Genomic DNA, 144,179 nt, shown 5'->3' with positions numbered 1-144,179 from the left:
GGCACTTTGGAAGACGGCCTCGATCGAGAGCGGTTCAGTAACCGAAGCCACACGTTGTGCAATGTCAAGCTGTTGTAAGACAAGGGAGATCTCCTTGGCTAACACAAGTGCGAGACTGCCCTCTCACATGCCTGTCTTTCAGCTTTGCCCTGCAACAAATACCCACAATCTGTAATTCTGTACAGGCCGAAATATGCAAATTCTGTTTTTAATAGAGGCTGAGGAAAAAGGGTAAAACTCATTTTTGGTACCAGGTGTGCCTTGGGGCAGAGATATGTCAATCAATGATCCTTGAAAGAACCTCACTTGATGGTTTGTAGTACATTGAACATCAAGTGTTGCTACCTGTGACCTTTTATATCAGTTGCAAGTGCAACACTTAATACAAAGAGCATTGTATTTTTTTTTTCTTCCAAGAATCTAATACAAACCCACTTACTCAGAAATGTCACATTGGAAAAACGCTTCTGGTCCCCGATACCTACACAAATTCATGTGCACCTTGTCTGTGGGAAGTGGAGGTGTAATATTCGGGGAAAAAAACAAAAAAACAAAAGTGCATATGTCGGACAACAGCTTTAAAATAGTATTTATTTTCCAGATTATATTATAATTTAAGGCATGGTTCACAGGACAGCAGAAGTCTGAGCTCAAGGCCTTAGCTAGTCATTTTCTCCATCTTCAGTTTACTAAAATCCACCCTGAATGTGGCCCAATTGCTTTTTGTATTATGAAAAAAGCAAGCCGCTTAAATTTTTCTCCAATGAGATTGAGACATTTCCGCAAATGAGATTTTAATGGACCTTTTAATGCTTTCAAAAACTTTTGCTCAGAACAGGACTATGAAAATTGTTACGGCAGCCACACAAACAATAACAATCACTTTATTTTGGCCATATAGGACATACCCTGGGCTTTCCTGCTGGTGTTTTGGTGACGTATGTGTCAGTTTGACAGTGTGACTTTCTAGGGTAGGACTGAACGCTCTGACCTTGGTGTAGCAACACAAATCCTGCCTGCCATTCATCATTTCGGGGAGTCTGTGAGTGCATGCAGCAGAAGAACAACATCGTTTTCTGTACGACGAACACGTCAGCTCTCTGCCTGGGAGCAGCACCAGCTTCGTTTATCCTGTATCGAGGCAAATCAGCGCAGAGTCCTTCCTGGCTTTGCCCGGCTATTGGCTCTGTGGAGGGAAAGGGGGTTCCGGGCCTTTCTGTGCTCTGAGGGGGGTTATATGGACATCGGCAGTGACGGAGGGCTCTGCACTGCACCAGCTTCGCTGAATTGTTTAAAACAAGCAAACAATCAAAGCAAATTCAAGTAAAAGTAAGTGGGAATTGGGTACATCTCTGCTATGGGGCGAGATATGTGGACATTGGCAGTTACAGAGGGCTCCGGACTGCCACGGACTCACAGAATCATTTAAAACAAAAAACAAACAAACAAACAAACAAACAAATCAAGTGCACCCACCCAGTAATGCATGAGGCCTTGCCTATGCTCAGTCCTGTTACTTAGGTGAGTTTTGGTTGCAGGTGGTGGTGGTGGTGGGGGGGGGGTTCAGGAAACCCCTCTCAGGGCGCATGGAGTAATCAGGATGGAATGCAAATGGATGACGAAGGGCAGGGAAAACAACAGATTATCACCTCAGTGGTATTGACTGAGCAGAGTGTCGGCTGACAGGAAGCATGGATCTACTCCAGTGCTAGAAGCCTGATAACAGGGGGAACCCATTGACCTGCGTTCCATTTATTATTTGGAGGTTATCCATGGTATCAGTCTTGGGGGGGGGGGGGGGAACGGTGGAAGATCACCACCAGTCAGTGCCCACCTCCTGCCACTAATGGGCTGTAGTTATAGCTATACCCATCATATTCCATAAAACAGACTATAAATAAATCAAATAATACCAAATATTGCATTAACATAATTTATATGTGATCTTTTTAATTATATTAAGTCAGTAAGTCAGAATTTAAAATTTCTGAACATAATCTGACAGTATATCAATTCACGAGTCACTCGTTAAACCTGTAGAGTGAGATTATTTGAGATCACAAAATATCGTTAATAAATGTGAACAGGATGTTTATCTACTTTACTTCTGTCGAAGCGCTACATTTAAAATCAGTACTTTTACTGTAATTCAAACAAACAAGTGTACATAAATGAAGCTGAAATGCCACTAGGCAGATTAACTGACACAGCAGATGTGCTAATTTGAAATCCTTAATGAAGAAAAGCCCCCCATTGTAATCCAGGTTAAAGCAGCGCTTAAAGGGACATCACTCTTTTCCCTGGCTTTCACCTCTGATTGGCCGAAGGGTAGGTGCAAGTCAGATCAGAGAAATTCCCCGACGCCACTTGACGATTGCAGACTGCAGTTTATCATTTTGACTCGCGGCTACTTGGTCTGATTCGACAATGCTGCGCGATAGCCCCCACCGCGGCGGCCCAGCGCCCTGCTGGGAGGCCCTCCAGACCAGTCTGCCCCCCTGTGAACCAGCCGTAGGACAAGTCTGGCTACTCTGTGTTCGCAAAATGTAAATGCCATCAACGTGAACAATTATTATGGCGTAATAGGCCTGTTGAGGCAGCTTTGCTGCAATTAAACTGGACATTAAAGGGCGGGGAGGACGTTTGTCAACATGGCGCAATGTTCAACACGGACGAGTAAGGTAACAATTACAGCAAATACGTGCTTGACACGCAGGATCAAAAAGTACACGACATTAGCGAAATTACCAATTTGGGGAGAACAAGCGACTTGGGATCCGCGCCTGGTTGGGCCTCAAGCCGTTCTATAATGCCCGCTGGTTGCTGGAAGTTTGCGAAGAGCCCCCTGTTCCGTCCCTGTCACTCAACACGACATAAAGCGGTGCTCCCTCCACTGCACAGGTGCTGTTTCCACAATCCCGGGAACATCTGCGGCCATGACTCACATATCAAAGCGATGACATCGTTCTCATCTTTCCCTCCTCTGATAAAGGCCTCTGTTAGGCGCCATCAATATGCTACCGTAGCACCCAAGATGTGTCTTATTCCTCTATAAATATAATATGCATTCATATTGCTGCACACACATATAAAAAGCATTTAAAAACTGCAAAACAATAAATACTGTGGTCTATTTGCACACCCTTTGCATCTATTTATTATTTGTTGTTGTCTTATATTGCACTGTTTTGTCTTTTATGGTACTACTGTCCTGTATTGCACTATTGCTGTCCCCCTACTCACCTGTCCCCTCCCCTGCAACTAGGGCACAAGCATTTCACTGTGTCCCTCTGAACATGTGACAATAAATAAACATGAATCTTGAAGTAAACAAAAGCAAAAAAAAAAGAACTCGAAAATGATCCACACCTTATTAGCATTATTAACACATGTGATAGTTTAGCTATCTTAAATAAATTAGTTCCACCATTTCCAAACAGTTCAATGTTTTTTTTCCAAATGCCAAATCGTGGTTCTCTCTGAATGTGTTTACTGGACTGGAAAAGAGAACAAGTGGTAATTTCTGAGCTTTTAAGTCAGAATCTGACAAATTGCTTGATATTTACACTGATTTAAAAAATGATCAACAGTGCAATAATCGTTGGAATGCATTCTCGTTATGGACCGGGAAACTAATGGTAATTTTATGCCACCCGGCTGCGTGCAATTCCGGCTGTTGACATTTGGTGGAGCTCTTGCTTTGTCATTTTCAGCACTATGGAGGACGGGAGCTGGGAAGAGATGGGACAGAGCAGGATAAAATCGGGCGGTCGTGGGCCATAGCGTAAAGACACGAGGCAAGTTCTGCACAAACGCCTCAAAACAGCGACTGGTGACGCCCAAAACTAGTTACCTATTATCTAAAAAGTCATCTCCATTGAGACTTTGCCGTCACTCAGCACAACATCATCTGAGGTGGTGAATATTACTATCAAACACCATTTCGTGGCTTTTTTTGTGCAAATTAAAAGTAACAAATTGCTCATCCATCTTCTCCCAAACCTCAACAGCAGAAAAATTACTTTTGTTTTATAAATTGACTCAAGATGAAAACTAAAAGTGTTCACAACAGTAAATGTGGTGTGGAGGAAAGTAAAGAGAGGAATTCAGTAGACACCTGTTGTCACTAAAATGCAGTAATTCTGCAGTAGTTTGCTGGACAGGCCAGTTCTCAACAGCTGGACCAGGGCCAAAAGCCACTGTACAGTGTGCAAAACTAGTGTCCAGTCCATCACCGGGTTTATGCAGGTGGGGATTGTGCTAATTATGATGTTATTAAAATATAATCACTATGTTGTATAATTTTGATTTTATTTCAACAGATGAGGCAATGCATTTTGGAATATACATAAAATATCAGTTCTGCTGTAAAAATAAGACCCTCATATTATTGACAACTCCTGACAACTTCCTCCAGAATGTGATATAATACATGTAAGCTACTGTAAAATATCTTTATTAATTAATGCTGTACAAGAAAAAAAATCATTTTAACATCATGTTGGAGTTGGAAAAACTCTAGTAATTTTTTTTTCTTTTTGCTTTGGACAAGTTATGTCAAAAACATGTTTGAATTATGGGATAAAGTGTGCATTGTTATAGGGAAACGGAAGCATCTCAGAAAAGCTCGGCTTTCCGGTTTGCTTGCTGATTTCCCGGCATCTTTAAAGCCTTAAGTCACGTTTCCTTGTAGCAGGGTTGGGGCGTTGGGGGGTGCGCTTACAATTTTAAGGCTCTGACACGGAGGATTTAGTGTCGTCCACTTCTTACAGATTACACAGGGCACAAGACAAAGGTATACAAGCCTAGCCAGGGCATTTATTTGCCTGTGAAGCAAGAGAAGTAATTGTGTGCGGAAAAAAGAGAAAGAGCGGCCACCTTCTCCCGGTTATCGCCAGCCAGACGGCCTCTTTCCCAGAGACGGAAATGCTAATCATCAATCTCGCCCGCGTGCTACGTCTCTGTTTAATAGCTGATAGGGCGTCTCCAAAGGCTCCATTCGTTCTTTGTTTAAAATGACATATAATGGGCCCGGCCTTATCAGTGTCTAAATGCATTTTCTGAGCTGTATCCCCACTAGGGGATATGGTCCATTCTAATAAATACTTGCAGGATTGATTTTGAGCCTGGGATAATTTAATCCATCAATTTCACATGAAATGAATATGCAAAAGGAATTGGGTGTGTGTGTGTGTGTGTGGGGGGGGGGGGGGTGTCCACTTCAACTGTGAAAGACAGAAGAAGACGGGAAAACAGTGGGAAGAGTTCTTATTAACGTGAAATGGATTTGAGGGATGGGAGAATGTGGACACTATTAGTATCTGCCAGGACAGCCCAGTACCTGCATAAATTGCATCCTTTCATTACAAGCGCCTTACTGCTAATAAGCGACCATCTATTTAGTTATGTTTAAACAAGACGCGCTTTGAATGGACACAAGCGAACGTTTCCCCTGTCTTCTTGGCGTATTACCGGTCAGAATGATGTGACGGACATATTTTCCGCAGCGAGTCATAATTACGATGCCCACCAACACGCCGTTAACAAAGTGCGCCGGATCGGCGTGAAATTCGATTGTCGCGTTGAGCGGTCGCCTGGACTGGCCGGACGCTCCAGTGCTCCTCCGGCACGGCTGCTGTCGAGGCAAAGCGAATTCGTTAACGGGACTCTGATGCCAGGTAGAATTAGAGCCGGTGGCCAAACGTGATGGGACGCGGTGAGATTAGCGCCATTAGCATGATGGATAAGCGCGGCGATGGCTCGTGGCTCCGTGGCACGCAACGTGATCCGATGTCAGGGCCCATCTCTCAAAGACGAGACGTGAAACGCCTCTGAGTGCATAAAGACAGTCAACCTGCTTCTCTTTATGCCTGTGGATTGGATTACAGTCCATAAGTATTCTGTTTATAGGCGTAAGCATGTGCACACATTTATACAAATATTGTTTGTATTTCCAGCAATTACTTATTAGCAGAAGGATAAAGGTCTTCTTGTTGCTGTTTGTGTTTTGGTAGGCTATTTGAAAACAGTTAATAATGGTTCCCTTATAATATAATCTTGATCAACTTAAATGCCAAACTATCCATCCATGCGTCTCCTTGTGCAATCTGATTATCTCATTGTAGATCCAAGATTGAAAATGTGAAAGCGCACAAAGATATTTCATGTACGCCACACAGAGCTGGAATTCATTCATTCATATTTCTGTACATGGATTGAAGTCGGCATGCGTGACTCAAAGGGAATTTCGGTATGAGCTTCATTCAGGTCTTAGCTGCACCTGCACCTCTTCTCCATGGTATTTGATAAAATGATAAAACAACTCACTGTGAACTTTACGAATATTTTCTCCCAGCTGGCTCGGTAGTGGGTGTGTGTGTCGATGTGGGGGGGGGGGCAGGTTATGAAGCACCCCTTCCCCCGGTCCTGAATGAGGGTCAATTTGAACTTGTAGATCAACGAGTTTCGGACTCCCCTGAGAATTAAATTACACAGGAATGCATATGAAAGGGGCATCTGGAAGAGCGAGGGGGATGTAGGGAGGATCCAGCTCAATGCGGGCCTTTGATCGGGGACACAGGCGAGCACGCCGTGGCTCAAAGCTCCCGGAAGCGTCCTTTCAGCGCCGCGGCGGCTCACATGGGGCATCCCGAAGTCATCTCGACAGCTTCCTGACGGTCCCCTCGCCCGCTGCGCTAACGGTTAGCTTCCGCTACTCGCTCGCATGCCGGCAGACTGTCGCTCAGTTCAAATTGCGATTAGCTACTCCGTAATGAATCGACTCCGTGAAAGTGCAGGTGGAATCTGAAGTCCCATTGATGGATTGCTACGGGTGACCTTGGGGACACGGGGGGGGGGGGTACTCAATGCAATCTTTGAAACCTATCTCTCAGTACAGTACAGCACAGTTCAGTACACAGTCTTTGTTTGAAGTATAAAAAAGATGCACAGATCGAGCCTCTTTTAGGACAAAACATCCATTATTTATGGATTTTACACAAGTGTTGTTTGAATTTGGAAAGAAAGAACCCTTTAAATACCTATTGAGAGATTCTCCATACTCAGAGAAATATTTTATATTAAAGGCAGATAACTTTTTAATCTAAAATCGGACCCATTCCTCTTCCTTGGTCAAACTTGGTGGCTCAGAAAGTCTAAACATCTTAGAAGCATAGATGAACACGAATTTTCGTCTTGAAAAGATAGATGAGAGCTGGTAACAAGCAATGTCCCAATGTATCCGAGCTGATATACAACACTTTCTACTCTATAATTCTGCAAGGCTCCAGCTTACAGGGCAAAGGGTTACGCTAAAGGAAATGAAATCAGTATTACGCACAATTTATGTGAGATACTCAAGAATAATGCATGCATGATCTGAGGCGCTGTTTTCCAGCCTACTGCACTATTATTGACTATTCATTTTTTCTGCTTGTCATTGATGTATGTGGCGGAAGACCAGGCAATGCATATGTAACCTATAGCCCTTTAAATATACATTCACCAGAACTAAACCTCGCAATGATTTTGCCCTTATCTGCATTTGCAGGTTGGTAAGATCCATCAATGTTTATGAAACTAAGCCATGTAATTCTGTTGCATTTGTCTAGAGAGCACGCATTGGGAACTTTTCCATTACACAATAAATATTGTGTAGCAACATTTTAAATATTGCCCGCGAGGTGTTTTATATTATTTTTAGAGGATTTCCAAAATATGTTATGAGATAAGAGAGATAGAATAATTCTCCCCTATTTCACGGAAAGATAGCTAGGTTTTATTAATGACCTGCCATAGAAAGTGGATGGGTAATTAAAGTTTTTCCGCTCTTCCTGGCAGGACATTGGACAAATTTTGTTGATGGTTTGATAACCAAAGGACACTAGCAGAAAACAAAAAAAGGAAAAAAGAATGCTATTGATAATATAATTCCTCATTCGATTTGTAAGGGACAGCCACTACTATCAGTTAATTTCACCTGTGAATAGTTAATTATCCACCAAATGCATATGGGTAAGCCATTAATTAAATCTGACTTTGTCATTGGTTTAATTCTCTCTTTTGCATGTTTTATCAGGGGAAATCAGGTTTCGGGAATAAGAAACCAGTGTAACTACAGCTGAAATGTGTACTGGGAAGACTAATGAAACAGTGAAAACTGGAAGAAGAGTATATCTGTAAATTATCTGTAAATTGTTTTTTTCCCCATGGTTTTATTATTTCTCAACATCAAAAACCTGGAAAACATTGATACAGTTGCAGAACTGTAAGCAACAAAGAACGATACAATATGAAAATTCATGTTCCGAACGATGCTCATGAATCCCAGGGCTGATCAAAACAAAGAAAACACAATAAATAAATGTTTAAAAAAATGGGTTTTCCCTGTATAAAGATATTTAGTGGACTGTGGTGTTCTGTGGATTTTCTGCTTGAGTGCGTATGTGCATTATGTTCAAATGTAGTGTAGAGTCTGCAGTAAGTACAGGAGGAATATACCTTGAGATATGCAGGACACCTGCATGAAACCATAATTATCATCGCAGGCAGCTTGTCTGTTACTAAGTTTGTGGCTCAAAGGGTTAGGTCTGTACCCGTTATTGGGAGGTGACTATTTTGAATCCCTGGGGTGGCAAAACAATGCTGCTGTTGGGTTCTTGAGCAAGGGCCTTAACCCCAAAATACTCCAAGGAGTGTTATGGATGAAGAGAGCTGGTGATCTTTACCAAATCCATAGTGATCTCAACCATCGTGGCTTTCAGAGCATAGTTCATAGTATGACATGGCATTCCATCAGTATTACAGCTCGTTGGACAGTCATTCATCCATCAGCAAAATGCAGCCCAATGTCATGCAGAACTTTCTGGTACTGAAGGAAAGTACTGGGCCTGCATAGCCTCAATCACACAGAACTTATATGAGACAAATGGACAAAATGTTATAATGAGATGTTACTGGAATTCCTCTTATTTTTGAAGTTGATGTCAAGCCAAATGGTGACTGTTTTTCAGGTAACTGAGATTTAAGGATAATTTTCTTTGGAGCTTTGCTTTGTATATCATAACTTTTCTATATTGTAATGTGTTTTACATTTTGAAAAATTCAGAGGAAAAAAAAACGTATGAAAAAACATTACGAAGGAACCTAGTTCTCAGCAAGTGCGCTCAAACCTTTGAATAAACTTTGTAGACAGTATATCCATCCTTCTTTTATTATGTTTATGCAGAGGTGGAATTTTCAGGTCCAGAAAGTACAAAAGATTTTGTTTCAACCAACCTGTTGCATACTGTGTGACAGTGACTCGTTATAATAATCTCATTGGTTGAAAAAAATCTTGGTCTGGATTTGTGCTTTCAGAACCTGAACTTTCCATCTCTGTGCTTATACAGTTCATGGAGATCCTGTAGCCTATTCCAGGGATCACAGGCCACAATACATGGGTACACCTTGGATGGGATGCCAGGCCATCAGAGGGCACACACTGTGGGCATTAATTAGCCTAACAGCCAAAGACCTTGGAGGAAGTTGGAGTATCTAGAGGAACACCATGTGACACAAGGGAGACATGCAAACGGCAAACTCACAGCGAAGGCTCCACCCCTTGAGGTGTCATGTGACAATGTTACCCAATGAGCCACCATGCCATATTATATATGCTGCCTTAAAACACTTGTAGGTATGCAAGCATCTAAAGTTATTTTCACTCAATCTTTTCAAAACATACCAAACCATAAATCTGTGAACTTGCAGATTATGTGCACATGATTTCATTTATCATGGACAGGTGTGACAACAATATACGCAATAAACTATGCACTAGGAAGTGTCAGTTTCCACATAATATAAAATATGAAGAAGAGTATATCACATATGTGGATACATCAGTGAAATGCTACACTTGATCTCTTTTTACTATAACGGAACTATCACTTTTGCACAGCGATCCAGTAGTACTCAATGGGTTAATATAATATAACATACCTAATATGAAGAGTGTCTCACAAGCAGACACTCATATACGGGTACTTCAGATATATTTCTACCTTGATCTCTTCTTGCTATAGTATAATGTAACTATCACATTCAAACAGCCATCTAGTAGTAATCAGTGGTTTAATGCTGCCTTTCACTGGTCCTCCCTTAAGTACCTCTTTTCCTGGTTTCAAGCATGAAAATTGGCTGGGGACCTGCGGACATTGGTTGCGTTAACATTACACCCGGCGATTAACTCTTCAAATAAAATTAAAGTTCAATGGACTGTGCCGTATCTGACCAAAAAGCAGAACTCTCAGCTAATAGACCTAGCTTCCCCTTTCCACTTGTGTGCCTGAATGAAACTGATTGAAACGGACTGCTTATGAAGAGACATTGGGCAAAGAAAAAAACAGCCAGAAGATGTATTAATGTTGAGCTGCAGCTTTCGGTACAAGTCCAATTATTCCTTCGAAGCCATTAATACAATATCCAGCATGGCAAATGTATCTGGTCGGGGAGGCTGAGATGCATTAATCCAGGCTGGTGGCACTAAGTGTCTAAGTGTAATATTATACATCCCTTGTGTGTTTTGCCAGACAGCAGTGAGCCTGTGTAGACAGATCCAATGTATACTTATCACAGAGGATAAGGAGATTATTGTTCAATCGAAGGTCGCCCTATCTTGACTGTAACCCTGACCTGGGCTCTCATCTTAATCTTTAAAAGCCCTGGACATCAGAAATCCCGCTCTGCGATTTCTCCCACCTTTTAGAGCCTGCCACAGGGGTCAAATTGCACCTCAGAGTTCCTGAAAAGTTTGACGGCCTGCGGGAGGGCGGGAGGGAAGGGCTCACACAAGGGCGTTTGAAGTTCTGAGTCCCGGTGTTTATCAAGCAGGAAATGTCAAGCGATCTGACGCGGGTGACATCACGGCAGCACCTTGGGGACCGAAGATATAAAAACTATCTGGACACGCTTGCTGATATGATTGCCTTTCGTGTTTTTATGTCTGTGTAGGATCTTTGCCGGTCTATAGGGGACATCACGGAAAAAAATTGGACTCTACGGGAAATCAAAGCAGCTTCGGCCACCAACACCTCCATCTGAGGAAGTGATGTTATTTTGTCAAAGTCTGGACAGCAGATAACCTTTAGTCACCTCGAGTTCTGGGTCCATAGCTCTCCTGCTTTTCCTCCATCAGATCCCTGTCAGATGATGAAAGGGCCTTTAAGGGGTCTTGACAGGAAGTATGCACAGTTTGCTCACGTACCTGTTTTGGGCCTGGTCACAGCAAAGCTGTCTGCCGACACCACTTGTAAAGACTTGCAGACTAGACGTGTGTGATAAGGGTAGAACATGGGGTGCCACGCCGTTACGCTCTTTCATCTGAGCTCTGAAACCGGAATCTCTGTGGTAAACAGAGGTAATAAACCCTGCCGTGGCCTGTCTGTCTGCTGAACACAAGGTGGAGTCCATGCCATACTCAAAAAACGAGATAAATCAACAATTCAGTCCATAAGTAAGCATTTTTGATATCCTGCACTTGCAGTATAGTAGTTCAGCTTTCCTACCTTATGAATGTTTACTTTTAGTCTGTATTTACTCTGAAGAATTCATTCGAAGAGAATGAAAATAGCCTCAAAGACACATAGCATAGTTGAAACAATATTCAAGAAGCTTCTTGAGCTAAGATGAACAAATTATCTTCTTCTAAGGCTGACATATCTCTCACAGTTACCAAGGCTCAGTTTAATATTGTTAATTAATCACGATATTTATTCTACTCTGTTATGGTGCTACTTATTGTTTACATACACACTGCACTGTGTATACAAACCCTTGTGTCCACCCCCCCACCCCCCCCTATTTTTGCGGTGTCCTGCATTTTGCACTTTAAGTATTGTACGTACTGTGAAATCTCTTTCCTTGTCATTTGCTGTCTGTATGTTACACCGTGGTCCTGGGGTAATGTAAATTCATGCCACTGCATACTCGAATATGGATAGCATGACAATGAAGCCTACTTGACTTGACTCGATTGGTGTGGAATGCACAAAGGTAGGCAGTCAGCAGCCTTCAGAAGTATCTCAGGTAACATTCAGGACTAATGAAGAAGTGTTTGCTCTTTCTCTGCGGAGCTGAATGATAGACTGACCCTTAGGGTCGGCAGGTGTGGTGGGAGGATGAAAGTGAACTGCCTGCAGGTCTGTATTGATGCTAATACATTTTTTTAGTAATGCTAAAAAAAATGTGTGCAACCGAAAAGGGCCTCAGCCATGACGTGTTTCACTAGGGAACTGGTGTTAAAGCCGTCATCAGGAGTGAATCCATCCATCCATCCATCCATCCATCCACCCATCCATCCATCCACACATGCAAGTCAGATTTTGCACAAGTTGGACACCTTACCCTACCACTCAAAACACCTATTGCCAAAAAACACATGACCCAAAAATATACTAGTAATAGGTACTAAAGAACACAAATTAAATAATCAAAATGAAAAAGTGTAAATTTACTGACAGGCACATGAGGCCTTTTTGCATTAATGCTTCCATCAGTTCTATATACACAGGATATAGATTAACACAAGTAGGTTGTATGTAAGTCGAGTGCTGCCTATACATGGATGTGAGGAACAGGATCTGAGTAAAATTAATATTTTCAAGGAACCATTGCTGAAGGGGGGGGGGCACTATGTTCTGGTGCTGTTTTGGGGGACATACTGGAGGGGGGGGGGGCACTATGCTCTGGTGCTGTTTTGGGAGACATACTGGAGGGGGGGGGCACTATGCTCTGGTGCTGTTTTGGGGGACATACTGGAGGGGGGGGGGCACTATGCTCTGGTGCTGTTTTGGGGGACATACTGGAGGGGGGGGGCACTATGCTCTGGTGCTGTTTTGGGAGACATACTGGAGGGGGGGGGCACTATGCTCTGGTGCTGTTTTGGGGGACATACTGGAGGGGGGGGGCACTATGCTCTGGTGCTGTTTTGGGGGACATACTGGAGGGGGGGGGGCACTATGCTCTGGTGCTGTTTTGGGGGACATACTGGAGGGGGGGGGCACTATGCTCTGGTGCTGTTTTGGGGGACATACTGGAGGGGGGGGGGCACTATGCTCTGGTGCTGTTTTGGGAGACATACTGGAGGGGGGGGGGGGCACTATGCTCTCGTGCTGTTTTGGGGGACATACTGGAGGGGGGGGCACTTTGCTCTGGCCACTGAGTCAAATCCTGGCTCCTTCAAGAGGATCCCAAGTGCTCCCCCCACACAGCCTATAAACAAGCCCCATGCAAATTTGCCACAGTTGGCTCCTGTCTCACTAATGGCACTGAAGATAAGGGGGGCAGTAGTATAGCCTAGAGGGGGAGCAGAGAGGTGGGAAGGGGCAGCCCAGCAGGAGGAGAGGGTGCAAAAAGAAAAACAGAATCTTTGGATGCTGCAGGACCAGCTGTTTTCCTCCTGCAGTTTAAGCTTAGGCTACAGTCTCTGATGTGATCTCTTCTCATGCTGAGCAGAGGGTATCCATTTCCTAGAATCTGTTTCCTGTGCCCTGTGCATTCTGGGATAAGCGCCAGGAGCTATGTGACCCTGTACTGAGAAAAGTGGTTGGTAAATGGATGGATGTATGGATGGACTGATGTACGGATGGGTGGGTGGCTGTTTAGACCAATTAAATTACACCGAATCCACACGTCATTTTTCTTTGACAGCAAACCATAAGAATAAAATGAAATGAAATGACACATTATGAGACCCCTGGCAATTTTGGGCTTCTTCTGGGAGCTTTGGCTTGGTTCTGATCCGCGTTGATCGGGAGCAGGGGATCTGAATACTCAGGCGAGGCAGACTCAGAGAAAGCAGCGCCGAGCTGGACGGAGTGAGAGACCAGGGCTGGATGGAGGAGCTCGATCACACCAGCATGACACCGATCCAGGGGCGTAGGGACAGGACAGGCAAATCAGGGAGCCCCCCCCCCCCCCCCCCCGAGCTGGGCCGATTACATAGTACATTGCAATGATACATCAGCTTTATTTGTGTATTGTTTTATACAATACAGTGAAAAAATCAATTGTGTTTATTAAACTCTAATTGATGATATTATTAATTTAGACTTCATGCTAAAATAATGGTCATAAATATTACCATCCCAGGTGAAGTGAGTTGGGTGGCCCCATTTGTCTGGGCCCCCCAGTGTCCCTAGAATCGCCTCTGCAGTGATCAATTACTCTTCTCTTGTTTAATCTAAGATATCTCCTTAGTTTTGGAGGAGAAATTAAAGCATGCTTTATTTGCCATTTGTAGAAGTATTGGTGCATTGGAATTGTATATGAGACACGTACAGGTGAGACCTTGGGGGCTGAGCACAGGGTCAGTCAGCAGGGGCACCCTGCAGCAATCGTGGGGGGGGGGGGGGGGGGGGTTCATAAGGCCTTGATCATGGGCCCAATGGCAGCATCACACTGCTACCCCCAGGGTTCAAACCAGCAAACTTCTGCTCACAGCCACAGAGTCCTAACCCACTGAGCCACACCCCCCCCTTATAATGTATGTAGGGGTGCAGGACAGATTCTTAATTTACCCCTGGAATCGGTTTTCGTTGCGTCCTATTGGCAAACCGTACTGCGAACACTGTTGACCGGTTCATCTTCCTGTATCCCATCCCACTTCAAACCAAGCCGTGTCCTTTTCTAACAAGACCACCTCCCCAGTGCCATGGATGGGCTACCTCAGTAGACAGCATGCAAGGATCTCCTCAGTCTACCTCACTAGATGTTCAATAAAAGATAATAGAGGAGGTAATTAGAGCAGCAGTGTCAGTTTAAATGTACTTTTTTTGTGCCAAGTTAAATCCCACCAGAAAACATTGCAATTTACTCGGTCTCATGGAGAACAATACTGTCCCAAGGGGGGGCCAACACAGAGGGCCATTACAAATGACGATTTATATTTCATATGTTCGGAGATGTTTAGTAGAGGTTACAAATGGAGATATATTAAAGTATTTATGCTATGCAACCAACAGAGGATGTATTAGTAATGTGCTTGGAGCGACTGGCTTGTCTATAGCCTCTTGTTGTCAGGATGCATTCGACTTTTCAGGGGAGCAGGGAGATTACAAACAAAGGCACTTCGGAAGTCGGCCTCAGTTGGGCACGTAGGGACACACAAGTTAAGTGTCGAATGGTGACTTTCTAGCACGCTGATTAGATAAATGAAAGGAAATCCTTATCATGTTTTCACTTCACTGTATTTATAGGTTTTGCCTTGTATGTAAACACTACTTTATCAGCCTTGTTCTTGTTCATCTTTTGTTTACTAGTCTAAAGTATAAAGGTAGCATGTTTTGCTATAACCTCAAAAAAACTATCTTAAACATTTTAAAATGATCCTTTCAAATGACTATTTTCCAAATAACTGTTTATATTTAAGTAGTCGACAAAGGGCAATTCTACTCAACAGACAGTCAGACTATCTAAAGTACACAAAGGAAATATCAGAGCCACAAATGTGAAATTTGTGTATGTTAAGAGTTCTTCGTATATGTACACACACACACACACACAGTCATGTAATCATATCTTTTTGGGGACCGTTCATTAATTTCTATGGGAAAAATGTTAATGCTAACTATGACAACCTTAACCCCTACACAGCACTAACCATAACCAAACAAAATACAAGAGTTTTTGCATTTTTAGTTTTTTCATTGCAGTCACAGATTTTTATAAAATAGAGTTTTCCCTCCATTAAAAAAAAACAGGTACTCATTGCATTTGGTCCCCACAAGGTAAGGTATACCTGGATATCACACACACACACAGTTATTCTGGCTAAATTGACAGCTGATGCTGAGGAGTGATCAATAACAACTGGGTGTAGCCAAGTGGCGTAAGAGATAAGGGAAGGAATTAGATGTAACAAACTGACATAGACAAATTAGGACATTGATTAGAGAAGTTAATCAAACGGACAGTGTTTGTAGAGAACAACAACAACATTATACATTTACACCCTTGGTACAACACATGTATGTTGTCACTGAAACCCAGTAGTGTCTAGACAGTTATGGAAGACTCATAGAAGGATATAACATATAGTATTTTTAATGAGAATTTAATAGGATATTGTGTAAGCAGTATAATTTGTAGGGAGATCTGATGATGTGTTGCCCATGTGTTTGTACTGGTTTTCTTCTGATGTCCTTCTACCTTGTATTGGATAAACGGCTGGGCGGATGGACATTTAAAGTATAAAGATGAGATAAATGTCAGCGGAATAAGAGTTCGGATGAACTTAACTTGCAGCACCAACAATGCAACAAATTAAATATGCCGCGAATATCTACAAATATATAAAACATTTAGCAAACACAACTACTGGAGCATTTGAAAGTGTTTATTCTGTAGTAAAAAGTAAAAAGAAAAGGAGATCTTAGGATGACAGCTAACTGTGCTAAAAAGGTACGGATTAATGTACGGATTAATGTACGGATTAATAGCTACAAAATGAAACATTGCTATGAATGCTTGTTTACCTCTGGTTATATGCATATTAGATGTCTTGGTCAAAACTGAAATAAAAATAATTAAAATTGCAACAATGCAATGTGCAGGGGAGCATACTGTAATTACTACATGTTAAAACATAAGTTGTAACTGTAATTACTACATGTTAAAACATAAGTTGTAAGTCTTACTGTTATAATCGTACTCTGGGTGTAAGCCAATGAGAAATTTGCATGAAGATGAATTACTTATGAAGCAAGACACAAGTTTTTAGTACTGTGGGTACCAATCAAAATGAATTATTTCTATTGTTAATTTTTCATTGCCCCTATCCAAGATGGAAAAAATGCATTAGTCACTTAACGTTCATTTAATTTTTCATAGCAAGCTGTTCCTCAGAAAAACAAAATAGTCATCTAGAAAGAAACAAGACAAAGGGCTATATTACTGAAACTCAAACTCCTATTGTCACAATAAGTGATCACAATTGATTGATTAATATTTATCTGTTTCATCCGCTATTGTGCTTAAAGTAGACTTACATTTAGAAATATGGTATGGAGACAAAAATGATAGAATCACAAATGTGTTTTGCTGCAGTGATTTCTGTGCACTTGACTTTTCCCCTGATCGACTAAAATGAGTTGAATTCACTTTCAAAATATCAAAACCTCAACAGGGTACTTTTAAAGTAGATGATACTTACTTGGTTTATTACTCTTCATGGACTATATAGTCCATTTAAAGAAAGCACTAGTTTAAAATGGCATCTGAACTGAAATAAATGCTGAAAATAAAACATACAAATGTGCTTTAATGTTGTATATGGAAAAGGTAGTGGTGGTGATATATTGTTAGAAAGCTAACCTTGAATGAACAAACATTAAGCTTAAAAACATTAATAAAAATAAATAAATAGAGTGTACTGGTACCAAAATTTCCAGTACCTAAAGTACTAAACTGCAGTGTGGACTCCCTGACTGTTTTAAAGTACGATCCCATTAATTTTCATGATTTTTCATTTTCTTTCTCCCTTATTTTTTTCGTTTTCTCTTTTGGGCACGAGAACAGCACCCCACCATTACCTATCAGTATAGAAAACTAACTTCGGTAACTTTATCTTTGGACCGAACCATTATCATATTAACCTGTAGGCTAATAGCAGTTTTCTTTTGCATGATTGCCCACAATTAACAAGGGATGCATGAAAATGTGACAGAACTAAAACAGTATATTTTAAAAATATTCAATGTAAACTATCTCTCAAAACTTTTTTGCAGAACAAATTCCACCCTGGTCCAAGAACAGAAAAACATACCAGTTTACTGCTCCTCGCGACTGCGGTTGCATATTAGGGGGTCATGGGTTATGGGCTTTTATCATGTTCCATGGCAGTGGACTGTAAGGTGGAAAGAAAATTATGAATGCAAGTGGCTCTTAATGCTGAGTAATACTGAAGTCAGAGAGACATACACGGAAAGCAGGGCTGGTGGCTCTCACGCATCCGGCGTGACAGTCACACTTTCAGGCTCTCAAGCAAGCAATCTTACGGCAAGTATACTTATTCCATTATGAACCCAAAATTAGCTACATCAGTTTGCAAAGCCTGCAGACTATTTATAACGTAATAAAACTGTTACATCTGTGTAAATGCGTCTGCATGTGTGTGCAGATTAGTCTTGAATTGGAAATCTCACTCCATTCAGCTGTTTCGCAACCCTGCGAAAAGCGAGTGCGTCCGTCGACGTGACGTCATCGTGTTTTTGCTGTGGTTTTAAAATGTTGAACGTCTGAATGTGGTCAGTGTGCAAAATACTGGTGTATTTCTTCGAGATGCTGTATAGTGGGACTTCAAATATTGGGCTAGTTTCAGCTTCCGTTGGGCGGATTTTAAGCAGAATTTGGGCTGGAGATTTTTGCTGGACCTGGCAGCAGGGCCTGAAGGAGACAGATACTGAATTCTGCGTTAAGGACATGGTGATATTCACTGGCCGCGCCTGGCCGGGTCGGCAGGGGAGGGAGAGAGGACACGGGTCCTAAAAACAATGCTGTTCAGACAAATCAGGACCCCGGTGGCGAGTCCTCAAAGGACGCAAATTAAATAATGGCGCTCCATCATCCGGAGGCCATGGATCCGCGTTGGAAAAGCTTTACGGTGGGATCATCCCAAACAGGACTGGGATTTTGCCACACCGTGAGCCTCAAAAGGATCGATGCTCCATTCTAAAGGTGCTCTGGGAGATTTCAGGCCTAGTTTTGGAATCATTTAGCTCCATAAACCCTCACTGAACGCCAGGTTACATTTGTCTCAATTTAATCCACATCCCCCCCCCCCCCACCAGTTCAGATAAAGCTATTTAATCACCTATAGGCCTGGTACTGAATTCTGATTGACTTTGCACAAAAATATGCTAAAAAAAGAAGAAAGGAAGTGAGACTGTGGAATATTACATAACATGGTTGCCATTGTGTCGACAGAGCTTTACAGCGTGATGCTGCTTTGGAAGTAACTCGGTCCTCAAGGTTAAAGTCACGCCTTTCGGAATAATGCTGGAGGTGCTGATTGTTCACCCTCAATTGCAGCTCCTCCGTTAAAATATTCTTCCCCCACTCTTTAGAAGGCAGCAGAACCAGAAGCCTCTCGTTTCAATGCATATGTATGAGCCCAAAACTAGAATTTTAACATAAATAACAACAGCACAAGTAGTGGGTTCTATGTTCATACTATATGCAGTATTCAGTAGCATAAATTACCGTTTGTAAAAAGTATTGATGTGCACTATGGAAATGCATTTGTAAGATAAGGTAAAACTGAACTTTATTGATCCCAGAGGGAAATTCGCTGTGCATACAGCTGCGAGGTACGTAAAGGGCAGACAAACATGTAATGCATGACGAGACAAAGCACAAAGACAGTACACATAGTAAACATGGTGTAAAGAAATTTAAGAAGTGTACAGCATGCAAACAAAACATCCGGCAAGGAATACTAAGGAAATAATTCACTATAAGTACAACAATAATAACAGATTTACAGAAAGTATATTTGAAATTATATCTGCAAAAAGATAGCACTGGACTTTTACATTCATACATTCAACATTAATTGCAGATCTTACGATGGTGCCCCTCCCCCACCAGGTAGTGTACCCTGTCCCAGTCTACCAAAGGAATAAGAGCATCTTTTCTATAGCTGAATTGGACCTGGCCAAGGGATGCAAGTTCAAACCCATGGGTTAATATATTCACCTATTAATGAAGTCACTGATGTGTGACCTGTCAGTCCACGGTGATAACCCTCTGTTACTTTCCCAAATTACAGACATGGGAACGAGTGGAAATTAATTTACGTGGAAGTTAATTTCTAGTGAATAGCACCCAAGCAGTTAATACTGACCTTCGATGTTATGGTGACCTTCATGGATCGCTGCTTACTATGACAAAAAAAAAAAAAACATTTTATGCTTATTAAAATAATGCTCAAATTGCTGGGGCTCATTTTATTTGCATGGGATTAAATGACCCCTTGTGGGTTTACGATTACTGCCTTCGACCATTAGGCAAGATGTTCTTCACCTTTGGCGTAAGAGACCCACCGAAGGAAAATACGTGGTAATTGCTCATTATTGGTTAATATTGCATTTTATGACTTTTTGTGTTGGACTTGTGTCAAGCATTAATCATGCAAGACAAGACTTATGCATATTAAAGAGTTAATCCTACTGTCAAGACTGATGGCGATCTGTTAAAAAATATGCTCAATTAGAAGGGCATTAATCAATTTACCCAAATGCAATTAACATTTTTAAAGAGGGGATTTAGCAGCTATGTTCTAAAGCGGAGAGACATCCTGTGATCAATAATATAACTGCTAATGAGTTGCACTGTTCCCCTCTGTGAGGCTTTCATGCAAAATTCATTCATTTCCCTGATTTATTAGGCTCAGACACTCACGGTGGGTGATGTCACAGCCATGGGACAGCTGCGACCTGCAGTGGGTGACAGTGCTGATTGTGAGGACAAGTGTGTCTACCTTCACCAGAAGCCAGTCACTGTACAAATTTTTACACACACACACATGCACACACAGTGTTATATATGCCCAGGACACCATAACTTTATTTCGCAAATAATGATGCTTAGCGCAAAGATGGCGCGCTTTAATATCTACGTAATATTACTATTGACATGGATACCACTTACGCTGCGGTAAAACTTTGACATGTGTTTATGAAAGATAAGAAAAGAAAACAAGAGTCAAACCTTGTGTGCTATGATGATTAAATTATTGACACTGAATGACTGCTGCTAAAATCCTCCATAAAAATCAAATACTTGTAACTAAGCAAACAAATGTGGGAATAAATTCCAGAAGAAGTGTATGGAACCTGCAGTGCAAAGCTTTTCAGCTGTCTTCATTAGCCATACACACTGGGTGCTTTTCCTCCACTAACAGGTCACCAGACGTCCATCCATCCTGCAAGAACAGAGAGAGCTTGTCCAAGCCCCTATGGTGGAGAAGCCACCAGCAGAACTGGATATTTCAGGTCCAGAGAGTGTTAGTCCAGACCAAGATTTTATTTTAACCAACCAGTTGAGTACTCTGTGACTCTTTATACTCATGTGCTCTACTGTGCTCTACCACTAGGTGGCGCCTAAATAAATACATTCCAATGACACATGCATTGTCTCGTGTTACGTTTTCAATAATTTCATTCTTTAACTGTCAAATAAACAAGGGTGACATTGAGAATAAAATTAAAGGAGTGGTTGAAGTCACATTTATTATGTGGGCGGAGCCGGTAGAGCACGCGTAGAAATGTGGGCGGAGCCAGTAGAATGAAGAGTAAAGTGATACCAACAGGTGTTTGTACGCAATGCATGGCCTACACTACTCTATATATTTTAGAAGCACGAAGATGATTAATGGTGAGTTATTTCAAGTTCATTTTAATTCATAGCCTGGGAATTAATGTAGAAGCTGAAAAGCAAAGGTTGTTAACCACAGTTTTAATAACCTTCGGCGACTGAGCCTTTTGTTAACATTTGTTTTGACCTTGTGCTCAGTGAATAAACTTGTCTTATATTTAACACCAACATAAAAATGTTTTTATGTTCTCTGGAAGATAAACCCGCTAAGAGTGGTTTGTGCTGTGGACTTACTGGCTTTGAATTGAACTGAACAGTTAACAAGGTAGCATTGCATTTATATCCTGGAGATAATTTGTTCCATCTACTTTCGCAATAAATTTCTAAATATAATTATAAATAGCTACAATCTTTTTACAGAGCTCTCTTCTGTTAGTCGAATGTTTAGTTGAAAGGAGTATCCAATACGCATAATGGGCTCTTTCCGATTACGAATGTCATTTGATCAACGGCTTTGTCCAAATTGAGGGGCTGCAGCCTTTGAAGGACGTGGTCTACAAAGGCATAGCCTGTGCAGGCTGTGTTCCTCGAAGGTCTAACGGAAAGTGTTGTCAAATGGGCCGGTCTGGTCGTCACCAGCTGTTCCCGCCTTTATGCTTGAGTCACGAAGCGCTGCTCCTATCGCCAAGCCGGGACACACCCACTTTACATCTGCGCGCTGTATCTTGGGATGTGTCCGACTGGGAAGGATCTATCAGGCGGATCCTTCGCAACTCACCGAAAGAAGCTTTCGAAATGGGACATTTAGGTCCCGTATCTGTTTGTTGTGTTTCTTTCTGTTTCCGTTCCATTTTCCCAATTTCAGTGGGGAAATGGCCCTCATTGGCCGGATTCACATGCTGCCCCCCCCCCCACATCATATTGTGCTTAGACGTGAGCTTGGCAGTATAATTTCGGTATTCTCCAGAGATATGTGCTGTTGAACACCCCCCCCCCCCCCAAAAAAATTTACACAACGGAGAACGAGTAAAAGAATCATGAACTACAGAACAGTACTAGCACCCTGATGTTATATTGTATATTAAATTATTATTTATATTATTATATTATTTATTATATTATATTGTATATTAGATGGTATATTGGCAGTATTTTTTTTTTCAAAAGCAAGTGTAAATTTTCCTGAATTGGAGGAAAGAGGGGGGTGGGTAAATTTTAATGTTGGGAGCCACCCTCCATCAGCCTCCCCAATAATTTTGTTGCTGAAATTTTTAAATACGGCAATATTCCCAAAATATCATCGAAAACAATATTGAAGAAATACTGCCCAAGCCTGATGGGTGGCTATGTTTATAAGAATTGTATATGTATAAGTGGTGAAACATACTAAACTAAACAATGTCAATGTAAAACAAATAAGAGTCATATGTATTTTTACAAAACGTATACATATTATATGAGAATATTCATAAAATTGCAAAGGTCTGGGTTAAACCACGCTCACATCCAACACAAAGCCCCACCCATTCCAGAGACAGATACAGGCAATTTTGTTGATTAAACAAATACGGATACAGATCATCCTGTACTCATTTACCCCTACTAGTTATCTGGCTGGAGAACTAGCTGCAAAAATGATGAGCCACAAAAATGTGTTAAAATTTACCACTTGATTGTTGTGCTTATTTGTTTGCTAGTAGCATGTTATTGAAATTCAAAACTGTGTTTTGTCAAAGGTTGATGCACGTTGGGGTGTGCGGTAATATTCTGTTGTTTCTTGCACATGTCGTCCCTTGTCTCAAAGCAAGAAGTTACATTGTCGTCTGCTTCAAATGAGAGTGTTGCTATTCACCTCCGTAAGCATGTGTCTATTGTCAATACCTTTTAGTAAATAAATGATATTTATCTCTGCCCTCCTAAACGAGATAGTGGCACTTTAAATCAGTGAGCCACATAACACATATCACATACTGTATGCCTTATCACATAATTCTTTGAATGTTTTTTTGTCTTAAGTTTCTTCTGATATTTGGCTAAATTGTGGCTGCTTTGATTCCACAGTTGCATTATTTTCAAATGATCACAGTTTGAATAATTCAGCAGGTGCAAAGTATCCCGACTGAAATATATGCGGAAATTTCCAGACACCGGCAAGATGGGGCCACTTAATATAAACCTCTGTGGTTCCTGGATGTTAACTTTCACAGCTGAATATTTCATTTCGGCAATGCGTCACAGTACAATGGACCCCACTTTAGGTACATTTACATTAATTTTGAATCTCCTGGACAAGACCCATGAGGTCACAGAGCCTGGTGTAGAACTGACAGCGTTTTTCAGGATACTTGTCAGTCGAGGACGGCAGAGCGGAAAGCTTCCATCCAGACAGCGCGAGACGGGCCGTTTCTGGCAGCGCTTGATTTGCGCCCTGATGTCTGTTAGCATAACCTGTGAGGGTAGCGCTAGCGGCAGTGCCATTCATCCGGACGCCCGGTAACTCTTAATGCTAAGGTGTCCGTTGTGGGCGTGTGTGTGCTTCTGATGGTGGGGGCAGGTTGCTTATACCATCTCAAGACGTACGTTATGAGAGTCCTTACCTGCGTTTATTCAAACCATTTCATGAAGCACTTTTACCGGGGAGAAGATCCGTTATTTGTTGATAGCACGCGCCTCATTAATAAATACGATATCAGCGTTTTTGTTTGCAGTTCGTGCAGGTGTGCTTTAGCCACTCGATTCCCCGTTTTCCTCCGATTTATATATTCTAGCGTATATGACTGTGAGCTAACCATCTCCCCAAATTGTTTAACCACCATTTCACTCACATGCGTTGTTTTTTTTCTCCTTATTCTCCTCCTCTTTCAGGAGGCTGTCTTGTGTGACAGTCCGTTGTCACTGATGGACAGAATAAGTTATCTGTTCTGGATGGCTGTCCCGAGAGTTTGAAGGGAAGCAGATGTGGATGGAGGACCCTGGCAGCACCGCGCCAGCGGCCCGTCGGACCACGTCTAACCAATTTGCATTAATTTTATTTTTTTTTTCCTTTCTGCATGCAAGACTCCATGGTCTGTATGGCCTTTTGTGCGCCGGGTATCTCGCTGGAACTTTCTTTTTGGTGCTCAAAGCAGTTCCTTAAATTTAAATTTACAGACATTGACATGGATGCACCATAAGTTGTTTCCTCCGAAATAAATTGAAATGAGATGCAAGGATTTCTTAGAAGTTGTGTACTTATAAAATTAAGTTCCAATTTCTTATCTTTAAGATGATTAGCTTTCTAGTTCATATGCAGTGTGTTTTTCTTGGGTGGCATTCTATGACGTATGATTAGAAGTTAGGTGTTCAATGGTAATTTTATTGCATTAGATATAATTAGATTTATTAAAACAACAAAATAAAACAACAACCAACAACAATAATAACAAAAACAACAACAACAATAATAAATAATAATAATAGCCTTGGCAATAGACTGTCTCTCGTATTTTAAGTTTGACTCGATAACAATGCTAAAAAGATATAAGACACATTAAGACAAAGAATGAATGGCATGAAAGGATAACAGAAAAATGACTCCTGTTCTTAGGCTTCCGAAGTTACTGATGTTTTAATTTATTGGCGTGCCATTTAAATTGTGCTTAAGCCCTTTTTGTAGGGGGTTAAGTGTAAACTAGAAGCTCATTTGTGACCTTCAGTTAGTTAAGTTTCCCCTTTCTTTATTAATTATGAATTTGAGTAAGATTCTAGAGCTTCGAACCGTTTTACATTTTCTTGTTGCGGATGTGCACAGTTCAAGAATGTGCATTGAGACACTTCACGTGTCACACATCCCCTGTTTACTAAAGTCTCAGACTTATTTATCTACTGCCTGTCAGTATGATCTATGATAACGGTGATGAATGCCGAAATATTTCCCCTGGAGAGTATTACTTACTTTTACATGTATTACAGAGTCTTTGTGGTTCCTGCAAAATGGGAAGCGGCACTACGCTGTTTTGCTATGAATGCTACTTTCCTTACTATTCCATGCTGGTATAAATTGATATTCATGCAAGATGTTATTGGAGTGGTTTAGAAAACAACAGCCGCAGGGAGGCTGATATTTACCGGACAGAACAGAATGAACAAATTTTTTTGTTTGTTAAAAGCGGAAAGGCCTGGAGACAGGGCCCCGCGCAACCTTTGGGCGGCCGCGGCGGAGAAATCGCGCGCTCTGTAAATGTCAACATGTCATATCAAGCATGTAGCGGGAGGTGAAAAATCCCTCCTTTGGCGAGTGATAAAGTCACTGTTCATAGATGAAGTGGTCAAGATCGCCACAATAGCTTACAGAGGCGCAAGAAGCCCCAATTGCATTAATGGATTAATGGTCAGTTCATTGTCTCCTCATGGCATAGAATTTCAAATTAGCTTGATTGCCACCCATAGTGCTCATTACTGTTGTTTTTTTTTTTTTTTTAAATCAGCAAAATTTATGACCGGTAATATGTGTTTTCAAAGCTTTAAAGTTGGATGTGAAAGCTTTGTCACTTGGAGCAATGAAAAGTTAATTATTAGATGGCAAGGATAATCTCCTGCAGAAAATATTGGCATCTCTTTAGTTTATAAAAAAAAAATGCATCCAAGCACCACTTTATGTCACCCTGAAATGAATCAAAAACCTAAATATTTGGGATGTTTTCAGCAGTATCTGAGAACATGGAATACAGATTTTTGAAATAGCTTTCTGGGAGTGCATTTTAATGTCTTGTAAAATATACAGAGACTGGGATGAGCCCTTCATTACTCCATACATGCCGCCTTGAGAGAAGTCAACAAGTATCCTTTAACCAGTCACTGGCCAACAGCTCCCCGCCATAACCTCATTACATCCACATACAACAGCTGCTCTTCCGACACACATTCTTTCAGCTTGAATATCACCGAGCCAATTAAATTCTGATTAAATCCATCCAGGAAGTGGGTAAGAGGGCTGATGTGATGGTGCGCTGACAGGGGGGTGGTGGGGGTGGGGGTTAATGGATTGTTCGTCACTTTCGGATTTGCTATTTCCCCTGAATATTTTCTATACAGCGCACATCATCTGGCCGTAGACTATGAGGTATGTCCAGAGATATCCAGCGAGATCCATAGCGTAGACTGAAGTGCCATCATTATAATATTCATGTGTGACAGACCCCCGCACGCCTTCCCTTCATCTCTCCTTGGCACATATACCAAACGAATGCCAAAGGTGACAGGCCCTCTCTTGTCTATCTGAATAGCTCTTGATTTCAGAAAGGTTAATATGTATTACAGGATTAATTTAGATGTGGTTAGATTCGGACCCTTTTCTTTCGTGAATGTTTAAATTTTAAAAACGATGTCCAAACCAATTAAACCTCAGTTGATCGTCCTACAAAAGCACACGGTACATAAAATATTTATAATGGTTCATTGGAACTTTTATGGCGGAAAATGTATTTCATTTTCATATTAATGAGGGGCTTTGCAGACTGTTAGGACAAGGAAAGCTTCAGGGCTAGAATTTGATCCTACAGTTTAGATGTGTGGAGGTGTCTAATGGTGTTTCCCACATATTGATACAAAGAAAGATAGAGCGGGCTACATTGGTGGCTTAATGAATACTGAAAGCCTCTGACCCCTTCTTACTGTGGGAAAAAAATCCAGTGGTCATTGAAACGTGTGAGTTAGAACCTTTGTTTCTGTAATTCAAACCGAACACTGTATTTAAGGCTTGGTTCTGACCCCAATTACACTGGATTAAGCTACATTCTCTCCCGCTTCATCCAATAAAAAGTCTACTTTTATGTGAATGACCGTGCTTGATCCATGATAGCACTCTCTGGGACAACGATTTTTTTCTGAAACAGAAATATAATGTAATTCTAAAAGTGACTGGACTCGCCAAAGACTGATTTCTTAAGAGACATGATGTAGTGAGAAAAATATAATCTAAAGTTTATTGTCAGTCAGTTACACTATGCAATGAAAATCCTGCTCTACATGTCCCTTCTGGGCACCAATAAACACAAATTAAGCACACACCACAAGTATAAATTACAGTATTTCAATAAGACAGTAAATACGAGTACAATTATTACAATAAAAATGATTGGATATAAATTATACTTTTTACACAATATGCTAAACATCCACTTTGGATGGATGGCGGCTTGTCTGCATGGCCTGTCCAGAGTTAGCTTGGGGTTTTCACATGACAGAATCTAGCTGGCGGGAGCCAGGCAGCTGGGACTATGTACAGCACCACCTCTCTACCCGACTCCCCCGTGTTCCCGCTGCACGCAACAAATGCACCGCCGTGCCAAAACAAGGGACAATATCTAGCTGACGACCGGGGGCAGCGAAGACTCCTAAACCTCGCACAGCAAACAGGGTCCGGCCGTTATCGCGCTCCCACATGCGCGCCGAACAAAGTTTAAGCTGATCCGGCGACAAGCCGCATTTTGATAGGCCCTAATCTGCCGGAGACGGGGTGCTAATTCGACAGAGGAGCAAGGCTCGAAACAGCACAATTAAAAAGATGCTGCTGTGTTTACACTGTATCGCCTGTGTAACTGCTGAATGGGGACATAAACAGCTTAGCTATTGGGAGAGCGCATGGGCGGCGTGGCCCTTTCACACGGATAAATGAGCGCCGGCTATATTCCATCAAATGCCATTGATGGAATTTGAAAGCTGTGCTTTATGCATATAAAGAGCTGATATTTGAAAGCTGGAATTAGACAGGGGGAAAAAAAAACCTAGCTAAGCTAAATAAAAAATAATTTGATCTTGTCTAATCTGATCCCTGTAGAAAAAAAGAAAACAAAAAAAAAAATCCAAAAAAATAAACAAAACAGAAATCCCATCATGTGTTGTTATGTTGTGAAAAGCTGTGTTTCATCATTCTATCAGAGTGACGGGCAACTGGTGGCCTTTGGGGACCGTGGTTGAGGTGCAGAAATAGGTCTGTTATCAGCGGTTTGGGAGCATCCGACAGCTTAACACGCTTCTGACACGTTACTTGCTGTTAACGTGATTTGGTAGAGTGTCAAGTCTGGTTCCAAAATCCTCGCGCTCAGTATCTTTTAATTTTCATTATTGTATTATTATTTACTTGTTTTGTCCTGACTGGCTTCAGGATATCTAGTGGGATCTCCGATTTCTGATCTGTACGACCAGAACACGCTGGCAGGCCCCAGTCAGACAACAACGGAACTGGTGGGATGGAATAAATGGCTTGCAAACAAAGGCTTCCCTGGTGATTCACGGAAATAGCTCCGCCTGGTCTCCCCGTACTGAACCAGCCACACTCCGGCGCGTTTTTGTTTTCCTCAAAAGCAGCAGTGGTTAATACACTGAGAATAGAACTCATTAAATGATATCCACTGCAATGCAGTGACACAGAAATTAATTCCTTAAATCTATATGCATGCTTATCACACATTTATTCAACCTAGGCTTTCTTGTTGGCCACCAGCATTGCGTGTTATCGCAGAATAATTGTTGCTGTGAAACCAACATGGTTGACCAAAGCAAACAATTACATGCACTGTAAGTCATCTTTCTATGAAGAATTTGCCAAATGTCCCATTCATACATGTGATCAAAGCCAGCATACAAAATATCTATCAGACTGCTGACTGTCACTGAAACTGTTGACATTTGCTATCTTGCATGACTGTATGCGGCAGGAGTCGCTCATTTGTTTGCCCTGCAAGCTGATTGGCTTAGGGATGGGGTATCCCAGCTCTGTCCTGGAGATGTAGCAGTGGAGGGCTGTCTGACGTTGCTTCCCACTGCATCTTCATTTAATTGCTCCATTAGATCAAGCCCATCTGCTCAAAACAAGCTAAAATTACTTTTAGCACCTGGTCTCCATTTACCATTTGTATGTACAAAGTTCCCAAGTGTTTATCAGCTTACAGTATGACACCTCCAGTCTGTTAAAAGTTTAGAGGGTCTGTCTCTGTCTGTCTCTCTGTCTCTGTCTCTGTCTCTCTGTCTCTGTCTGTCTGTCTCTGTCTGTCTCTCTGTCTCTGTCTCTCTGTCTCTGTCTGTCTCTCTGTCTCTGTCTGTCTGTCTCTCTGTCTCTGTCTGTCTCTCTGTTTCTGTCTGTCTCTCTGTCTCTGTCTCTCTGTCTCTGTCTGTCTCTCTGTCTCTGTCTGTCTCTCTGTCTCTGTCTCTGTCTCTCTGTCTCTGTCTCTCTGTCTCTGTCTGTCTCTCTGTTTCTGTCTGTCTGTCTCTCTTTCTCTCTCTCTCTGTATATGTACACACACACACATACACACACCTCAGCATGAACCAGGCAGTCCATAGACACATGTGCCGTGTGTGGAAGGGTGTTGTCTTGTTGATAGCCTGTACCAGGGTGCTGTCTCAGGAGGGGTAAGACATCGAGGATGTCACTGATGTAGCGCTGTGCTGTGTCTGGGTCCCCGAATCGCTACCAGAGATGACCTGAAGTCGTACCCTATGGTTCCCACACCATGATGTCATACCCTATGGCTCCCACACCATGATGTCATACCCTATGGCTCCCCACACCATGATGTCATACCCTATGGTTCCCCACACTATGATGTCATACCCTATGACTCCCCATTCCATGATGCCAGGAGTAACACCGGTGTGACTCTCCACAGCATTGGCAGGATTGATCCTCTCCCCTTGGCACTGCCATACGCGTACATGACGGTCATCCATAGTAATGCAGAACCGAGATTCATCACTGAACATGGTACAACGCCACCCGTCATCAGTCCATGCCTCCCGGTTACAGCACCACTCCAAACTCAGCCATCTCTGCGCTGGTGTTAACGGATCCTGTAGTCCGGCTGATGCCAGTCGTTGAGACATGGTGTGGGATGACATGGGGTGTTGTAGAGAATACCTGTGTCCGGATGGCAGGTGCAGAGGTCATGGGGTTCTGTAATACTTGCCGCACAATAAGACGATCCTCCCTTAGTGTGGTCTGTCTTGGGCAAACCGGAACCGTCACGACGTGTGTGGGTGCCCTCAGGTGCCCAATGGTAGAACATGGGGCGACTGTGACATCTGCATGCCCCACATGCCGGGCATTTGCACGATACAACCAGCCGGCCTCATGCAAACCCACAATGTGACCCCTATCAAAGTCCATCAAGTGCTCCATCAAGTCTGGGGATTATTTCTAAATTTCTAAATTTTGAGACAAGCCATATTACTCTTATGAAAACCCCACATTAAAAGCCAAGTTCATTAAATTTACTTTTTGGTGTCCATGTAAAAATTTATGTAAATATTAAGAGGCCATGGCAATAGGTCCAGGAGTAAATGTTGAGCTGAAATGTTAAAACGACCCCCCCCCCCAGCCACCCCCAGCACAGACGGACACATCAGCACGGACAAGATTTACTTCTTACATCCCTCACTTATTAAGCAAGTCAGATCGACACCTTTCCACCCCATTCATCTGAGTTCAACCACCAGCGTAGCTGAACAGAATCAGTGGACTTGAAAGGGCTACACTTTTTTGCACTCCTGAACAAGACTAAGAATTTAACCAGCAATGTTTAATGGCTGTCAAGGTGAACTTCACCTATACTTGCATTTTTCATGTGATATGTCTTGGCATATAGAAACAGTACTCACAATGCCCCAAGATTCACAGTATAAAACTGGGACTGTTTCATACTGAATTACAGATAAAACGATTACATGAAAGTTAATACTGCCTCTCTTTTAATTTCTGAAAGCTCTCCTCCAATTACCCAGCTGATTGCTGTAATAGAAGATAAAACAATTTATGAGTTTCCATTTGTAGAGAAAAAGGATAGGGTTCCAAGTTCTTTTGAGTAGAGACTGTAAAATCCAGCCTTTCTCAGAAGACAAAATACTTTTCTTCAAAGGAATCAGGCATAAAATTGATTTAGATTGATTACTTAGATATCAGTTAGCATAGTCATGTATCATTAACAGTGAGAAGCAATAGTGGATATTGGAATGGACGGAATGCTACGTTTGCACGGTCATGTTATTCCCTTTCTTGAAGAAAGATGTCACTGTTGATTTACTTAAGAACCAATTGCCAAAGCGATTCTTTTAAAATCCCTTTACCCCAGACCGGCAGTAAAACACCAGAAGAGTCTTACATATGTTACTCAAAGAAGTACCCAACTTAAGGTTTTTTGCAAAATCACACTACTAATATATTTTTAAATTATCTTTTTGTTTTGATTCAAGTCGAATTTTAAATTTGCTTTTGTGTTGCTATTTCAAAAATATAATGCTAGAAGCATAAATAAAAATGCAGCAAAGTATGAGAATGTCTTCCTGTTATACAAATGTTGCAAATATTTGTAAATTGATGCAAATAAGCATTAAATCTATGAAACATAATCACTAAAAAGGTTTTATTAATTTGGTCACTTCCTTCAGAAATTTTAAAATCAGCAGCAACTAAAAGCATAACATATGTATTGGAAAATAGACATAAATTCTCCATTTAACAGGAGAGCTTAAATGGACATATCCATCTGGCCTTACATTACTTGGGGGCATCAGGTTTATTGTTGGGTGGACATCATGAGGATGCAAATAAATGCCAATGTGTGTAAATGCTACTCCTTACAATAATAAACTACACTGAACCACGCAGAGCTTTGTGCCCATGGTCCCCGTCTTGGCATTTCACCTATAGACTGCTTTCATTGTTGATGGTTCTATATTTCAAGTCTCAGCTCTCTTACCTGACAAACACAGCCACGGTATTCAGTTGTGAGAATATGTTAAACGCTAAATGGTGTAGCTAATTGTCTGTTTTACTCAATGGAAGTAAGCATAGTGCAGTCGCCACACTTTGTGTGTGTCTCCACAATTTTAGGAAAGTGGCAGCTTGTCATTATACCACTTTATTGTGAAGTTTTGTCAAAATTAGAAAAAAAAATGTGGAAGGACTGTCGATATGAATGGAGTTGCTACTATTCTGCTTGCACTGCTTCTATTTAAGAAACAAAAATCAAACTTTTGATTTTCCACGTCTTTTCTGTTTTGCACACAATTATAATGAACATAAAAAGGAAACATATACCTGTACGAGTGAATCATTTTCAAGTAAAAAAAAAAATTCATTATTTATTCACTCCATTATCTACTGAGGAGAAAATCAATTACAAACATTATAATTAGGTTACAGAATACATACCCAATACATATTGTTATTGACTCTAAATCCTGAGCACTCATGTCCAGTTAGCAGATATTATAAAAGTAAGCAATTTTGTTACATTTTTTTTGTTGCCATTTTTTAATAATGTTTCTTTTAATTGACATGCCTTTTGACTGTATCAGAGTTCCGCTCCTTTATGAGAAACACCATTTTCTACTTTTAAGTCTGACTTAAAGACTATCCAGTTTAATGAACATTTCTCTTCCTGCACTGCTTGCCTGTAGCTGCTGTGTGGTTTTTTTTTCCTCCTTGTGAAGCAACTTTGGTTTTGTGAAAGGCGCTACATGAGTGTAACTTAATAATATTAATAACAATTATATTTATTATTATTATTATTATTATTATTATTAGTAGTAGTAGTAGTAAAACAAAAGGCATCAAGATGTTAAAAACTGGTAGTGTTACATGAAAAATAATTTCTAATATAGTAGATGCAGAGGCTGTCATGCATGCATATACTGAGGCACCTGAGTGAAGTCAAATGACAGTGACCTTATAAACATAGCAGAGATCTGTATTTTGTATCCAAATAAGTCATCCATAACATTTTCAAAAAAATCTCAAAATAAACATCCGTGACATGTATGGTAAACTGGGATTATGAATAGAAGAATAGAAGAAATCATTCAGAAAAAAAGAAAAACATGAGTTATGGTTATTCCATAGCAAGCAACTCATTCATGCGCCTACCTGTGTTAAATGCCATATAATTACTGAATACGGGAACTACAGAGACACCTTGAGGAAAATCCCTGAATTGCAGTTAGGCAGCCTGTGGTCACGTGGTCGGGGAAAGACCCCGGGCTCTAACAATAACAGAAGACAATGATGTTGGTGGATCCATGGGCATTATTTGTGAATGAGCTGTTTATTTACTTTACCACATCAAAGTCTGCGTCGGCTTATTTTGCATCACAACAAAAATGCCACGGCATACGAAGCATGCACTCTGCATTATCCAGATGAATTCCTATGCTAATGCATATTAGACTGGCATTCATTTTCATATTTCAGTGTGACATGCAGTTAGCATACAAAGTAGGTCGATTCACTCACACATTAAATTCACCATAAAGGGAGTTTTTCTGTTTTACAAGTTTGGAACGCACATGACCTCCCCAGCCCAAAAGGCTAAATGCTTTTTTTTTTCCATTTGAATCTGGACTTCCAAATCTGTTCTGTACATACGCCTATTTTTGTTCAGATGACAAGTAAACACATCTGGATGAACCCTGGTTGGGGAGCTCAAACAGTGTTTTGTGTGCTGTTTGTATTGGGCAAACATTCACGAGAAGCAGCTCATCAGTAGCTAACTCTGTTAACAGAGCATAGCCAGGTAGCCATGTTTGTGGATCTCTTCAAGCAAGGCATAACACACACAAATACATATCTATAGGTGCATGTTGAGCTATATATATGTACCTACTGTATTTTTGTTGTATCTGCTGTGTACAATGACAGTAAAGGCATTCTATGGTGTTCTACAAAAGCATTTATATAGATTGATAGAAACATTGGGGTGTGTGTGTATGGCTGGGACTTGGTGTGGTCTGGGGAGAGGAAGATCATGTATATTTTATCATCGTTATTCTCAGAAGGATTTTCCGCACCAAAATCACCTCATACGTGCATGCGGGGCAAGTCTCTACTGGTGTAAGTTGAGCGATTTCCTGTTTTTTTTCCCCAGCTAGAGGTTTTTTTTGGGAAAAAAAAGAACAACTACACTAATATAATTTTTGCTGGCAACAGATAGTGTGTTTGATCGCGGCCAGCTTTCATATGCTGCGGCTCAGTGTATATAATTGAAATTTTTAAATAAAAGCTGCCACTAAATAATGAGGGTGATTACACATTTTAGAAGGCATTTAAGTTGCAGGGGGCTTCAAACGCTGCTTTGAGCACAATCTTTGAATGAAACTGAGCAGAAAGAATTCTGCCGTCTTCTATTATTTATCCTTTGAAACAGCGCAGAACAATGATAAGGCATGAAGGGCTGCCTCTGTCTTTAAGATGCTGTTTGAAAGTCTGGCTCCATTTGCTGAGAGGGTTTGTCTTGTTGGAATTGCTGTGCTGTATAGCTGCAGCTGCTTTGTTTGATTGCTGTAGGTTATAGTTGGAAATTCGTGTGGGTTTTTCCTGAAGGCCAAAAAATTCGATTACAATCAAAAGATGATTAAGAAATCAATTGCAATATGCTCATTAAATTCAAACAATATTATTACATCAATTGCTCGATCATTTGCTTAATCCACTTCCATTATGTTGAGGGAGGTAATATGTATTTTATTAATAATCCGTATCAGAGATACTGGACAGGAAATTTTTTAAAAAGTGATTTCATTGGTTAATATTTAATTTGATGAAAAGTGCACAAAAATACCCAGAAATATAGACTGGAAGAACAACCTTAGTATATAACATTAATGTAAAATAGAAATGTACTCAGTTCAGGTTTCATAAAGACAAGTGTTGATCTAAAAATTCCAAAAATAGGAATAACTTCAGATAGAAAAGGGCCTGACATTTTCAATACGACTAATTTCACACCCATATAAACTCGATACTGTACATGGTGTCTGTCAAAAGTGTCATTTTGGAAATGTCAGTGAATATAAATGATTGAGAAATGTCATCACCAGCCTAAAACCAGGGGGAAAGTTGAGATTCCGATTAACTTTGTACGTGCATTGGTATTTACAGGGACACGATACAGATTCCGATACAACAGCTCTTTTTACTGTTTAACATAATAAATATAATATGTATGTTATAGCATCATTTTAAACTAGTAAGTAGCCTACAGATGAAAAAACGTATGCCATTTTTTTAAATTAGACTACTAAAAGCATACATGTACTGTTCCTCTTCGTTTGCACATCTTATCTTATCAGAACTTTGTTTATACACAAATTGCAAATCAATTTACTAGTTGATGTTAAAAGTATAAAATACTCGCCTGATGTTCTTACACTCCTCGTACTGCGAAGGGTATGCGTATGACGTCACAGCAGGCGGAAGTCACTGCGCTCACACCCACTGAGTGGCAAAAAAACAATAGCAGCGTTAAATGCATCTAAAACGGGAAAGAGCTGTCGTATGATTGATTATGCAAATACATTTAACACGAAATAGGAGCTGTGTTTTTAGAGGGTGGCATAACCTAAATAAGTATGTATCAGACGTGGATCGGTCACGTACGGATCGGGTCGGTGGATCTCTAGGTATTTATATTTTATGTAGCACAAGGTGCTCTGCAGATTTTCAGTATAAAAATCTGTAACACTTAACTGTTACACTCACTCAAACGGGACACAGAATAGATTTAATGAAAAGGTAAGATATTCCGGAGAAAACGTTAACTATTACAGTTGGAAAATCGATCAGCTCAGAATTCATAAAATCTCTGGATGTACATGGCCCTGTAGTTTAGAAACATTAATGGATGTGTTATGTAATTTATATATTGTTTTGCATAAATGATTTATTAGTAATATTATAATAATACAAAATTGGAGACATTCCTTGACTGCAATGACACTGTTTGAAAATATAAACCTGATCGTCCCGAAATCTCAAGCTATACACTCAAGCTATATTAGGTTATATACACACACACAAAACAACTACTAACAATAGAATCAAACACTTTCAATGGTAAATTACTTTAATTCCCGTGTCTGTCACTGTGTTCTGGCGCTGTTTTCTAATGACTTTGATACTTCTTTCAGACCAGTATTGCCCCAGAGGTAAGTAAAGTAACTACAGACTGCAATAATGCCACTTCTGTACTACAGCTAATTCTAAAGAAATGTACCAAACTATTACAAAGACAAGAAAATACCCCCTGCCAGAAAAACAGTGATCTTATACAAATTTCCATCCATCTTTGAACTGCTTATCTTGTACAGGGTCACTGGGGGGGGGGGGGGGGGGTCAGCTGGAGCCTGACAGCAATGGGTACAAGGCAAGGGGGGTGGGGGCACCCTGGATGAGGTGTGAGCCCACTGCAGGGCACACACACACACACACACACACACAATGGGCAATTTGTAGGTTATAATTCACCTAACAGTGTATCTTTCCAATTTGGTGAACAAAAACCAGACTACTTAGACGGAGCTATACGGCACAGGGAGAACACAAAAGACATAAACACACCCAGAGCAGGAGCAAGATCCAAGTCACTACCCCAGAGGACTGAAGGACTGATCCACTGACCACCACACAAGATCTGCTCAGAATATAGGAAGAAATGTTTTATCACACAGCTTTATTTCATAGTTTATAGCTGCCACTAAACAACCATAAAATTGTCCAGTTTCAGATTTTTCAATTCCAATGCAATATATTTCAAACACGGTGTCATTTCCTGCATGCACGTAACTTTCTATGTCACTCAGAATAGAGTTAACTTAAAACTGGAGTACGTCACTAAGAATTACCAGTATTAGAATGAAGCTTGCAAAACATTAACTGGTTTTGTGCTAAATTCACAGAGCCTTACTTTCAGTCTGAGAACTTACTGGAGTTATAAAAGGGGCTATTGAGAAAAAGCTGATCTTTAAGGCACTAATATAGTCTCAGGATTGGGTATCACTCACTTCAACCTATGTTTTATATAACAGACAGAAATACAAATAATAGAATAACTGAGGATCTTTAAGAACACATTACTGAGTGATACCACGCCTGCACTTTGGTAATTAAGCTTAGGTTTTCCCTTTGAAAATACATATATTTTGTCTTTTCATTGTGGTATCCAACCAAGACAAATTGTTAAATGGCCAACGTACCAAAGTAACCTGAATCCATATCATCTCCTACACACATTTATTGGCTGCTGAATGTTGACATTTAGGCATAATACATTCTTCATAGGAAGTGGTCATTTATTCAAATCAAACCCTGAACTCCCTTATAATGTCAGATTATGCTCTGTCTATGGCTAGCGGCTATAATTTTATATAAAATGGTAAAATATCAACATTAATAGGATTTTTTTTATAACATAACTAAAAAGTACGTTGCTAACAGAGTCCAAGTTTAGGAGCGTGGAGGACATTACAGAAGGATTAACTGAAGTGAAAAACACCTTTTAATACTGACCATTCAAAATTATGCAGCAGCATTAATTAATCACTCACGTTTGTTGCAACATTCAACAATGCTATTGTTTTATAATATGCTTTGTAACAGAAGGTATTCCTTTCTGCCAACAGGAAATCATTCCATAAAGCAGATATAAATAACATATAACTCTTAAAGCATTTCGCTTATAACTGACCCAGGTTAATTAAGGATTCTGTGCTGTTCCATGTGACTCATAAATTCTCCAACCTTAAGACATTTAATGCTGATTATATATGTTCTCTGTGTGGCCTGGGATTGGCTTCAGCCTGTAGCCCTGTTATCTGTGTGGCCTGAAATTGGCTTCAGCCCCGACCCTGACCAGCATAAATGGTTAGAGGATTGATGGATGGATATAAATGGGCATCATAATACGTTCAAAAAGTGCACAGCAAAAAATCTGAATTGTTCTCCTTTCTTAATATTAAAAGTCTCCAAGTATTTAATTACTCGTCAAATATTTCACAGCCATCAAACTAATATATTTTTTTTTTGCAGAATCCACCTCAGTATTAATGCTATGTGTAACCAATTACCTGCATTTCTATAAGTCACTGGCATTGCAAATGTGACCTTTCGTTAGGGGCTGATTGCGTGTTTCCAGATACGTGTGGATCAGTTTATGTCTGCAGAGCGAAATCCCTTGCTTGTTTTCTGACAAGCTGGCATGAATTTTAAAGACACTGTCACAGTCATAGAACAAAATACGTGTTTCTGACATGTGTAAGAGTCCCTGAGCATTTTCTGCTTGGCTAATGGGCCGATTCCTTAATGAGCAGAGGCCAGAAAAATGTCTAATAACGGCAATCAGGTAAAAAAAAAAAATCCGTTTTAAAGAATTCAAAATCAGTTCCACTGTCAAAGTAAAAGACCCGACAGGAAGACACTTTCGCAGGAAAGTTGTCCTTTCTCCCCTCCCGGGATCATCAGGAGAATATTTGTAGAGCAGGAATATTGTTCTGAAAGAAAACCTTCGCTTGGGTGACTCATCAGAATTTGAATCAAGCAGCTCTCCATGCCCCTGAGGTGGAAACTCGGTCGGAATTCAGTCTGGGAACAATTTGACTTGATTGAGACACACCGTGGAGCACCTGGCTCTCTCAGGTAAATCCGTTCACCTTGACAGCCCGTCTCCCAAAGCCCAGGAAGTGTGACCTGTCTGAATGGCGATGCGGGCCCCCACATCTCACGCTGTGGAGTCAGGGGCATGTTCTCTCAGAAGTGCATTTTTATCACTTTCAATCCTGCTGCATTTTCAAAAACAATGGACAATTAATCAGTTAAAAATAGAAAAGGTGATGTTCATGTAAGTCAAGGCACAGACTAACACGCTCCATAAAAAACAGGATTAATCTAAAATGAGTGTTAATTTTGTAAAAAGCAAATGTAATTATTACTGTTACATGGGACCAGGAAATGCATATATCTGATTACAGTGTGTAAGGAGCATGCTCTGATTACAGTGTGTAAGGAGCATGCGCTGATTACAGTGTGTAAGGAGCATGCTCTGATTACAGTGTGTAAGGAGCATGCGCTGATTACAGTGTGTAAGGAGCATGCTCTGATTACAGTGTGTAAGGAGCATGCTCTGATTACAGTGTGTAAGGAGCATGCACTGATTACAGTGTGTAAAGAGCATGCTCTGATTACAGTGTGTAAGGAGCATGCGCTGATTACAGTGTGTAAGGAGCATGCTCTGATTACAGTGTGTAAGGAGCATGCTCTGATTACAGTGTGTAAGGAGCATGCACTGGTTACAGTGTGTAAAGAGCATGCTCTGATTACAGTGTGTAAGGAGCATGCGCTGATTACAGTGTGTAAGGAGCATGCACTGATTACAGTGTGTAAGGAGCATGCGCTGATTACAGTGTGTAAGGAGCATGCTCTGATTACAGTGTGTAAGGAGCATGCGCTGATTACAGTGTGTAAAGAGCATGCTCTGATTACAGTGTGTAAGGAGCATGCGCTGATTACAGTGTGTAAGGAGCATGCTCTGATTACAGTGTGTAAGGAGCATGCTCTGATTACAGTGTGTAAGGAGCATGCACTGGTTACAGTGTGTAAGGAGCATGCACTGGTTACAGTGTGTAAGGAGTATGCATTGGTTACAGTGTGTAAGGAGCATGCACTGGTTACAGTGTGTAAGGAGCATGCACTGGTTACAGTGTGTAAGGAGCATGCTCTGGTTACAGTGTGTAAGGAGCATGCTCTGATTACAGTGTGTAAGGAGCATGCACTGGTTACAGTGCGTAAGGAGCATGCACTGATTACAGTGCGTAAGGAGCATGCGCCGATTACAGTGCGTAAGGAGCATGCGCCGATTACAGTGCGTAAGGAGCATGCGCCGATTACAGTGCGTAAGGAGCATGCGCCGATTACAGTGCGTAAGGAGCATGCTCTGATTACAGTGCGTAAGGAGCATGCGCTGATTACAGTGCGTAAGGAGCATGCTCTGATTACAGTGTGTAAGGAGCATGCGCTGATTACAGTGTGTAAGGAGCATGCTCTGATTACATCTCCCCATAGGATCCATTATATCCATTATTTTAAAACCATTTAAAACTTATAAAACTATTTTATTTGTCTAGTGACCAGTAAATATTTTCAGCTGGCTACATTATGTACAGATGAAGAAAAGCTATAATGTTGTAAACAACATGCTCTAATCAGAGACATCCTTGTCACTTGTCATGTATGTTTTCTGTAGGTGAAGTTCTTAAACTTCAAATTATATACAGTATTTTCCAGTTTTCATAATGGCCAACGGCAATAAAAGGACGAAGCTACAGAAAAGGCAACGTGCTGCTCGCATTTGGAGTGAACAGAGGCTGGGTGTCCCTCACACGGACTCCTGCGTGACGTGGGGACAGTGTGGGGCATCATGGGGCGGCAGTGCTGAACGTTGGCCAGGATGCACATTTATGGAGACAGGCGCTGGATTGCCTGATGAATGGCTACCAGACTCCCGCTATTTAGAGGCCACAGAGAAAGTATAAGCAAGATAGCAGTGAGAAATTCCTCTCTGTTATTGAATTACTGTCACAATACAATCAAAGACAACTCATCACACACACTAGAGCTTATTAAAATGTACAAAAGGTTATTTAATAATTTTTTTTTTTACCAAATCCAGGTAACCCTGATTTTTTATGCTGCAATAATGGAAACTATAAAATATCATACCAAAACAAATGGTTGATTTGGGTATTTTGAAAGAATGATGTGGCCAGACCTAACAATATTCATTCTTGAGTTTCATGAAGTATCTGGTAGTTTTTTTCTGTGAACGTCAGACAAAATATGATGGCATGGTTGAAAGGAGGAATTTTAGACTCGGGGAAATTGTTTTAATCAGGGGTATTGACAAAACAGCAACCATAAGACTGCCAAAATCCAGCCAAATACCTCCTATGTATATTGTATAGCACACAATTCCGATATCTCTAATTTGCTCTGTCAAAGGCAGACCATGAGCAGGGCAGTTTATGACATAATTGAGAGACCTTATACTCGACTCGCTTACATAGTTTGTTGTGTTCAATAAGAAAAACTGAAATGTCACAGCGGCCCAATCTAACACTTGAAAGACTCGGTCCTACTCGAGGATAATTGCATTATGACTTTCTACCAACGTCAGAGATGTGAAAACGGCCCAGCCAATGTAATATTGGTCAGCAAATTTGTGAAAAACAAGATACAGCTGTAACTCTGAGGGAATCTGTTTGGATTTTGTTTTGTGGTTGTTTTCCAAGCTATGATTCTGTAAATGATGTATGTGCTGTATATTGTGTATAACCTGTATTATATCTGGGGAAACAGATATCAATGCTAACTAAAAATGTCTGATTTTTGGCATCCCATCCAAGGTGTCCCCCCCAGCCTCATTCCCTCTGCTGCCTGGGACAGACTCCAGTCCCCCCCACAACCCTGATCAGGATAAGCACTTCAAAGATGGATTGGTGGACGATTTTGACTGAATCAAAATGAAAAGAAAGCGGCCATCAGCCAACTTGTGTCTTTTATATTAAATCAACAAAACATCACAATGTGCTCTATTTAAGCAACGGATATGTTAAAGCCACTGTAGAGTTTCACAATAACAAAGAAAACCATCAGGTACCGCATGAAGCTTCACTGCAGACCTGGATCTTATAGTAAATGCACTGGATGAAACCAAGGGCAAGAATTCATCTGATTGTTATTATTATTAACTCCTGCTAACCACTGGAAAAAAGGGCATTTTATTATTAAGTTTACATCTCTTAGGTATAGCAGAGTGTTATTTACTGAGCTGAATACAATGAAATACCAACCAAATACCAGACAAATGCCACAATGTTGATGAATTTCACAATAGTCCCGTTTTCTCTATTGTTTTGACAAACATTGGAAAATAGACTTACAATGCACCAAGCAACTGACAGTGAGAAAAGTAAAACAATGTTGTAGTCTTAAAAGAAATTAATATCAGTGGAAGAACAGTGGAGATGGTCATTTGTTTACTACGATTTCATATGAAAGTTATACTTTAGAATTCATTGTTTTTATTATAGTGTGAAAGTTGCATTTAAACAGTTGTAGCTGACTTGTAGTTGCTGCTGCTTTCAATCATTCAAAAAAAGTTCAATTTACCGCTCTATGTGATGCCTTTTTACAGAACATCCCACCCAAATAAGTGATTTGGGAAATGCAAAGATATGGGGAATCACAATGTCAGGCAAATTCTGCATAAATATACTCGGTTTTACCTAAAGCAAATAGTTGAAATATGTTTCAAGTAGGTAGTTCTCCAGGGAAACAGTGTCAATCAGGGCCGATCTACAGTAAATGAATAATAAGGTCTCCTATCAATCACTTTGCATGTATGTAATCAAAATACTTTGATAACACTATAGCATATGATATGTGACATTGAATGCAACATAATTAAATTATTTTGACTTTTGAATAGAAGCAAATGAATCAGAAATCAGATCTTTTTCCAAGCAGGCCTAAAAACAAAGAACAATAAAATAGGTAATAGCTTTTCAATCTTCTTACTAGGGCTCTTACTCTGTCACCCGGCTCTGTGATGCATAAGTAAGGTGCAGTGAAGTGCTATTCATAATTTCTATAGTGTACTGTTCACCCCTCAGTCTCTCTGCAACCAACTGAACTGACAATTTTGAAATCCAGGAACATTACAGCATTACAGTCGAGTGGCACTCAATCCTAGGACTCGGGCAACTCAAGATGTATTTTTTTTACACATGGAATCATGTTACTTTAGTTAAAGACTCCCACTTGGTCTCAGGCTGGACTACATGCGACTCATACTGGAATTGTGACTCCCTGAGAAAGTTAACTTACCAAAAAGTGTGAGAATGATTGCAGAGGTTCTCAGAACAAACTTACAGCGCCCACAGCTGTTTCTGAAATCATGGTTAAAATAAAATTTCCAGTTGTGCATTCTAACTGGTACTCAGTAGATTGTGACCTCTCTTTCTTGAATCAGGTTGTTGTCATGTGGTGCCTTGGGCAAGCTTCACCCCCCCCACACAGATGGTTTTACTTGCTCCTTGAGCCTTGGAGAGGGGGGCAGGGGGAGGCGTGCCAGTGGTGATTGCCAGGGAGCATATGGTAAGGGGAAATGTCAGTGCCCCAACAGAAGATGGCGCCATGTCTGGCTAAGTCAGCGCCCCAACAGAAGATGGCGCCCTGTCTGGCTAAATCAGCGCCCCAACAGAAGATGGCGCCCTGTCTGGCTAAGACAGCGCCCCAACAGAAGATGGTGCCTTGTCTGGCTAAGTCAGCGCCCCAACAGAAGATGGCGCCCTGTCTGGCTAAATCAGCGCCCCAACAGAAGATGGCGCCCTGTCTGGCTAAGACAGCGCCCCAACAGAAGATGGCGCCTTGTCTGGCTAAGTCAGCGCCCCAACAGAAGATGGCGCCCTGTCTGGCTAAGTCAGCGCCCCAACAGAAGATGGCGCCCTGTCTGGCTAAGTCAGCGCCCCAACAGAAGATGGTGCCCTGGGAGGCAACTTGGCATCTAATGGGTTGACTGGTTCCCGGACTCAGGGACACACTGATGGCTGATTCATACTTCAGATTGGAATCTACGCTGTAGGTTTGGCATGGTCACATACCCTCCATCGCAGTCCACACCTTAGCCTAACACACACCTCCCCAGAAACGTAACTTCCTGTTTGCCCCACTAAGTCCACACTTGGTGTGTGCATTCACTCGCTTAGAGCAAGTATAAAAGGGTGTCCTGTCCTTCAAATAAGCCAAGTGCAGTATGCATGACATACACTTTAAATACCACATGGAAGCAGTATTCGTCTAAGTATACGAACCACAATGGTGATGACTAATGTTTACCTACAACACAATGTCTGTCGGCTAGAGTCCAACATGCCTCCGAAAAAGTTTCAATTTAAGTGCACAAAGTTGTGTAATGAATGTTTACTTAGCCTAGGGTATAGTGAAGGACAACCCCAAATACAACTAAGACAAATGACAACAACTGTAGCGTGTTTCTTGTTCACCTCTTCAGATATCAAGTTTGTCCTATTATTTTCAGAAAATCCCTGGACACTTGAGCTGCTTACATACACTTGCGCAACTTTATGTCTTACATCAACATGCATCACCAAAGTGTGTAGAATCTTTGTGCGCTTGTCCTTAAATGGGGCAAATGATACATAGCCTACATGTTGCTGTGATGCAGACTGATCAGCTTGGTAACGCCTGACATCCTCTTACACAAATGCTTTATGTTTTTACTGTGGGACAAGTTATGTTTAGACACTTGTCAGTGTGCTGTTTTTGAGATGGTTGCAGCCGTTCATGCTGTGAAACTAACACTTGAAACTGTTCGGGCACGATATTGGAGAATTTCAGATATCGTGGTATGATTTTGGGATAAATATTGCTATATTTATACAGCAAAAAACAGGTAAAAATAAACTTCTCACAATTCCATCCATGAGTAACTTGAAGTGGCAGTTCACCGCAAAACTGATCAAATATATGTCTTAGAGGGGCCTTAGTGCTGTCTGCCCATCTAGGCTGTTCTCTTGGGAGTTGCCAAGTTTTGGAGATATCGGCTGTAGAAATATCAGGCTTCTCTCAAATGTAATTGGAGTGAAAGGCATTCTTTCTGTGGTAATTAAAGTGCAAAAAAACATTTGAAAAATCCCTTTTTTAAGTCTTGTTAGCTCCCCATCATACTCTTGTATTTTAAAAGGTAAGGACCTGCAACAGGATGTTCTAGTGGCTGTTCAGTGCATTCTGGGAAAAGGCAAAGGGGTCATTTGAGAACCTGCTATTTGTATTACAAACTAAAAACAACTTAAATAAGATACGGATACATATATGTACTATACATGCTTGTGTAGCATTATTTGATATAAGGTAGCAAAATAGCATTGCCCTGCAATATTCAATCAGATAAGGTATAATGAAAGAGAAAATGTTGACAGTAACACAGATATTTCGTCCGGATCTACAGTAATAAGAGGAATGAAATGTCAGGATCCAGTTCAAAGAGAGAAAAGTTCGGTTTAACTTGAGCGTCTTGTGCCATATCTGAAGAAGGGCATATAGTCATGCACCATATTTCTTTCTCATGGCCAGGGACAAAATGGTACCTCCCCCAGCTTTTTTTTCAGTCAAAAAAAATGATGGTGATCTTCATTATCTAGTCATTTAGAACATAGAACTATAGGTGTAACAGATATCAACAGAAACTCAGCAAGGCTGAGGTACACAACCCATACTCATTACAGAGTCATCTTTTTATACCCCTGTAGTATTGCAGAGTGGGGGACATCGCGACCTGAAGTATTATGACATCGTTGACTGTCTAATTCACGCCATGTCAAGAGACATGTGTTCAGTTTAAGACTTCTAAAAGTTCAGATGCATGCAAGTATTTTCTGGCTGGTCATGTACACTAGTGTTTGGGAAATTCCTGGAAAAGGTCGCTTCCCAATCATATCGAAGGTAAGAGTTTTATCCTTATGGTATTAACGCTGCATTGTCTAGTGACAAACAGGCAGTATCTAAAAGAATTGTGTGGAAATCAATTTTGATATCACCCTATGGTTGGGGGATATGGTCAATTATTTGATTATCATGATTTTTTACATATCAAATGATAATTATCATGATGTAATTCAAGTCATTATTTCTTTACTTCAATGCTCCATTTTTGCTTAAAATTCCCCTAGATTTGCCCTTAACAGCTTAATTTAAACAAATGGACTGCAAACTGAAATCTAATTATAAGACATAAATCATACATATACGTAATACACAAACGTGTGTTACTCGGGGCTGTCCATTCGGCCGCCTGATCATCGCAATCCATTTACTCCGTCTTTCTGGGTCTGCTGGAAATCTATGAAATGTCACACCAGGTGTATCGCCTCTCCGACATATCATCGTATTTCACAAAAAATCAGCTTGAAAACTAAACACACTGCTGCTGCTTTTTATGCTTTGTCAGATGCTGCTTTTAGGAAAGACTGAGAATTTGTTTCACTGCACTAATCTTTGCATTGTAGGGAGGGAAAGTAACGTTGTTTTCAACCACTATGTAAAGGGAAATTACAGAGATCAGGTTTTCGCAAATATGAATTTGTGAGAAATTATTCCAGTGGATTATTTAAAGGTTAAGAGGCCTTGTTGGGCCCTCATTGACCTAGGGCCCTAGGGACAACTGACCACCCCCTGCTGGCAGCCCTGGTCATACATGCAGGGCAATCACTGTATCAGTGTTAGAGCTCATGTAAGACACCAGGACACCTAAATCCATTGCAAGCGAGAACCTGAGTATATTATGATATTGCATTAATATTCTTACATAAACACCTCCACAAAAATGACACAGAGGCTGACATTTAACTGCAATGCGAGACTATGGAAGTTTCACATTTCATTATCTGTCTTTTAAGTACGTGCACAAAATAGTAGTCACGTACAAATTTAAACCCTGTAACAACTTAGAGCAAGAGCTTTGACGCCTGTATTCTCATATGAAAATGCGTCGTGGCAATTTATGCAAAGTGATTCTTAAATAAAGGTAATTTTAATAATGCACTGCCCTATTATGGTATATTGCGATACACGCTTTATTTTTACGTAATAATTAGCATTACATGCTACTGAGCGCAGAATAAGTAACGAAGTGACTAGATATGTCTATTAAAACAAAACAATAGTGCTTTTAGCTTTAAAAAGTAGCCTCACTTGTGGAGCATTTCACTATATTTCTAAAAGAGGCCATTGAAGATAAGAGAAAACCTTTCAGAAGAAACCATGTAATTGCTGTTCTTAACTGGAAGGGCTTTATACAAATTAACACACCTTTTGAATATAAAGTATATAAAGAGATACAGACACACACACACACACACTTATATTCAAAAGTGTCATTTTGTTCAGGAAAATTACTTCATACAAGTATAAATGTCATTCGGAGATGTGCGCGACGGATACGTAAGCGTGAGGTACGTTGTTGTCACTCGAATCCTTATCATTTTAAATAGCAGGAATATATTTTCTCTGAGCAGTAGGACCATTTAACACACCAGATGTAATCGAAGATACACAGTCAGTTTTCTGTATACGCATTAATAGACGTGAAATGCGTATTAAAAATATTTCTAATAAAATGTAACCCCTATAGTTATTTCGATTTATGGCTTTTGCATGTATTCCTTAGTTTGTGATTTATTAAGATCATAATACGTTATTTGTTGTTATAAGTAATTCGAAATCCTGTATTTAAAATAACCCTAGTTATTAAACTACTTTCCTTTATTTTGTGCATTAATTGTGAATTTGAATAGAAAGCCAAACATGAAAATAGCCAAACTTAGGCACAATCGAAAACCCCACTCCTACGCTGCTATATTGTGCTTTTATAGTTCCAAACCAAAATTAATTTTAAAGATTAAAAAACCGTAATATTAGCCTAATAAACAGGAATTCATATAAGCCGTCAAAAATATATGACATGGGCGATACTAAAATATAAACCCATTAACTTGAACACGGTACATTCTTGTCCTTATGTCGGAGGACTCTCATAGCAAGACCTAATCTCTGCTATACCTTGACAATGAAAGGGGGGGGGGGGGGCTCTTAATGAACCGATAACCCTCTCTAATCAATACGTGCAGTGAAAGGTTAAAGCATGCCTCAAGCTTGGGGAATTAATAGCTCGGACAAGTGTGGGTTTTACACACAGGTCTACAGATATCTTTGGACTGTTGTGTTTAATAGAGATCATAAAGAGTGTTCATTTTAAAAAATAATAATACTGCAACTCACTGACCATTTTACACTACCCTCTTGTTTTGAGATGTTTTATTTAAAGCCATCTACGTAAATGTACTGTTTGACAAACGATGCGGAATTTACTTTACACACAAAAATGCTGCATGTGCGGTTCCTTGTTTTGAACTTAAAATTCTGCCATAATCTGATTTTACTTATCTGACTATACTGTACTATTCCAGTTTTTTCCGTATTAAAATCTTACGAACATGTATTTGCTTTACTCGTTTAAAATAACAAGTTTAAAGTTTTTAAAGCCAAACTAAACCCATGCACACTAGCCGATCGACGTTTTATTTCTAAATTGTTCCTCTTACCACTACCAATTTATATGTAAAATATATATCATTGTCAGGGGTCTTCAGGGAGAGACACGTTTTTGATGGATCCATGGACTCATCTGCATGGCTAGAAAATTGTCCATGACGTAAATCTTTATGCTTAATATCTCTGAACTATCGTTTTAAATCTTAAACGGCACACTTTTGGGGAACGTTTAAGGGCTCCTTTCTATCTCGCTTGTCCCAGTTAAGAGGGCGTTGTGTCAAAGTCTATTACCTCGACTGGACGTCTCTCTCCCTTAAGTAAAAAATAAATAAATAAATAAAATATACGGCCATCACCAGGGCCTCGCCAGGTCGATAAAGCTTTTAGATTCGGAGATGTTTCCAGGGAGCCCATTTCCTGCGGCTAAGAGTTGTTAATGGAGCTTAAGGAATTATCTTATGACTCTCGGGTTGAGAGCAGTTTATTTCCCCCCGTCCTGTTCCCTTGTCGAGGCTGAATATGCTGCTGTCAAACTCGCTTAATGAAAAGTAACGCGCCGCTGATTACAGTTTTATTTGGGCCCTATGTAAAAAGTGCTGTTAATTTAGCATCCCCTCCTCTGTGTGTTTGAATTTGCCACGGCTGAATGATTTAGTCTCCTTGTTCAGCCAGCGCCCCCCGACCCCCCCCCCCCCAACCGTGTCTGCCTCTGAAAGCCACTTCATTTTACAAATATATTTTCCAACAGTTCAGCTGGAGCTTCACGGGAAAAGTTTAATGGGTTAATTTAGCTCTGTTGAAGACTCCATACCTTACAAAAACCCTTAGAGCTATTTCCATTGTGAAATATTGGTGTTTTTTCCCCGGGCAATTCAAGACAATTTCAGGAAATCAGTAGAAAATCGAAAAGATCACGCGTGTAAAGTTATACATCCTTTTTTGATAGTAACTCAAAATAGAGCGGAGTTAAAGTGCGTATCAATCTATTTCCCTCCTCTACCTTTCGAGTATGTCTACTGAGAATTTCTATATTTTCGAGACATATTTAGCAGTATTTAACCTTACCTATGGTTCATTTTGCGTGTTGCGTGTGAAGATTTAAACACACACACACACACACACACACACACACAGGAGGTGTGGAAGGTCTCAATCGTTCAACTTTTTATTAAAATTCATCACCACAACCCTTCTGCAGAAACGTCTTCCTCTGGGAAATATACTTTTGCCATTACTGTCAAATACCTTTGACTCTTTATTTTGCCCTTTTTATCCAGAACAACTAATTCGGGTTCCTTTGCCCTTTTCACTTGAAGACGTGGCTTTTTTAAAGGCTCTCCCTGACGCGGATATCATAGGGTGCAGAGCCTTTGGAAATTGAGGGCTTAGCGTCAAAATGAAAATTTCACTTCAAATTATCTCGGCAGTTGCAAATATTAGCGACCTGGGCTGATGGCTTTGGCGTCTGACAGCTGGATCAGCGTAGAGGTTTAGATATTTCGATAATATTATCAAGGAGAGGAAGAAAATCGATACACTGACATGAATTATGACTGCATACATCCCAATTACAGAATGTTCACATCGGATGAACTGGATGAAACTGACTGTTCATGCTTTAGGTTACTAAACCCAGCAGTGTAAACGTTCATATAATTACTCGAGTAAAACAAACAGATGAAACACAGCTGCGTGTTTGTAGTTTTAAGATAATCTTTCACTTCCCATCCCCCGTAAATAAAACTGCCTAATTTCTTTTCTACAATAGATATAAAGATAATTATACCTAGAATTAATGAACCTAAACGGTTTCGAATTAACGTTATAAATTAAAATAAACAGCAACGCAACATTGAAAATGTTCAGATATATTTGAGGTGTCCCTATAATCATTACTAATCGTGATCACACACATTAACAGAACTATATTGTACTACTGTAAATAATAGAAGAGAATGACTCGCATTAAAATCGCAACTTTCATGGGGCAAATAGAAAAACATAAGAGAAATGGACGCCGCTTCTTCAAAAATATGGTTTTTAAGATCAACATGCATGAAACAAGCACAATTTAGGGCGGTTTCTTAAATGTTAAACAAAAGTTTTGCAACAGACGTTATATTTTATTGCGGAGACGTAACGTGAATCTGCTGGTTACCAGGTGGATTGCCCTTTCAGAACCAAGGACAGCAGCCTCAAGTCACGCAATCAAACGACACATGAGCCTCCAAAACAGACCATTTATTTAAGTGAACAATCGTTAAGCATACCCTTCCAGCTTTAGGAAACTTGTGCAATTGTGTGATACTTTTAACAGTGACATTTGCGAGTCATCGGTAAACAATGACAGAGCACTAAATAATATTAAGAGAAATGATTAACATTTGCATGCCATACGAAAAACAGATCCTCCTTTTGAAAACTTTTTTTTTTTCTTTTCTCGAATGTAAACGTCCAGTTATACAATTACATATTTTGCACGTGCGTTTAAAGGAAGAAAAATACTTTTGAAGAGATCATTTTGGGGGAGTTTCGCCCGTGAAAACCCAAATGCACTTATGTATAAGTAATCCCTTGACTAATCACATACACCGGTAATCCCAACCTTGGATGCAATGTCATTCAGATCATACACTTCTTGCTTTGCCGTCGCAAGAGTGCATCCCAGAGAGAGTGCCGTCACAACAGTGCATCTCACATGAGATTTAAGTTTGTTTACCGCAAAACATCCTGTTTTGGCTAAATATCCACGTATTCCCGTTAGATTATTGGTGCTGTAGCGAAGGAATGTGCCCTTTGATTACATTGCTTCCAACAGAGCGTCCAAGTGTACCGGTCTCCAGTATTGCACCTTTGGTCGTTGTCCAAGAAACTGTCGTGTTGGTTAATGCTTGATTCAAAGTGCTGTGTCTAAATAGCGGGTCGTGGAAGACCCCGTCTACCCAGTTTCTAAGAGTGGTGACTGGAGAATCCTGCTGTCTGTCAATGACATTAATGGGAGAGGAGGCTCCCGGAGAAGGTGGCATGGTTGGTTGACATCTCAGCATACATGATGGATACTCATTTTGGTTCAATGAAGTGGCGGTTTGGGCCAGAGACCAAATTCTTGGTTTGCTGTCTAGTATTTGGTGACCTTGCTGAAAGCATGTTTTCGTCTGCCTGCCGTCTTCCGCACAATCTTCCGAGCCCGTTTTCAGGCAGCTTTTGGTCAATTCTTGATTCCCTTCGAGAGAAACCGGGATTGAAATTTTTAAGGGCCTTTCCTTAAGGTGATCATTGGGACCATCGGTTGTCGCCATATGGGTGTTGACATTAAACTGGTGTTTTAGATCACACTCGGAACTTTCTGAGTCGATGGTGTCGAAGTCTTCCAGGTCGCTCAGCTGTAGATCTTTATCTTCCCGACTTCGGCTTTCTGCAAATAAATGGAAACACACAAGACAATGTGTTTAAAATTGAATATCTTTGCGAAGTTGTTTATATCTCCGAACTTATATTAAAGCCCGCGTTTAAAATTGTAAGCTATAACCAAACATGGGTGTGTTGTAGCAGCATAACTTTAACCGCGGCACTATTTAACATTTGGCCACCAGGTGCTGAAAAACATTACTAGTTAAGGTCAGCTAACCATCCTCGTTGTTCTCGGTTTTGATCTGCTCCCCTTGAGATGCCACCTCTTCATCATCGTCGTATCTCCTCTCATCGGAGCATTTGTTTCGAGGAGGCCATGTCATCTTGTTCTCCTTCTTCAGTCTTCTCCTGGCATTGGCGAACCAGGTGGAGACTTGAGTTAGGGTCATCTTAGTGATGATAGCCAGCATGATCTTTTCCCCTTTGGTCGGGTACGGGTTTTTCCTGTGCTCCTGCAGCCAGGCTTTCAGTGTGCTGGTCGTTTCTCGAGTGGCGTTTTTCCTTCGCGTCCCTCCGTCCATCGATCCGTATCTGTGAAAGGCGGGAGCGAATCGAGTACGACTTGTGTTCCTTAATTACAAAATTACATAAATGACTATCTGTCCTTAAACCGGTTAATGCCATTAATAATAAAAATAAATACATTGAGTCAATCGTGGTATCTTCTGTAGTATTTTTATATGGCTTATGCAGCGTTCAAACCGTTTATAAGGATAGATTTTGAAAGATGAACAAAACAAAATACCCTTAACAGGGTGAATACATTTGATATATCAGATATTATATGTAATTCATTAAATATGTAACCAGGAAATTTTCACCCGACAGTTCAAATCATAATACGGATTAAACTTCACATAGCATACAGTACGCGAGTTGACAGCAATTTCGACACCTTTTGCTGCAAACTGACATCATACATCCGAAGATAAACATACTGCTGCAGGTACGTATACGTTTTTGTATGTGACTTAACAAAATTTTTAAAGAACAAAACTTTTGTAGGTATAGTGATATATGTGCTTATGTAGTCATTACCGGAGATAGCTTTTGGAAATAAAAAAAAAATACATATACATCCTTTTCCCCAAAAAACATATTTCAATTAAAATGGTCTATGTAGCTTTTAAAGATTATGTCTGTAGGCCAAGATCTTTCTTGGTCAAGTAATATATTGCAAACATTGTGCTGTAAAATAATGAATGATGCTGTACCTGTCGTACTGATACTGCCCTAGGGATGGATCGTAGGGGTAGTAAGCGGCAGCCTGCGTGATCCCCGCATGCGCAGACGCTGTTCCGTCTTTTGTGTCAAACGTGCCCTGCAACAAAGCATGTAGTTCATAACGGCAAGTAAACGACGAAAATAATAATCAAAGGTAAATTACAGAAGTTACAATACAAACGATTCACGATACTGTTTTAACCGTATTCCGCAGTAATATCCTGCTGAATAACTAATAAAATCAAGCGCTTTGTTATTGAAAATTATACGTTCTTTTAAATATAGGCTATATTATCAGCCCAAGTTATTACAACCTGACAACTGCAACATATAGTTTAAAACAGTATACTGTAAACAAATTAAATATGAAGAAATCCTTAAATCGTGCTTCTCAACACATAATGCTCGTCATGTATGATATGTGCATGAGTTTTATCTAAATGTAAAGCAGTATTGATTGCGAATGCGATTACTTATCTCTCTTTTAATGTTTAGTCAATGCAGTGTGGTTTGTTGTCACCAGTAACATAAGCCATAATGAATAGCTCCACCGGTCCCTAAGAGGAGTCGATTTACTAGGCTGAAACTTCCCACGTTAAAAACATTAATTGAAAGCACCGCGCAACTTCGCCTTATGCCTCACAAGCTCTAATTAGCTGCGATATCATAATGGATTGTGAGGATAAAGTGCAGGAAAAGCTTACCAGCGAGTAGAAAGCCGAGGCGTCGGTGCCGTAAGTAACGTAATTGCCGTAGCCTTGGCTGTTTGTATAGGGGTTACCATAGACGCCCAGAGCTGCAGCCGAGCTGAGCTCATGTCTGGCGGTGGCCAGCAGTCTGCTCTCATAAACGGGGCAATAAACGGGCGCTGGGGCAGATGCGCTGACTCCGGAGTCCGAAAGAGCCCTGCCGCTAGACTCGCAGCAAGTACTCAATGAATTTGTAGTCATCAGGAACTGAGGGTGAGAACACAAAACAGCTGCCGATTCTTAATAAATCCCATGCATATGACTATATAACCTGCAGCACGTTATACGCACACATACATGCGTTCACACACCTTCGGCAGTTATGTTGGAAGTTACCTGGCATACCATAGTCCTAACAAATCGCAACTTGTCGCATTTCGGCGAATAAAACCCGGCACTTGCTTTAGCAAATCTTCAAATATGGTTCCGAACGCATCCATATGTGAAAAGGCGTGTGGGCTGTGTGGACCGTTGCCAGAAAACAACAGTTGATTGCTCTCCAGACCCTATGATGGCTTACATGTTCTCAAACCCCGCTGACATTAAGGTGTTCGCTATGAGGATAAGTTACGTTCCGAGAGATATCTTTCACTCAAAGGTCAGTGTTTATTGCTTTGGCGTTAACTTTACCCCTACGCGAAAACAGGTATCACAACAAATCAATTATATCTTCTTAGAGTCGCTCATTCATTGGCAGCCTCCGCAATCAAAGCAAGCCCGGTTTCCCTTTCCTCGCATGCTTTTAAAGTAGATGAATGCATTAATATTCAATCGATGTAGCGATCAATCTTGCCGAAATGTAACCGAATGCCTTTTTGATAATCAATACCAGGAAACTTACCTGAGGTGCAGACGAATACGGGTATCCAAACTGTGGGTATGACATGGTAGACAGATCCAAATATCCAGGAATGCAGCGAGACGGCAGGTCTCCGCGCTATCGCAGGCTTGCTGTGTTTCACTGTACCAATTGATTGGAAACCACAGGCTCCTAGATGCTTATAGGGCGAACCAGGGTCCCATATTTAATTTTGCTGAGATGCTTCTCCAGCGCTTTTCAAAACATGCGTTAGTTGCCTTTGGTTGGTTCCCTATATTCTTCTGAGATACAGTTGCATAAGCGTAACATAATATCTACGGCAGGGTGACCAGTTTGATGTCAGAAATTCATATTTTGCTATATAAAAAGTACTATAAAACACGTCAGCTCAGATGCGGGTTGTTTTAAACACCGGTGACTCTGACGTCAGAAGATTCCTACTCAAAATGACCAGACTGTAACTTTAATATGCATTTCTCTGGATAAAACTCAAAGAAGCTAATGAGAACAGGGGAAGAGGGATTTTTAGATTTCTTGCGGGGCGTAACTGAATTAACTAAGGCTTTTAAAGATTCAACAATTTACCTTGCTTTAAATGTACTTCGTATAATTAAGCTTACAGAAATGCGCCCACCCCTACCCACTGGTTGATGGGGAGCATGTTTAATTAGAAATTAATTAACGAGCAGCTACCTCACCCGCCCTTTTGTAGCAATTACTGTAGCTTCAAGTACAGATGAGACGAAAGAACAGAAATTAGTGAAGCAGAATTTGTTCACGATATAGATCTATGAGATTAAGCCGAAACAGAGTCGTATTAGCGGTACAAGATTTTATGATTTAGCATAGAGCTGTTAAAATTAGCGTAGAACGTCAAAGAAGTATAGTTACAAAATACCGAACGTATTTATTTGACCACTTTATAAGACCTTTATGATTTGATTTCTACCATATATATGTATATGCTACATCCCCCTTGTTAAACTACAGGTCAGTGAAACGTGTAATAAACTTACAAGAATAAGAAATGCCAATATACAGTTGAATTGCATTTACTAAGCGTCTCAAACCTACGCGGCAGGCTGTGTCTTAGTTCTTTGTCCCAAAATCTCGCATAAATAATTTTGCTTCTGTCTTCCAGCGCCCCAAGTTACCCGTTAAACCTGGAAGGCGTTTTTTTTAATAACTTAAATGCAGGAGCTACTGCGGGAAGCTCTTATCCGTCTGGGTAGGAGAGGTGCCTTTGCCGCTCCGTGGTGTGCTGACTTGCTTAGAGAGTCCCGGGTTCAGACATGTGAATAGCCCCAGGGTCACACTCAAATTAATGATGATGTACTCCCAGTTTTCCCCAGCTGGAAGACTGCTTGCAAGAAACGAATCTGCCTGCAGTGACAGCTCGATTGAGGGTGATTGATGACTATCTAGAGACCAGCCAACATAATATAATATCGGCCGCATAATTGCTTTGATTTACAGATGAATGTACTTGTCCTCAAATTAAGTTAGACTTTATAAAGCAAGTTGTTGGCATTTAGGGGAGTTGGGAAAATAATGAATGCTTTAGAAAATTAAATTAACTATGCAGTCCGGCGAAAGTATACCTCTAAGTAACAAAACAAAGGTCCATTGGGTCAGTCGGAGGTCCTGTATCGCTAGCAATTTTAATCTTCATTAAATTAATTAATAACAACAACAGAATATCGCTCTGAAATATTGAAGCGCTAAAGACAGGTCTAATAATCATCAAGCCAGAGTAAAAATGCATGTAATTGATTACTCTGAGTTATTCATTTTTTATAAACGTGCGTTTAGGCTTGTTGTTAATATACAATAAATAAGACTGAAAATTACTGAGGGCTATAGGGTATGATTAACGTGTGACGCGTTTCCATAGTATTTGTCACTCATGAACATTTTCGTGACGTTAAGGCCAAAGGTCTTGGCTTTCCGTTTTAATGAAGGCTCCTATAGACAATTATCGTCTAAAAGACAAATGGAAAACTTCGTACATTTTAATAACTCTTAGATGTAGAATCGAAAAGTGAAAAACTCCTCTCTTTGGAATCGAAATAAATGTTAAATAAAAACGTTAATATTACACAATTCTTAGATCCATTAGACCCTGTGCTGTGAACGTTTGAACCGTGAAGTATTAAAATGATAAAGTTGGTCAAGATGAACACGCTCTATCAACAACAATGGGTTTTGTGTGTAGACTTGTATTATTAAACCATTTGCTGGTGTAATGGAGTCCCTGTGAAATATCTGCATAGACTCATAAATGCTTGGGAATTAAATTAGCCAGTGAAATTCTCTAGATTTTTCTTTTAAAAACAATATGCGCTTCTTTGAAAACTGATATAGGCAGTCGGGATATAGCTTCTGTTTTCTTTTTTTTTCTGTGAGATGCATAAATGAGTGTTATGAGAAACATACACAGTCCGAATTTTTGGCAGTTAAAACGTATTTTGTTGTAGTGTGAGGTTGCATTTCATATTAATCTTGGGTATCTTAAGTGGTTTAAATAACACCATTGAAAAACATGACTAAGGTTTGTCTGTACCTCGTCCAGCCCAGTTTAAAACACATTACTTGACCAGAACCGTACAAGGCTTCCGGGCCTGTTTTATAAACGGGCTCCCTCTCTGGGTTACAATACAAAAGTCGCAGATAAGCCACTACGCGGTTTTAAGGTCAAGCAGGAAACTGACAAGATAATTACTCTTTTAAATTTTCCTTAGTGATACACTCGAGTTTCCTGTGAAGACATGCATCTTGCGAGAACACAGAAAGAAAAAGGCAAGATTCTGAATAATTTATGACACAAGTAAGTCGAATTTTTCAGTAGTTCAGGGTCTCATTGCCTTTATTTTTGGCAAAGCAAATCAATTTAATGGCGTTTGTTAATTCCGTGAATTAAGTGTCTGGAAGGATTTCAGAGGTGTTTATTTAATAATTCACTATTAAAAAATATGCGATGATTGGTTTGATTGATATAAACTTTTTTGCTGTTTTAGTCAATGATTCGAGTTTTGTTTATTCTCTAGTATCCTCTTAATATTGCGTACAAGAATCGAAAAAAAGTCACTTTATTTATATAGCACAACAGAAGCATCCGTTGTTGCTTAGAAATGACAATGCAGTTACATATCATCTGTGTAATTTGCAATCCCGCCACCATAACGCTACATTGTGCACTTCATCGCAACATATTAGATGAATGTTACATAGGCTATGAAGTGGTCTTCCTTCATCAAACCATAGTTTTTAGAAACTACATAGTTAAAGTGTTTTAAAGAAAAAGTTTTTCAGAATGATCTGAAGATCTTGAAGTGATGGTGAAGTACACATAAGGATAGAGTTTGACACCACAGTTCCAAATGAACGCTATCTCCACGTGAAAGGTAACGGGACGATCACCATTTTGACATCGACCCCCGAGCAAGTTGCAGGCTTTCAACTGTGTCACGGTGGAGCATATTACACTTCAATTTCATAAACTGCTTTCAGTCTCTGTAATAAAAAGTAACAGTGGGTGAGCTGGTTCTTTATCAAAACCGCATCTGCAATACTTTGTGCTTCCTATTGTAATGAGCTCATTTTAACTGCAGAACGATGCTGAAGTAAACACAAAGAACCAGATGAGGACATGTATCACGGGGCTTCCTGTATTATTGTCTTTCTGAAAGTAGGGGAAGTTCCCCATACCGATCTTGGCGTTTTCTGTACTCATGCATAAACGTAAATAGCCAGTTATTTTCCAGTTGAATATCAAAATTAGCATTTTTATGTTACTGTTACTTTTTTTGTGAAGATCGCATTCCACTGAATCTGTGTTTAAAAACACAATTAACTAAGTTACACTTTTGAACTCTAACGCATTTTCTTGCTCATCTCTGCGCATAAAACTATAAGCAGCTTGATAGTGCTATAGTGTTTCCTAACCCCTTTTAAACCAATGACTGCTAATACAAGACCATGGAACATTCTGCTTGCTAACTCATATGAACTAAATGCAAAAAATAAAACTAATTGGATTAATATGTGTAATGTGTTCATTATATATATATATATATATATATATATATATATATATATATATATATATACTGTATATATAAATATATATATATATGCAGTCAAAGTAACGCACCTCAAACAAGAAAGGAGTTTTCTGTTTTATGTTGAATAACTGCATCATGCTAAGCTACTGATTGACCCTGAATGCCAGTTGTGAAATATACTTGAATTACACCGAAATACTATAATAGAAGCAAGCTGTGCTGTATAGCATGTGAGGGCTCCGAGATACTGGCCTTTCCTACACCCCTAACAGAATACAGCCGTTAAATGTTGCGGTCACACATTGGATGCAAAGAAAATTTCCTCACTTTCAAATTATCTGCATGGGTTTAAATTAGTATCATTTATTTAAATGGGCCTGAAGAGACTGGAAGCTCGGTCTGTCTTGTCAGGAGCCGAAAGAGGGCGGACGGGCAGGCAGCCCCCCCCCCCCCCTCCTTGGAGAGCCACCAGGCCACTTTCCCCATTGTCACTTGCTTCCTATACAGCATGTCCTCTTGCTAACAACGTCCTTGCTCAGCTGACCATGGACAGGGCTGTTCCCAGTCCTCTGGACACCAGATGAGACTCTAACCTCAGTCAGTCACTCCTAGGCGAGCACTCTGAGTGCATTTCTAACAGGCTCGGGGGGGGGGGGGGGGGGGGGGCTGCTGGGGGAGTGATCGCCCTATGCTGCCCTTAAGTTTGTGGAGCACACCTCTGCAAACACACTGTCTGGACTGCTATTGTACCGACATAGGTTTGTCACCCTGTCTCTTGTCGACTGTGTCCCGGTGTTTTAGGGGGACAGCGTTTTACCATGCTTTTTACCATGGGAAACACACACCTCTATGCAGAACACAAAGGAAACCACTTCCCAATCCATGTACATATTTTATAATAGTGCAATATCTAGAATAAATACGCAAGTGTTTTATACGTGTGTTTCTGCCAGAAAATCTGTCTCAGTACAACTGACAATTCTTTTTATCTTATGAATGGAGTATTTGCTATTATTCAAGTAGTTAAACAAATAATTAAATACCCAATTAGAAGATCAGTCATGACAGACATGTTTATCCATGTTCATTCATTGAAATAGAGTTTGATGCAAGATTTTTGGTAAGTTATGGAATAAATTGTGTTTTGTTTAAAGCACCCAGCAGCATTGGGGCCAGTTTTGTGATAATCTCTACATGAGGTGTTGGATCGCAGTTTAAAATGTTAAATTGAATAAAACTAAAACGGCCACCATGACCACAGGATGGAGGAGCTGCTGGAAGCTTGATGGATGGAGAGATGTTAGGAAAAGGGGAATTTAGTTCTGAGGAACAGTCTGCTTGTGATTCACACTTAAATTCATGAGTAAATCACATTCATTTTTATAGTTACGGGAAAAAATATTGTGATTAAGAAAAGTTTATGACAGCAGGGAAAAACTTTTGTTTTATTGGGACATTTAATACGATGAAATGGGTTATTACACCAAAAGCTTAGACTCTCATTTTGTGCTCTGTCTAGATTTTTATGACATACATTATCTGGACGAAAAACTGCATCAATGTATTCTTGGTCAGGTTAGCTACAAGTTGTGATTAAATAATAATATAAACATAATGGTTATTGACATGCACTTATAAGCAGAATATTGCTTGATGAAATACTCTACCAAGACACTTAACATTTAATTAATTCTATGAAATTTCCAGCTAGACCTAAATCATAAACCGTCCATCCATCCATCCGTCCATCCATCCATCCATCCATCCATCCATCATAGCTTATCCAGTATGGGGTCATGATGAGCTGAGAGAGTATCCTGAGCAGCATGGGGACACCTTGCATGGGACGCCATCCACCCCCCCACCCCCCCCCCCCACCATCCATCTGACTGCTCTTGGCAGGAGAGGGTCAGAGCACTTAATCGGGTAATTTTTGGGGGGCTGCGGAGACGTTTCCTGCTGGGAAAAGCGTGTCATGCTCATGGCTGCCGGAGCAGGTTCATCTTTACCTTCTTGTCATTGACCTTAATATGGATGCAGCGGAGATTCCAGGCAAAGAGAGCATCTACATGTTAAACAGCTATTAAAATTGTATAGTTTTAATACTCTCAGGTAAAAAAAATATTCTTCTGTGATTGAAGGGACTTGTGATTGAATTTCCACACACTGCCTCCACCTACATGCACTGCTGTATGAGTTTGGTATTAAGGCCACTTGTTTTGGGGTAAAGTGGCCCATTTACTGGGCCCAAGCTTCAAATTGGATGTGGGACGAGACAATAAAGTGCATTTGCGTCCAGCAGGTGCATTATGAATAAATGATTATAAGTGGCTGGGCTACTGTACATTTTCAAGATAATTGCAGCATGACACATTCCTATTGTACCGAATGCATAAAGATATACTGCGGAATATGGAAGTAAAGAGGGGAAATAATGGCTTTTTAATGTTCAGCAGCTTCCCAAAATAATAAAAAAAAATGGACGAGATGGTTTTTTCCCCCCCTTTGTTTCATACTTGAGTATTTTTGGACAAAGGAAGATGCTGATTAAAAGCACACGACGTGGACTCTAGTTAGAAATAAGACAGCGTTTTTCTCTATGAATGTTCCGGAAGGGTTTGATTGTATCCTGCGTTCCCTGGGGGCTGTCTCACCATTGGCGGCAGATCGCTGGGGTTGGCTGGGTCCATGGGGGATCTCCCCGATAACAGAGGGGCTCCGTGGGCTCCAGGGAGCGATCAGTGTCACTCCTCTGTCTGACATGATGGGCGCACTGTTCCTGGCGACTGCGGGGCCACAGCACGGGGACACAGGGGTTGATTGGCAGGTCGTCCGCGTGCAGCCTGATGGTGAAGGGGAGTCACATGACGTTCAGGGGACTGAACTGTCGCCCTGCTGCCCGCACATGTGCTGGAGGAGCCTCGAGTTTCACCACATCTGTGTTATGTCTGAAGTTTCAAGAACACACCCGTGTTCAGGCTGTTTAAAACACGATCACCTATTGTTACACTCACAACAACTCAATATAAGTTAGATGTTGCCAATATTGATACTAAATTCATAAGTACAAAAACACTAAAAACTTGCTGAAGATGTCACCTGCCTTCTTCCCATGGATGGATGGATGGATGGATGGATTGATTTTGAACACTACATTTAGTAGATCTATGTAACAGGTAAGGGTAGATCTATGTAAAAGGGAAGGGCAGATCTATGTAACAGGTAAGGGTAGATCTATATAACAGCCTAGTACTTTTAAATAATTTTTGCAGAACACACAGAACATACTTAACTAAACTACCACCATAAAGATTCCTCTACCTTTTTATTTTACATCTGCAAGTATCTTGTTATTATTTACTTGTTGCTATTTTTTTTACAATTAGCACCACATTCGTAGTTCCCTCAAGCAAAAAATGTTGAATTATTTTATTACAAAATAATGAACTAAACATTACAAACATTTGTTTTCCTTGGTTTTGCACTTTCCTGTTTAATTCATTCAGCTGTACACACTGCCAGGACACATTATCCCGACTTAGCATTTCTTAGAGGACATTACAAAATATTTCATTTTATATCACTCTTCTGTTCATCCAAGTGCAATTGTGTCTTACTTTTTGCTATCAATCTCTGACAGGTGTGGCCTAAAAATGCCAACCCAGAGAACTGATGTAAAGGTGAAAAAAACAGACACATATATATTTATTTATTAGTCTTGTTTCAATCAATCTTACTTTTCTTCCTTCACAACTAAACTTCATAATTTGCGATGGGGGCTCAAAGTGTTTTTCTTTCTCCCCCCTGGAATTTATTTTATTAAAGAAGAATGTGGACAAATGTGAGTAAAGTTCATGTTTATCTGATATATTAAAATAAAAAATTATCAGAAATTCAAGAAAAACATAATAACCTGAAAGAAGTCCAGACATTCTTTACGAATGCAACATATATGGTTTCAGGTTGTCACATAATAACAGCAGCAACAAAAATAATAATTTTTGATAATAATATATTGAATTCAAATTCACTGTGTCCTGCAATGTTCCTGCCAAATGGTTCTAGGAATCCCTGTTTAGACCTTTGGTGAGTCGCTAGGAGTATGTGATTATATTAGCAATATGGTGACATGCTTTCTTGAGTTCTAGAATGTTCTAGAATGTTTTTATGGTCACAGATTACAGGTATGATGAATCTAGGTAACAACAACAGTCACAATAGTAACAACAACAATAATAATAATAGCAACGATAACAACAATAGTAATAATAAAAATAAAAATGTTTATATGTTTTTTTTGTGTTTTTTTTTTCACCAGAACCTGAAGCTTGTTCCCAGAAACCTTGGGGATGTCAGACAGGGTTGAGGACATCACCCTCTGATCTTTCCCGTCACGTCTCGACAATCCCACTGCAAGCGTGACTTCCAGTTTACATGTGTTTGTGAGGCCAGCAGCAACAGGAGCGGTGCCCCCTGCACACGCGTGTGCCAAATGTTGCTTGTGTCACGGATGACACCCCATGTCTTCCCTCAGGTCAGTCTGAGACCGGCAGCCCTTCAGCCTGAGAAAACCAGACGTTTTTATTTGTATTATTAATGTGGAATTTACATCGAATATTATTTTGTTCAAGAAACGTTGAGGCCACTTTCTTTTATTAGCACAGTAACTTTCTAAGAAGGAACTTTTGAAGGCTCCTGTCTAATGGACCATAGAGACAAGATGTTTCGTTCCTCAAGGTTAATGTAACTAAAACAGAGAAGAGGAGCGATTTTAATACAGTCATGAATCAAAGCTTGGACACCAGTATGCATGGTTAAAAAGATGCCTAGTGTGATTTCACTTTGTAACCTCATGCATTAAATTTAGTATTCTATCAATTTTCCAGATATTGCGCAATTTTCTCATGTTATATAATTTTAATTGTAATTTTAGGAGGGAAATCTGTACTTGTCAATTGGGGGAATCCTATAGCCAAAAACATTTATAGTTTATAATCCAAAAATGCATCATTGTGTTGCAACATTTTGTGAATGTAGTTTAAATCAGTATATAATATTACTTTGAATGATGAGAGTGCTAGTTCTGTAATTTTCTTTGCAAGGTCAGTTTTAAATTTTTGGTTTAAGCAGACCGGAAATCATAAATGCATCCATCGTATAGCGTATTGATCTGCATTATCTACTATCCATTATCTACTGTGTAACACATTGTTTATAGTAATATATTTGTGATTAACAAAGAATGATTATTTAGCCATTGTGCTTAATGAAACATTGTAAAGGTGAGCAAAACGATGTAAAGAAAATCTAGGCCAGTATCACCTTTATTTATTAATGCTACACGAAAGGTTGCATGTGCAATTAATTTGAAATACCCCCTAGGCCCCCATGACCCTACATAGGGCAAGCAGGTACAGACAATGTATGAACGAATCCCTTAGGTTCCAGTTCATGGGTCGTTCCATCCCTGAGTACCGAAAGAATGTGCCCAATGACCTCACCTAGCCACGCCCCAAACAAAGATGAGCCTTTTCCCCTTTATTGTACAATCTGAAGGGGCAAGAAAAGCATAAAGCTTATAGAGCCTTTTTATTTTTGTGTTTTTTTTTTTGTTGGCACAAAAGGCGCCAGAATCTAACAGTCAAGACTGTTCTCCAGCGTACCCTGTCCTGAAGCCAAAGATCCTTGTGTCCGGGGGCGGAAGCGTGTGAAAACCCACAAGGGCAGCCCCCCCCCCGGCCCTCGCTCCAGTGCCCAGGGTGAGAGAAGAGGCCCGCATTTGATGCCTGACTGACCAAATCTTCTGCCTGATAGTTGGCTCTATTCCCCGCGGTTCAGAGGACCGCGATCAGAAGTGCAGTGGCTGAAGAGGAGAGGCCGCGGTAATTGTATCAAGGTCCGCTGAGATTTCCTCAAACAGTTCCCTGTAAAAGGAAGAGGAGTCCCAGGGCGCCAGCAGAAACTACTCCAGAATGGGCAAAAAAATTCCCCACTCATAGACGAATAACAATCAATTTATAGCGGGGGGTGACCTGTGCGTCAACTCACATACAGCGCCTTCGCTACTGTCACCCCTCCGGACAAGACAAATACAGCTTTACCACAACAGCACTCACTGACTGGTTAAACATATGCTAGAATGGACAAAAATAACCAGATGTTCTGTGGATTGGCAAATTGTTACGGAAGAGCAATTATGCTATTTAATAAGAATGATACACATACTATAATAAATATAAATAGTTGTTATTACAATTATCACACATTTACAAACATCTACAAATAAATGAGCCAGTGAAGATATACAAATTTAGACATACTGTACATTTTCCACTGCCCACTCAATTCACTCTATCAAGATGCTTTTGACCTGCTGTGTGCAAAAAATAATCTTTTTTTACTCCAGAGAATGATGGCATGATACACACTATCACAATACGATACGCAAAATTATATACAATAGATTCGCTGTAGAGACCCCCTTTTAAGAAGAAGGTACTACTGAATTTTTAATGACTTATCTGAGTGCGGAGTTCAAACGGCCTTACAGGAATCCGGAACACAAGCGCTCGTTAAACTCCACAGCCCCATATGGTCGTCAAATGTGGCATGTTCCTGAGCATATTAAATGAATCGCCTTGCATGCTTCTTTATTCCGGAATTTTCCGGCACTGATACTGTGAGAAGTGGGGCTTAAAGATGTGGCAACATTTTTGAAGGTTCACGATCTGTAATCCTACATTGTTTCCTGTCACCTACCAGTGTCACATCGGTGGGAAAATACTTAAGTAAACACAGGCAAAAGAAAAATTATAGTTCAATGTCAACGGTAAATGGGACATGGATTAAATTGCTAGTTTGGGGACAAATTAATAAATCAATTAAATATAAATATATGCATAGTTAAATGAATTAGCTTAAAAGATTTATAAAATGTATAATATCAAAAACCACACGTTTTCTAATGTCTAAAGATGCCCAAATATAACCATCAAAAAGAAACTAGGCAGAGTAGAAGTACCGTATTCCATACGCACATTTATTCCATATGCATATTTCATAGATATACTTCATAATCCATGGATCTCAAATTTGTTGTGTTTACTTGCATTGAAGAGTTGGATTGAACTGATGATTGAAGATGTCATAAATCCAATTTCTCAGGACATACAATACAATAACTGATTGAGCAGTTTCATCTCGGAAAAGCCGTGCGAAGCACCAGTGATGCTAACGGGATTCTTAAAAAAAACTTTTATTTTATTTGTTAATCTCAATAAATATGTACACTTCTCAAAAGAAATTCTACTGGAATTCTATACTACTGGACACTATACAATATAAATCAGAGCGCTGGTCAGAGTCGCATGTGTTGTGATCCAGCTTCCGTGAATCTGGTCTCTGGTCCTGTGGTAGAACAGCATAGTAAAGCTGATGTATATCCTGAGACAAGTTTGAATGTATTAAGGCCAGACTTCTTAAAGACTGATTATTGTGCTGTTTTTTTAAAAAAAATAAAAATTTTAAGGATTGCTCACATAGACCATCTGGACAAACACAACAATGCTACATAAACAGTCAAATGCAAACAGATACATCTCTGAGGTCATTACTCAATGAAAAGCTCAGGGATGATTGATTGTTATGGATCTAGTTTAGAACCACTTGTCCTGGACACACTGGAGTGGGACGGGTGGGACTAGAGCCTATCCCAGTCTGTACAGGGCTGAGGAACGTCCCAGACAGGATTCCAGGCAATTGCAAGGCTCACACAAGCAACGAACAATTTAATGATGCAAATCAAACTAATCGCATCTCATTGGGCTGCAGGAGGGCCAGGAGAAAACACACTCAACTAGAGCAGATAATACATCTTAGAAGAAAATATCCCCCCAACAACTGTGTACTGGATAAGTGATTAGGAGAGGAAAGGATGGAGGGGGGAGTTTCCCGAAGTCTTCTTAACGCTACGTCGTTTGTAAGTTCTAGCTATTAACATAGACGACGTAGCGTTAAAAAGGCTCTGGGAAACTCACCCCAGAGTGATCCCAGCTCTACATCTTGTTTCACCAGACGTTTTGACCAGATAATCTATCTGAAGCTAAGCCAGTTTAGGCCTGCCCAGTATCTGGATACGTGACTAACTGGGAAAGCTGGGTTGCTGCTGGGAGAGGCGTTGGTGTGGCCCATCCTGTGGTCTGTGTGGATCCCAGTGACGGGGACCCTTAGCTGTAAAAATGGGGCATCTTTTACAAAGCAGGGGTGGTACCCTGATGCCCAGGCTAAAACTGCCCACTGTGGCCCTTTCAAATCCATCCTCCTAAATATCCCCTATATCTAATTGGTGAATTCTCTCCTGCACCTTCACCACCTTAGCTACTGTGTGGTGAGTGTCCTGGCACAGAATGGCTGCCGTCTCATCATCAAGGTGGGGGCTACACAGTGGTGGTGGTTGAAGTGGCTCCCCATTGATTCTGTTAAGAGCTTTAGGTGTCTTGAAAGGCGCTATATAAATGTAACATTCATAGACTGTGGACTCACTGGGACAGGCTATGTTCACACTCAAAGTGACTCAAATCTTTTTTTGAGTTTTTCAAATCAGGTCAGAGTCACTTTCATATGTGGTCCTAGACTGGATATGTATGCAACAAGAATGTGAACAGTCAGATAGGATAGCTTTTTTTTGATGCTGGTGACGCAGATCACTCGTGAATAAAATGTATCAATGTTCGCATACACACCATTTTATAGGACAGATGCATTTACGTTACAGTTAGATACAGGTCACTTGTAATTATGAATGTGAACTGTCAAGATAGGCAAATCCAATCTGAGCAAAAAATCGGACCTGGACAATAAGGCTTGTAATGTCAATGTAGTCAGGAGGAACACAACGGAATCTTTGTCACTCATTAATATATAGTGAATCTCCATGATTCATGTAGTCTCCAGAACCACAATGCACCCGGTATGCTTTCGGTCTGTGCTAAGAATCTGCAAATGGTTGCTAGTGTCAAGCAGCGAGAGATATAAAAAGTCTGCTTGCAGGAACTCTGTATCACGTGGCTGCTACCCTGTCAAAAGCATGACACTCTTTGGCGCTCTGGGGTGTGCTTACGCCGCTCTGAGGCGTGCAGGTAGTGCTGCGCACAAGCGTGGACAGTCCAGCCTGATAGAAAACTGGAAATCACTACACTGGGGGAAAAGTCACAGAAAGAGCAAAGAAAAATGAACTGCAGGAACATCCAGTCATCCATGTTTCCTTCTACAGTTAGAGGTGCCCATTACCCATATTTTAACCTGAGAATAGATTGACATGCGTCCCTCATAAGAACAAAATGTGTACATCAAATCAGCCGTATTACTAAGGGTGGCTACATGACTGACACTTGGAGGTATAATTTCTTTCATTCTTCAGTTGCCCTGGAAGACATAGTTATGTAATATGACTATGGAATATCTGTAAAACTGTGGCCTAAACGAGATACTTGCATATTTGTATTTCTGATAGTATCCTTATACAGACGCTCCTCTACTTACGAATGAGATACGTTCCCGAACGGCCGTTCGTAACTTGAAATGTTCATAAGTCGTTATTCAACATCATTTAAGGGTATACGCAAGTACTAAGAGCTAGGATGCCGGGAGTACGCACGCTACGCTGCTGCGCGGCGGGAGTAGCGGCCAGAAGGCGTACTAGGCGGAACTGGCGAGCAGAAAAAACATTGATGTTGCGGACAGGAAACGGGAGCCCAAGGAACACAATTTGGACTTACAGTCCTCTTCGTTCGTATGTCTGAAAGTTCGTAAGTTGAAAGTTCGTAAGTAGAGGAGCGTCTGTACTCTTTAAACCATCATTGTTACTATACTGGCTTTGCAACAGACTATCTCCATATTACTTATATGTCTCTTTGGACAAAGAAATGCATAAAGATACATGTAAAGAACAATGCACAAAAAAATAATAATAGAATTAAAAGCCCCCCACCCAATTGACTGTTTACTATGTATGTATCTATAAAACACCTGCAACATACTTTGCAGTTGTTGGTTGTACTTGCCCATTCTTGTATTTGTTCATGTTTTTAAACTTAATCCTTTTACTCTGAAACATCAACCTGTTTTCTGGGCCTGTAGGTTGCATGGCTGACTGACTATATATAAAATGGAAAAAAAAATACACTCTCAGTCCTATGCTAAACAATCTAGGAATGTCAGGAAATCAATCATAAAACTGAAAGCGAACAAGTTCGGTTTCTAGCTTATATTTCAGGACAAAAGGAAGATAATCAGTTTTAGAGACTAACCCATTTACTGACTTCACCAAGCATGCATTCAAGGGCTAATAATCTCTGTGGTCTCTCTCTTTATGTGTTGTGATGACTGTCAACCTTCATAAGGCGATAGCTAAACCCCACCTCGATGTCTACTTGTCGCTATAGTTTTTAAATGCTGATTATAAGCAGTACTTCATACGTACTCAGACAGTCAACCAAAATAATAATCAAATAACTCGCTTCTTAATTGAGTGGCTGTTGTTTTCATGGGTGTATTGATAAAAAAAAATATGCAGCATTTGAATCTTGCTAATGCTAAGATTGCTAATGCCAAAGTCCACATAGGCATTAACTTGACACGCTACAGATGCAAATTAGGGCCCATCTACCGTAGCGCAAATATTTTGGTCCTGACTGGCTCCTGGAAGAAAGGTTTCAGTTCTGTCAATGAGATTTGTGATGTCACCTTTGACCCCAACCCATCAGGTGTGAATCCCAATGACAGGTGGCTTACTAATGGCATGCATAATGTCACCGCTTCCGTGACCCCAGTGGCAAGACACAAGACCCTTTGGAAACATAGGTGACCTGCTCCTCTCACCCATGGCAGACAGATCAAGAAGATTACATAAAGATGGAAAAAGATAAAATTTACTTTTAAAGGTCTGTTTTTCTTACAAGGCAAATTTACATTACTATTATTATTATTATTATTATTGTTGTTGTTGTTCTTGTTGTTGCTGTCGTTAACCAAATTCATCATACCTGTAATCTGGTACTTTTGCTTTATCAATAACTTTTATGCCATCTAAAGTAGGGCTGTCACTATCGATTATATTAAAAATCGAGTAATCTACCAATTAATTTGACAATTAATCGAGAAACTGTTTAAATATAATATTGTAGAGCCGGAGAGATGGGCCAGTAAAAGGGCTGAGCATTCTGGGAGATGTCGTAAATAGCCCCTGTATTGTTGTTTGTGTTAATACTTGTGTTGTATTTCCCTGTTGTCACGTGTAGCTTTACATATGTTGTATGTATGATCCTGACGTGTCCCTAGCTAATCCTCTGTAATTACCCATCGTGTGTGTGTCTGCTTTACCGTCTACTGTGTAACCTTCCTGCCTTCCCCTTCTAAGGTATCGGAAGCTTGTGGCTGCCTGAGTGCAGATATTTTAAGCATTTAATTAAAAGACCAACTTAATACTAACACGTCTCGCCTCCTCTCTTCGCTGCCTCCGCCTCGATCTGCCCGGCGACACTATATAATATATGTATGTTGGACGGGGCTACAGCCCATTGCAGGGTATTCATTTCCATATGGTCAATTTAGGCACTTTTACTCGCATAAGCTCCATTTTTAACGTACATTTTCTGGCACTGCTTCGAGTCTGTAGGCAGCACCGCCAACTCATTTGACAGAGCATTTAAAAATAATTATTTGGTTATTATGTACTGCATCATGTAAGGTGATGCAGCTAAGCGACTGGGCTAACCTTCACTTTAGCAGCAATTATTTTGAGATACAGGAATCTCGGAAAGCAAATTAAGCAAAATAATTAAAGTCAAAATGATGGCAAAGGCAGGCTAGGCTACTCCAAGAGGCTAAATGGCGCATATCTATGGATAACCTCACACGATTGGCTATAAGTTCTGCTTTGCAATGCTGACAGGAGGCTACATTTTCTTTCACTTTAGTTAATGTGAAATGCTCCCACCCACCTGAGGTCTGGACGCTAATCCATTCATTCCGCCATATTGCCGAGTTATTGCCGAGTCTCCGGCAAATTTTAATCGGTACTTTTAAAAATCGAGTAATCGGATTTTAATCAAGTAAAACATTCTAGAAGACAAGAAGGCATGTCATCATATTGTTGAAATAAAAACACAGTTCCAGCTGTCCACCACAGGTCTAAAGAAGGATTCCTGGATCCATTTGTCAGCAACATTTAAGTGAATTAACAGCAACGTAACATAAAAATAATGGTAACACTTTACTTTACTTCTCATAGTGATCCCATATTCGTTGATCATTAATTGATCAAACAGTTCATGTATTTTATGTAGATACTGTATTTGTTCATGATTTGTACTTGAGTGGTAACTGAGATACTAAGTTACTAGTGCTGATTCAAGTAAAGTATTACTGAAATAATTGTATATCAAAAATTGTATAGCCATGCAGTTATATCACAAATAATAAATAATGCTGAATTACTTGCAGCTTATTTTCAGAGCTTAAAGGCAAACGACAACATTGGCTGATAAGTGATTTTTTTTATACCCTGTTATTTCAACACATTTGCTTTACTGTAAAAAACGAAAGATACGGAGTGGATGGTTTGACCTTTAATTTAAGGAAGACATATGACATTAAAAACTCTCCTTAATGAGACAAAAAAGCAACTTACCCTCAGGCAGAATCTTAGATTTTAACCTGCCAGATACCACTGGGAAGGGACAAAAAAATGTAAAAGCTATTTTTTTTGCATAATTTGTTGCATGATGCTGGAGCAGAACAGTGGGGTGCTAGGAAAAGGAGAAATTTGTCTATATGAGTGACTGGCCTGTCAGGTTGTCCAGTGCTTGGTACCCCGTTCTTCTCAAGATGAGCTCCCTGCTTACCTTGATCCTGTACTGGCTAAGGAGTTATGGAAGGCACATTGAGGAAGGTGTGATTTGTGTTCTTGTTTTAAGCCAGTGGTAGGTGATCCTGTTCCTGCAATGCCAGTACCCAGCAGATTTTCCACCCCACCTGATGAGTATCTATCTGCCTGAGATCAGGTGTGGCTCATCAGAGACCAAGTAGTGTGGAAAACATAATGAGTACTGGCACTCCAGGATCAGGGTTGCCTACTCCTGTTTTAAGTTATCGTGAGATAAATAGAGTAGCAATTAAAATGACTTTAGTATGTGACAGCCCAAAAAAGCAGCGCCGCAATGTGTGATCTGCATAATAAACTTTAATTGTATAACTTTTGGCACCACACTGTGAGCTATAGGAGTAGGCTGGGGACTATCTGAATGACCCCTAGCACAGAAGATGTGGTTCCCCACACCGCTCTGTATGTTGCACAGCTATGACTCTGAGGAATCTTCAGACCTGTCGCTATAGGCCGACTCTTAATGGCCAAGGTCTCACTACTATTGTTTAATGGCTTTCATATTGTGGTATTGTGCAACGGCTTTTGCTGATGCTGAAATTCCCACTGCTCATGATTTTGCGCGTTATTCACACGCCATTCCGACTGGACCATAGCAGGCTGGGGTAAGATCTCTGCTCACAGGTACAACACCGACTCTCTCATGGTGAGAGGCAGCATTCAAGCTGCAACTCTGGTCCTTAACCTCCACTGCCCAAGGCTAATGTGGATTATACCTGCTATAATGAATAATATAAATGACGTTTTCAAGTTTTAAGAACACAGTGAAGTTCTTATGTCACAGTTGCGGAGGAGGGGACAGGTCAAATGGCCGGACAATAGGACAGTACAGTGCAATACAGGACAGAAAGACAAGACAGTGCAAGACAAGAGAGTTAAATATAAGAATTATTGTTCAATAAATAAACAATAAATTAGTAATCCAATGGGGATAAGGATGTGCAAATAACCACAGAGGTAGTGAAGTACCAGTAAAGTTCAGATGTACAATATTATCAGTCGTACAAAACACATGAAGTCATAGCAGAGTGTTTGAACATATTACTGCGTTACACAAATGACATGCTGTATCTATTATGTGCAAAAAGCTTTCTTGCTATGGGATGGGTTGAGCGCGGGGCCTGGGAGCATGAACCCATCAAATGGGACAGAGCATTGTTCAATTACAGCAAGAGGAGGATGAGGGTGGGACTGTCCCAGAAGGGGAGGAGTCATGAGAGGAGGGCAGGGAGGACAGGAGGCGAAGGCCTCAAGGGAATGCTTCTCCTCACAGGAGGTCATCCGTGACATTCGTTTGCTTTTTCCAGTTGAGACTGTTTCCACACACACACACACACACACACACACACGCACAGGTTTGTAATTATATATTTGTGGGGATTCTCCATTCATTTCTATAGGGAAGACTCTAATCCCAACATTTACAACCTTAACCCCTACCCAGCCCTAACCTTAACCATAAGTAACCAAACAAAATACAAGACGTTTGGCATTTTTACTTTTTTGAATGCTTTCATAGATCTTTGTAGGGACTTGCAAAATGGTCCCCACAACGTCAAAACAACAGGTTTTTATCACATTGTGGGGACATTTGTTCCCCATAATGTAATATAAACATAATCCACACACACATGCACACACACTCTCTGAGGTCACATTATTCGGTCATGCAAATAGTGCACGCCTCCAATATATACATTATACACACGAGATAAAGCGCTTCAGTTTACATGTGGCCCAGATGAACGATCTAAGTGATTTTAAACGTGATATGATTGTTGGTGCGAGAAGCCCTTATTCCAGCATCACACAGCCCCTCTCCTGGGCCTTTCACACACTGTAGTCTCTGGAGTTTACAGTGTGATGGACAAAAACACCCAGTTATCTGAACTTCTGTGGCAGGAAACACCGTGTTAATGAGAGAGCAAAGAAGTCAGAATGGCCAGACTCAAATAAAGTTAACAGATAAAGTTTATAGTAAGCTAAAACTAATATACATATATGTGTCCATGTATATATGCATATATGTGTGTGTGTGTGTGTGTGTGTGTGTGTAGAAAACTTTAGCTACTGCTATTGCTATTGTTTTATACGAAAGTGCCGGATAAACAGTAAAAGGTCATTCTATTACAGCTGACCAGAGGGGCATAATGTAGAGGAAAATTACAGTGTATTGGTTTTGTGACTGAGAAACGCAAACAGGATTATTGGAAATTTGACCTCTTAAAAGGTGAATCGGGACAAAATACCCCTGGGATGGCCTTTGTGTACTGAAGCGAACCAATCATAGCATCTCAAACAGGAACAATTAGTGGAACATACTATATTATGTTACATGGTAGAAAATCACATTATTGTTATTTTTTAAATCACATAACTGACATATCATTGTACAATAAGTATGTATTATAAGCATCATAACATGAATAATAATCATTTGTAAAAGATGCTGTCAAAAAGTATATAATGTGTTTTTACTCTCACAATAGATAACACATGATGTCTATGTGAATCCACTGCAAATAGCTATTTGCTAACTAATAATTTGTACAATTTCCCCAAACACAGAAAATTGTTCAGGTTGCAGGAGTCAATTTATGAGATTTGTGGTTCTAAGTTAAGTTATGAGTGGCAGATCTGTTTTAAGTTGCATATTTATGAATATTAAAAATATATATGACATATATTGCTAATATTTGTCTATGATAGAAGCAGTCTTTCTAAACAGGACAGGTTAAACTAAACGAAAGTATTTTTATCTAAGCAGCCTCCAAAGGAACATCTCTAACATCTCTAATGTTATGGCAGTACACGTCTGGATGCATAGCAATACTGTTTAAGTTAAGAAATGTTACAGGCTCAAGTTAGTTAATTCAAGAAACTAGGTTGTAAGTAGCTTACACTTAGTATGCAATTATGTGTAATACAAATAAGTAGGCCTATACGTTTTAGGCTATAATGTACTCGTCAAACAACTAATGCGCTTTAAGAAAATATTTCAATTCGTTTGCATGACAGGGTTTTATCCATTTCAGAGTTGAATTGGCGCCACCTGCTGGTGATTGGTAGTCTTTTGCCCAGACGGAAACACAAGAGCAGCATTTTCAGTCTCCGTTACTGCATATGCGGCTGTTTTCTCTTATGTATTCGCATTACTGAGATGGCAGTAAGTGGCACGCCTGTTATGAGATCATTACTATACTTTCTTTTGAAAGTGTACACGTATATAACGAAAAAATATTGTGCAGTTATATACATTTTAGGTCATTTTGTACCAAAAATAAATAAAAAAGCAATTAAATAATTGGAACATTAGCAAGAAAGGACACTGTATTTTAGTTATTCTTTACACAAAGGGAAAACATTAAAATAAAAATGAAAATTGCATTCAGTGTTTCTGTATTTAATTTATAATTATTTATAATTCATCGCAAAGGATTGCACTTATATTGTATGCCAGCAGTATTGAGTTGTTTATGTTTTACAAGTTGCACATAGCCCTAAAAAAGCGGGGTGAAAAAACAGGATTTATTTACAGCTGTGCTGCCGCAATACACATGTGCCGCTCTAGCGCAGAAAATGAGAGCGCAAAGATCCGCTATGTGAGTAAAAGAGCAGAAGTTTCACATCGGGCAGCCTTCAGTACACAGGCGCTTTGATGGGATCCGCATGCCGCTTCGGAGCGCTTCCGTAAGAGGGCACCTTCCTTATTCCTACTGTAGACTGATGGGGCGGCGGCTGCTTGACAGCACACATTACCATTACTGCCGATTAGTTAACCTTTGCAGTGTTGGCACCTTCACCGAGTTTCACCTTAACGGCGATTCTTTTGCTTCCTTTGTCATTAAATCAATGCAAGTTAAAAACTGCGAATGTCTCGTCTTACAGCGCTGTCTGAATATGTTTAGGCTGGACGATCGTTGTGTTTTCCTGGGTTAAATATCAAGATCGTATTGCAACAAATATCCAGAAATACTTTTTTTCTGGTGCTGGAGCATTTTATTACTTATGGCCTTTAGACATTTACCAGCAGAGAAAGAGTAGAGGAGTACAGACACCAGTATCTGTGGCAGTCATGAGTCATGACATCGTTTTTCAACACATAATTATTATAAAAATGTTAGGTGGGGTGGTGGGGGGGGGCAACTCTGAAAGAAACAGTCTGAGATGATAAAGAACATTTGATTAAAGTGTGAATAGTGGCTTTTCAAAGGAGCACAGATTACAGGATCACTAAGATGTAGCTAATAGCCTGGAGTCGATTGGTTCATCAAGATATTAATGCTAAATTGCAAAGTTAGTTTTAGTCTGCAGACAAAAAAAAATGGCACTAACTGCTTTATAAACAATGGAGTTCATTTTAGGAAAACTGCGGATTAATTTTGACTTTACAGAAGATCTTTCAGGACAGCCTTTTGAACCATGCCTCCATATAATAATGAACTGTACATGACACATATAGCACAGAGTCTAATTACATATAAAGGTCATTCTTCCTGAGGAGAGAACCACTGAAAAGAACTATTGTTACCCGTCACACATACCCCAACGATTCACAGAAAAAAGACCATTAAAGGATGCCATCTTAAATTAAGGCTTATTCCTTATGAACACCAAATCATTACACCAGGGTAGTATTTTATACTTTCTAATCATACTCGTATATTTAGTACTGTATTTACTTTTTTGAGCATGAGGAACTTGGGCTTCTTTGAAGATAATACTCGCAAAAAGAAACAGCAGGTTAGCTTGTATTAGATTTGAATCACTGACGGTTATGGATTTCGTCTAGAAAATTAATCTGAACATCAAGGGGAAAAGGCAGCAGCTGAGATGAAGACAAAAAAAATGCGATGGGGGCTTTAAACAAGCGCAGGGAAACTTAAGCAGCCTCGTGGCATCTGGAGCATTTGGGGGGGGGGGGGGGGGTCAGATATTAATCAATAATGTAATGGGCTGAACCCTCTCTTTTGACCCAGAGAATATCTCGCCCCCAACCCTGGGGGCTCCTGTCCACAGTCTGGTCCTTATAGTAAGTGGAGAGACCTACCACCATCTCTCCTGTGAATTGGCAAGGCCGTCGATCCGTGGCAGATCCCTGAACCCCCCCAACACTCCTAACCACCCGAGCAGATTGTCCACTCAGGGCTTTAATCCCCAAGTTACTCTTTATGTCTCAAAGTCCATTTCTCTGATGCATAGATCTCGTAACGTTAATGACGTTCAAGTGGTTTGGACAGTTGTAGACAGCTTGTTGAAAACGGGACCTGCCACATGGCTTATTTATTTATTCATCTTCCAATTGATTAATGGAGGAAGAGGTCAAAGGGCAAACTTTTCTGGAGGACCAGGAGTGTGACTTTTCATTTCTCGCTAAACTAAACTCAGTGAATTAAATATTCTCGAGCACAGTTTCAGAACTTGAGATAGGTATTGTTAAGGGTACTTTGAGTACTTAGTGGTGTTTATAGGATATTTAGTGTCTGTTAAGGCCTTTTGAAACCAGTGGGATTCCTCTGGGGAACAGCGAGCTTTATCGTCATTTATCATGTCGTTTAATTCAGTGATTATGATAATCACAACGTTTATAAGTGTGACCCTTCTGACACAAACGCACATATATGTAATATTTAGATACCTCTTTAATGCCCATTTTGCTGAATGTTGATTCCACATTAATGTGGGAGATTTCTCTGGTTTTATTTGTCTTTTAGGGGATAAATATAAAGGCAGCAGTTTGAACCATCAAAAATATATAAGTAGCATAGGCTTGGAGTCCTGGAGGGTTTTGTGGTTTCTGGTCCCGTTCATGTCTGACAGGAGATTAATGTAGCGAAGTGCAGATATGATCGTGTGGATTTATAAGCATACATGGTTATTGAATTTATCAGTGAATTATCCAGCCAAATCAGACATATTATTAGGCAATATCTTTATTGATTATTAAATCATTTACGTTAGTTAAGTAGGCAACAGATACTTCAGAAATGCTGTTTTAGTTTATAATCTCTTATGTTTCAGTTCTGTCTTTTTGTGTATTTTATTTCATCTGATGGATTACTGTATCCGGCTTCTTTTTCCACCCTCCCTAGAGGAACGTCCAGTAATGTCAATCTAAAGGTCATGTTGAAATCAAGCATCGTCTGATGTCTACTTTCTTTCCGCTTTATTTGAATAGCTTTCTCACACCGCATTAAGCAGACAGAATGGTATCGAAAAACACCACTTAAGCTGCCGCTCTCGTCGGAATGCTTGTTTTCAAATTAAACCATAGCTCAACAGCAAATGATTGACAATACGGTGATTTAGTGGAACGGTAATCAATCAGCATGCTTTTTATACAGTCGAACACAAATGATTTCTGGATTTAGTACCAACGATAGGGATCGACATTAAACTAAGGAACAAATAAATGATAATATGGCATTTAGCAACTTATGAATTCATGCATTGTTTAATGTTTCAAAATTTTAACATCCTTGTCTGTTTGTCACATTAATGCAAAGGTAAAAAAAATACTAAACACCAACTATACATGATCAAGAGGCAAACAAAATACGGAATGACAGACTTAATTGTTTTATGGTATATATAATTATTTAATATCCTCTGGTGAAATTAATGTGTTTATGTATTTACCCAAGAAATTTTGACCTCATCTTGTTGTAATTTCCTGAATTCGGCAGTTTATTAGGGGATGACATCTGGTCAGATATGAATCAGTCTCAGTGTCATTGTTAAATACGCAGCTGACCTAAACCTTGTATGGTTTACATAAAGTTATACATGATTCTATATTGTTATAACAAAATTTGTTAATTTGTATATCAACAAATTTCCCCATGAGATCAGTAATGCATTTCTATCTATTATCTATCTGTATCATAATGTGAGAAGAATTGTTTGCTTGAATAAATGCAATAAATGGCAAATAAAATCATCCGAAGTTCTACCCCAGTTGTTTAAGATCAGCCATGCTGTTCTTTCTACATATTTGTAGAATATTATGGTGAAATGGCATGACTGTACAGACACTGGGGAATTTATTTAATTAACTGGAACTGGAGACGCCCCCCCTGTTTACCTCCTGAAGCACTATTCGGCTTTTCTGAGAAAACAACGCAGGAAGAAACACAGAAAGCTGAGTACTTAAAATACCGTAAGACCTTATTTAGCTCTGAGGCTGAGTTAGCTCTGAGTTTAATTAAACATTTCTCCCTTAAGATTTATTACTGTTGTGTTAAAACAGTTGTTCAGATTCAAGCTGCAAGGTGGAAATATATACAGATTACAGCAACAGGCACAGAGAGGTACTGATAAAATAGCATTTCTAGGTTAATTATGCCTTATTGTTAAAATATAATTTCCCTTAAGATGCATCTGTAGATAATATATGTAAGTTTCACTTTAACTATGCAAGGAGGTACTCAAGCATATAATTCCTCATTTATCAAAAGGTCACATTTCACTTGTATTTGTAAAGGATAATAATCAACTGTGGAAAGGTTTCATTCCAGCATATATATTAATGGTGTAATTATAATAGACAATGTTTCCTCAATTTTCACTTCAAGATGTAGATGCTACAATGCAAAGACAGGTCGCACCAACAAATCACCAGGGCATAACTCCGACTTTCTGATTAATGGAGGGTCAGAGACCGGTAACCCGTTTTAATTTGATTCGACTGCTGGGTGAAAACGGCACTTTTAAGAGCTGTTTCCAGTGGGAAGCTGCACTCTATAATTCCCTTTGATGGGTCCACTGGGAAACAAGTTTCTCGCTATTCCGTGTCCACTCTAATCCCATCACAGATGAAAAGACGCTTAAATGGCTGCGTCACTCTGTAATAAAATATCACTCAACTGTTTGCCTGATCAATGAAGAGCAGACGGTGAGCTAGCCTGGGTTATTGTGTGCCATTTTGCTGAAATATCGGGTTTCGAGCTGTGAGAAGTCATACCTTGGGTCAGGTTACTTTCTTTGGGCGTAGACTCAAGAAATCTGCCCGAGGTCCCATCCAGAGTAGTGTGGAAGGAAAACTTAATGAATGTCTAATGCATGTAACCATCATGAGCATATAGCACTTGTTGGTATGTTTTGTACATTTACACAGTAATTCCAGACAAAAGAATCTGTGAAAACTCTAACACCTTTTATAAATTCACGTTGTAAAAAAGAGACCAAAAAATCCAACCAAATGCACTTTTTAATAAAAATTTTGAATTTTGAATGCAAGTCATTAAATGATCAGTATTTTGACCCTTAATAACTTAATGAACACTGGAATGAACACTGGAATGACAAAACACATATGCTGGGCAGCTGGAACTAGATTTTGTTGAGCACAATTATATAAAAAATTATGTGTTGAAATGTTAAATCAGATTAGCTGACAGCTAACAAACTGTCAGTGTAGACACCTAAATACTTAATAGCAGCTGTTACATCACAATGCACATAAAAATACTGGTTGTTTCCACATGGAAGGCATCGCTAACAGGTCCCCCTCTATTGTCTAAGGTCAGCAACTTGTAAGTACTGTTTTATTCCTTTCATACCTTTGTGTGGTAATCAAAGTTCATAGTATTTACATTTATTGACTTATCAGATGCTTTTATCCAAAGTGACATAAAATTGAGAAGCAGGTCAGACGGTCCCTGGGGCTTGTGGGGTTAAGGGCCTCACTCAGGGGCTCTATAGTAAAGTCTGCAGACCGTTGGACCAGTGACTTTCTGATCGTGGGCATCGAGTTCTCTCGCCCAGATTCACATATTGATATTTTCAGCTGTGGCTAAGATTGATGCAGCCAAGAAGGCAAACCCAATATAGAAATATGCTGAAAAAAAACCCAAATATATCTCATATCTTTGGTGAGAAGTTTGTGGCCCAAACTAACCCAGAAGATGAGCTCTATTAGCTTAGACCGCAAAGTAGTAGCAAATTATAACATCTATCATATTCATGGGCGTTGCACTTACACACTAGTTAGAGTATTTAACTGAATGTTTTCCAGGAATTTATGGCATCCAGTGGATCTCAGCTACTAGGTTCACTCTTCTTCAGCTTAACTCCCCGGCAGTGGAGACTTGGGTCATTTGGGACAGTTTCAAAGTATTTATCCTCAATACTCCATATACAGCTTGCATATGGTTTTGGAGAAGCTTGCAACCACCCTTTATAATCTGACGTTATATTTTATTTTATATTATGTGGTATACACAATGGGCTTTTTTTCTTTTCTTAAAGAGAGTAATAGTTAATAAATATAATCTGAGAGCCAAAAAGTTTATGTGTGGAAGTTCTGACTGCTTCCAGATCTGCCCACATGCTTCCTTTCCGTTGGCATGGATACCCTCATTGGAGGGCAGGAGAGGACAGACCTCCACCTTCTTCTCTGCTACCATCCGATTGACATTTAATTCCCATCCAATCCCCTCCCATCTGTTCTGTGATCATTTTCGTCTCTCTGCTCAGGCGAAGTAAAATCATACAAGTGTTTAAGATTTTGTACCAAATCACACAGTCGCTCCTCAAAGGTTCCGCCATTCTTTTTACATTTCTTCTTTGCCTCACATGGTGTCCTGTTTGCACTATGGACTGCGCTGCCCACACAATTGCCGATGGTTCTGCTCCGTTTCGTCCGCATCCGTAAGCTTTCCAAAAACGTACAAAAAAACAGACAAACAAACTCAGAGTATGGACAGAAAGCTCCACCTGTATCCGTGTTTAACATTGAGCATAAATGAGTCTTTAGGCAGATATAAACTATGGTGGGAAAAGACAAGAAGTATTTCAAACTACTTCTGCGTTATAATTGAAAATGAATTTTTGTTTTGTGCAGTTCATGACCAATATAAATACTCAGCTGGCAGTGTCTTTAATGGTTTTGTCGCATTGTGTGACTAAGCTAGGCTAAAGCATCCCTCTTGTCAAAAAATGAAAAGGAAAACAAATTAAATTTGTCGGGTGGAATTTTAATTTCAGTTAAGTTTGCCTCTGTCCCCTAATGTACAGCTGGCAGCTGTCTCGACTGTAGCTCCATATGCAAGCATAATAAATCAAAATGAGGAACTACACACGTGTTACTATACAGGATACTATTTGTACTTCATCCTTTGTTAATTTTTTTATATGGGATTTTACTTGATGTGGTTTATGGCAGCAAATTAGTGAGCAAATCCAATGGTTTTCACCAGGTAGTATCACACTAACAGTATTTTTTGCCTAAATACTGAGACTGACGCACACAGCACTGTACATACATATACGTTCAGTGCACCTTCATAATGTATTCAATAAGTATTCATAAAACATTCATAAACATCATGTATGTTTACCTTAACATCCTAACATCCCTTAACAGCTGTAATATACATTAATAACAAATATTATAATTCTATAATCATGTAATGTTTGTTGTTAATGTATATTAAAGCTGTTAAGGGATGTTAGGATGTTAAGGTGCACTTGTATGCTACTTATGAATGTCTTATGAATGCATAGTGAATGCATTATGAAGGTGCAGTGAATGTTCTATGATTAATGCATTATGAAGGTGCACAATGTAAAATGTTAGCAAATATACTGTATACCTTGTTGTCTTTATATAAAATAATGCAGCTAGATTTTGAGTATTCCTCTGTTGGAAAGATGACATTCAATTGGGTGATTTGTTGTGTTTAAATTGCCCTTGTGAGTGTGTGTCCTATGCTGGACTGCCATCCCATCCAGAGAGTTTCCATGCCATGTGACCTGTCCTGCCTGGGTTAGGCTCTGTGGTCACCATGACCCTCTACTAGATAGGGCACTTAGGGCAGAATGATGTGAAAAACTGAGTTTGGAATTTATCAGAACAAGCCAAAGATGCAGCTTTGGCGGAGAGAAGAACGATGAAATCAATTCTCTGTACAGCCTAAGCTTCTGCTGTGTCTGGGCGTATTGGGAGTGAAATAAGAAAGACAAGCACAATTTAAAAGGAGAAAACAAGGATCAGGTTGGAGAGAAATTATATATATATATGCAGCAAAACAATGACCCACTTATGTCCCCACACCCGACAAAATACGCAGAACTGATATTGAGAACACTGAGGATGCAAAGTTAATTGTTCTGAACTTTTTTTGAATTAATGTTCCAAGAACAATTAAAATATATTTTTTTTTTACTCATACAGTTTTTTTGAACTGCTGATGATAATGATTATAATGGCTATAATGTTAATTCGTCTAATTACAGAACACATAATTTGTTTCCAAAAGGCAATAAACAAATGATTGCTGTGTTCAAGGACACAACAACCTCCCAGCCTGACATTTTCACACACGTGCATTCCTCCGTAGTACAGGCCTATATCTTTGTACACTGCCATTGATCCACAACCCTTTGTAATGGACCCTAATAACGACTCCATTACCAGTGATGCTCTGATTGGCTTGTGCAGTTACAAAATTAACTGCAAAGGAACAAGCCTGTCAATATTCATTCTACAACAGAGATTACTTGTTATTGAAGAACAAAGGTGTTCCTTGCTTGGCCTGAATGCTTTAACTACTTGTCTCATAAAATTTAAGATAGCTATTGATTGGTTTCTTGCATTGTGCCGAAGAATCGTACACACACGCGCAGACACACAGCTCATGCAAAGAGAATGTATATTTCTTTCCGTTCTATCGTACAAAGTGTTCAGCAACACGGGGCAAATTAAATCAATGAATTCATCCTAGCAGATGGGGGCTTTAACCGTCAGTTAGCCTTTAGATAATTGAGGCGTTGACTCCAGAATCATAAAATGGATGGCTCGTTTATACATTTTACTGAAATAGATCGCGGAGGTTAAATAAATGAAATCCCATTTGTCAGCTGGTAATAAATGCCCCCCCCCCCCCTCCCATCAACAGCTCTGTTTGGCCTAATAAATAGAGAGGATGTAAGCACAGTCCTCCATTGATAGGGTTACAGCTTAATGAAATGGTATTTCCTTTGCTTGTTTTTGCCTCCTCCTGCACACTGTGATAAGTAGCAAACCAACGAAGCCTGTAATTACAATCTTACAGAGAACCAGGCCAATCTGTATATAAATCTCACCATCCAATTACAAGATGTAATAATTTTGCAGTCAAGCTGGTAATGAGGTCTAATACTCATGCATGTGATAATCCCCCCTGGATGCTGACTCTATCAGATGTTGGCTTTGTAATTATACTGGCAGAAAATCATTATTTCATGTTCAGCAGAAAAATGAGGTTGGTGGGCAGTTAATTTTCTCTATGCTCTGTGAAGCATGGACAAAATTTTAATGATTTAATCATTACCACTATCCTGTTTGCAATTGACCCGTGTTACTTGTGTGTGGAAACATTTGCACATTTAAGAGTCTCTGATACGTAGTAAAGCTTTCCCAGGTATGGCTCTTTTTTTTATTTCATAATTATGCTACAATAAAACTATTACTGTAATGGAAAGGAAATCTATATTGTTATGCAGCAGCGCCATTTAACAGCTTTATGGAACATTAATCATATTTTTAATAGTCAATGGTTAACATTTCCACGTTATTGCACACATTTTGTTGAGGAATTGCTTTTTTAAGCTTTGACCCAAATGGTGAAGAAAAGGTCAATAATAGCAGAAACGTCTAAAAAGTATGAATGAGACATAACACTAAATAAAAACACAAGTGGTGTTTCCTGCAAAATATGTGTGTGTGTATAATGTGTGTGTGTGTGTGTATAACATATGTGTGTGTATGTGTGTATAGTGTGTATGTGTGTGTGTGTGGAGAGAGAGAGAGAGTTTAGTGCTGATTAATACATGGTGGATATATGACATAAGTTATGGTGGTTGTCCATGTTGTTGCTTTGCTAGTGGACTGTTAAAATGATGGCAGTAAGCAGAGAAAACCAGTTAAACAAAAAGCATAAATAAAAGAGAACCAGATTCAAAAAGAAAAAGAAAACGCGAGAGTGAGAGGGGCGTGTTAGAGGAAGAGCTGCGCCTTTGCTGCGCTCAGGGCAGGTGGATGCACGGCTGCTCTCTGCGATGCCTGCAAAGCGCCCATCGGTGGCAGCGGGATGTAGGGATTCCCGTCTTCGCCGTTTCCGATTAACTGTTATTTAAATGTTGTCAGTCAAAGGCCTCGCGTCTGGCACTCATGCCACGTGAAATTTATTTATTGAAAGTTTTGGTCACACATGGAAAGTTAAGCAGATGGTGCATCCACACAGATCGTCAGTGGGGTGCCGCCAGAGCCCCTCTCCTCCCCCCCACCCCAACCCCCCTCCCACCTTATATATTATCTTTTACGCCCTGCCCGTCTCTGTGTGCAAGCCGCTCTTGTTTTGCCATTTTAAACAGATCTAATCAGTAGTGTGTTAAACAAGAGTGGATCTTTTATGCATTGGATGTTAGGACATGCGAATCGGCACTGTAGATCACAGGAATAAACAACTCGGCCTGATTCAATTACAACAGCCGGAGCTGCTTTTATCTCCCCGTGACATCATTTCAATCAAAATGTAAAATAATCCAATCCAATAGATGCAATGGGCGAGATAGGATACAGACTGCTGCACTTAGTCATTTAATAAAAAACAGAAGAAACGCTCCCTGTGACAGCTATCTGGAAGTTCCCATTCCAAAACTCTATTACCTTGTATAATAGTATTCAAAAGAATTGAAAGCAGGAGATTGTCTATTACTTTTTTATTAGACAAAGTTGTTATAGAGGATACAGCCTGCTGCACTTTTCTTCATTTAATTAACAAAAGCATAAAATTCTTCTGCTGGCAGACAACTAAATCTGCTGGCTCCTGCAACACTGGGGACCACGCAGAGTCATATTTAGGGGACGGGGTTGGGGTTGGGGGGGGGGGGGGACTCGGCAACACCGGTATTAATAGCAGATTGTTGTAAATGTTTTAAATTATGGATTTGATGGAAATAGGATACAGGCCACTGCACTTTCGCCCATTTAATTAACAAAGCAGAAATGCACTTTGACAGAAATCCGGCACATTCTCGAGAAGAAAGGAATCTCTTTGAGTAATACTGTTTAGGAAAATTGAATGTAGGGGAATGTACAACAATGTTAATAATACAGCAGGGCCTGAATACGACAATGTAATGTAATAGAAAGCAATTAATTCAGGACACAGGCTACTGCACTGTTTAGTCATTTAATTAACATAGGGTATATTTTGTGGTGGTCGTATTATAAAGCTTTATACGCCCTGACAGCCTTCAGATGATGTTTTAATAGCAGAGTTTGTTCTGGGATTTTCTTGAATATTAGTTGCAGAATCAGGCCAATAAAACCAGCTTTTTCTATCACTCTTCTGGAACTTAGATCAGGAATATTGAAAAAGAAGACATACGAAGGTATAAACTGGACTGCATTTAACTGTATGGTATATCATTATTTGTAATGAGTCAGTATCGTAGTACTAAATTATATGAAAAGTCATTATAATCTTCCTGTATAATGACATAAAAAATACTGTCATTAAGCATTTATTCAGACTGTATAGAGTAAACCTTATAACACAGGAGATGTATAGCAGTTACATGTTCATTCTTGTCTTTTCCTTGACCTCATTTTATTTTATTTGTGTATGTTCTTCCGTTACGATGCCCCTATGCTGAAATGGATGGGCCTTTTGCTTAGCTGGACTACAAAGCTGAGTCTAGTTCCATCTTTAAATGCTTCAGGAGACCAGGGGGGAAAAAAACAAAAAACTAATGACAAAACTCACATTTGCACAGATAATGCACAGACGAATATCTAAAAAAGTGATTCTTTTTCTTAAAATTCTATTTCTGTTTCATTTTAAATGTACTAATAAACAGTTTAACAAGTATCTCCTCTGGGTACTATGTCTTAGGCCTTGCAACTAGTGTTGAACTTTTCCTCACTTGTTCCCAGAAAATACCACTACTAAAACGAACATGAGCGTATTAATAAAATGAAACAAAACAAATAGAAACATCAGTGTAAATCGCTTGGGTATTCTTCTTCTTCTTCTTCTTCTTCTTCTTATTATTATTATTATTATTATTATTATTATTATTAACTAATCGTAATCATTTTAGACTTTATAAGGTGAGAAGTTAGGGATGGTCTTTTTTTCCCCCCCAAACATGCATTTTATAATTCATCACTTGCCTTGACAGATGAGTTGTGCTGGAGAATATTAGAAAATGTCTCAAATCTAATATATATGCTAATGGTATGCCGAGACTGGTCTGTGGCGTGGTAGGCTTTTTAATCTGTCCTGACCAGTAAGGAAAGTGAAGGAGACAAGCCACCGTGCTCTGCAATATATGATCAAACAGCACAGGTCGGTGGAAAGAGAAAAGTCAAAGACAAATCGCAGGTAGACAGAGTCATTTCGTAATTTAACAATCTTGTTAGTACAAATAACCAGCTCCTGATTTTCAGCATCACCTGACACTGAATTAGTTTCTTGCCTGCATTAGTCATTCATTTATATATTTTCTCTTTTGACATTTTGCATATTGCTTTCAACACAGATGCATAATAATTACATGTAGAGTCTAGTAGCACAGCTTTGAGGAAGACTTATTTTTCCTCATTCAATAACTATACATAGATCAATATCATATTCATGCCATGCACCTAGAATACTGTTAATCTAAAAAAAATGATCTCTATTAACCTTTTGCCAGATCGTTCTGTTAGTTTTGGTTGATGCTGCACAAGTGTAATGTACTAAATTTTTCTTTTCTAGAAAACATCAGTTTAAAATACAGGTGATATAAAGTTTACAAGGTCAGAGTTAATCCCCTTAACTCTTAATTCCCCTCCACCCCGACCCCGCATATGTGTAAACTAACTTTGTAATCTTTGACTTTAATTAGAATTCATGATGAAAAGATCAGTAAAAAAACGAAAACAGAAAACTGAATTTTAGCTTCCCTTCTTCTCAAAGTATTAATTGCTACTCAGATTAAAAGCGTGCTTAATTTACTGCTAAATTTGAAAGAAAAAAAAACAGTATATTATTTGCAAATAAATCTATATATTATGTCAAATTTCATTTGCGTAATGTTGTTTGCTCATTTCCCTTTTTTTCACTTTCCCTTCACGGACAGCTTACTCTACAAAGAGCAAGTTGAGGGAGGTGATCAATGAAAGTATCAATTATTATTATTTTCTTTAGCTTTCTTTAAATATTCAGACAATTTTGAAAGGAAGTTTGTTAAAGGAATTTTTATCTCTTGTTCTTCATGGGACAACAGATTATAATGTAAGACTGTATTATAAAAGATGATAACGTTTTAGTGTAATCACTCAATGCAGATGATTCCCTGCTCTACTGGAGCCTGTGATGAAGTATTAATACTGCGATAGCAGGTGCTTTAGTTTTCATAAATTATATATGCCAGAGATAACGCCTTTGTTTGGTACTCCGGATTATCTGATGGAAATAACGGCTGATACGGGGCACGAGTTTCTCAATCGGTACTCTGTGACAATGTTATTTTACAATGCCATGTCTTATTATATGGCATTGTGCATGTCATAATGTCTTGATAGTGGTGGCTCACTGGGTAGTAGTGTTGTTTGCCTCCTGGGTAGGGGGTTCCAGGCACACCATTTTCTATCTGTTGTCCAAAGACACACAACTAGGTTGTTCTACATCTACTAATTGCCAATAGACCAGGGATTGATTGTGTGATCTACATTCAGTTGTTTTTTGGTCCAGATGCATCCCGTCTACAGTGTAGCCATCCTTGTGCCCGGCTGTACCTATGATCCAGGTGACTCTGACCAGGATAAGTGGTTTGAAAATGGATTGAACATTATGAAGTTTAGTCATAGACTACAAAAGAACTGGCACTGATAATATAGGAATTAAGCATTTTGAATTTGTTTTCAACATTGATGTTTAAGCTGTGCTACTTAAAAAATAAATAATATAAAATATATTAAGGGCTGCAGATTGTTTACAAAAGACACTAAACTCCTTGAAAGTGTCTTGCTATACTTTCCTGCATTCCCGCCAAGAATTTTTATCACTTTTAAAAATTAGTATTACCATGGCGCTGACCAAGATTAAGGCACGTTTTGACCTTGTAATGTTTTTAATATCACTACTATGTTATTATTATTTGTAACATTATATTAACATTATTGTACTGTTAATCAAGCCCTGTATTATATTCATGGATAATTTGTTTTATTTTTTTCATAGGGCAGAATGATTTCCCCTCATCTTTCCCAGAATTACCTCTGCTTGTTCTTTGGTTTAATATATATTTTTTTTCCTAGCAAAAAGAAGAAAAAAATCACAAAAATATATCATAAGAAGAAGGATTCACGCTACACAAAAACGGAAACGTTATTTTCCGGTGTCGTCTCAGCAGCATACCGAACGCTGGCACGGTGCTGTCCAGGAAAGAGTTAAATCTCATAGCTGTAGCTCATAAGCTGAAAATTCTGTTAGGGCCCCGCGGGGTATCCAGAAATACTTAGTTTGTACAGAGTTTCATGTAGTGCCCTTATAAACCTTTTTAGGTACAACCAGCAACTAGATAAACACCATCTTACAGACATTATGAGAAAATCAAATTGAATATAGTTGCATTTTTCTTTTGCTTGGAGGGACTAGAGATTAAGGAAATATTTGTGTGTTGTGATATGGGTGCTAAGGAACTTGGCCGGCTTTTACCGGATTAGAGGAGCCTATTTTCAACAAGGACCATTTCCGGATTTTTTAAACCTGTTCCTGCTTACCATTGCTACTGTGAAAATCCATGAGCCTGTCATTTTCTGGACGATTAATTGGACAGCAGGCAAAAATTAGTGACCAGGCAGGTTTTAAGAAATTCTTATTTTATCGAATCCCTACAAGAGTTATTTTCTAGGATTAACTTTGGAGTTCTTTGTGAATTGATGTGCACACACTTTACTACATCAGCCGTTTCAGTAACATGTATCTGACATTTTTTTTTCTATTTTTACTTCTTAGGGGTATGTCTCTCTCCACCCCCCCCCATCCTATACCTCCCCCCACATTCTTACGTGCTGAGGAGTAACTGACACACTGACAGAAAATTATTACACGTCATTACACTTCTTAAATCACAATTTACCCAGCCTCTGCAAATTACTCTCTGGTGAGCATGCAGGGTAATGGAAACTGTCTTCCTCACTTACGTTCAGCTCTCTCATCTTCTGTCAGCTGAACCAATTGTCTGTGTTGGCAAGAAGAGAGGAAGTGCTGCTTTTTTTCATAATAAATGCCTCAAATTGTATCAACACATCATCTGGGTTGGCTTCACTGGAGTAACTTGAGCTGGTGGCGACATTATTATTTATTCCTAACAGTGGACTGCCTTTTCTTATTTTATACATTGATTTCATATATTCCATATATACACATTAGTTCATATGTACACAACCACAAACAAACATATATAATCCGTTTTGCTAGTGTTTTATTCAATTTAAACTGAAAAACTGTAAATTACTTACAGGTCTATTAGAAGCATGGAGTTTTGTAAGGTTGATTGGTTTAAGGGTTTAAAGGATGATGCTGAATATATATATATATATATATATATATATATATATATATATATATATATATATTTTTTTTTTTTTTTTTTTTTTTCCAGTTCCAGACCACTTCCATCAAGTCCAGCTGGTACAAAAGAAACTGGAGCAGCTGGGACTATTGCAGTGTAACACTATTACAGTGTAACTATTACAGTGTAGCACTTTTTATTTCTTTTCTAGATGTTGCATTTGGAGCAAGAACCTTCATATTATTCATATTATTACTTATTTGTTTACGCAATCCTGTCTACTGTTCGTCCTACCCCCTCCCCCTCCCCCACCCCCAATGCTCTACCCATATAGTATAAATCTTTCCTCTGAACACGTGACAATAAACTTTGAAACTTGAAAAATATTTGGTTGTTGCATTTTGTTAATATTTTTACATCAGCACTGCTGTATTTTACTTTTTATATCCTGAGAATTTATATTCCTAATAAGACACAAAAACAGCACATGATCAATCACACAACATATCAAACTGTAATTTATCACTAGCCTTCATAAATTCTAAAGGGAGGGTCAGTATGAGTTAGCATTTCAAAAAGTGATAACCAACAGAATGGCCAGAAGTGCACCCCGTCCCAGAGTGATCAGGGAGACGAGTCAGTCAGACAGACGGTCATCGTGAAGAGGTCGAGGGACAGTGGGTGATGACTCTGGTAGGTACGCTGGCACGTGTGCTGAAAGACTTTTTGATGTTTTTTAAGCTGAAAAATAACCCAAAATATCAACCTCTTCCATAACAAGGTTTTACATTGGGAAAGTATGTTGAAATTAAACTTGTATTTGAGGACAGACTGCTGTGTAATAATAATAATGATAATAATAAGAAGAAGAAGTTGGGTGGTTGGGTATTAAAAAAAAGTTGGACAACAAAGAAAGCTGAACTATTTTCTCATCCACTTAAAATGATAAAAAATAATAATAGAACTATGTATACTATATATATATATATATATATATATATATAATAAAATGTCTCATTTGAAAATTCTAGCTAATAATAATCATAATATCAACACAAATCAAATATTACTGAAAGGCTCCTGGCGCTTAAAGGGTGTACGATTCTTAATCAAAGAGTTTTCGGTATGTGACACATGAGGATGTGAGATCATTTATGCGTTTCTGTCGCTGTATCCTGTAGAGAGTGAGGCTGCGTGCAGCTTCCCGCTAAGACAGTCCCGCTCCTCCCTACTCAGCTAGCGCTCATGTCCTTCCTCCCCCGATACTCCTGAACTGACAGCCGGCAACCTCGAGGTTTGTTCGAGCGGTGGCGGTGCCTCGTAGACCCCGGTAACTACATCTTAAACACATTTGTCTTGGTTTTGTCTGAAATAATTTGGGAGGCCAAGTCGCAGGATGAATGGGCTTAGTGGGATATAAGGGCCCTTGTGGACGTGGCCTGGGACGTCAGAGGTCTGTCCCTGTGTCTTGTTTTTTTCTCCAGTGCACATTGTTTAACATTCAGTCATTCTCCCTGCCTGCTCCATTATATCTCAGCGGGAGAGTGATGATGAATCGTCTGACTAGAGGAAGAAAAATATATCAAGTCCAGGTCTGGGAATTGGTTAAGTACTTCTGCAGAGGACTGACCTAATAATCGCTTTCAGGCAGTTGGCCCCTTTGATTTATAAAGTGGGTAGTGATTAATGGTCTTTTAAGTGGACAAGTTGAGCCAAAGACGTGTAGATCAGACCACTCAGACATGACCACCACTTGTAGGGTGGAAGAATAACAGGCGCCACATTTGGATAATTGCGGCAGCTTCTGATCAGCTCACATTCAACTCTTGAGGCTATAAATCAACATGGCTGCCCTCTCTTTGACACCAATTTCGCCCAAGCTTCCCCAGTCGCTCCTCAGCGGTTGGCTTTCAAGGCATCTTGTCAGAGTTGTGGTTCAGGATGTTTCTTGCTGGTTTTGCACTCGGGGCCAGGGCTTTTAAGCGCGGGGTCAGGATTCAGGCCCCGGAGTTGCTCCTTGCCGCAGTGGTGGTGATTTCGTTAGTTTAATCAAACTTTACATAACTATTAGCATTTCTCATTACTCTTGATAAAGGAACGAGATTTTTTTTTCTTCTGATAAATTCTAGCCATTATCAAGTCAAACTCTACAGTAGACTTCTTTATTAGCAAAAATGCTAAATGCTAAATTTCTGCCAATTTGAAGCTGTCTGGTGTTTAGGACAAGACTAATGCCGATGGCATTGTTACAGAAATATAGGCAACCAGAATTCATAAGTTAGTTTAAAATTTCATCAGATTTATTACTGAAGTATTACAATACAGAGCAAAACCTGCTCAGACAATGATTATAATCGCTACTGTAGATAATATTCCCTTAATGGAAAACTGAATGGATTACAAATTCTTGTAAAACCTGTTTAATATTGTCTCAGGTTATGTGGACTATACCTGTCCCTTTGAAAAGCGGTCTTAAACTAATTTTAGAGGCACGAGTGTTTTTCTTCCTCACCTGCAGGGAATGCAGTGGCTCTGCATGTGGGGTGGGGGGGTGGGGGGGTGCACAACTACGGTGTGCAGTGGAAATGCTCGTGTCAATTAAATATCACTTTCAATTTTCCTGTTTTACGATCCCTCTGCTACTAAGCACCAATAATCACAGCCCTCCCGCCTTGTCGTGAGGAAGATTGATTACACTTGTCTTCGCCTATATAGAGACATTTACATGAAAATAAGAAAACAACCTTTTGTTCATGCAGCAGTGAATCAAAGAAAGCTTCCAGATTTGATCCTCACGCCGACGCGAGGAGATAAAAATGCTCAGCGTTTGGGAACTGACAAGTTTGGCCTGATCGCAGCATTTTTGTGGGATACACATTGATTCGTGTCACTTTTAATGAAACAACAAAACTAAATTACTTCCTGGAACACAGAAGCATATTTTCTCAAAATGAAACACGGTAAATTTAATATCTTGATTGCTTCTGATAAAAGTCTTTACACAGTATGGATATCGTATCCACGCGGCCCCTATTATTTACAGATGAGTCTGCGACTTTATATTTTCGGTACGAATAAAGGAGAAGCTCCTCTGAATATTGTTGTGACACTATTTGTAACGATCCTACAGTATAGACGGCCCTCCTCAGTGCGTGGCGGTGGTCACATTCTGTTTCTATGTGTCGAATGGTCTTTGAAAACAGGTAGCGTGCCTTTCATAATAAAACAGGGGCGAAAGAGGAAGGGCTGGCCCCTGAACCACGGTTTTATGCGGCTGATGCGTCGTATTGAGAGAGTCGGCTGAAAGCAGATGAATTATTCCGATGGGAGGAAGCACTTTGCTTATGAATAGATCAATACTTACTTATGGCTTTTCATCGACAGGAGCTAATGTATCCAATGACTGCAAAGAACATAATTCGTCAGTGCTAGCACTAACATCTATGAAAGGGAGGAGACAACCGCTCACCCTGTAGGTGAGTCAAGGATGACATGATTAGATAACTGGCAGGTTCGGAGAGTCATAATAACGATTAAATAGTAACGCTCAATTTAAAAATGTGATTTTCCGTCCATCCATTCCTTTTCCGACCACTTATCCTGATCAGGGTCATGGGGAGGCAAGAGACCTTTTGCAGGCAGCACAGGGCACAAGGCTGGGGCCAAACCAGCATGGGACCGTAGTGAAAAACAAACAAATCAGCAAACAAACAAACAAACTAAACATTTCCTTAAAACTGGAAATTCTACACAACACTGATGCACAAAAAAATGCATAACTAATTAGGCATATGTTTTCCAGGGCCAACTGTATATGATTTAAATATCCTAAATATTAATTACTTGCCACGTTTGACAATTATAAACACATCTGGGAATAATTTCTGTGCATTTGATTCTAATCAGTTAAAGGTGTCTTATTCTTTGCTTTATGTAGGAAAATATTCACATCTTCCCAAATAAAACTATACCAAAATAGTAAAAGGATAAGTTATATTAAAAGCTCAGGATAGATTATTGTGGTGTTTGCTATCTTCCCATAAGAGTCAGGACACCTCACACTGAACTCATGGTTGGACACTTAGCAGGTGGGCGTTAACCGCATGGAATTATGGGAAGGGGGCTAGGTCAGGCTTACCCAATCCCTTAGCGGCATGTGCTACAATATACCCAATAACTATTCTCTGTTTTCTCAGCGTGAAGGACTATACACGGCGATGATGCAGTTAGTCTGAGGCAGCTTGGTAAACTAGGATGAGCTCTATCCATCCTCCAGTCTTCCAAACCCTTATCCTGATCAGGGTCACATGGTGGGGGGGGGGGGCTATCTGGGGCAACATAGGTCACAAGGTAACATCTGTGGTCTTAATTTGTGTGAACATCAAGTACATAAAAAACACATGAAAATAAAATAAATAAAAAATAAACTTTTCTTACCTCTGAACTAACAGCGAATATTTTAACTAATGCAGTTCATTGTTAGCATGTGGTCTATTTGCTTTGGTGACTCTAGTCATCTCTATTTGATTTTATTTTTTTATGTTCCCAGAGGCCAGAGACCATTAAAAGCCGCATCGATTGTGGTGAAGTTTGTGTGGAGTCGGGGTTGGGGGTGGATCCCTTTGGTTCTCTGTGTTGATATTAAACCTGCTTCTTCTGTGTAAGCGAGTGTGTCTGTGTGTGTAGGGGTCAGATATACATCGTGGGGACTGAATGTCCTACAGTGTGATAAAAACCTGTCATTTTGACGTTTTGGGTCCTCACATGGTGAAACTCAGTTTTATAAAAACCTGTGACTGCAACCAAAAAACTAAAAATGCCAAAAGACTTGTATTTGGTTTGGCTACTTATGGTTAAGGTTAGGGCTGGGTAGGGGTTAAGGTTGTCATTGTTGGGATTGCGGTTTTCCCCATACAAATGAATGGAGAGTCTCCACAAAGATATAATTACAAACCTGTGTGTGTGTGTGTGTGTGTGTGTGTGTGTGTGTGCGCGCACACGCGTGTGCATTTCAGTACAAGTCTGACCAATTACACTTCTGAGTGTCGGGCACAATGATGATTTTCATCCATGACTTTTTCTACAAAAAAAAAGAGAGACCTCAGGCTTCTCTTCAGAGTGCGTTCTCTTCTGACACCCCCTGCATGCTTGGCTGCCCCTAATGACTTCCTTATTACCAGTTACAAGTCTGCAGCTGGGCTGGGGCCGTCAGGAAATATGAAGGTAAATCACAAGCTGGTAGTAGTGAACCAAAGCCCTGCCTCTTCCCCACAAGCACAAACCGCAGATAAGAAAACGTGAGACAAATCTGGCGTTAATTGAATTAGCTAGGTTCAGATTTCTCAGGTTTCGAGAAACCGTGCTCCTAAGTCCCATACAGAAGCACTTTAAATATAGAAGTAGAAGGTAGAGTATTTGTCGTGAATTATCTGTTCATAAAACCATTGTGATACAAATCAATAGTGCTTTTAAATTCGTATTTAAAGCATTCAGTAATACCAGGCTGTTCCGTTTGTTCTACTCACCCTAAGGGAGAATTCCGAAATGCATTGTGATGATACAATCTTTGCATTTGCTTACACAACTTTATTGAGCATATTTCTGCAGTGGAAGTGATGATAGGAACCGTCAGATAGTGAGCAAGGGTATTTCTCAAACAGAAGAGTCTACTCTGATAGCCCATGCATATATGGTAAACAACCAAGATTAGTGTGGCACTGCAGAATCTCAGAAGGGTAGTTTGTTTACAGAGGACACAGAGCACCAGAGTCCGTTTATTTCTGTGTTCTGGGGTAGATGCATAAGCAGGGTCAGACTGATGCACTAACAAATGCACAGAGTACCAGAGTCCAGTAATTTTTGTCTACCGGTGTCTGTGCATAAGCAGGGTCAGACTGATGCAGTTACAAATGCATGCCCCCCTTTTGACAGCTGTCTTGTGCAGCTTTCTGTATATTCAGTGATAAGCCAGGCACTAACACTGCACATAAAACATTAATAAACAAACAGTGTTTAAATTGCCTGAAAGGAACCAGTGATGCATAAGCAACCCCAGAACCTCAATGGCTTAATCTTCTGTTATTTGACATTCTTATTCAAAACTAGGCAGTAAATAAAGACAACATATAAGCTTTTAAGAACAATTAATTTAAAAGTGCAACTTATAGATTTGAGTTTTGCATTTTATATCTTTATTTTTGTTTTTGTAACAAAGATTATTATGATTACTATTATTACTATTATTATAATAGTGAGGTATAGTTAGGAGACAAGCACCCAAAGACAAAAAATAGCAAAAACAAAAATATTGCTAGCTTTAATTGTCACAAGTAAATATTTTCACAAAGCAAAAAATGTCACTTAAGTTGGCAACTAGAGGGCAGCCATGTTTACCTATGAAAACACCATCATTGGCTACCATCAAGTATTAACACTTAAATTATAATTACGAAACCTGAACAGTACTACTGAAAACAAAACAAAGCAAATTTTGTTAAAACCAAGAATCCAATTTCTATGTAACAGTCACCGCGTCAGATGTCAAGCACAGTTGATTTGTTCACATCCCCTCTCATACCAGATGTCTTTCACTTACGTTTTCTTATCGTTCATGCGTGCATCATTTTCCCAGTGCTGAACCCAGAGAGTCACCACAGCACAATCTCTTGTTGTGCACTATCAGTATTCTGCTGGTCAAAGCTAGCCTACGACTGTGTAGAGACATCAGTGGCATGTGTTAAATGTATTAGGCATTGTGTATCTGGAGAAGGCGATGGAATAAAGGACATTGTTCTACAGTGGACCAATTCATCAGGTTTTTCCCAGAGACTTCTGGGTCAAGTTTTTATAGAAGCTGTTTAGATTTCAAATGCTCATTTTCTTCCCCTCTCAGCATAGCTATAGTGTCCATACTTGTCTACATTTACTTCTCATGTTTTGTGCATCGTAGATGTCCTTTAAAAAGAGTATCTCAAATAAGTCTTTATTCTTGTTTTGTTGGCTCTTATTCGATGTTTTCATGAACTCTGGCCCGGACCATAGCAACAGCGAGAAGAATGTTAACAGTGATTGACAGGATTTTAGAAAGCTGCAGTCCCCTATACGCATTTCAAACACTTTGGGAACAATGGCGTTCGGTGTGATTGAATTAATGAGGTATCGCTAACTGTCAAAAGAGCACACATACTTTACATAAACCTGATTATCTTTGCATGGCAGAAATGGGGGTAAAAAGGGGGGGGGGGGGGCGGGGGTCCGCTTTTCACTGGGCAATTCCAAAGGAGCCATCAAAGTGTCGGCTGGGGCTTAGAAAGTGATGTTCTGGCGGGGTCGTCCTGCCCCCCCTCTTTCCTGGCCCTGCTTAGCATACATCAACCATAGAGCTTTAACAAATCCATTCAGGGCGCCCGGCCCCAAGAAAACATGGTATACTTTTTCTCGTCTCCCCACCTCCAGGCCAGGCACTTTCGCGGCGGCTCGCATTGTTTAGCCCGAACCGCGCACTGGCTCTGCCGTCCCCCGACCCGAGCTGGCCGACTCTGCCCTTTCTTAACCCCAAAAGTGACAGTAAGCATGACTGCCAAAGGCAGGCCGGGGGTGGGGGGGGGGGGAGGTGGGGTGGGTGGGTATCTGCCCGCTATTGAGTTGGGAGAATAGGCAACAGAGGGGGGGGGTTCCACTGAAATACTCCCCAGATCAGCAGAGGGAAGCTACTGAAACGTGAGCTAAGACTCGAATTAATCCTTTTAGCATTTTTTTTTGTAGTGATGGTGGGGGAGGGGGGTGGGCAATAGGAGAGCAGTAAGAGCATCAGCAGAGCTCCTTCTCTAGTGGCCCCCACAGTGGCTGAAGAGTTGTTAAGAGTTGACTGCGTGAGCTTTTTTATAAAAAACTTTTAAGAACCTGGGTCGATTTCCAGGCAGTCTGAAGTCATCTTCGTTTGCCAACTGACCATAAAAACTGGGGGGGGGGGGGGTCTTTACAGTTTTTACTCAGTGGGCTGCACTGCTCGGGGTAATGTATATCTCAATATAATGCAACAAATTGTCATCATCCATTATTATACAGCAGAAATAAATGCACAGATTAAAAACAGCCTGATATAAAATGATCCCTTTTGGTAACAAATGAAAAAAAGCTTAATAACACAGTCAGCGGCTGCCAGGGTAACTGGTTAAGGCGCGCATGTGCTGACTGGAAGCACCGTGGTCCTTCCTATAACACTCCCCCTATGGAGAAGTTAATCATGCCTACACTCTTCCTCTCTATTAGTTTTCCAAGCCTCGAGATGGCTGAGCTGATTGATAAATATGCTCTCCCTTACTGTACAGTTTTGGTTCCTCCGAGTGTTGACACTCAGCTTATTACTTAATATTAAATATTTATACAAACGCTATTGCTTGCTAACTGGAACCCATGATAAAGATTTACTTTCTGCAGAAACATCCTTGCATTTGTAATGGATTCTGAATTAAAGAGAATGAGATACAGTATAGAAAGTGCAATATATTATATAATAATAATAATAATAATAATAATAATTAATAATACGAAATGGCCTGGAATAAACCAAACAGCGAACACTATAAAAATATTGAAAGTAATCTTAACCAAAAACACAAGTTCATCATTTTTGTTAATAACAGATAGATGCACAAATCAATCAGAATAATAGCCACAAAATCAGACAAGTAGGAGAGGGGAATTGCATGCGTTTTCAGGCTGTAAATAAAATTAGCGAAATACCTCTTGACTTTTATTGTCGTAAGGACTAATTATAATTCAGTGGGCCAGACCTTTTGTGCCACTGAATGCTTAATTTGCAGTTTGCATGGACAGATACATTAACTTGTGCAAGTTCCTTTCATTAGAATGCTATTAGTCATTGGAGATTGATCAATATATCATGTATAGAACATCTTGAATGTGGATGTCTGGACCTATTGTGGGCTGGGAGATAATGACTTCTTTATTCAGACCAGCTTGTAGGAACAAGGAGATAAAGCAAGGAAGGAGAGAATTATAGCACATGACCATGAAAGTATCTTGGAGATTGGAAGTGGGAGAACGCAGCAGAATAAAGGCGGCATACACAGAGTGTGCCGGACACTCCATAGCGCTCTGTACTGCAGCTTGTCCAAAGTGTAGTTTTTGTTCCTGCTTAACACCACTGAGATATATTTGTGGCTCATGTTAAACTGCTCATGTTCCCTCCCTCTTGCTAAATGGTCATTTATGCTAATTGTATGTGTATGAGGGATAATACTTGTTCAACATTTTGGAATTCCCACAAATTTACAGGGCCCACCAGAAGGCTGTGCTTTTTTTTTTCCATCCTGGTTTTTTTTTTCCACACTCACAAACATTCACAGCTATGCGCAATATAAAAACAAAGCATAATAATAAAGTGCTATTTCGAAGATTTTCAATGCCTCACGATATCCCTAGAGGGCAGTACTCTACACCCAAAATGTGACATGTTCTATGAGAAATCAACTTTCTGAAGGGATGTGAACCAACGACCAGCTGATTCATTGGTAGGAAAACTGAGACAAGCTTGGGTCCATTCACCATGAAAGCTCAGAAGAGCCTGTTATATTCTTACATACGTTCAGTTGTTTAGAATAATGCTGACAATAAACATTCGGGTCAAAAAAATGCATATAACAAGTACATGTGCTGTTATTGCTGCCATAATATTGTGATTACATAAATTCACCATCTTGTATATTTTGCTTCATGTGTAAATATGGCAGAAAAAATGAAAAATATTCAGTAACATCTACTAATTTTATGCAATTATACATAGATCAATCTTTCTGGAGCTACAGACCAGAAACTGAATTCCCATGAATTCAATGAAATCCCCATGTTATCTAAGATATTCTTCGACTTGACATAACATTTTAAATTCAACCCTTTTACCAGCTTGTGGCAATAAAATGATGTACTGGGGATCATTACTCTCACATTATGCAGCTGCAGGTCTTACATATTGTGTCAATTTCATATTTCTTGACTTGTGGCTGTGACACAGTTTTAACTTAATTAAATGCAACACCGTTCTCAGCTCTTGACAATAAAACAAAGTCGTAGATGATTTTATATACTGTTCCTTTCGAAAACCTGACCTTTAAAACATGACAGGAAAAACAATGTGCTCACGGAACATTCTACTCGCTCTTTACCTGGGGACCTCCAGCCACCACCCCCCCATCCCCCCTCCCCCCATCCACGGTTTTGCCCAGTTTACGAACAACTGTGCAAACTCCTGCCTGCTTCGTTCCTCAATGCCTCAATCGTATCTCAGTTTGGTCTTCTCATGGCTCACGTATATGTCTTTGTCACACTGAATTCCATATGGCCTAAACACCAGCATGATGTAAGGATTTAGTAGTAACTACCCTGCTCTATGTCTGTGAGAGTAGAACAACAGCAAAAACGTTGCATGGTGCAGCAATCTTCAGAGCTTCTCGCTGGAGCTCAGCTTTGCGGGGAGATGACCTCCATAACTCCATCAGCAGCAATTACTGAAACATGATGCACTTTGTGAACATTCGAGCATCCTATTGGCCTTTTTTATACCACTGGATTACACGCCAGAGGTTGTCTCCTGGAGGGTTAGGGATTTAAATTTGCACAGGAGAAGCTTGGAACCCACTGCTTACTGCCTGTGGGGATGTATTGAGACATTGACAATTCGCCACTATAATATATTTACATGTGTGACATCCTGCTGTGTTTCCAAGGTCACATTGGCAAGAGAGTCTTTTTCGCAGAGACACAAATACGCAAAATGCATCAAGACAAATAAATAATACCTGGCTTTGGCACAAAGAAATCCCAGACAATGGTGATTCTTTTCCTCACACTTTGTGGTCTCTTCTAACCTTTATGGTGACCACATTGACACCTTAGACACTACATCAATGTATAAATCAAACGGCTGCGTCGTTCAATGGATTATTAAGCTAGAACCAGTCTTTATACTCATGGATTTTCTTGCACTCATTATCGCTGTGTGAGAAAAATGTGAGCAAAAAATCTAAACACACCTGACATTTATTTAATCCATCCGTCTCTCCTCCGGCTTTCATGGTGGGGAAAAAAAGCAGTGAAAACAAGACAAGTGAGGGAACAAAGTTGGAATTTTGGGTTTAATAATGCTTCTTTAGACAAAAGCCGCAACAGAGGCGATATCTAAGAAGCTGTGGGTTCACCTTGACAGCTCCTCTACCCACAATGCACTAAGTGGATGATTAAAAAGAAATGGAAGGTTTTACTGGGGGGTATGCGTGGCATCCCAGGAGGACCCAGAGCTAGTGGAGCGAGGAGCTACAGCTGTCCTCCAAACAAGCCCCGACATTCTTTATTTATTTCTTATGAAATATTGATGCGTGTTATGAAAGGTTTAAAATAATGCGCCGGCCTCCTTTTGCCCCCGCACAGAGTTTTCTAATGCATAAATAATTCTGGCCCATGGACCACGGGCCGCCACATTAGGTGGCGTGTATCCGTTGTATCACATTCTTTCAGCCTGAGAGAAAATACCATCCCTAGTAATTTCCTACACTTATACAATCTGCGTGGACAGTAAATAATTGATGTATGAATTTAGGACTAAAACTCAAACACAATATGACTTTATGTCAAGGGTTACTCCCAGAAGATCTGCAGTCGAATCGCCTCACAAAGTGGTTTCTTCCACTCAAAGGCGGGACCCGCTTTTATTTCCCCTTTTTGATGGGATAGAGAGACCCCCGTGTAACTGGGCCCGTGATGAGGTCTTGTTTTGCATGGCTGGCAAACAACTGAGTGATTTAGCCCATTATGAGCCTGGAAATATTTTGTTTTTGAAGACAAATGGATATTTTGCAGCGACGTGGACCTGTTTTGATTGCATTGGTGACGTCTGAATGCGGTGGGGCCACATCTGCTTTTCATCTTAGTATCTGCTCTAGTGTACAATTATGCTCTGAATTGTCAGCAAGATCCATTTACCAGATACACAGTGGGACAAAAGCGAGAGAGGCAGAGCTGGTAATTTCACCCTCAACGCTTCAATTAACATGATGCACAGAGTATAGCTGCTTTGTATATTAAAGGTTGAGCCATGAATCTCATTGAGATATTGTGAGACACAGAAATGAATTAAAGTGCCTAACAGTGGAAAATAAATATTCAGAGTTCAAAGGGCTAATTACCCAAACCAATAAAGTACTGGAGTAAATAAAACAAATCAGGAAATATTTATTTATGATATTTACATATGTTTATATTGTTCATATATGTGTGAGACATTAGCATAATAACATCAATGTATTGTTATATCAATAGTAATGATGATTGTGTGATAACAGCAACAACAACAATAATAATAATAATCATCATCATAATCATCATCATCATCATCTTTGCCACAAAAACAAAAATAAAGATATAAAAAGCAAAACTCAGCTCTATAAGTTACACTTTATTATTATTTTCATTATTATTATCATTATTATTATTATTATTATTGCTATTATTATTATTATTATTGCTATTATTATTATTATTATTATGCTTTGAAGGAATATTAAATTAAGATTTTACCATTTAAGTTTAAGTAATGGCCCATGCAAAACCTGCTCATACGTGGCTTATTTAATTTTTTTTAAATACAAATAATGATATATTCATGTGAATTTCTTTTTTCATTGTATTCAGTATTATCAGTTCAACCAATAGTCGGAAATCTTTGGCTAAGCTGACAGTGTTCACGTCACTCTGTTTTGGTCTCAATGGATGTGTCTCTGCTATTCAGTCGTCTTCTTGTCAACATCACGCTTTTAACCATCTCTAGGAGACAAAAGATATCCTCTTTTAATCTGGCATGCCGGGATGGTAATAAAGGGAATACCGCCCGACCCTGTCGAATCTGCTATCCTTCTATTATCATTTTCCATTGGTGTTCGCTCTCAGAGGCTGTTGATACATTTAAGCCAGGTCACATCCACTCTGCATGGCTTCCCATGAACGGCCCTTCTCCGTAACTTAGCTAGCCGCCGATTCAGCTAAGTATGGCTTGGAATAACATTTGAAATGCACGGCAGATCATGAAAGAAACCCTCGATGTGTGTTTTCATAACAAATCCCCGCCTTCCTCGTGCGACTTTGTTTTAACCCCATTTACTTACTCTGCAGATGACTGAAAAGGCCTTTACCTTCATTCCTGATGATCTCACTTCAGTGTCGATTATGGCATCATCATAACATGGTTTATACAGTTTTTTTACCCTGCATGCGGAATATGAAGCTGAACAAGTGTCATTCTCTTTTGCAGAATATAGTTGCGTCTCCATTTTCATTTAAACAATCACACTTACTTCAAATAATTTCATTCCTAATACCTTGGCTTTGACATTAGAAGCCCTTAAGGAAGGGGCCGAATATCTTGATATCCGTTGAAATGTTTATTTTTGGCAAAAAAAAAATCTAATTCAAAAAGTTTGATTTCCCAGACTTCTGTCAGAAGCTGTAAAAAAGTCTTATTATCTAAAGGATGAAATACTTTAAGTATAAGTAGTAGTAATAGCGGTGGAGCACTTGTAAACATACTTTTACTCATGTATGTGCTCGTACTCATACTCATATATAATGCTATCTACAGAAGGCATAGCATTAGTTGGCCATTTCATAATCGGCATATTACATTTAACGAGAAGGCTTCCCAGCTCCATCCTTTACGCCTTTTTGGGAACAAACACAACCCCATGACCTGTCCTGACCTCTGAAGAAGAGTTAGATCAATGACATTTTTTCTGCCTGGTTCAGTTTTTTTCCTCTTCTTTTTCATAACAGTGCTGGGGGCTCCTATGCTCCCTTCAATTGTGTTGTCTTGCTGAGCCCTCCCCGCCCCTGTGACCACCCATTCTGTCATCACAAGCAGCTGTGGTTCTTTACCAACCCCCCCCCCCCCCCCCAAAGCCCCTCCCACTCTCCCAAATGTGACCGAATGAGCCTAAACTGGAATCTGTAACATCTTCTGGCGATGATTAATCTGATAAATAATACATATATCAATCTAGTCTTTCAGACAAGGACAAATTCTTACCAGCGGGATGGCACAAGACCTCTTATACTGCTGCCTGTAGCTGCAAAATTAATTATTTAATCCTTAATTCTTTAGGAAATGAGCAAGTTTGATTAATGTTGTCCAGTGTCAGTTCTTGGTTGTTTGATATATGTCAAATAATTCACCCCCCTGATCTCTCCACAAACACACTTCTCACTCCCTCTGAACACACACACACACACGCACACACACACACACACACACACACACACCAAACTCATAGTTACACACACGCTCACACTTTTCAAAGACAGAAGCCAGAGGCTGCTGTCATAAAGATCAGATGCTGAATATCTCAGGATAAATTGAAGTGAAAATTTGGAGAGAGCTCGCTGAACGCGGCCAACTTACAGTAAGCTTTCTCAGTCTAAGTTTAAGCATGTTTACTAATGGATGCCTCCAAGGTCCGGCCCTTAAAATGTATTTTTAATGCTGTCAGTTTCTCATTTCCCCTTCTTTCTTTTTGCGAAAAAAGCACCTTGTCAGAACGTGCCTGGCCAGCAAAAACCAAAAAATTAATACGGGACGAGATCTGCCACGCTGAGAGCTACCCTACCATAAAAAAATGTTATGTTCATTTATATAATCATATAAATGAGTAACAAAGTAAAAAATTTCTTTCTTTTTTTAGATGACAAATTTTATAATGAATAAGGTATATTCAGTTTTGGTTGACAAAACTCCTTCCAAAAGTTAACATCACAATAAATGTACAGCATCATTTTTAATAATATTAGATACTACTAAACTGTTTGCTTACATATATACATACATCCCAACGGTACTGTATGTATTGGGATACATTGTTACTATGTCATTACACCAGTATATAGGCTGAAAGCATTATAATTTTAGGATAACATTTGTATTGCCTAATCCAGATCACATTCATAAGTAATGTTGCTTTTTAAATTTCATTGATTATTTCACATTATTGCTGAAAATTTATAGCGTATGGGTGGATTTATTTTAATTTTGCACGTACTCATTGTCTACACAAAACCCAAAATTAAAAAGAACAGAACAGGAAATTTTCAGTTTGTATTGGGAGTACTTTATTGAAACTTGTTGTACTATAATCTCAATTCATTTGGAATTTAAAACTATACCATGTTTTGTACATATAGGGAAGACATATTGTATGCAAACACATGCTATCCGTATGCCTGCTAAGCTCACTTGAGTTCCTTATCTGTCATTCAGAAAGTTTCAATCATGATTCAGAGGGACACCCTTTTCACCCCTGCTAAGAACCACCGTGCCCCCAGGGCTGTAAAAAGGGTCCCAGGTTTAATTGGGCCAACAACCCAACAAATCTCCTTCTGTCTGGGATAATATATATTTTCCCTCTTCAGAAAAAAAAGATGTGTTTCTACAGGCAAGAAAGGGCTTGGTGAATCAGTGCGGACTGACAGATTGTTTTGTCCGAGGTAGCTCTGTCGCTTGTTACAAGCATCAGGACATTAGACTAAACAAAAGCTGGATTGGCGGCGTCATCAATCACCCGGCTGACAGTCGACTTCAGTTTGTTTGTTCCACTCTGCATAATAAGTGATTGGATCAGGTTTAATTAGATGTTGGGTAATCAATCATTTCCAACAAGACACTCCGCTCAGGGGACCCTGCACGTGCCGCCGTCAAAATAAATAAATAAACGCGCTCCTGAAATTCAGCCGTGACCTAAAGTAAATCCCACAGGTGAGATGCGGCTCATGAAGACATCCGACTTGTTTGGCAGGCTGTCAACCCAACTGCGTTCGAGCGGCAGGATTCTAATGCTAAAGCTGAACTCTTTGATGATAATGATGACGATAACGCAAACAAACAACAGCTACAACACCAACAATAATAATAAGGTTAGTATGATTTCTGATGATGATGATATATGTAACTTTGAAAGACTTATAATACTTTGAGCATTTAGATTTGAGTTATCATACCCATGATTAATATATCCTATGTGTCTCATGTTAGATGCACAGGAGCATGTGAAGTCTGGATGTGGTAACAGTCAGGAACACAAAGCAATGGGAAAGAAAATCACGACATGACACAAAAAAACTCGTCCTTTACACAAAGGCGGAACGAGGAAGCCAGCTGGGTGGGAGGGGGACTCCCGCCTCGGAGTCGCCCACCACTGTTGATGAGACAGTTACAAGTTTACAACAGCTGCCGACTAATGTTTGATCAGTGATAAAATATGCCGAGGTGACAACACCATGCTGCCCTGCATTTCTGGGACCGGCCATTAAAAATTCAGCGAATTGAGTGAGGTCTTGATGGCCCTGATACTCGCCAAAGGAACATGGGACAGAGACAGCTTCACAAGATGTCAAAAACAATATCCATTTGTGTTTGCCATCAAATCCTTGGAGTAACCCTTCTCTCACTATGTGTGCTTTTTCTTTTTCTTTTTTCTTTTTCCTCTCCAAAGGACTGCAGGAGAAATGGACAGCACTAAGGAGGAGAGAGCGAAGCGACGACTTCCTGAAGGAGAACTCCGCGACTTCTGGCACCCTGTCACCCCTAGAAAACCCTGCTGTGCAGAAATATTTTTGTTCCTCAAGAAGACTTCTTTCCCTTTCTTGTTGTGACAATGTCAGTCTGCTGATGCGCACAATGACTCTCCGAGAAGAAGTGAGCATTCACTGGCCGTCAATCCTGCAGGATTCGTGGGGCCGGGATGCTGGCTGGATGGACGCTGACAGTCACATTATTTCGTATTGTGTGCCCGCTTAAAGTTCAGTACATACATTTGTGTTTTCCGAGCGACTCCACTCTGCTTTCTCACTGCTTTCCGAAGTACTTGTTCTCTGCATTTTTTGATCACTTTTTTGTATGAGATGATAATTGTTCAGATTATATAACTTCATATATGTAACATTAATAAGCCAAATTATTGCAAGGGATTTCCAGATTGGCAAATACCACAATATATGAAAATCTCTACTCTGATGCAAAAAAATATTTTACTACTTTATAACCATTACAAATATAATATTACACCTAAAATAGCTGACTAACGTAATCAGAAAAAGAACTATATTTTTTATTGTATGCAAAAGAATCTCCACATTGGATTTTAATTTGATAACTTTTAATGTCAGTTCCTTGGAAAACTATACTCAAGGACTGCTCGCATAATGTTATACCTCCTGTACCTGAGCTATTGAATTTTACTCCATAGTTAATGGGTAATTGTTCCCAACACACCGACACTAAACTGTAGAATGCGATATCTCTGCACTCTCCTGTTATGAATGCACTGATGTATAACAATAATTTCTAATACTCCATGTTAAAATTAATGTTAGAATGGAAAAAAGGGGAAAAGCTATTTAAGATCATAAGCTCACTCTAATCATAATGGGTGATCCATATATACATTAATTCATATCTGGTTGTGTATATAATGAAGTTGCATACGTGCAGCATCATTTACATAATATCATGCATCACCTGCAGCACTCTGATTCTCTAGCATGGGATGCTGTGATTCAGGGTTTGGCTGCGACGTTTAGTACCAGTTTTGCAGGATTTCAGAAAATCTAAGTTTGATTTGATGCCTGAAATACCAGGAGAAACAATCTATTATCCAAATGGTTGCTTTATGAAAGCAATTAAAACCTGCGTTAGTGTGAAAGACAACTGACCAGATGGTTTTCAAAACTATTGTTGGGCACCCATATTGCGTATATCAGATTTCATTTCTAGGTTTTACATGACATTCTAACAGTATATTTATGTTTGTGCTAACTTGAAAAAACTGGGATTGTAACCCTCAGTTAGTCAATGACCTCTCTGCCATGTCTAACCAGTAAATGTCTCCTGTATTGTTTGTAATCCAAAAGTCATATGTGACCAAACAAGAAAACATAACTGCTGATGCTCTTCATTCTGTTCATTCATGATCAGTTTATATTTATGAAAGCACAACAGACGCTCTTGCCTTAAACTTAAATTATTGTACTCCTATTCAGAACTATTCAGGACTGCAGTACAACGTTAATTGTACAAAGGCTTCCATCCAATCATTGATAGCATATTCTGAACATTAGATCCCCTCCACCATCATTGTCGAGATGTACCACACTGTGTTCTACATTAGCGTTTTTTTTTTTTGGCATTTTTCTCCTCAAAATATACAGCATGCTCCTCTTGATAAGGGTTTGTGTGCCCTACAGGGGGCATGTACTCAAGATTCAGAACATCTGATCTAAACCGAGAAGATGCTGTAATGTAATGGCCACCTTCATGGGGATAGAAAGGTCGCTAATTCAACTCCCAGGAGGGTCTCTTGTATCCTTGAGCAAGGCACTTAATTTGATTTACGTATAAATATTCAGCTGGACACGTGGATAAAACGGTGTTCGAGTGTGAAACTGCAGGATCTGCTTTGTTGGAGAAACACAGAAGTATGAAGCGAAACCAGAAATTTTTGCTGGCAAACCTCAGCAGTGTCAAAGACGACCAAGAGCACAATCAGAGAGCCGATAAGGGCCAAACGTGGTAAAGGTCTGCGTGGCTCCTCAGAGGCCTCTGGTTGGCTGCCTGAATGAATGATACAATTTCATATTCAAACTTGCTTCACTGATCCTTTGTATTTTTCTGTCAATTTCGTTTGACGGGCCTCTCCAGGTATCAGCTAGGTATCACTGGCTCATTGAACATTTTCTTCCTCTGCAAAGAACCAAAAAGTAGCAAATTCAAATTAGAAATATGAGAACTAGAAAAAACGTGAGCTTTTAAAAGTGTTTCGATTTGGCACAACTTTTAGGAAACAAAAAAGATTTATCCAGGCTGTGCCCCAGCCTTGTGCCTTATGCTTCTGGGGATAGCCGGATAGCCCCCCCCCCCCCATGGAAAGGATGAATGTAAACAGTTTAAATTGAATAAAAGTGAGCAGTGTTTTCAGATGGGTTAGCACGGTAAACAGCTTCACTCCTCTAAGGATATGGATTCAGCTCCTTCCCTAATTATGTGTGTGTGTGTGTGTGTGTGTGTGTTTGCCATGTTCACTAGGGTTTACTCCTGCTTACCCACACCCAAAGCTTTGGGGAAATTAGCGTTGGCATGATGTCATTGATCTGTGCCCTGAGATGGACTGCATCCTGTACATGGTACAGCTCATGCCCAGTGCATGCTGGGATAGGCTCCAGTCTGGCCTTGGCCCAGCACTGCATACGTGGCTACGGCAAATTCATATGTAGTCTCCATATGGGAGATGTATATTGGTCGATTTTAAGAGAATCCTACAGAAACACACATGCACAGCTACACATGATGCTGAATTAGTTGCAAAGATGATGAACATGAGTTGAGGTTTGGTCTTCAGTCTTTCTGTCCCTCAAAACGACTCTCTAGCTCCATGTAGTTTTTCTGTTAAAAAATCTGTGATGACACCAATAGCAGACTCTCATTCAGGATCAAGTTTTTTTATTCTGCTGAAATGTGATTTTATCACCGAAATAGAAAAAATAACAAAGTGTGAAACACATCCACCCATCCATCCATCCATCCATCCATACTGTCAAGGGGTCTGGAGCTTATCCTGAAGGCTACAGGCACAAGGCAAGGGACTGAAAGGCACACTAATGTATTTCATTTGAATATAACTTCAATCAGAGTTTACACACACACACACACACAAACACGCACACACACACACACACAAACACGCACACACACACACACACAGAGGATCATTTAAACCCTGTATCTCACCTTAACTATAGCATATTATATTACGTATATTATATTACATATAATATGTTATGTTATATTATATTATATTACGTATAACTATATTTCATCTAGTCAAAAAGAAAAAACCATCATTAATATAGAGGCAAAGTGTGGAAGCATTTGTAAGAACAGAAATTCATTGTTAATATTTTGTCCTGTGTGATTAATAACTGTAGAATAATGGAGAGTCTCATTTAAGGGAAATTCGGGGATGTGCAGCAATGATATACAGTCACAAATACATAAAATGATAAAAGCATTTTCTTCTTTGGCCAAACAGGAATCGCATTAATAAATATGCAAATCATGCACGTTAGTCCTAAAGGGATGATCGTTTTAAAAAACAGCCACCTAATTTACTTACCTCTGGGGCAGGTTTATTGACGGATAAATGTATATAAAAACTGCTCTGGATGATCTACCTCCCTGCTTTTGTTTCCCATCACAGGGAGTCAACCGACTAAATAATTCAGGATAAGCAATAATCAGCATGTGTTAAAACGGGACAAGGAAGTACTTCATTTCAATTAGCCGTTTTTAAGCAACAAAAGAATGATTTAGCTGAAGCCAGGATGCATTGTTATTCAGCTTGTTACAGGCTTGTTTTATCTATCGTCCCCCCCTTCCAATGTAGTTCAATAACAATTCTATATCATGTTTTGTTTCCATTTTATTTCGAGGATCGTGTTACCCGGAATCAAGTGACTCTCCAGGCCCAAACAGAACATTATTCTGGGTCACTATGATCTGCCCAGCTAATTGGATCAGGTGTAAGCGAAGCCAGACGGGTTACGACTTTTATGGGACACTTCAGAGGGTTTGGCGGTGGTTGGCTGTTTGTGCGTCGAGCAGCTACCCACCTTGCCCAAGGCCCAAGCTAATAAAAGTGCGAGTAATCATGCTGTATTACAAGGCTCAAACTCGTCATGTTACTTTATTGCGGGGTGGTCATTAATGTTTCAGGCAGCTCTTAAATTCCCATTTCAGATCTTCAGCGTTTAGTTCCCGTCTTGTCCGTGCATGCATACAGATGGCGAGGAGGCCCAAGTCTGTAATTTACTTTTTAGTTTCTCTGTATCTTGTAAACTTGCCACTTAGGAGCTGCTAATGGCCGTCCATTAAACACTACCAGTGTCACAATTATGAATTGTTGCACGTTGTACAACTTCCTTGCGAATGATTTACACGTCAGTGCAGTGCTGCTGTAAATCAAAAAGTCCAGATGTAAAAGTGATGGGAGTTTGCTGCACGTTTGCACGTATCACGGTGTGAAATGCTATATTCTGCATAAAATAAAACAAAGCATTATGTTATGCTTAAAACATAAATAAAAGAATTGCAACAGACATTTAAATAAGAATTAAATAAAATAAAAAAGAGCAATGATATATTCCAATGGATATGATGATCTGGCTGCATTAACTTTACATCAGATACACTCCTTTGTATGACAAAGGGTTTTTTGCGATCCTATGACTAAATTAATGAGAAATTTAAACATAAATACGGCCTTTAATGTCAACCATGGCTCCTGTGTATGTTGGTAAAAACAAAACATCTAACTTAATGTCTGCACTGAAGCCCCCTTACAATGTTACAGGGCCAGAAAGCAAATTTGCGATGGAACGTGTCAGAATATGTCACATAAAAGGTACTCGGCCCAGACGAGCAGAAAGAAGAGGGCCCACGGCCATCTGCCAAGCCAGACCCCTTTTCATTTGCAAACTGTAGGTGCTGCTTTTTGTTCACTCAGCCAGATGATCACCGTCTCGGAGCCAGTCGAGTGTCCCCGTGTCGCCGGGACCGGGGAAGGTCAACAGATTGTCATGCTTTGGGGAGCAGGAGAGGAGAGCGAGCCGGACACGGTGGGGTGGAGCCACGGCGACAGCTGCTGCATCCTGGGACGCTGCTCCACTGTGGATTATTTTTTTCTTCTCCGGCTTACAGATGTGAGGCAGCAATAGCACCTTGGCATTATGGGCAAAGGCACCCTGGCATCTACCTTCCAGGTACATTGCAGCATCTTCTAATGACTTTGCCAAGTGGAGCTGTGACGCAGGCAGAGGATGTGGGGAGACAATGCCTGGCTGGAGGCAACGGCGAAAGGACGGAGGGGGAGACAGGGAGCGTGTTACTGCAGAGCTCGGCTAGCAAAATCATTCCCTCCATCAAATCACAATTTTTCTAACTTTTCAAAAAGATCGGAATGTGTTTTCCCAAAAAAATGTGTGTTTGTGTCTATATGTCTGTGCATGTGGTTGTGTGTGTGTGTGTGTGTGTGTGTGTATATATATATATATATATATATATATATATATATATATATATATATATATATATATATATATATATATATAGCCAATTGCAGTAGTGCACACACATTTTTAAAAGTCTGGTTTAAACAGGCCTGGGCACCATTTGTATTCTGGATTTAATTTTAGATCAGCTGAACTTTTATATTTGTAACAATTTGTCATACTTTTCAATAGTAAAACAATTTGATTGGCTATAACTGTTTTTAAATAATCTTTAAAGTCCCCAAAGACTAATAAAATTTAACACTGTGGATGTCTATTTACATGAGAAAGAAGTCTTAATAGATCATTAAAGGTCTTTTGCTTTAAGGGTAATTTGACACGCAATTTGCAGTAAAATGTTTAAACGGCCATTTAAACGGGGGGGGGATGATATGTCTTTTTAACAGCTTCCTGAATCGCAGTTTAACAAACCCAGCTGGCCGATTGGTGTTAAAAGTGTGTGGTTCATTCAGAAAGCGCTTTAATCAGGCCCGCGATCATGTGAGTAACTGGAGTGGGTTCGATTTGGCTCCCCACTTATTAGCCTGTAGCATTTCTTGAGGAACTTTGATTAATTGGGGTTAGCTACTCTATATAACAAGGTCAGTACTCCCAAGCTTTCACATTTGTTTCCATTTACATCAATTAGACGTGGGGGGAGCTACAGGCCAAACAAAAGGTGTGCCTACTATCCAAGTGTAAAAATAGCCAAGAAGGGCACGTAGCACGTTTAATGCAAATTGGAGTTTAGCGGTGAGCGGTGTGCAGCCCTGGCTCCCTCATTCTCTCAGTTTCTGGTTGAAAGCTAGCGGCTGAATGTCTGTGAGCTTTATAAACGCCTTGGAAAGAAACTGTTCACCCAAAGCATACTTTTGATTTTCGAAACGCGCTTATGGAGATCTACAACATTTTACTTTTTACTTTTTAACAACTGATTTCATACAGCAACATTAACAAACTGAATAACACTCGATGATATGTCCCCATTCCTAAAATTATTACAACTTTTTGATAATGAAAATGAAAATAGAAAAGATTACTGAAAAGCCGATGGATAAATAAAAAGCCAATCGCAGTTGACTTCAGCTGATGACTCATTAATGCTGAATTGTGGGAAATGGTGTGCTAGAACAGCTGCAGCCATTTTGAGCCATGCTGCCAGAAAACACCACTAACATAATAATATAGTTTGGTTAGCAAGAGGACAGATTTAATGGTAGAAGCTTTCAATCCCAACCAGAAAGGGAGGGACAACACATATATTCACAGTTCTTTTAACCTGCCTCTGAATGCATTGTTACCTATTGTCACACCAATGTGGGAAAGGTAAAATGTATGTTTCGAGTTGGGGTATGAAAAAAAAATATATATATTAGTCCACCTGCAAGTTTCTACTGCACTTTGACCACATTGAACCTGACGACTGGAAAGGCTCCAAACTGCTAACACAGTATAATGTCCAGACAGTGGGTGCTTTCACACTGCAAGGACTTCTTCAGGAACCAGAACCTTTTTCCGGAACCAGGAACTTTTCTCGTCTTCACACCACAGGAACTCAGCCCAGTTGTAGTATTTGAGACAGTTCCAGAACCATTTTTTAGACCCTAACCCAGGTACTTTTCGTTCAAAAATGTACTAATGGGGAGGCGCGTTCAGCGATAGTTTGCTAGTTGGTTAACGATAAGCACTGGTGCTGACTTGGAAGTTATGTGGAAGTGCCGGCAAAAGAGATAAATTAAGCAGATTGAATGACTTTTTGTACCTTTTTTGTATTTTATGGCTTGTGTCTCCATATTTCTGAATCAATCAATACCCAAAACACTTTTGTCTAATATTGCTGGTGCCTGCGGGGAAACTTGCTGGCACTTATTAGCGGAATAACATCACATCATATTTTATTCTGTGGAAACGAAAGATCAATCTGCTGGCCAGATTTATTAATGAATTATAAACATGTCGCAGTCGTATAAATAAAATATAAATAAAAGGCTGTGTCCCATTTTTATTGTGATCAATCCCCCTAATAACTAACAACATGACTTGTTCATCCTCCATTGTTTTGCAGTGGTGGTGTAATTTAGTAGTGAAATTGTGTGCGAAGTTTATCCTATAAGCTTTTTGGGTCTCCCATGCTTATTTAGTATAAAGGTTTCAGTTCTTGTTGAGTGGTGAGAAAGTGTCACACAAAGGTGGCCAGGAGCTACAAAAGTTCCCGGTCAAGACGGCCCAGGAACTTCTAACCAGGGACCAGGTTCCGGAACTTCGGTGTGAAAGTGCCGGTTCAATCATCGGTCTTGGCAGAAAAGTCTCATGTTCATCAGGTCCTTGAGCAAGGCCCTCAGACATGTTCCAGGGGCATCTGGTAAATGACCTGACCCTCTGCTCAGACCCTAAGCTTCACTCTCAACTGTACACATGTGTCTCAATGGATAGCAAGATGGGATACATGAAAATAAGCATTACAGTATACCTGTACTCGTGCAAATTTAATTTCATGGGATGACAAGTTGATTATATGGATGATTCACTAAAGTGTCGGGTGATGTATGGGTTACAAAACTGCTGACAATATGGGTCTCGGTCACGTTTCTGAAAATTGTTACAATGGGAAAGGAAACTGTTATTTGTGCCACAGCTTTGCTTCTGGGTCCCCAGTCAGAAAGTGCCCCTAGCTGGTTAGCAGAACATGCTGCTTCAGAATCTCCTATATAAGGAACACGGTTGTGACTGTTTGTGGCCAATAGGGGGCCCCGAAACCTTGGAGGGGCCCTTGCAAATTCATGGTTTGAGTACTAGTAAACAGCACCACAGCGCTAGAGCAAAATTCAGTAAGCACTGTCAGAAATCCTGCAAGGCTGCCAAAACATTTATCGTGGATGTACACAGCTGAACTCTGTCTGTTGTCCGTGATCAGAGATAGGGCTTTAGCTGGCATCAGGGACCGCAGTTTATCAAAATGTTTACGATTCGATCCGGGCCTAATGATCTCAAAAGCAAGCACAAAGGTCTGTGAAAGTGTGCAAAAATGGGGTGGTATGGCCAACTGTGTCCCAATCTGCTTATACAGGAGGGGACGGTGCAAACAGAGATGCCATTGCATTCAGAGGAAGAACAGCAAGGCAGGCGGGCAAATGGAAAGATACCAACAGCAAAGCAGCACGACACGTGCCAAAGAAACCAGGGTTGGCCCTGAAAGAGGTGACAAAGTGCCTCAAACGGATGAATGTCATACAGCGTTTCAGATTCAGTCTGATGTCTTTGAAAGTGACTTTTTTTACACCTGTTCCAGCAATAAATGGATAGGAAATGTGTCAATGAAGCAGTAAAATTAAAATGATATAAAACAATAAACTGTTTTTGCCTAGCTATATTTAAATTTTCACCGGAAGGACACTGTGTGTGTTGGGCATCATATTACAGATAGTAACATGGAACTGGTCCTTACTGGGAATCTGAGCGCTGGATGACCTTTTGACACCTCATAGGTTGGATCATGTCACCTCAGCTCTGGGTACCCAAGTGCCTGGGAAAAAGTTAATGAAAGCAATCATGTCATCAATGAGGTCCCGCCCAGTTACAGGAAATGAGAGTTGCAAAATGTTCGTTTTTTTTGTTATTGTTGTTGTTGTTGTCATTGTTGTGACAAGAATGCATTATTGTCCTTTTAAAAATATATTTTTAGTTACATACCAGTTAAAGCCATTTTTATTTGTCTGTAAAAGTAGTTTTGTTTTCTAACTTAAAACAGACTTAAGACTTGTAACCAGCAGATCATGATGGTTAGATTGCAGTAAACTGGCAAGAAATAATTACCCTTTATCAGACAGGGCTGTTTTTAGCTGTTGAATGGCCATTAGAGTTAGGCAGCAGACTGACATTCTCTCCAGAGTCTTCAGCTTCCTGGGACAGTCTGCAGGCCCAGCGTGACCCACTGGATAAGCTGTCATGGAAATGAGATGAACATTTTCATTCAAAAATTAATAATACACATCGGAAACTGCATATATGCATGGCTGTGTTTGTGTATTTCCATTATCCATATTGTTTCATTCAAAAGCTATTAAATTCACCCCCCCCCCCTCCCCCCAAGATTTACACTGTGGGACAATGCTTATTTTCACTGAACGCTATGTCTAGTGCTTCGTAGAACCCTTATATAGGTTGCAGGATTTTTGACAGGAAAATAATAGACTACTGGAAAAAAACAAACAAAAAAAGCCTGATATAGATGTACAGTTTTTAGACACTGGAATATAATCATATACTTTTATTTACTCAAAAATTAAAGGTATTCATTACATAAAGGAAATATAGCAATAACAATTTAACTGTTGAAACAATGTGAAGTCAGACTGATACACTTTCTAAAACTGAAATAATAGATACTGCAGGTTTCAGCAGTTTCCGTATCATACTCTTACATTTCACGTTATCTTATATTTTTGACACCCACCAATTGCAATATGTAGAAACTGAAATGGTAGCCTAAGAGATATTCTAAACAAGGACTTATTAATACATTATTTTGTTTAATATGTAGTCATATCTTATACTTTATTTCTGTTTCATATCTATTATTTTGATATGCCCCCTCCGTTTTAAACGTTTGAAGTGTAATAATCATGATTTCTCAGTTAAACAAACAAAACCTGAGTAGCATTTTCCATCCCTTCAGATAGGGGGCAGTCTTGTGTCAGTTACACTTGATAGTTCTTGTCTAATTCTTGTAAATCAAGTTCTAATGATGACACATTATCGTGGTTGTAAGTTTTTCTCTGGAGTACATATGTGTTTCCGGGTTACTGGTTCCCTTTTTTGGATTTTGCACTGGATTAATTTTGTGTATGTTGTTTTGTGGCTCAGTTGCTCAGTTGTGTTTTTACTTTTATTTATTTTTGCACCATATTATGCTGTTGTTAAGTATAATGTTTTGACTTGTAACATTTTTTTTTAAGTATCTGCACGTACAGCAAATATTAAACTATATGAAACACAATAAATATACAATTCCTCACCAACACCCAGGTATGCTCTAATGCAATAGCTCATCTGAGGAGCAAGACAATAAAAGCTTGACCACAAAGATACCAGAATCAGATATGATAACAATACAAGGGTGAACATGTGTTTTCAGCTGTGGATTATGACAGAGCACACTTATTTCCTGTCCAACTACACTTTAAATTTCCTGCTCAACACTTTAGTTTTATTACAATGATAATATGATAAAAATCTTCAGTATCCAAAGGGACAGTTTGACAGTAGTAACACCAGAAAAGACCGATAAGCGAATCCCTGTGAAATAAAATAGTCTTTTTTTTGCTAAAAAGATTAAGCAATAAAAATCAGAATCATATAATAAAAGTAAGGAATAGAAAAGAAGGGAAAATGTTTTAACGTATTGTATACATTCTATCATCTATTGTTCCTATATTGTTCCGGAATTTTCTTCTTGCCGCTTATGTAGCGCAAGGTGTTGCCTTTGGTAGCACTCTGTGTCATGTCAGGTTTCACAGATCATTAATATTTATATAATTTTGCTGTCGCTGTATGTCTCCGGATGCGCATTACAGAAATAACGTGCTGTGGTGCTTCGCCGATATCGTTGCCATCGTATGGGGCTGGTATATCAGTAGTGGGGATTTTAACAGTCAAGGGCAAAGAAGCGTAAGAAAGATGTGCAGAGCTTGGTTTAATCCTGACCCATCGGTTTGTTAAGTAAGAGCGAATGTCAGCACAATTGCTTCTTTTGTCTTCTTTTTCCCCCTCTGACAGTATAAAATACGGAAAAGGCAGGTTAGGGGGACGGTGCAGTTTGGGGGAATCCGGCACAAGATCTAATGACCTGAGCAAAATTTCAGATGCTTTCATTTCGGTCCGGATATGTAGCTGTTCTCATACCGCCGAGTGTGTTATTGCGATTATAATTTGCCGTCATATAATTTTTGCTTGCAGGAAAAAGGTTAAAGATATTTATGGCCGGTGATCTGAACTCTTGACCCTAAGGTGAACTCGAACCCTTTACTGAGGCAAGCCACAGAGGAGCCAATCAACAAGAATATATATAAACTTTTTTTTTACCCTCCCCCTCCCCTGCCCAAGTGTTTGAAGGAAGTCTGTAATCAGGTAACATTATCGACATGAATGGACTGAGAGATAAATGTGGACTACTGGCTTAAGGTTGGTGTCACAAGGCTATTCGCCCATTGTGATGTGCCACAGATCAGTGGGCAGGATAAAAATGGTGAGAGGCTTGAGTGTGAGCTACAGCGGTGAATGTTTATTTGCCGCTCTTGGCCCTGAAGCAAAAGCAGCACTGAAGCTTTCATGGACACACGCACACACACACACACGCACACGCAGACACTCTCTTAACTCGCGCTCACACACCCCCAGCTGATTTTTTTCCCCCTGAAGCCGTTGACATTTAGCCTGGCTGGATAATTGAGGAATAACATTTGCGTTACAATTTAACATGACCTCTGTCTTTACATGCCTTTCATATTACCTTTCTGAAAATGGCTGCTGACACCCACTGATGCAGCCGGTAGTGTTATTGTGGGCTCGTGAGGAGGTGGGCGGGTGGGTGGGGGGGGTAGGGTTGGCAGTGACGGGATATTGTTAATGATATAAGAAAGGGGAGCTTATTATTACAATGGCACAGTCAATGTCAAGAGAAACCGTCATGCCCTTTTCATTCTCCGGTGAGCAACTATTAAGAAAAATGTATTAAATGGGTAGAGAGAGTCTGAAGACCTGACATGAAGGCCAGGGTAAAAGCAAAGGTTAATGAATTGACTGTTACTGGTGCGTGAGGCTTAACATGGCCTCATACACAAGGGGACGGAAGCTAAACTGCAACACCGATACGGCACGTTTTGTGCTGGGGTGAACGTAATCTCTTTCTAGGTATGTATAGCTGTATAGCTGTATTTAGATACAGTAAACAAGGTGAGGCTTCATGGCTGAGCGCTGTAGCGGCTGTGGGTCTGTCTGAGGACCGCGCTGTTTCATTTCTATCGGCATTTCGGAAGTGCGAAGTCGAGCGCCTATAAGTAATTGGATTTGACAAGATTCACCAAGCAGTGTTTTTCATTGCTTTACAACCAAAATGGATTTTTCAGGTCATTGTCTGCAAAGGAGTTTTATATTTGTGTCAACTACTGCTGTATGTTTTGATACCTGAACACATACTTTCATGTTCTCTCGAATTTTCTTCCGCCAGACTCGGCGGTGTCGAGCATTTGGCTCTTCTTCAGCGACAAAAAGTTCACACGAGGAAAAGCCGGTTATTCATTCAGTGAATTTACGTGGCCATGAATACAGGCTGCAGACAACTAGTAATTTATTTATTTACCTTGAACTAAAACTGCTGTTTTCCGTGCATTTTTTTTTTCCTGTGGATGTGGGGCTTGGGATTTTTTTAGCCAGAGGGATTGAGGTGCTACGACGAAGAGATTAATATACAAATGTCGCAGAAAAACAACAGCATCTACAGTAGACCAGTAGCAAAAGTTGTTGTAGTAATAATGCTACATAACTAAGGATAATGCCGTAGAGGGTCTAGTGTCTTTATTCAGTACCATGTATGACGTTAGATAGCTAATTTTGGTAAGGTGAGGCCTACTGCCATCTCTCATCTTAGCCGTCACCCCTGTGGCATACTCTGATGTCTGGAACATGGAGGGGGTTGCTAAGATACAGTCAGTTATGACCCCTATCACTTAAAATTAAGGGAGAGCAACACAATGAGGCGTGAGAGTGTAAGTCAAAAAGCAGATCGAAGAAGGTGCTGGAAGTGTAATTTTGCTGATTAGATGGAGCAATGGCTATATGTTTGAACCGAAGTTTAGCGTGTTAGCTATTCAGAGGTTTGAGGTACTTTATGTACTGCAAGGGGCTTCTTCTGAAGATGTTTTTTTTATGATAATATAACCCATTTCTTGTCCCAAAACTCACTCTACTTTACCAATAAAATTTTATAAAAATCTAAGTGCTCAGTCTTAATAGCAGATTTTAAAATAATATTAATTGTTACTAATGTGTTTTGAGCATTTCGTTGTAGAAGCATAATCAAAGATATCGTTCACTTTTCTAAACGTATTTCATCCAATAAAATAAAGGGCTCTCACAAACTTTTGTAAAAGGTCTCTGTAAATGCCGTGCTTCAGGGCAGACACACTTATCATCTCTATTGTTCTGAAGGTTAATCATATGAACATTCGGATTTTCTCCATGGCTGATTTTTATTTCTGTATTACCCAATATTTTCCTTGTTTGATTGACGGCCTCACAATGGAGGTATTATTTCTGTTCATTATGTGAACGGTATTTATACTGTAGCAACAACCTTACAAGGTTTGCTAAGGAAACATTACCTTCATCTGAGACGTGCGGCTGTCCAATTATCCCGTCATTCATAAATTTCCAAATTATCCGAGTGATAAAATGAAAGTGAATTGGCCCTTTTTCCCCACAAAAACACCATTTCTGCATGTCATGTTTAACAGCACATTTATTGTTACAGAGACTAATTCATTTATGGCATTTTTTCTCCCTCGCAGTTTTTTTTGTTTGTGTTTGTACTGTTCATCCTTTCATAACTAATGTTTTCTTATTAGTCACTTGTGACAGTTTTTTTTTTTTTATTTAGGATCAAGCTTTTCTATACTCGTTACCATTCATCTAATTCCGAGGTACAGCTCTTTGTCAGGGTGCCAGAGCAGCAGATAAATGACTGAAGACTGACTGGTACACTTTATTAAAAAGTAATAACAATTTTTGTAGGCACCCTTCATGTCGTTAGGGGCTCATGAATCAAAGGACATTGGCTGTCCCCGTCTGATAAATGCATCGTTTACCAGCTGAGGAGTTATTTAGGACTGGCTATTAATTTAAATCACATTTATCTCCTCTGAATAGTGGATAACTGTGATAGGACTGAAAATAACCAGTAGTGCAGCTAACAGCACATTATTTATTATAACCAGCTGCAGTGTGGAGCTCCGTTATTAAAAAAATAAATGCAATAATAATAATAATAATAATAATAAAACAATTGCTATACTCTAAACAAATTTGAAATGGAATGTAAATTAGTTTTTTGGTGTCTTTCAAGTAAATAAGGTATCTTGTTAAATTCTTTAAAAAGGATTTCCCTTGTTTTTCCGGATTAAAAAAAAATCTGCATATAAATAATAACTACTACTGACTGGTTGGTGTGTATTAGAGAATAGGTATAACTTTCTGTATTCCGGATGAATGTGTGTATCTGTATGTAACACAGGAATACAGAACTTTAAAGTACTAAGTAGGCATTAAATAGTAAACTCATTCAAAGCTCCCTTTTTAAGAAACAGATATGAATTAGAACAGCCATACTATACATTTCTATAGCTGTTCACACAAAACACCCAAATTAATAAAATTCTTCATCCAAACACTTATAATGACAGTGTATGTACAGCACAACTCTGTTTCATCAACTGCTTTAATCTGCTTTTAAATTATTATTTGGAAATACAGGTGAAGGCTCATTGCCTACAGAATTTTCATCTACAGGGTGTTACTACAGAATATAGCATCTACAAAGCATTATTACCAAATATCACGGAGTATTACTATAGAATATTACATCTGGTACTTTGTTTGTAATAGATTCAGATTCACAGTTGCAAACACCACATAAATAAGTACAAACTTTTACGTCATTGATCCCCTTTGTAGTGCAGTTCTTTTCTGTGATCATCTTAAGGACTTCTGTGGGCTTACCTTTTGTTAAAATCTGCGAATGAGCAGCATTTTAAAGTGACTCTTGGGTGACCTTCACGATTCATATTAATGGTTCATGCTCATGAACACTGCCAGCCTCACATTTCCTGTTAGACCTGATTTAAAATTAATTAAATGGAGATATGTGAATGTTTATGCTCTTGGCCTAGTGTGTATTTATATACCCTATCATGCTTGCCTAACCATTTCCTGGTTTTCTTAAGCTACACTGTCAATTTAATCATAACAGAATTAAGTTACAAATGTCCCCCAGAAAGTTGTGTCTCCAGTAAAACATTGTTCATTTCAGAGCTTAGCACATATTTTTCTTCAATTAGCCTGCACATATCATACATAGAAATAACTTTAGATAGGCGTGCTTCTGCTTTAAATAATTCCTACATTCTTTTTTGAAGAATAAAATAGTATAACCCCAATAAAGTTGTTTTTTCCATCTTTTTTCATGTGTCTTTCTTCATTAAAAGCACTGGGCACAAATATACTTCACTCTGCAGAATGAAAATGAACTATATTTTATCCTTGATTTATCTTCTGTTGGAGCAGGAGTAATATTTGTAGCTGCAATCGCATTTGAAACATTGTATTAAATTAGCGTATCTGCTATATGTATAAGGTTATAGTTTTGCAATGCAAAATGAAAGCAAAAGCAACTGAGTGAATAGCAGCAGCAGTCTGCTGGACTTGTCTGACTTTTATAACCCTGTGTGAATGATCATTGACCTCTGAAGCCAGAGAAAATGACAAATACCCACGTCCGACGTGTTCATATGTCACTCCGGAGCGGGCGCTGAGTGGTGGCTCGGAGCCGACACCTCTCTCACGCAAAGTGGACAAGCTTACGGGTGTGAGTGCGGGCGCGCGGAGGGGACAGCTGAGACAGAGACGGATGCCTTGTGCCCCACACCTGCCACCCTGGCACAGGCCCGCCAAACCCCAGGACCCCCCCCCTCAGTCCCACACTCTGTCTCGCTCACTTTCTATCCACAATATACTTCCTACCACTGTGCCAAGTATCATCCAAATGAACTGACCCTTAATGCATCACCAGTAATAGCTATCTTTCGTCATCTTCACTTTCGATCGGTGTCCTCTGTGTCCCACTTGCTATTTGTATATTCTGTGTTTTTATTACCTATCATCATGCTATATTTTCTCCTCCATTTGTATAGCTACTAATTCATTATACAATAAATGTATCTTTTTATTACTGCATTGTTTACCGCACTCTATATTCCGATTATTGTGTTCTGCATTGTTTACCGCACTCTATATTCCGATTATTGTGTTCATCATTGATTCACTGTGTTCTCTCACCTTTGGGTTTTTGAGAAGTGCTGTATAAATTACACGTATTATTATGAAGATGATGATTATTATTAGCAATAATATTAATAATAATTATTATGATTATTATTATTATTATTATTATTATTATTATTATACTCATCATTATAATATTACACAAAATAACACAAAGCAGCACCATGATCTATATTAAAAATCAATTTTAACTGATGTTTTTGTGGGTGAATACTTGTTTTACAGTAATGTCAGCGTCACCTTTCTTATTCATATGAATGTGCATATTAAACTCATACCATTCTCCACAACGCTTATACATGCCCAGCTCAAACAGAGAAGTCATTGGTGCATCATCCTAAGCTTTGGATTCTGGCCCTGAAATCATCTTCAGTTGTGGCGAATGGCACCTCTATGCCAGCACGCTCTGTGGGAGACTAAAGTATGCAAACCAACCTTATAAATACATTAAAGCCTATAGCGTGTCACTGAAGGCTATGTATAGGTGACTAGACTAGAAAGGAGCAGTTATCTTTCACAGACACCAGCTTTTGGTCTGGAGTTTTCTGTGTCTGTGACCTGCTTCAGGCATGAGATCCATACGATCAGAACTTCAACAAGACTGTGGACTAAGCACTGGAGTCGATTAAAAAAAAATTATATTACTATTAAAATTCTGTAAATCCAATCACATGAAGCAAGCCTTTCATATTTCACAGCCACGGCAATTTAATTACGACTGAAGATGATCAGTTCGCAAGGGATACATGCCCTGTCTGTAAACTCCCACGGACCAACGGACCGACATCTGGGCACCCCAGTGCAGTAATCACTCAATGCCTGATTCCACCTGACAGTCCACACTGTGCCACATGTACGTCCTGGGGGGTCAGTTCACCCACAGGAAAAGGGGTCGCTCCCTGAAAAACAGAGGAGGACCTGGTATATTCCAGAAAAAAGCTGAAGTCAGAAGTCAAGTAAAGCTTTATTGTCATCCCAGCCATGTACAACATACACTGAAAGGAAATAAGGAAATAGTATTTCCTTCTGAGCCCAGGGTACAACATGACTTACAGGACAGACATTACAGCATTAAAGACAGAGTTTTTGGGGAAATTTACATATTGCATATTAATAATTTACGGAGGGGTGGGGACTGCTACCTATCTGCGTAGCATAACAAAATGCATAGCATAAAATAACACAGCATAAGATGACATACGACATTTCCCATAACAAAGCATAGCATAATATAACACAGCATAAGATGACATACGACATTTCCCATAACAAAGCATAGCGAAACAGAAATACATTTCACATTAGACAAACAATGAACAGGAATAGTATATGACAATGCATGGAATTACTATACATAACGTGGCAGTGCAGCCGATGTAGATCGGGGTTTTCTACAGTCACGGTGACGTGGACGGCATATGGGAGTTTTGGTGTTTTTGATGTGTGTGGGTGGTAAGGGCGAGGCACAAATGATGGGGCAGTTAGTCATTATATAAACTTGTCGACGCCATATATAATTGAAATGCTCATTTGATATTTTTTGATATTCAAATGTTCAACTCAGATATACCGCTGACTAGCTAGGCAGTCCAAGCAATACTTCAGGTGATTAACCCAGTGAACCAGTCAGTGAAATTTACATCTTGGTCACATTCATGAACATGTATAAAGCTTTTTTTTTATATATATATATTATATTATACTATAATATATTACATTTATGCTTTGTCAAAGTCCCCAACATTCATATCCAATCAAACTCTATGGACTCAAATGTCAAATGTCATCAGAATTATGGTGTGCTCTCCTGTCTCAGCACAATCCAAGCTGACACACTGTGACCTTCCAAATCCGGAGGAAATGGCCATATGCAGTGCCAGTCATTTAGGGTATATATGGTAGGTCTGAGGAAGGAAACATATACATGATATGAGTTCAGTAGCTGTTAATGGAGCTTATTCTTACAGAGGTTACACTTTGCACTGTGTTTGTGGTTGGTCTGTTTAAAAGTTGCAAAACAAAATGATGCAATGGTTTTACATTAGTGTCTGTAATAGTCTTATTCGGTGAGATATGGCTGTTTTGTCGAAACCAGAGAATGTCCATAGCATGCTCTGTGATTTGCAAAATGGTGCTTGTTTGGTCATGTAAGAAACAGTTTCTAATTTCATTTTTTTCCCTTGGGCATATAATCGTTGTGACTTTCTTTTTGCACCAGCAGCTGGCATGGTTTCCCTTTTTTTATCCCTCACTTTTATCCAGTGATAGAGAGAGAGGATGGATAGATAAATGAAGATGTTAATATGCTCTGCATGCAATAGTCTCACCTCTGCTAAGTAGCCTACTTGATTGTGAACTTTCAATATGATTTATATTCTTCTTGGGAGACAAAACAGTATATGTTTAACACATTTAAAAATAATTTGCTTTGCAATGTAAATATGAGACATTGCAGATGATGTAAGAAAATGAATGCTGTGTGGTTTTCAGGTAGTGCATTTAATGAAGATATCAATATTTCCAGAAAGATGCTATTTAACATTAATTTAGAAAACACAGTAAAGAAATATTGTCAAAGCCAGCGTGACATGAAGTCTCCTTTAGTTGTTCTTAATGTAATTACTACAAGATTGTAGGATACCATTAGCTTTAGAAATGATTAGTCTTAGTCTTCATTAGGGATTATGGGAATGTGCCCTAACAACTGACTAACAGAAGCCACATTTTTCAAAATATTTTAAAGCAAATTGAACAATTGTAACATTCCGCTAGTAAAAACACAGAACACAGCCCTTTACCTAGAAGCCCTTTGGCAATATTTTTATTTGTCAGACCGAACCCTTTTCTTTTTAAAAACGTGTCTTGTACAAACCATTTCTTTTTCGGAATTTAGATAATTACCGAACTCTAGAACACACTTCCATTGTAAGCAACAATGTAATTACAAGTATATAGAATGTGTGTAGAATTAATCATTCGTGTCTCTAGTGTGGGATAAGTCTTCGATTTGTCCTTTCCCCCTCACTGTGTATCGTGATGAGAAGCAGAGCGCAGGCCTGATGATTAATGTAAAAGAGCTTGACAGCGGGCCAGGCCTCAAATGCCTCCTGGGCAGCGGGTGGTAATCTGTCCCAGGTGAAGGGCTCCAGGGGCTGGCATGTAGACCTGCAGGCCGCAGGTGGCTGAGGAACCACTGACTGAGCACCTCCTATTGGAGTGCTGCATTATGCTGTCTTGACACGTACACTTTCCCAGCCTTGAATTTCCTTAAGAAACACAAGCTTCTCTGTGCAGCCCTCGCCTCTGGGTATTTCCCAATAACCTGCACCGATTTAGCAAAAGGCAAACTTTTAGGCCTTTAACGGGTTTGTGTGAAATTAGTTATTCACCTAGATAGTCTCATTCAACCTGGTTTTCATGTCTTATGTGATGTGTTACCATCAACCCCAACACCAGGAAATCAGTAAATCTGAGATGGCATGTGAAGGACAACAGATGAGAAACAGACTTGGCTGTTTTTCCCTAAGGAAGTGTGGGATGCAGGGACAGATTCTGGGTAATTTTTACTGCAGCATTATTGAGAGAGGTACACACACTTTCCGAGGGGCAGGTGCTGGAATGGGGTAGGTGGGTAGTTTAAGGTAAATTTTACTGTCTTGGGGGTCCCCTCTGTGAATTTTGCTATCTGGAAGGCGGGTCCCCCTCAGTAAATTTTGATAGTCCCCAGAAGGTGGGGGGGAGGAGGGGGCATTTCAATTGTTTTGGCAAAAGTGCTATGCACCCTGCCCTGGTCCCTTGTACCTGCCTGACAGAGTATTGTAAACCGAAGGGGTCAACGTAAGGAAGTTGCAAAACACACCATTGCCAAAATCACTAAAGGTGCATCTGAAATCAGTTATGGGGCATGTTCCTCACAGCCATGTGACTGAAGGGTGCACATTCTTCAGTTGGGGCTGCTGTGTACCCTTAGGCATCCTTCTAAACCAGGGTCTGAAACACACATAACAATTCACTGGTCCTCTTCCCTCCTCGATAGAGCTCATATACAACAACCACAGAAACAGGACTCGCGCAATCCTGTGTATCCTGACCCAACCCTGGTCACGCTCCATTGCATAACAGCATCAACACAGCCACCAACCAGTTTCTACCCCATGCAATTTGGCAACTCAACAAAGACCGCCGATACTCCAACTTCATCAATGCATAGTACAGTTTACTGGGCAGGGTGATACTGTACATTGCACTTTACTCAGACGTGTTTTGCTTTATTTCACAGTTCATATATTCATACTTGGGCAGTTATCATACTGTATTTGTATTTGTTTTGATGTTTTTTGAGAGCCTTTCTGCTGTTTATAACTGGTACATGTTACCGACTGGAAGTAAGATTTCCTGTATATTGATGCACAAAAGGCAAATAATCTTGTAGCTAATTTGAACATATTACAGCCAGTAGTTTTGGATTTAAGAATAACACGTTCAAATGCGTCACACAAATTAAAATAATTGCACAAATAACAACTTTTTATTTTCAGTTTGATGGAATAATTTCTGATAGTTTACTATTTAGGGATGGTTAAAAAATGCATTTGATAAAGCTGGTTTTCGGTTTTATTCATTTGTATTTTTCTAGCGCATGCATCGCTTGTATGGAGGTTTGCATAAAGTGAATATTCAAGGGCACAAAACAGACACTAGATGGCTGCAGACAATGCAGAAAGCAGCAAATGAGGAACTTCAGGTGCATAGAAAACCATGCAAAATACACAGGGTGATTTATTATGCTAATTTTGCATACAATGCCATGTTCAAAATCATATTATTGTTGTTTAGCCTGTGACTTTCATTGTCATTGTACACAGAAATAATCGTAATATGGAGTTTTATCAGCCAGTAATATGCAAGAGAAAGATAAGACAAGACTTTATGGTAACACTTCACTTGGAGGGGTGGGGGAGGACAAAACTGATGTAGTAAAACACTTAGCATTTAATACTTAATGTATTAATTAATCAGAAAGTGTTAGTTACGTACTGATCCCATGTTCATTCATCATCAATCAGGCATGATGAATCATGTATTTCATGCAGTTACTATATTTGTTCATGATTTGTATTTGATTAGTAGAGTTATCAATGGTGTTTTTCCACTGCAAACCAGGAATCATACTCGACCCGTACATCAAATTTTCGGTTTTCCATTAGAAAGTATGGGAGCCGTACCTAACCCGTACTACGGAATTTCGGCTTTCCATTATAATGTATGTGTGCCGTACCCGACCCGTACCTCAGACTTTCGGTTTTCCTTTATAAAGTATGCCAGCCATACCTGAGCTATACCCGGAAGCTGAGCCGAAAGTGTGACCAAACCGAGCAGGTAGCGTCACCACCATATATGGCCAAAATGATCAGATACCAGAATTCTGCACATGGATTATCTGAAGGAAAAAGGGTATGTTCTGTGTATCATTCATTATTAGTATTATCACACACTACGATGTATCGATGCCTTCCTGATAACTCAGAACTTGACAATTTCCGCAGGCGTTTGATGCTGAACAAAACAGCGATTCTCACAGATGTGCTAGCTGAAATTAGCATACAGTAAAAAAGAAACAAAAAATTGCACATAGTAAATCAAACGCTGTGTTCGTCTCTTTGGTTTTATGTTGCTGTCGCTATAACCCGGCAACGCCTTTACTGAACCGCCCCTTCTGCAGTGGAAAACCAAAGCGAGCTGGAACCACGCTGTGACTAGTCTATCTACACGGTACGGGTCGGGCCTAGCTTGGTTCCTCTATGCCAGTGGAAAAGCACCATTAGTTACTTGTGCTCCCTCAAGTAAAGTGTTACCGACAGAATTGTCAATGTATGTCTACAACAAACAAAAAAAATTGTGTTTATTTGTACATTTTGTTTTGCTTAATATTTGTATACCTCAATATTTGTGCCAGATATATTAGTGAAATTTTGTTCATTATAAAAAACTATTTAAAACCAGGCATTATCTCAGTGCTTTTATGTTGGGTTATGACAATGAGTTATTGATTTAGATATTTACATATTATCTTTAAACTTTACATGCTTACATGATTTGTGTTTCATCGGGAACTTTTGTTACATATTTGTTACATATTATGTAAGACAAGATATGCTATTCAGAAAGAAAAGGTTCTCAGCTATAAGTTTAAGCCAAACTTTTGTCCTTCACTCCTGTTTGCACCCTTGATGCTTTCCATGAATCAGCAGCATGTGTCCTAATTTGGGCTCCCCGGCATTTATTTTTACAGTTTTATTAAAACGGGATCAGTTACATCAAAGGCAAACATGGCAAAACAAAACTGCAAAGCAACGCAAGCCAGTTACAGTATAATTCACATGGGAATCCCATATAAGGCATTATTTCTGCTGGGGAAATGGAAATATTTATCTTTCTGCTGGGGGAGATTAAGCTATTTCACAATCAATAGAGCAGTCAGAATACATTTTTATTGGGTGAATTACACTTCAAATTAATTGTTGGCCCAAGTAAAGCCAATTGGAAACGAGATAAAATATCCAAGACCAGCAGTGTGACAATTGGTATATTTCCAGAACATGTAGATTAATGGGGCTGCAGGGAGCCCACATCTCCACTGAATATCGGAGGCCATTATATTATCGTTTGTCGGCACCGTACTTTAGCAGGAACAATTGATTATCTTTAAACTAAGGGCATCTTAATCTTGCAATGCGGGATATTATATTTTAACTATGTTCTGTTTCATTCTAAAATATTTACCACTTCAGAATTCAATTGCAGCTTTATTTATAGCTTATATTCATGCAGTGTGGAGAATCGGAGGGAATTTCTTTATCTTGATAAATTCAGACAGGCTTTGCCCCCCCCCCCCCCATGCATTTATAAGATTCCCCAGCAGTAGTGGATATTGTTGTTAGCAAGAGAGAAAATAAAAATGGCATCAACCAGAAAAAAATATATTTCATATGCTCAGGTAAAGAACACAGTGTGTTTACAGTGTGTCTTTGAGTGCGCTGTAAAAATATGTAACAATAACACAAATTCATTAAGTGTCAGGAGCATGTTAATGTCATTAAGTTTCACAATGCAGTTTCTTGCCTTGGCACAGACACCGAGATGTAGTTCAAAAGAAAGATGCTTTGATCTCCTGAGAAAATGAAGGTATCTTAGCGTCCCAACAGATTATTATTTTGCAGTTTTGCCTGAAAATCCATGATATTACACTAATGTCATACATTATATAGCAAAGCAAAGGTGACATTGCTTCTCCTCTTTGCTATTTACATTTTGTTTATTTAGCATTCACTTTTATCCAAAGCAGCATACATTTTTTGAGAAAGCAGGGTCCCTGAAGGTATTTGGGATTTAATGGCCTTATTCAGGGGCACAACGATAAAATCACTCCTGTTGATCCTGGGATTCGAACTGATGACCTTCCAGTTGCAGGAAATATCAAGAGTTGCTGTGGCAACAATGCAGAGCGCTGACCACTAGACGACCACTTTGTAGATCCAAACGGGTGACTACAAACACATGTGTGTCGAGGCGAGTCGGCAACTGACAGATGCTGACGTTTATGCAGCCCACTTGATGGAGCGGAACACGGTCCCGCATTTGGCGCGAATCAGCACCAGTTACACAGATAATGTCCTGCTGCTCCTTCTAGCTGCACTCAGGCAGGTGTGAGTCGATGTGGGGCCCCTTCAGTGTCTCAGCTAGAAGATGCTAATCGCGGCGACCGGGAGAAGCTAACATGCTGATCTGTAAACGGCCGCCAGATGCGGACGATGCCGACTGAGCGGAGAATTTTGTCGTGCACGACGCCTTAATTCTGGCCTGCGTTTCAGGCAGTGGGTGTGCAGGGACACCAAGCTGAGAGGTACGGATTATCCACCGATGTCATCAGACCCTGCACAGATAAGTCCCTTTCACATCCTGCACTCTGCCTAATGACCTGAAATATAAATGAAGCATGAACTTCCGGCGCTAAACATGCATTTACAACTTGTCGTGACACATAACTTCTATGGGGACGTTCCCTAAAATAATCAGAAAGTTTCCCTCTGAAAGGTGACACTGATACATCCATACATTAAAAGCATTTTCCCTCTTCCTTTAAATATAAAAGCATTTTAAATAATCAGTGCATTGGTCTGATAGTCATTTGCTGCCGCTTTGCTCTCCATAGATAATGTGCCAGTAGTTTGATCTACAGATTCAAAACCAAAGCAATGTGAAATAGAGGTACTTTAATTCATGCTCATGGGGAAATTGGGTCATTTTCATATATACCATCTTGCTCACATGTATATAGAGGTGAGAGCAAAGTTTAGGGTCAGACAGCAGGCCCAGTCAGCATGCAGCACCCCTGTAACAGTAGGGGTTAAGGGTCTTGCTCAAAGACCCAACAGTGGCATGAATACTTTATCATCTTCGGGATTTGAACATTCTCAATACTGGTGTATAACCCCATACCCAAAAGATGCACCTTTACAAACCTGTGGGGAAATTGCATTTCAAATACAGGTTTATCTATTACCTGTTAGCTATTCAGCGTATAAATAGAGTTTCCCACAAAGAAAAGCACTATATTGTTTGATTGCACACACAGTTGAAGTTGGACACAAAGAATTAAGAACTGTCTACATTGTAAGTGAGTATGTGCACACATAGGATTGTTGATGTCAAAGAAACACATTGATATTACATTGTGCCGAAGTCAGATCAGTTACATTTATTTGCATTGTAAATGTTTAACTGGTGGACATTTTTCCCCACGGCCTAGCTTACATTGCAAAATGTCTTCATTGTATGGAAACTACTTGAATTATCCGTGTCAAAGGAGAAAAGCAGTCAAGGATAATTAAAAAATAATAATAATATACGTATTCATACTTATAAAGTACCTCAGATGCCTTTGCGGGTCCCAAACTAAAGCTTTAAAATGTGCTGTTCTCTTCTTTTATATTGAGGATTACTCTGACAGTGGCATTTACAGCTAACTTGCCATATTTACAATCAAAAGATATGGCAGCCAAGCCATTACGTCTTAATCCAGCATTAAACTTTGATCAACTGATCATCAATTATTTAGGAATTAGTGTAGAGACCCAGCTGAGTGTCCCCAGGACTTCACTGCTCCTTCTGTCGCAGGTCCGAAGGAAAGACAGCGATTTTCACTAAATGGTATGAGAAGCGACCACTAATATGCCCATATTCCAAGGTTTTGTTTGCAAAATCGAACAAAAAATAACAAATGTATGTGCCGTTTATTTATTTCACAGTCACTGCATGGGACACTGGCAAATGATGGGAAGCCCTTATTTGTGTTTGTTTTTGTCACAAGGCGCAAACATCTAGCATACTGGAAAGGAAGGGGAAAGAGGAAAAGCTACATCACATGGGATTAGTGTAAATGTATTTATTCCATTTCAACTCAGAGGACATATTCTGCAGGTGAAAGACAGACATCTCCAGACTTAAAGTAGTGAGAAAATAATTCCGAAAGATGCCAGGCTCCAGAAAATCTGTTATTGGCATTAGACAGCTAGTTTGGCAGGAAGCCTAGCTATAATGAATGGAAACGCTTCCTCATGAAGTTGAAGTCTTGCATTGCACAGCTGATCTGCGAATTTTTGAGAATGAACAAGAAAAAAAGATTTTCACCTTCAGAGGCTCTCCAGTCCTGATTAAATCCATCAGCAAAACACTCAGCGCTATACTTTCCACACTAATGCATTAGAGGGTCTCAGCCTTGATGCTAAGGCATTAATGGGTTTCGGACCCGACTCTGAGCCAATAGCTCACGCAACGTTCTGTCAAAACCATGAGGACAGCGAGGGCTCACTGACGTTTACAAATACATCCGCTGAATTATAACAGTATGCCGTCCTCATGCATTTGAAGTTGTTTCACAAAATTGATGATACATCTAAAAATGCTTTTTCGGCTGATTATTACATAATGAATATATCAGGATGTGTCAGTCCTTCACTCTCTGAATGACACCCAGACTGTCAAGTCATTGTACCCCAAGATTACTATCACCATGGGTCACTTAGCTTGCGCGATTTAAACACGAATGACTAGATAGGGATACTCAAATTAACAACTTTTCTCACAACTCTGTCGCTTTAATATTACGATTTACGAAAGCATTTCTATTAAGACCCTTCCCCAATGAAACACTGAGTAGATATAAGAGGCAGGCAGGCAGCTCAGAGTTTAAGGACGCGGACTACTAAACAATGCCAGTTTTAATCTCAAGATGAGCACCTACTTTACCCTTGAGGAAGGACGTTCACCTAGTTTATTCTTGTGTATATTTAAAAATAAACAAATAAATGTTCAGTCAGCATAAGAGGTTACACTGCGATTGTTTTTGCTTTGAGGACGGCTGAACACTGCAGTAATAACCGTACTATTAGCATACTGTCCATGTCACAGCGGTGCATTTAGCCAGTATTCACAGCGCGACCTTGTGAATCACACCGTCCAATCACTTCATGACTTTGGCTGCTCACTTTCTTCTAAGGGCCTGATGGCCATTTAAAGCTCCCATACAATAATTTGCGGGTTATATTTTTTTTTTAGAATACATTCATCATTATTCCCTTACTGTCTTTCAGGCACAGCAAGCTCAATGGGATGGTGTGACCTTAAAAACCATTGTTGAAAGTTATTTACAGTAACAGTGATTCAGCTATAGGTCTCATTCAAACAATTCCTGGTTTATCATTCATAGTAACTTTGGGTCACTTATACACCAGCCTGCCAAGTGGTGCTGTTCGAGTAATACAGTCTCACAGTGTTGTACACAATGATGGCAGATTGCTACTGAAGAGGGATATTAGCCTGTTTCTGAATTCTGCCAAAAAAAAAAAAACTAAATAAATATAGAGATGTTGTCTGTAACAATGTGTCATAGATGTATTTTGTTTAAAAAATGTTGTTGATTACAAAACTTTACGCAAGTTTGACATTTTGGGTCAGTTGGCAAATGGGACGTACACATTATAGGACAATTGATCTGTTGTGCTAATAATCATCTATTTAACAAAATGTGTCTGGTATGGAAAGTTTTAATTAATGAAAATTAATCAGACAAGCTTAGTGGAGACAATTGATTAAGTCCAGTAATAAATGAAGCATTATCTCATTCTGTATGATTGCATACATCCAAAAAAAGCAAACCTATATAATATTGTAATCCTGCATTTTTAACAAGATGTTCTAAATGCACAATTTTCTTCATGTCCATCTTAAGTGGCTTTTGTTTATTATACTATATATCATTGCAGCCTGTTCTTTGTCAGACATTATTTTCAAATGATCTCAATTTCTCCATCGTAGAGAGAACTTATTTCTAACAGTAACTTACTTCTAATATGCAGAGTGAATTAACAATACCCCCGATACTGATAATAAACGTCGGAGTTTAAAGTTTACTTAATAGTGACATCAACATGTCATGTGGATACAAAAGAATTATGTGAGTAATCTCCATAATCTCTGTGTACACTCCTGCACATTGCTGTGTGTTTTACAACTGTACAGCTGTTTTGATGGAAGGATTAATTATGCAACAGCTTCAAAATGCATTTTAGAAGTTTACAGTATGACACAAAGGAGTATCTGTGATAACATGAACACATCTGGAACCATCTTTTTAAAGTATTTCAAATAAATGTATTAAATCATATTCAAAGCTAAATACATGATGCGATAAAGAATGCTCCACATAGGGAACTGGCAAATGCATTAGGCATTATGATTTGTCGACCTTTCTTTGATGACCCACATTGGTAAAATACGACGTGATTTCTCTGAAAAGAATTCGTCTGGCTCTAGCTAGCAAAAGGAACCAGCGTCAGGTGGCTAACGCCGACCGTGTTGTTTTCAGGATTTGCAGCTTCCTCCCGAGACCATGTAAGAGACACTGCAGCTAAAGCTGAGAAAAGGATGGATTTACGATTCCGCAACCATCTCCCTCAAGCAGGTTGAGCCCGTCTTGGCGTGACATGGGCCGAGCCAGCAGGTTGCATGCTGGGAATGCTTCTGGGTGTGGCCACAGCTGTCGTGCTCTGTCTATACCTGCCTCCTGTGTTAACGACGGAGCAGTAAGACACGGCTGGCTTGCCCTAAACGCATGGGGAGGTTGGCGCATCCTGCACTGGCGCATTCCGCACTGAGGGAAGCCCGGCAACTCCTGCATTTTTATAAGCCGCTGAACTCAGTTTCCTGAAAGTATCCTTCCCTAACTTACCACTAGGCTTGTTTTTGCAGTGCTGTCCGCTTTGAAGGGGGACACAGTAGCCTTTTAATACTCAAGAGCCCTCGAGTAAAAGTTCCCAGTCCCAACTGCAAGGGATCAAAGAGCATGATTGCTGGCTAGAGTCGAGAAAAAGCGCGAGAATCGGGACTGAGTGTCCGCCTCGATCAGGATTGCTTTTTTACATATACCTCCCTCCCTTTTCTGTTTTTTTCCCCAGACACTAGGTGGTTATTGTATTGCTCTCTAAGGTTTAATGGATAGCTGCAGTGTTTTTCTAAAGTTGTGATTTTAAATGAAAATGTGAGGAGGGTAGGGGAGGGGCCCACCTGTCTTCCGAGGAGGGAGTGCCAGGTGGCAGCCATTACTGCTAATAATTCCGTTTACCTGCCCTCATTCCTGATACTTGTAACATGATGTGTTCTATCTTCCCTCCCCTTGTACGCAGGCCAATGTCCTGGAGCTATACTCTAGTAACAAGGTTCCTTTGTTAGTTTTATTTTTTAATTTGTTCCTAATAAAAGCTTGTTTTTTTTAGCGCTTGCCATGTCAATCCCATGCCTACCTGTGCCCCTTCGCCGAACCTATTGCTCACTCAAGGCTTGCGTCACGTGCATCTTCGCTCCTTCTTGGCGTACGATCGCTCGGAGCTTGGATTACCTCTGTCTATTTGTTTAAGAGCAAAGAAGGCATTGATACATCTATAAGTGACACTGAGTCGACTTCAGCTTCAAGCTATCAGTTTAATGAAACAACATGTTTATTTATTAAAATCTCCTTTATTCATTAACATTTTTCTTTCTTGATATCACTGTCAGCCTAGTTATTTGGGATATCTGGCCTGTCCCAGTATCCCGCAGGATAACTAGTCTATCCCTTGAACATATAGATATTCTTTTTACATCTTAGCAACTAAAGTTACTCAGAGTCACATGACCTTGCGTTCACTTAGAACTCTTGCTTGCGACAGCACGGTCCAGTGAGCCCAAATAGCTGTTAGTGTGTCTTTCATGCATTATTAATTGGCTGACTATAATTGTAAGCATCTCCAATTAGATGCTTAAATGGTAGTGAAACAAAAAAAAAAAAAAAAAAAAGCTGAGCGGAGATAAATAAAGGGCATTGATAAAGTCACATGGGGCATCCGCTCATCCTATGACACCGCATGTCATTGTCACCTGCAATTAAACCACAAAGCAAAGACAAGCTAAGCCTTCTTTTTAAACTTTTACTTTGTAATATGGCGTTGCTGTGGAACATGCTTGAGGAAGATGTAACATAAAAAGTGCGCATACCTCACTTAATACTCAACATACACAACAACAGGCACCTCATCCATTTAAATTACTGTCAAAAAGGGCAGTAACATAAATCATTTTTTATGTTATTTTTAGCTTGCAGATTATGTTCATTTGATCAGAAGATATGTTGTATTGTATATATAATAATTCAGAAGATTTGAATTCCAGTTGGATATTTAAAATCACTGCAATTTCTGTTAAAGTTGGCCAGTATGGTGTTTTTATTTAAATAGGTATGTACTCTAGATACTTTTGACATATGCCAAATTTATTATTTTCAAATAAACTGTCACTAGTGAGTATTGATATAGCATTTTAAGGTAAAAGTAAATACTACAAACATGCTACTTTATTTTATTGTACATGTTAACGCTGAATTACCACAGATCATGTTTAGCCGTCTAAATTCCCCTTGGTATTTCAAAGAGCCTGCACTCTATTTCTGTACCGTGCTGCATGTTTAAACATTTAAGTCACCTCTTCCCCTGAATGTCACTGCAGGCGTGTGTCTCCTTCAGAGGTGTTTGAACGGTTAAAGCACTCTGAACCTGTTTGACACGGTACTGTGGTATTATTCTGTTCCTTGTTTGTGCGCCTTTCAGAAAGACATCTGCAGAAATTCCTTTGTGTCATAATGATGTCTGTGTCATAAGTGCGTATTGTAATGAAAATGGTTCGTGAATGCACCTGCTTCATTATTGTGCACTGAATAGATAATTACATGTTGAAGATCCAAGTGTTATGTTGTAATATGTAATATACAAGTTATTAACTAATAGTCAGAAGCATCTTTTCAGCTGTAAATAGTGGCCAGTTTATTAGGTACATATGCTTGTTAACAAAAACAGCCTTCTCCTCCAAACAGTGAATTATCTGGTTACAACTCAATGCATAGAGCAAACCAACAGGGACAAAGGATTCAGTAACTGTGTGGCTAACTGTGTGGAAGGCAAAGATGTGTGACCTAAGCAACATTGAATGTGGTGCTTCCAGCATCTCGGAAACAGCTATTTTGCTGGCATTTTTGCATACTATGGTGTCTGTAGTTTACAGAGGATGGTGCAATAAACATTGAGTCTGTGGCAGTGTGGAACCACCTTGTTAACTAGAGAGGTCAGAGGAGAATGGCCAGATTTGTTAAAGCTAATGGGAAGGTCACAAGTGCAAAAACAACAGCCTGCTACAACTGTGTGGTACAGTGGTGTGTAGACAGGAAACAATGGAGGTGTATATGTGTTTGTGTGTATGTATATATGCATATAGAAAGGTTTATTTCTACTATTCTCTACATTTTATAATAATTATAAAGGCATCAAAAGTATGTAATAACAATATGGATTATAGCCTCACCAAAAAAGTATTAAACAAAATAATTTTTTTGGTGGGGGACAACTCTGTGGGTTGGGACTCAGAAGGTTGCTGGTTCAAATCCCCGGGTTGGCAGAGTGATCCCACCATTGGGTCCTGGAGCACGGCTCTTAACACCAATCGCTCAGGACTGGTTGACCCTACTGTCACTATATATAAACTGTCACTATATATAACCTACAAATACTCTTTCCTATATATAAACACTGTGGTACTATATACAATGACTAAGGTTTTAATTAATTAGAATTAATAAGACAAGCTTAGCAGAAACAATTGATTAAGTCCAATAATAAACTGACCACAAGAAAAGGTGAAAGTAAGATCTGACAATGTATCATTATTGTTAGGGTGTCACGTTATGGTTAATACTACGCATGAATTATGACGGATATTACCCCATGACTTTAACGTAAAAATTGCCGATGTAAGTTCCAGCTTTTTCAAAATTAACGTTATTTCATGATGCATTGACTGGTAGCTGTGCTGTTACTCTGCCACATTCTCCATCCAGAATTTCTCGCGTTCGCGGTCATCATGTTTACGGTGCTATTTGAGCTGGTGTGCATGCTGAAGTGGCATATTGCTTGCATGCAGCAGTACATGTACCTTATGCTCTGCCAGAGGTTAAGGGCTAGACACCAGAGTTACCGATGAAGAAAACGACGCATCTTAGGATTAGTCATAGCTACAAAAAAATACCCGGGTGCCAGGAATTAACTCGGAGATGTAAACAAATTGAGCTGTTTGTTTAAATAATGAAACACAGACAGAGCAGTCAACAGTGGATGGAACTTTTTATTTGGTAATACGGTATTCAGCTTGGTTACGTAATGGAAAAGGATGGAACAATTATCAAGTGACTCACTAGTATTGTGGGGCAATGGGCTCCAACTGGTCATGAAATTCACATCAAGTCCACATCTTTTCTGCTACTTTGAATGCAAATATAAGAAAAGGCAGGAAGCGTGATTAATGCACATTACATGCCATTTATTATTTATGTGCGTGTGTGTTTTTTAAAGAAAGCTTTTCAGCTGTTGGTTTCAATTTGTTGTGTGTCTGTGTGATAACACACAGTGCTAGCTTCGTCTGTTGTCAATATCAATCTGCTTTGAACAATTACCGCTTCCCATACTAAATCAGCCTTTTTCCTCAACACGGTGGAGGGCATTTGTGCATATCTTTGCCTGTGTTTTCAGCCCTATAGATGCTCATCTCCGTCCTTCATCAACTTGACACTTTTTTTTTCTTTTCTGGAAAGATAACATTTATTATATGTGAAAGCAATACATATTGACTAAGAGAGGGCACACTGAATATTCTATCTCTTTATAATAATTCCTGTCAGGATAGAAGAATATCCCATGATCTATTCACTCCGTTTTTAAGCAATGGGCTGTTAAGTTGGTATGATCATAGATTTCAATACAAAAGGATGTACTAAGCATTTGTTTGTTCATTCATTTGTCTGTTAATTCATTCATTTGTTTGTTCATTCATTCGTTTGTTTATTCATTCATTTACATGACCAACAAAACTTTGTTCTTTAGTTTCCCAATATCAAATGCTGCAGAACAAAGTAATATAATATTTTTGAGGGACTTAAAATGTAAATCCTGCCTTCACATTACATTAAAATTTTAGTAGAAAGATCATTACGCTGGCTTGCAGTGCCCTACTCAGGATGTTACAAGTTTTCATTCAGATTCTGAAAGAAATACCCATGTAGGAACATTAAGTAAATTGTAACCCCACGCAAGTAACAAAAGAAACCAGGTATTTTAATATATTATTAAAACGTTTTTTTAAATATATTTATAAGCATTACAAACAAAAATGACCTCACATGAGAGTATAGAATTTCCTTTCTTTAATTTTAAATTAGCTTTCCTGTTAAATTTGGAGTATTTCTGCAGCACCCTGGGATTTCATCGCCTCTCATATGCGTTCTTTTCTAAATCACTTCTGGGAGTGATACTGTATCATCCCCGGCAACTTTACTTTTCTTTTTCTTTACCGCTCTGTCTACAGCAAACCCACTAGAGTCAAAATATGTAAATTAACATTGGGATCTCTTCTGATTTAGTCTTGAATAATGGCCTCTGACCTTTACGTGTTTTTCATTTCTTTAAAATGTTTTCTTGAAAAGAACAGCAGTCACAACAATTTACAACATATAATAGTTGTGATCGTTGCGTCGTTGTGACTTGCCTGACCTTCAGTAATCTAAGTACTAAAAACCTTATTATACGCTAAGACATTTTCAATGGCCATAAATATGTCTGTCTGTCCATCTATCTAATTGTTCTTCTATTTGTGTTGTCATTTACTCATTAATTCTTTCATTCATCTGGTTGATTGATTGTTTGTTATTTGCTTATGAAGTTCTCAAGGACCAGGCCACGTTCTGTCCCCATATGTCGCCTCTATAAATAAACACCTGTACTCTCCCTTGTCAAACATAATAAAGGATTACATGACAAGAAGATTTCGTACTTTTTTTCCCCAGTTCTTCTGTTTCACCTTCCCAAACACGTTTAGTGAATACAATATACACAATTTGATAGAAATTTCATTTCGACCCAACAGCACTCTAATATAGTGAGAATCTGCCAGCCATTCCGAGCAACGCACCATATGGCCGGTGTTGTTACGTCTCACAAGTGCCAGCCATACTTCAGACATCCCATTCTCCCCATTCCCCATTACCTTAGTGTTGGCAGCTCATTTCCCAGGCTGCTGGCTGATAAAAAAGATGACTTTTTTCAACAAGAGCCACTCAGCTAACAGCAGGCGAGGCCTGTGGTGACTGATTGGCTGAAACATGAGGATTAATGGATATTTATATTTCATTAAATTTTATACTCACCGGAGAATAATGTATCACTCTGAGATATTGAAACATATGTCAACCCTATCCACTTACATATAATTCAATTTGACTTAAATGCATTGATCAAATTTTATTAAAGTCCAATATATCTTCTAAAAGGCTCCCTAATGCAATATTGCTTATTCGCATTCATCAGGAAAGGGGGAGGCAACTGGGCCGTAATTCTGTTTATACAACTTCTTCATCGTTCGTGTAGCGCAGGGGGACAGGCCACTGTGGAGCAAACACACAACGCAAAGTCCAGGAAGGTGCCCCTACCATTCTATCAAATTCTGTAACATCCTTATCGCATCATTATAATGTCTAACTAATAAACATTTTGTACTTTACTTTGTGGACCCATGTGTACAACTACTTTTCCCCTTTTATTTTTAAGTTACTCAGGCCTCTGTAAATGAAATTAGTTTGGGTCATACTCATCTACCCTAAGAGGCTAGAGATGTTCTATAAACAAGCAATAAGTGTATGCTTTTCATGTGTATGTAGCTTGAAGTCATTTACTGACTTTTTAAAACTGGGTGTTTTGGGTCTAGCTAATACTCTCTAATAAAAGTCATGTTAATAATGTATAGATATTATCAATTCATAATTAAAATTATATTAAGTTCTGGTATTAGAGAATTTTGAAGGTATGGCACACAGTTCTGCTATTGAAGTTGGCTTACATTTACAAATGCGTAATGTATGTATATATAGACGGTACTTTACGTAGCATTTTTATAGCCCTGCCACTAACGTACTTGTGTCAACGTTTGGCAAACTTGCCGGTTCAATAGATTCATTTCATAACAAAATATATATAAAATATATAAATAAAAAAGTTGAATGGTAGTATTTTAGAAACATGGCTATTGCCAAAATGATAATCCTTCATAATATGTCTTGTGCCAGATACGTCCCAATTTTCAAATCTTTTCGGAGGATGGTATATAGCTATTTGTACTATTTCACTTATCTCCTTTTACTGGTAGAACTCTTTATTCACAGTTAAGTGTGTTCCTTGCCTGAAAAACCTCTAGATTGTGTAACGCACAGGGATAACAGGGGTCAAGCAATGACCTTTCAAATAAGTAATTATCTAAAAATATATGCATTTAAAATGAAAGTGACTACATTTCACGCTTAATTTTAGATAAAGGAAGCTAGGAGGTAAGAAATAACACAAATGTTATTTAAAGATTACTCATCTTACCATTTTTCCAGTTATCTTGCATGTGTAAAACTATCTGTTTGCTATCCTTTAAAAGAGTTTAAAAAACAATAGACCAATCCATTCCATCATATCTAGTAACCTAGTTACCTCCCAGAACACCAATAAATAAGAGGTACTTTCTGGTAATTTATAGTCGGTGTTTGTACATGAAGAATAATGAATAAGTAATTATTCATTTGCTGTACTCTGAAGCATCTATCTCAGGTGTTAGGGTTTTCATCATAAATAACTCTGTTTGAAATGCCATTGGAAAGTGGCTGCAGTTAAGACCTCATTCACAAAGACCCAGGGAGCTGTCTGCAGGGGTCCGTAATGAATTCATTAATACGTTATTAATCATGACGGCTCTTGTTTAATGTATGTTTGGTTTAATGACATATTATTTTAGTAACACTAAATATTACAGTACTTATTTCAGTTAGCCTACTTTTGACTGCTCCAATAATTTGGTGATTTTAAAAACAGTTTAAATAAATAAATAAATACGTACAAACATAAAAGAGGCCTATATACATAGGAAAAAAGTGGACAGCTTTACATTCCTTCCGGTGTGAATATGCATGTGACAAACCCCAAAATAAATGAATATGATTCAACGGAACTGAAAGAAACCGGCGTGTCTAACTTGAGGCAAGAAGAGCGCCTCCATACTTTTTGCGTGTTGCAATACGAAGACAGTTCGCGGGAAAACGTTCTCAACAGAAATGCTGCTGTGGGTGTGAAACGGGTGTGGACGTCACTCCCCTGAACCGAAAGAGTGCAAATTTAATTCCCCCTTTGTTAGAGCTGGTTGTTTAACACCGTCTGATGCCCCACGTCAACCGGAGATCTAAACGGAGGACGCACAGTCCCGGTTGTTCTCTGAAGTCCCAGTACGAGGAAGCCCTCAAAAACGGACAATGGAGGTGCGCTCTATACATAGCAATGAGGTTTGTGACAGACAGGCGGTCTACTGTCAGTTTTTGTTCTATCTGTCACAGTACACTTACCTCCTGGTGTTTCCAGTAATCAATACAGGGCTGAAATCACCTACTGTTACCCACCTCCGCCACTGCCTATTTTGTCCGTTCATAAATAATGAATTGTCTCTCCTCTCTGTCTATGCACCAGCGACTCTCTTTCTGTCTACACAAGACGCACCACAGACAGACACGCACAACGCCGCGTCTTGAATTTCCATCGCATTTGCTAATCATTGATCAATAATTCAGGGCTCCTCTCATCTCGAAGGGTCCCCAGCTTCCTGGGACATATGGCACAGGGTTTGACAGCGTTCAGGTTACGATTCCCTTATCACAAAGGTGGCGAGGAAAAACAAGTTGTTTAAAGTTGTTTTTCAGAGCCTGACTTTTGTTCCCTGCTTGTTACATTTAATGACTGTGCGGCTACAGTGGTTATAACAGCCAGAGTAATTTGCGGTGTTAGTTGACGTGATGCTTATCTACGGGGTTTTTAATTTCCTGCCCTTTAACATTCGGTTTATATTTTATCCGCCTCTTTTATAAGCTGTTCACTGTTCCGAAAAGTGAGAAAGAAAACATCAAAGTTCCCCCGTACCTGCTTTTCAATATTTAGATTTTTAATATTTTTTAAATGATCATGTTCTTCTTTATACAATATAATCTGGATATTTTCCACTACTTTCTTTTTTTAAACAGTCATTTTGTATTCAAAAGAGCAATAGAACTGACTGCTATTAATAGTTTAACTGGCAAAGCATTTGGTTTTAAGGCACTGAATAGGGATTTCAGAGTACAAAAAGATGCTTACATTTTCCATCACAGTAATAC

General features: G+C 39.6%; 1 protein-coding gene and 1 long non-coding RNA gene across 5 annotated transcripts; one reads left to right on the top strand and one right to left on the bottom strand.

Moving 5' to 3' along the window:
* Positions 1 to 50,512: 50,512 nt before the first annotated feature.
* Positions 50,513 to 55,142, bottom strand: irx4a (iroquois homeobox 4a). 3 transcript variants are annotated; one of them, XM_023811815.2, is made up of 5 exons: positions 54,512 to 55,142; positions 53,626 to 53,877; positions 52,912 to 53,018; positions 51,915 to 52,228; positions 50,513 to 51,701 (listed from the first exon to the last, which is right to left on the bottom strand). In XM_023811815.2, the coding sequence occupies exons 1-5, from the start codon at positions 54,554 to 54,556 to the stop codon at positions 51,052 to 51,054; spliced, it is 1,368 nt and encodes a 455-aa protein (XP_023667583.1). In that variant the 5' UTR covers positions 54,557 to 55,142; the 3' UTR covers positions 50,513 to 51,051. The 3 variants fall into 3 exon arrangements, with proteins under 3 accessions (XP_023667583.1, XP_023667590.1, XP_023667599.1); XM_023811822.2 differs by lacking the exon at positions 54,512 to 55,142 and adding an exon at positions 54,007 to 54,116; XM_023811831.2 differs by lacking the exon at positions 53,626 to 53,877 and having other exon boundaries at positions 54,512 to 55,141.
* Positions 53,719 to 90,198, top strand: LOC111843886 (uncharacterized). 2 transcript variants are annotated; one of them, XR_002838267.2, is made up of 3 exons: positions 53,719 to 53,883; positions 62,873 to 63,088; positions 90,137 to 90,198. It is a non-coding gene; the product is annotated as an uncharacterized lncRNA (long non-coding RNA). The 2 variants fall into 2 exon arrangements; XR_002838268.2 differs by lacking the exon at positions 90,137 to 90,198 and adding an exon at positions 64,179 to 68,590.
* The last annotated feature ends 53,981 nt before the right edge of the window (positions 90,199 to 144,179 follow it).

Source organism: Paramormyrops kingsleyae, chromosome 9 (assembly GCF_048594095.1).
Source record: "Paramormyrops kingsleyae isolate MSU_618 chromosome 9, PKINGS_0.4, whole genome shotgun sequence".
NCBI classification, from domain to species: domain Eukaryota; kingdom Metazoa; phylum Chordata; class Actinopteri; order Osteoglossiformes; family Mormyridae; genus Paramormyrops; species Paramormyrops kingsleyae.
This window is presented reverse-complemented; position numbering and strand designations above follow the sequence as displayed.

What these genes read in the sequence shown, in the direction of transcription:
- irx4a (XM_023811815.2), bottom strand. Translation starts at nt 54,556, where the DNA reads ATGTCATACCCACAGTTTGGATACCCGTATTCGTCTGCACCTCAG. An exon ending in CCTCGGCTTTCTACTCGCTG is followed by an intron (nt 53,019 to 53,625) that starts GTAAGCTTTTCC and finishes GCTTTGTTGCAG; the next exon opens with GGCACGTTTGACACAAAAGA. An exon ending in GGGCAGTATCAGTACGACAG is followed by an intron (nt 52,229 to 52,911) that starts GTACAGCATCAT and finishes CGCCTTTCACAG; the next exon opens with ATACGGATCGATGGACGGAG.